Below are 144,179 nucleotides of genomic sequence, written 5' to 3' on the forward strand. Positions count from 1 at the left end.
AACTGATTTGCTGAGATAAAAAATTATTTTTTAGAGTTAGAATGTAAGTAAATTAGTGGTAAGAATACACAATTATAGTTGATCGAATTTGACTTCAGGAAATAACTGTACCCTTATTGCTGAGTGGAGTGGGACCTGCTGAGAACTCTTTGTAGAAGTTCCCTATAGATGGGCTGGCAATTGTTTAACTCCATTGGTATACACAAGACAATGGGCCAGGCAGGCATGGTGGCTCGCACCTGTAGTTTCAGCACTTTGGGAGGCCAAGGAAGGAGGATCACTTGAGGCCAGGAGTTCAAAACCAGGCTGGACAAGCTAACGAGACCCCTGTCTCTACAAAATAAATTTTAAAAAATTATTCCAGTGTAGTTGCATGGGCCTGCAGTCCCAGCTACTTGGGAGGCTGAGGCAGGAGGATTGCTTGAGCCCAGGAGATTGAAGCTGCAGTAACCTGTGAATGCACCACTGCACTCTAGCCTGTGTGACAAAGCAAGTCCCTGCCTCTGTTAAACAAACAAACAAGCAAAGACAATGATGCCGTATCACAGTGAAAGCCCTGAAACGCAAAGTTTATCTACTGACATCTAGACTCTATATTTCTTTGGACTTGCAAAACAGAAGACTTTTCACTGAAGCTTTGACAGCAGAAAGAATGACATCAAAGTAGAAGTCGGCTAGCCATGAGCAGCCACACAACTTGTTAGAAATCATATTTGTGAGGTGGCATGAAATTCTGTTGATTTTTCTGCTGTAAAAAGATTGACCTAGGTCTTTAAGTTAATTGCAGCAACCAGATGATGAGTTAAATAACATTTTTAAAGTAATTATATTTTTTCACACAGCTAATTTTTCCAAGGGATGCAGGATAGATTTACAAATTGTTTTGACCAGGTTTGTCAGCGATAAATTGGGCTTCTTTCAATGGAGGATCAAGCTGTACTCTTTGTTTCATATTGCTTACTTTTTATGAAACACATATTTCCAGTTAATTGTTATAGGTATGTTTTAGCTAATTTGGAAGTTGATAAGTTTTCTTTTTGAAAGTATAAAAGTATAAATTTGAATGTCAAATTAGTTTAAATAGTTAATCTATAATTCATCCTTGATTATTTTATTATTCTATACTGCTTAAAAACTTAAAAAAGCATTACTTATTATGTAGGTACAATTTTTACAAATCATTCCATTTTCTGCACTTTTTACATTACCAACTTTAATTTTAGGCATATTATGATATGTCAACACCAAACCAAGTAGGACCTCTTTTGTTCAATGCTATTTAAAAAATAAAAGTTCTATGGTATTCTAAATTTTAAAATATTCCTCTCAGGGCTAACATTGCACATATATAGGATTTGTTCATTAATTTATTTGGTATTCATCCCAATAAACAGCCACTGAAAGCTTATTCACTATAAACCACTGAGCTAAGTCGTGATGAGTTTACAAAGATGAATAAAATATAGCCCTGCTCCATGGGGAGTGCACTCATTGAGCTAACTACTTTGTAGAGATTCAAAATACAATGGCTTAAATAAGATAATAGCTTGGTGCAAAAGTAATTGCGGTTTTTGCCCTTACTTTTAAATGGCAATTACTTTTGCACCAACCTAACAGATACATGTCTCTTCTCATTATAGCAATCCCTAGGGCCAGCAACTTGCCAATAACAAAGTGACCTGGAAATTGGGTATATCATTTCTGCCCACATCTCATTGGAATGAATTTTGTACCACAGCTATCCTGGGAATGTAATCTCTAACTGGGTAGCCAGGTACCCAGCTAGAATTTAGGGATTTCATTACCGAAAAGAAGAAGAACACAGCAATTAAAGAGATTGAATTATTAACAGATGTAGCAACATGGAAGAATCTCAAAAACATTATGCTAAGCAGAAGTCAGTCACAAGAAGTTGAAAGTCAGCCACTTTCAGTGGCTGTTTATTGGGATGAATATCAAATAAATGAATGAACAAATTCATATATGTGTAATGTTAGCCCTGAGAGAAATATTTTAAAACTTAGAATCCCATAGAACTTTTATTTTTTAAATAGCATCGAACAAAAGAGGCCCTACTTGGTTTGGTGTTGGCATACCATAATATGCCTAAAATTAAAGCCCTTGGTAATGTAAAAAGTACAGAAAATGGAATAATTTGTAAAAATGGTACCTATATAATAAGAATTGCTTTTTAAAGTTTTTAAAAAACTTAAAAAACCCTAATCCTGTGGGATTCCATATGTATGAAACTCAAGGCAAGGCAAAACTCCAGCATAGCAGGAACATGATTGCCTGAGACCTAGGTCTTGAGGAGCACAAGGAAACTCTTTTTGGGGTGATGGAAATGTTCGACATCTTGATTGTGGTTACGTGACTATACAATTATCAAAACTCATTGAAAACACTTACAGTGAGTTAGTTATTATCATTGTGGCTGCTGTTGTTATTATTGTCTTGAGTGGGGTTCACAGAATTTCAAGGGGGTTAAAAAATCACTGATTAAATTTGGAATTCTTGAGCCCCCCAAAAAAGTCTAACATAGCTTTATTTTATTTAGAGTCCTTTTTATTTTTTTTAAAACTTGGCAAGTATATGTTTCAATTAAGATAATTTACAATGACTGTTATACAAACAACTCCAAAGCTCAGTAGATTAACTGAGAAATAAACAGAATAAAAGATGTATTTCTCACATCTGTGACAGCCTCTCTGGGTGGTAGGTTGGGTTGCTGTCCTTGCACAGCAATTAGGGTTCTAGCTTCTTCCATCTAGCAGATCCACTGCCTTCTGGGACCTTAGAGTTGTCTGGGATCTTGGAATCATCTGCTAGATCTTCTGCAGCCAGTGAGGAGGGTGGGGGAACAGAGGGTCTCATGAGATTTAGGGGTCAGGTCTAGAAGCAGCACACACACCTCTACCATATTTGAATGGCCTGAGTGAGTCGCATGACCACACCTAGAGGTGCACCTGGAAATATAGTCTTCTTATGTGCCCAGGGTGAGAGGGAAATGGTTGGTGAATATATTGCCTTGTGGCTACGTCTCTCATTAAAAAGTTCAAATCCTGTCTTTGCAACATAATAGTTGATTGAATTTGGGAAAGTGTCTAGGCCTCAGGTTGTTTGGTTTGTTTTTATTTATAAAATAATGGCATAAATGATACTTACCAAGCAGGGCTGTTATGCGAACGAAATGAGATTATTCATGTAGAGTGCATAATAGAGGGCCTAACACACAGCAGGCACATCGAATTTCCTGCCTGATTCTCCTTGCATGAGGAGCAGACTGATTTAATCACTGTGGTTTTATAATATACTTTAATATTTGATTGGGCTAGTCTTTTACCAATTTTCTTTTTTGTTTGTTCATTTGTTTGTTTTAATGTACCTTATTTTTTCAGAGCAGTTTTAGGTTGAAAGAAAATTTGAGTGGTAGGCACAGAGATTTCCCATATCCCCTGTCCCCATATATACCCAGCGTCCCCTACTGCCAACATCTCCCACAACATCTCCCACCAGAATGATGCATCTGTTACCTCTGTGAGCCTACATTGACACAACATTATCCAGTCTTCTTTTAATAAAATAAGCACATTTTGAGGTGGCTTTTTCTTCCAGGTGAACTACTATGCAATTTTTTTCCCCTTCTGAAACTGTGTCTCAGCCTGGCTTCTCCAGAAGGTAGAGGCCAAGACAAAAGGCTTAATGTTATTAGGAAGTGCAACCCCAGGAGACACCCAGGAGGGTCCCAGAGAATGAAGCAGGGAAAGAAGAGCCTATACAAGAAGGTGCTAGCTCACTGGCTGCTTCTCTGTGCACCTAATTGTTTCTTTCTACAGGGCTGTCCTCTGAGAATTTGAACAGCGTCTCAAGCCAGTCAATCCACAAGGAAGAGGGGGCCCTCATAACTCATTGGTTTAAGTTTCACTCACTGGCTCTTATATCTCATTATATTTAAGTTTCACCCCATAGGGAGTTCACTCCACACACCTCAGGGTTGAACATGACTCAGAGCCTAGTGTTCCATGGTGTGTAATGCCCAGGTGTCAAACGGGGTCCTGGTCAGATCCCAGGCAGAGCCAGCACAGGACAGTTGGCAGAGCAATGTAAGGGATGCCGAGGGAACGTAAATATGGAATAAGTTCCCTTCTTTCTGTTATCCAGTTTTCCCATTCTAGAACATAGCAATAATATTTGAAAAGGAAGTTCTCCCATTTACTCCTAAAGGTATGTTCCTTATGTTCTCTTGGATTTGCTTCCATTAGGATCAGATTAACAAAAAGCTTTGTTATAAAAGGGAGAGGGTGGGACCCCTTAACTTAATGAAGAAATGCCATCTCCTGATGTAACCACCAGTCCTGTGAGGTAACCTAACTTACTTAATGAGAAAATGCAGACAGTATGATATGTTTTGAAAGTCAAAGGGATTTGCTATTGCCTTTGGGGGAAAGACTTCACTCATTCCTTGGCATAGGAGCCTGGGGATTAGAGGATCAGTTAGCATTCTCCTGCCTCTCCCAAGCCACTTCTGATCATCATCAAGGCAACTTATATCCTCCCCAGATGCTTATTAAGGTACCCTACAGTTTTGTACTTAGCAGTAAATTACTCTTGTTCAAAACGTGGCTTGAGAACCACGTGATAGCCAACTTAGCACTGAATCCTATAGAATGTTCAGTGTCGAAAAAGACATGTGATGCATCTCCCTCAAACTATACTCCCCTGCCTGCCACCAAAAACTCAAACTCTTCCTAGACCATATATAAGATCCTGGGCACTGTAAGTACCTCCAGTGAGCTATATGGAAGGAACTTGCCCCATCTTTTGACATGCTAGGAGTCTGAAAGTCAGTTACAGGTGATCGTTTTGCACTCAAGAGAATGGTCTCCATGAGCCTGGTTTTTCCGTCCTGTACAAAAAACTTTTAATGAGATCCAGGTGAAAAGTTTCTGGCCTATGATAATGAGGGGTCTAATATGTGCAACCAAAGATACCAGTTATTTGTCAGGATGATTATTCTGGGACACGCTGAGCTTTGGGTTGGTCCTTGTCTAACCACAGAATTGCTGCATGCCCTTCGGAGGTATTTTACTAGCTTCTCCATGTCTAGATGTACTAGTGTTATTATACAATATCAGATTTCCCCACAAAATGCCAATGCAATTGGCTATTCATTTGTGTGCACCAACATTATTATTTACTGTACTTAGTCCGTTTTGTAGTATTTAGTGACCTTCACCAGAAGTTCAGCATTCTTGGCAAGCATTTTTCCCTTGGCCACAGAGGAACCCTGTATTTCTCTGGCTCTGGCTCCTTCCAAGAGATGGGAATGTAATAGCAGCAGCTGAGCATATGAAAATAACTGGGAACAAAATAGCCATCAAATTCAAAACAGGACTGAAAAAAAAAAAAACCAGCAGAAGCAGTTCTTTTTCGACACTGAACATTCTATAGGATTCAGTGCTAAGTTGGCTGTCACATTGCTATTTTAGACATAGGTAGATCGACATGTGATTTTATATTTTAAACACAGATATAGAATTCTGACTCCAGATTTTACTCTTAGATCCATGTGGGTGATTAATCGTAAATTCTGAAAAACATGGATACAAGAATAGAACAGACTTCTAATACAGTTCCCTTTTTAACCAGACATAAATAAAACTTTAGAACTTCACAAAAAAATGAGTCTAGTGGGGTGGATGATGTTTCTGTTAATAATTTTGGAGTGTGCTTTTTTTCAGGTTTAAAAAAAAAAACTTTCACTGATTGGAAGGCTCAAGTTCATTGAGATACACAATGTCTTTGAGTGAGCATTCCAAAAAACCGAATGTCTCCTTCTGGCATGAATTGTTCTTTCTGCAGCATTCCAAGCTGACACAGCCACATTTCTTCCGTTATATGTTCTATTACCCATGAGACTGCAGGAGAGTCCCACCTAAAAGCATTAATGTTGCTACATTACCATAAAAGTCTGCCCTGCGAGTATTACTTAAAAAACAAACAAATGGGCCACATTAGAACAGATTGATAGCAGCCTCCCCTCTTGGATTGAAGAAAACATCCACTTAACACTCTGGTTGCTGGAGGTTCATTCCTGCAAAGAGGATATCAACTTCCAAGTTAAAGCCTTTCTACAGTGTAGAGAGACATCCATCACCTTTTTTGCTTTTTTTGTTTTTATTTTTTCCCTAAGGTATTTAAAATATGCGCAATATCTTAAATCTAAAGCTATCTTTGAAATTAAGGAGGAGAAATATTTAAACATTTATGCATTCAGTTCATGATTCAGAGATTTATTTATAAAACTGTTGATTTTGGGACACCCAACTCTTGCATTTAAACTGCCGAAGTGAGTCATGTTTGTGGGAGGTAATTACTACCAGAAAGTACAACTAACTTGTAAGCTTCTCTTTAAAATGTCCACTCACAATCTACAATTACTCCAAATAGCAGGCTTACCAGGACTTTTGCTCTGTTTAATGGCTGTGTATATTTATTATGAGTGCATTAGGCAATAGCCAAACATACTTTTCTCGCATAGGGGTTCTTGTAGGAGAAATGAGTCCCTTTATTAGTATCAGTGTAGATTTCTGAGGATGTAGGACTGAAAGGATATAAACTCAAAGTATCCCTTCCATTATAGGAAACAGCCTGGAGAACAGCTGGTTCGAGAGTAATAATAGAGTCCAATTGTCAGAAAATGTATACCTATGAATTTGTGCATCGTTAAAGAGCATACCTAACCCACTGAAATTCTAGCAGGCACTTCCCTCTTTAACACCTCCATGCCTCTCTGAGGCTGACTTTGTGTCCTCCTGGGAGGCTCTCTGAGTCTTCATTTTGTGATTGACGAAGTCCACGCCTAACTGACTAGAAGCTGAGTGGGCAGCTTCTTGTGGGCCATAATGTCAGAGTCTCTGAGAACATCCTGCAGCTCATGGCTCTTTCTGCACTGATCAGTGCCTAAAATTTCACAGATATGTCCGGAGGTGGCTTACACCTGTAATCCAGCACTTTGGCAGGCTGAAGCAGGAGGATCACTTGAGGCTAGGAGTTCAAGACCAGCCTGGGCAACACCATAGGGAGACCTCAGTCTCTACAAAAAAAAAAAAAATTAAATTAGGAACAAAGATATCTAGAGAGCTGGTGTTGTAGAAAGGAGAAAGAGTAGTAGGAGGGAATTTGGTGTTTGAGTCAAAAGTAAATAAGAGACTGCTGCAGCAGGGGTTGGGGAAATCACCAGAAAAGAAAGGCTGGAATTTCCAAAGACAAACTCTGGCTACCTGATGTTTTTGCCCTGCCTTATCCTTAACCTACATTTGACTTAACCTTGCTCAAAGCAACTCCGCTGGGATACCAAGGCCACCCAGTCTTCCCTAAAGCTCCCTTGACTCCTGCAACAAACACATACTCTTCTTTGGTGGGCTTGAGACTTAACCAACTAAATAACCATGCCTCTTTACACTGCCTATGATCCAACAGCCTTATTGGACTGTCCACGTTCATTCATTCATACTGTTTCACTCGTCATGTATTCAATACTATTGACCAAGTGCCCTCTATGTGTCAATTGTTGTGCCAGGCCAGGCATGGTGGTTCACGCCTGTAATCCCAGCACTTTGGGAGGCCAAGGCGGATCACCTGAGGCCAAGAGTTCAAGACTAGCTTGGCCAACATGGCAAAACCCCATTTCTACTAAAAATACAAAAAAAAAAAAATTAGCTGGGTATGGTGGCGGGTTCCTTTAATCCCAGCTACTTGGGAGGCTGAGGCAGGAGAATAGCTTGAACCTGGGAGGTGGAGGTTGCAGTGAGCTGAGATCACACCATTGCACTCCAGCCTAGGCAACAAGAGTTAAACTCTGTCTCAAAAAAAAAAAAAAAAAAATTGTTGTGTCAGGTGCCGGAACATAACCCAATCCCTGTCTTTGAGGAGCATATTGACTGGTTGGAAAGACAGACCTCAAGAGTGGCAATTTCCGAACTGCATGACGATTGTTACATAAGAGTGAGTGGTGTTATGGAGACACATCAGAAAGGCACCATACCTGAGCCTGGGGAGCAGAAAGCACTTCCCATGAGTGCCCATGTTTCAGTGAAGACCTGAAAGAAAAGAGAGGATAGGCAGGGGACTTAAGGGGAAAACAAAGGTAAAGAGACCAGGTGTAATATTCTGTGCAGGAGGAAAGGAAGAGGCCAAAGCCTGTGAAAAACGTGAATGTGCAGTTCAGGGACGTGTGATTAGTCCAAATTGGATGGAGCCGACTTTAGATCAATAATAGAGTGATGATAGAGGAGGCTGGACAGGGAGACCAGAATGTGAAGGGCCTTGTGTGCCACACTAAGGAGTTTGAATGTCAATGGGACCTATTGAAGGACACATCCTGTGTGCTTCATTTTCCTTCCAGGTACTACTGAGGCCTGACCCTGCTAAGCCTCCCAGGTCAGATGAGACTTGCTGCGTTCAGGGTGGTATGGCTGCAGACCCCATGTAGGGTGTTTCTATTGGAGCAGCCATCCATCAGATTCTTTATATACTTGCATCTAAGCTTGCAGGCTTAATCTTGAACAAGTTTGTACACCCCCAAACATTTGGCCGGCTTTCCTCTCCTAGCTTTCCTCAATTGACCTCGGTCGTGGCCAGAACTACACACTCTTTGAGTCCTCTGACTTGTGGCATTGCCTAATTTGTTCCACCTCTCTCAGCCACACACTCCACACTCCTCAGCTTTACGATCCATCTGGACCCACAGTTTACCTGTAACCCTTCTAGTTAACATATTTCATGGAAGTCTCTCTCTTGCTCAATTTTAACTCAAATTCAGGTCTGGAACATATAAAAATGTTACCATTCACTCAATAAATATTTAAGGAATTAGTACTACATGTTAGGAAGTGTTCCAGGCAATACAGTAATGACCAAAAAAGATTAAGTTCCTACCCTCATGGAGTTGACATTTTAGAGGAAGAAAATAGACAAACAATATATCAGATGGCAATATATTGTTTTTTAACATTGTTATTTAAAAATTGGTATGAAATAATGATGGTTATAAAGAAAACTTAAGACTGCTGGAGTGTCCTAACTGGAGTGTGTTATTTTATATAAGATTTATATATATATATGTACACACAAATATATATACATATACCCATAGACAAACACAAATAGAATTAATACATGCTTCTATAAATATGTACCAACAAATTTTTAGTGACTTCAGGTTTCAACAATTAAAAATGTCATATAACTAGTTTGAAGTTAGAGATAAGTGATGTTATTGTCACTTATAAATTTCAGGTCTCAAGAATCTTTCTGATTTTTTGTTTATCAAATTCAATGTGTAATTATATTTTTAGCCTTGTAGTGTAATATAGTACACAGGATTTTGCAGTAATCTTATAGTGTTTCCTTGGTTTGAAATACAAATGTGACACATTGTATTTGTGAATTAGCATTTTTCGTTAAGAAAATATAAACATTTCATTACATTTTATTTTAATTTTCCATTTAGAATGATGGCAAAACATTATTGGTACAACCTTGTGGGCAAGAGTAGGGATTTTGATAGAGTGATGTAAGTTCTATAATATGTGCCTAATAGGAGTGACAGCAAAGGGGGATGGAGGAGCAATATATGATAAAATAAAAGCAGAGAATTTCCAGAATTGTAAGATGGCAGGAGTACTCTGATTAAAAGCCCACTAGTAGCAAGCAGGATAAATAAAAATAAATGTACAACATCGTAAAATTGAAGAACAACAACAAAAAAGAGGCAAATATTAAAAGCTATCAGAAATAAAGAACAGATTCCATGCAAAGGAACACTCAATAGATGGACAGTGGACTTAAGATGTAAGAAGACAGTGATTATCTTCCTGGGCTGAGAGAAATTAACTTTCAATCGAGGATTTTATACCAAGCAAAACTATTAAAATGCATAAAATTAGGACATTTTTATAATCACAAAGACTTAGAGAAGTAACCAATCATAAACTGTCATTACAGGATATTCTTTTAAAAATGAATGTAAAGAGCTTCTGCATGGCAAAAGGAACAGTCAGCAGCGTAAACATACAACCCACAGAGTGGGAGAAAATCTTCACAATCTATACATCCAACAAAGGACTAACGCCCAGAATCTATAAGGAACTCAAACAAATTAGCAAGAAAATAACAAACAATCCCATCAAAAAGTGGGCTAAGGACATTAATAGACAATTCTCAAAAGAAGATGTACAAATGGCCAACAAACATACGAAGAAATGTTCAACATCACTGATGATCAGGGAAATGCAAATCACAACCACAATGCAATAACACCTTACTCCAGCAAGAATGCTATAATAATAATAAAAAAATAGATGTTGGCGAGGATGCGGTGAAAAGGAAACACTTCTGCACTGCTGATGGGAATGTAACTAGTACAAACATTATGGAAAACAGTGTGGAGATTCCCTAAGAACTAAAAGTAGAACCGCCATTTGATGCAGCAGGAAAAAATATGCCTGGAAACTTAAATAACACAGGTTAAAGAGGGAAATCACAATAGAAATTACATGTAGCATTAAACAGTAATGAATGTACTACATAGCAAATGGCTAAAGTTATAGTAGTCAGAGGTGAATTTATAACACAAAATGACATCTTTAGGAAATAAGATATATTGGCCCGGCACAGTAGATCACGCCTGTAGTCTCAGCACTTTGGGAGGCCAAGGTGGGCAGATCACGAGGTCAAGGAGTTCGAGACCATCCTGGCCAACATGGTGAAACCCCATCTCTACTAAAAATACAATTAGCCAGGCACGGTGGCATGCACTTGTAATCCCAGCTACTCTGGAGGCTGAGGCAGGAGACTCGCCTGAACCTGGGAGTGCAGAGGTTGCAGTGAGCCCAGATCGCACCACTGCATTCCAGCCTGGGTGACAGAGCAAGACTCCGTCTTGGTGGGAGGGAAGAAAAGAAGATATGTTAAAATAAATTAGCAATTGGATTAAAAAGTTAGAAAAAGAAAAGCAAAATAAACACAAGAAATGTAGAAGAAAAGAAATAATAAAGAATAGAAATTAATTAAACAAAGGAGCAATAGAGAGGATAAATAAAACCAAAAGCTTTTTATGTGAAAAAAACAACAAGAGAACAATCAAGAAAAAATACAAAAGGCACAAATGTATAATATTAGCATCTAAATAGGGGACTTTCCTATAGATCTATGTGTTTTTTAAAAATACATTTTATTGTGTATATTTGAGATTTGTGACAGGATATTGTAGGATACATATAGTCAAGTGGTTACTATAGTGAAGCAGATTAACATACTTGTCATCTCACATAGCTACTAAAATCTACTTAACAAAAATCCTAATACAATTTTATTAACTGTAGTGCTCATATTGCACATTAAATCTCTAGACTTGTCCGTCCTACATATTTGCTATTTTATATCCTTTGACCTACATCTCCTCACTTCCTCTCCCCACCCCACCATGGGAACCACTATTTTTCCAGATAGAGATTTTTTTTAAACCACAAAATACTACTAGTAACAAATTTAAAATTTTAGATGAAATAATTTCTTTAAAAATAAATTACAAAAATTAATCGAATGAAAAATTTGACAATATGAATAGTCTAATCGCTGTTAAAGAAGTGAAGTCAGTAACCAAAACTCTTCCCCACTAAAAAGCCACCGGGTACTGATGATTTTACAGCTGGGTGTTATATCTTCAAAGTATGGATAGTCTCTAACTTATGTACATTATTTCAGGGAGCTGGAAAAGAGGAAAAGCCACAGAGCTAATTTTCAAACCTAGTGTAATCTTGAGATCAGAAAAAAATATAAGAGAAGAAAACTATAGATTCATTTCATTTATCAGCAGAGAGATAAAACATTCTAATTCAAATGGTAGCAAACCAAAATCAGCAGTGTTTATGTTCCAGTTGGGTTCATATCAGGAATGGAAGGGTGGTTTCAAGAAGAGATTCCAAAATCTTTTGATATGGTATACCATATTTAGACGTTAAGAAAAGCCTTATGATTATCTCAGTAACTCCAGAAAAAGCATTTGATGAAAAATTAATATTCATCATAATTTAAAAAAATTAAACTAGGAATAGAAGTGAATTTTATTTACCTAATATTCAAAATCTATGTAATCCTGCCTATTGATGAGAATTTAGAAGCATTACCATTAAAGTCAGAGACAAGATAAAGATATTTTATGTCACCACTTCTATTCAGTAATGTACTAAAGGTTATAGTCGATCCAGTAAGACAAATAAAAACATAAGGGTATAGAATTGGAAAGAAATATGAAGCATATTTACATACACATAAAATCTAAGAGGTATTATTTCTAATGATTAACCAATATACGATTCTAAAAGTAGAGAGTTGATCTAGATTTTTGGATACAAAGCGTAGCATAATCAATGACACTCTAGTAGCCAGAAAAGCAATACAAAAAACATACTTTTCACAATCACAACAAAGACTATAATTTACCTAAGAAGAAATCTAATAAAGATGTATAAGATAATGAAAAAATATATAGCATTATTGAAGTAAAGGAAGTCCTAAATAAATGGAGAAGTCCCGAGTAAAAACCATGTTTTTGGATGGGAAGATGCACTATAATAAAGATGGCAGTTCTCTCCAAATTTATTTATAAATCCAATGCAATTCCATCAGAGTTTTATATTTAACTTGACAAGTGTCCCTAATATTTAAATGGTAGAGAAAAGGACAACAATAGCCAAAAAAAAAAAAAAAATTGAAGACAAACAAGGTGAGAAAGAGATGAATAACTTTTGTAAAATTATAGTGATTACTACAATGTGATTTTGGCACAGAGACAGACAAGATGACAAGTGGAATAGAATATAGAGCTCAGTCCCATGCATACAGAGAAATGTAATATGTCAAGAGCTACATTACAAATCAGTGGGGTAATAAAATGGTGGTGGAGCAATTAGTTGTCCATATGGAAAAAGATGAAATTTAATTCTTACCTCATTCCCCAGACCGAATTAAAACCTAAATGTGTAGAGCAGCATTTTAAGAATTTAGATAATAGCATACGAGAATATCTTTAAGACCTGAGGGTGGAGAGAGAGTTCTTGAACAATATACTAAGCAATTAAGAAAAAAAACTGATAAATTTAGCTCCATTAAAATATAAAACTTCTTTATAAAAAAGATACTATAAATAATGTTAAGATAAAACATAGACCAAAAGGAGGTATTTACAATGCATATGGCTGACAAAGGATTAGTTGCCAGCGTATATAATGATTGCCTGCAAATTAAAAAGAGAGAGAGAGAAATCACTCAATAAAAAATAGACAGTTATATTAGATAGCAGTCTATAGAAGAGGATTGCCTAATGACCAATGAACATACAAAACATTGTTAAACTTTTTCTAGTAAACAGAGAAATGCAAAATAAAAGTAAGTTACCACTTCACATCATAAGATGAAAAAAATTACTTAAAGCCTGATGATACCAAATGGTGCCTTGGATGTGAAGCAAGGTGAACTCCCAAATATTTCTGTTGGGAATGTTAATTTGCACAAAATATTTGGAGAATAATTTGACAATATCTACTAGAGATGAAACTCTGCATACCCTGTGCACCAGCTTTCCAGCCCTAAACAAAGATCCTTCACAGAGGAACATTTGAAGATTGCTGTGCAAGGACACTTTTATACGAATGTTCATTGTAGCAGTGCTAGAAATGGCAAAAATCAGGAAACCACTTAAATGTCCATCAGTAGGAGAATAGATAAACAAATTTTGATACAAGCAAGTAAAAAACTCCAAAAAACAAATACCATTTAAATGAATGAACTGGAGCCACATGTATCAACATGGATTAATTTCATAAATATAACATAGAAGGAAAAATTTCATAAAACATAATATAGAAAATCACAATATGTAAAATATGTCATTTATTTATATAAAGTTTGTAATCCTTCAAAACAATGCTATACATTATTATGGAGATTTCTAAATACGTAGAAAAGTAAAAAAATTTACATGATAAAGATAAACACCAAATTACTGACAGCAACTATCACTGGGGATGGAGAGAGGTGAATAAGATCCAGGAAGGGTATCTAGGGGGCTTCAACTTTATCTGTAATATTTAATTTTTTAAAAGACAAATCTGGGACAAATATGGTAATATCTCAAATTTTGATAAAGCATTGGGTACAATGTGTTTTCTGTATTAATTTTGTACTTTCCCATGTCCATTCATTCAAAATGAGTATCTAGTATATCCCAAACTACTAGCACCAAAGATAGAGCACTGAACTACAAATAGAGCACTGAACAATAGACAAAAGTCTTCAGCTACATGGAGCTTATATTCTAGTGGGTATTTTTAAAACTTCACATTTTTTGAAAAGGGAAAAAAGAATAAAAGAAAGACAAATAAGTGGACACAAGGAAATAATTCAGTTCCACAATAAAGAGATTTTAGCATCGTCAATAATGGATAGAATCAGACAGAAGATAAAGTAAAGAAATAGAGGATTTGAACAACACAATAAAGCAAAATGTTATGACAGACATATACAGAACACTCTACTCAATAATCACAGAATACACATTCTTCTCAAGTGCACATGGGACATTCTCCAGGACAAACCATAGGTTAGTTAGGTCACAAATTAAGTATTAACAGATGTTTAAAAGATGATATCATACGAAGTATTTTTTATGACCGAAACAGGATGAAGACAGAAATCAATTAGAGAAAGAAAACCAGAAAATTCACCAATTTGTGAAAATTAATACACTATTAAACAACCAATGGATCAAAGAAGAAATCACAAGAAAAAAAGAAAATACTTAGAGACAAATGAAAACAAAACACAACATTCCAAAACATATGGGATACAGGGAAGGCAGTGCTATGGGAGAAATTTATAACTATAAGTGCTTACATTAAAAAGCAAGAATGATCCCAAATAAACAACCTAACTTTGCAACTTAAGTAACTAGAAGAAAAAGAACAAATTAAACCCAGAGCTATCAGAAGGAATAAAATAATAAATATTAGAGCAGAGATAAATGAATAGAAAATAGTAATAATAAGTAAATAGAAAAATAATAGAGAAAATCAATGAAACCAAAAAATGATTAAGAAGATCAACAAAATTGACAAACCTTTAGCTAGGCTAAGAAAAAAAGAGAAAGCAGACTCAATTTTCTCTAATCAGAAAGAAAATAGGAACATTATTACTGATTCTGTGAAAATAAAAAAGATTATAAGAGAATTCTATGAGCAATATATGCCAACAAATTAGACAACCTAGATAAAATTCCTAGATAAAAACCTAGATAAAAAAACCTAGAAACACAAAACTTACCAAGACTGTATCACAGAGAGTTAGACAATCAAAAAACACTTATGGTTAGTAAGGAAATTGAATCAATAATCCAAATCTCTCAACAAAGAAATGTCCTTGATTTGATGGCTTCACTGGTGAATTCTACCAAACATTTAAAGAACTAATACCAATCCTTCTCAAACTCTTCCAGAAAATTGAAGAGGAGAAAACACTTCATAACTCATTCTGGCACCAGCATTACCCTGACACCAATGACAGGAAAAGGCACTACAAGAAAACAAAACTACAGAACAATACCCCTTATGAACATTGTTGCAAAAATACTCAAAAAGATATTAGCAAATTGAATTTGGCAGCATATTAAAAGGATTATATATCATAACTATGTGGGATTTATTCCTGGAATGCTAGGATGGCTCTACATATAAAAAATCAATCATTTTAATATACTATATTAACAAAAAGAAGGAGGAAAACATGGATATTTTAATTAAAACAGAATAAGCATTTGACAAGATTATACACAATTATATGATGAAAACACCCAAGAAACAAAAAATAGAAGAAAACTACCTCAACATAACGAAGACCATATATGAAAACCCCACTGAAAACATCATACTCAGTGGTGAAAGACTGAAAGCTGTTTCTCTAAGATCAAAGACAAGACAAGGATGCCCACTTTTACCACTTTTATTCAATAATTCAATATAGTACTGGAAGCCACAGCCAAAACAATTAGGGAAGAAAAAATATCAAAAGCATCTAAATTGGGAAGAAAGAAGTAAAATTACCTCTGTTGCAGGTAATATGCTTTTATATGTAGAAAACTCTAAAGATTCCACACCACAAAAAAAAAACCCTGTTAGAACTAATAAAGGAATTCTGCAAAGTAGCGGAATACAAAGTAGGATACAAAGTTAACATACAAACATAAATTTCATCTTTATACACTAAAAATGAACAATCTGAAAGGGAAGTTTTTGAAAACAATTCCATTTATTTATTTATTTTTTAAAATCCAAATAAAATTTGTTGTTTATTTATCTTTTTTTAATTATACTTTAAGTTTTAGGGTACATGTGCACAACATGCACGTTAGTTACATATGTATACATGTGCCATGTTGGTGTGCTGCACCCAGTAACTCGTCATTTAACATTAGGTATATCTCCAAATGCTATCCCTCCCCCCTCCCCTCACCCCACAACAGGCCCCGGTGTGTGATGTTCCCCTTCTTGTGTCCATGTGTTCTCATTTTTCCATTCCCACCTATGAATGAGAACATGCGGTGTTTGGTGTTTTGTCCTTGCGATAGTTTGCTGAGAATGATGGTTTCCAGATTCATCCATGTCCCTACAAAGGACATGAACTCATCATTTTTTATGGCTGCATAGTATTCCATGGTGTATATGTGCCACATTTTCTTAATCCAGTCTATCATTGTTGGACATTTGGGTTGGTTCCAAGTCTTTGCTATTGTGAATAGTGCCACAGTGAACATACATGGGCATGCATCTTTATAGCAGCATGATTTATAATCCTTTGGGTATATACTCAGTAATGGGATGGCTGGGTCAAATGGTATTTCTAGTTCTAGATCCCTGAGGAGTCACCACATTGAATTCCACAATGGTTGAACTAGTTTACAGTCCCACCAACAGTGTAAAAGTGTTCCTAGAATTGGAAAAAACTATTTTAAAGTTCATATGGAACCAAAAAAGAGCCTGCATTGCCAAGTCAATCCTAAGCCAAAAGAACAAAGCTGGAGGCATCATGCTACCTGACTTCAAACTATACTACAAGGCTACAGTAACCAAAACAGCATGGTACTGGTACCAAAACAGAGATATAGACCAATGGAACAGAACAGAGCCCTCAGAAATAATGCCGCATAACTACAACCATCTGATCTTTGACAAACCTGACAAAAACAAGAAATGGGGAAAGGATTCCCTATTTAATAAATAGTGCTGGGAAAACTGGCTAGCCATATGTACAAAGCTGAAACTGGATCCCTTCCTTACACCTTATACAAAAATTAATTCAAGATGGATTAAAGACTTCAATGTTAGACCTAAAACCATAAAAACCCTAGAAGAAAACCTAGGCAATACCATTCAGGACATAGGCATTGGCAAGGACTTCATGTCTAAAACACCAAAAGCAATGGCAACAAAGGCCAAAATTGACAAATGGGATCTAATTAAACTAAAGAGCTTCTGCACAGCAAAAGAAACTACCATCAGAGTGAACAGGCAACCTACAGAATGGGAGAAAATTTTTGCAATCTACTCATCTGACAAAGGGCTAATATCCAGAATCTACAAAGAACTCCAACAAATTTACAAGAAAAAAACAACCCCATCAAAAAGTGGGCAAAGGATATGAACAGACACTTCTCAAAAGAAGACATTTATGCAGCCAAAAGACACATGAAAAAATGCTTATCATCACTGGCCATCAGAGAAATGAAAATCAAAACCACAATGAGATACCATCTCACACCACTTAGAATGGCAATCATTAGAAAGTCAGGAAGCACTTCCATTTATAATAGCATGAAAAACAATAAAATACTTAGAGATTAACTTAACAAAGGAAATGAAAGACTTGTATGATGAAGACTGCAAAATATTGCCAAAAAAAGTTTAAAAAGACATAAATAAATGGAACACATTCCATGTTCATGGATAAGAAGAAAATTTTATTAAAATGTCAATATTATCCAAAGCCATCTAGAGATTCATGCAATCCTTATAAAAATTCCAATGATCATTTTGTCTGCAATAGAAAATCCATCCTAAAATTCATGTGGAATCTCAAGGGACCCCAAATAGCCAAAACAATCTTAAAAAAGAAAAAAAATCCCTGAAGGATTCACACTTCCTGATTTCAAAACTTAGTACAAAGCTATAGCAATCAAAATAGCATGATACTGGCCTGAAAACAGACACATAGACCAATTAAACATAACAGAGAGCCCAGAAATAACCTCTTGCTTATATGGTCAAATGATTTCAATAAGGTTGTCAAGACCATTCAGCAGAGAAAGAAGAATTTTTTCAACAAATTTTTGAAAACTGGATATGCATATGCAAAGGAATGAAGTTAGACCCTTATCTACCTTATACAAAAATTAAATCAAAATGGATCAAAGACTTAAAGCTAAGAGATAAATCTGTGAAACTCTTAGAAGAAAACATTGGGTAAAACTCCACAGTCTTGGATTTGGCAAGAATTTCTTGCATGTGACATCAAAGGCAAGGCAATAAAATGAAAACCAACTGGACTTCATAAAAACTAAAAACTTTTGTGCATCAAAGGACACTATCAACAGAGTGACAAGGCAACACAGGCAATTGGAGAAAATATTTTCAAATCATATATCTGAAAAGAGATTAATATTCAGAACATACAAAGAACTTCTGAAACCCAATCTAAAAAATAACCTGATTCCAAAAGGGCAAAAGACTTAAATAGACATTATTCCCATGAAGATATGCAAGTGATCAATAAGCACATGAAAAGATGCTCAACATACTCATCATTAGGGAAATGCAAATCAAAACCACAATGAGGTGCCACCTCACACTCATTTAGATGACATCTATTAAAAATAGGCTTAATGCCTGGATGATTAAATAATCTGCACAACAAACCCCCATGACACAAGTTTACCTGTGTAATAAACCTGCACTCGTATCCCTGAACTTAAAAGTATAAAAACCCCAAAAATATCAAGTGTTGGTAAGGATTTGGAGAAACTGGAACCCTGTGCACTGTTGATGAGAATGCAAAATACTATAGTCACTGTAAAAAAAAGTGATTGTTTCTAAAAAAAATGAAAATAGAATTACCATATGATTCAGAAATTCCACCTGTTAGTATATACCCCAAAGAACTGAAGGCAAGGTCTCCATTAAAACGTGGGCAAAGGGCATGAACAGACACTTTTCAAAAGATGGCATACATGTGGTCAACACACATAAGAAAAAAAGCTCAACATCATTGGTCATTAGAGAAATGCAAATCAAAACCACAACGATATATCATCTCACACCTGTCAGAATGGCTATTACTAAAAAGGCAAAAAAATAACAGATACTGGTGAGGTTGTGGAGAAAAAAGAATGCTTACACACTGTTGGTGGGAGTGCGAATTAGTTCAGCCATTGTTGAAAACAGTGTGGTGATTCCTCAAAGACCTGAAAAAAGAAATACCATTTGACCCAGCAATCCCATTACTGGGTATATACACAAAGGAATATAAGTCATGCTATCACAAAGACACATGCATGTGTATGTTCATTGCAGCATTATTCACAATAGCAAAGACATAGAATAAACCTAAATGCCCATCAATTGTAGAATGGATAAATGAAATATGGTATATATACACCATGGAATACCATGCAGACATAAAAAAGAATGAGATCATGTCCTTTGCAGGAACATGGATGGAGCTGGAGGCTATCATCCTTAGCAAACTAATACAGTAACATAAAACCAAATACTGCATGTTTTCACTTACAAGTGGGAGTTAAATGATGAGAACACATGGACACATAGAGAGAAACAACAGCACTGGGACCTATCTGAGAATGGAGGGTGGAGGGTGGGAGGAGGGAGAGGATCTGTACAAATAGCTAATGGGTACTAGGCTTAATACCCGGGTGATGAAATAATCTGTACAACAAACCCCATGACACAAGTTCACCTATATAACCTGCATATGTACCCCTAAACTTAAAAGATTTTTTAAAAAAGAAACCAGGGTCTCAAAGAAATATTTGTATATGCATTTTCATTGCAGCATTATTTGCAATAGCTAAAACATGGAAACAAACCACATGTCCAACAACGAATGAATGAATAAGCAAAATATGGTATATACGTACGTACAGTGGAATATCACAGAACCTTAAAAAGTTAGAAAGCTCTAACACATGCTACAACGCAGGTACCTTTTGAGGTTATTACACTATGTGAAATAAGGCAGTCACAAAAAAGACAAATACTGCATGATTCTACTTATATGAGGTACCTACAGTAGTCAAAATTATAAACACAGAAAGAAGAATGGTGGTTGTCAGGGGCTAGCAGGAGGAAGGAATGAGGAGTTATTGTGTAACAGGTACAGAGTTTCACTGGACTCCTACCTATCACTATATGCAAAAATTAACTCAAGATGGATTGAAGACTTAAATTTAAGACCTAAAACTATAAAAATACTAGAAGAAAACCTAGGAAATATCCTTCTGGGCATCAGCCTTTGCAAGAATTAATGATTAAGTCCTCAAAAGCAATTGCGATAAAAACAAAATTTGACAAATGGGACGAAATTAAACTAAAGAGCTTCTGAACAGCAAAATAAACTATCAACAGAGTAAATGGACAACCTACAGAATGGGAGAAAATATTTGCAAACTACACATCCAACAAAGGTCTAATATCCAGAAATGATAAGGAACTTAAACAATTAAGCAAAAAATAAAACCCCATTAAAAAGTGGGCAAAGCACATGAATGGACACTTCTCAAAAGACACACAAGCAGCCAACAAACACAAAAAAATGCTCAACATCACTAATCATCAGAAATATGAAATCAAAACTACAATAAAATACCATTTCACACCAGCAATCCCATTACTGGGTATATACGTAAAGGAAAATAAATTGTTCTACCAAAAGGGCAAATGCACTCTTATGTTTATCGAGGCACTATTCACAATAGCAAAGGCAAGAAATCAACCTAGGTTGATTCAATAAAGAAAATTTACAAATTTACATAAATTGACATATTTACATAAAGTTACATATACATCATGGGATACTACACAGCCATAAAAAGGAATGAAATCATATCCTTTCCAGCAACGTGGATGTAGCCAGGGGCCATTATCCTAAGCAAATTAAAACACAAACAGAAAACCAAATACCACATGTTATCACTTATAAGTGGGAGCTGAATATTGGGTGCACATGGACATAAAGGTGGGAATGATAGATATTGGTCACTACAGGAAAGAGGAGGAAGGAGAGAGGCAAGGGAGGCCAAACTACTTATTGGGTACTGTGCTCATTACCTGGGTGATGGGTTTAGTCCTACCCCAAACCTCATCATTATGAAATATACCCTTGTAACAATCCTGCACATGAACTCCCTGAATCTAAAATACAAATTGAAATTTTAAATAAATAATAGGTATACAGTTTCAGTTTTGCAAGATGCAAAGAGTTTGGGAGGTAGACGGTAGTGATGATTGCCACCAAGTACAACATGGATGTACTTCATACCACTAAACTGTGCACTAGAAAATGGTTATGATGGCAAATTTTTTATGTGTATTTTACCACAATAAAGTAAATATTTTCTTTCTTTCCTTTTTTTGAGACAGAGTCTCGTTCTGTTGCCCAGGCTGGAGTGCAGTGGCGCAATTTCGGCTCACTGCAAGCTCTGCCTCCTGGGTTCACGCCATTCTCCTACCTCAGCCTCCTGAGTAGCCAGGACTACAGGCGCTCGCCACCACGCCTGGCTAATTTTTTTGTATTTTTAGTAAAGATGGGGTTTCACTGTGTTTGCCAGGATGGTCTCGATCTCCTGACCTCGAGATCCTCCTGCCTTGGCCTCCCAAAGCGCTGGGATTACAGGCGTGAGCCACCGCGCCCGGCCTAAAGTAAATATTTTCAAAAGAGTAAAGGTACAAGGAGGGGCCGAGGGAGTTTAGAGTATTTGCAAGAGAGTAGTTGGAGTAATGGACCATGGAATCCAACCTGGATAGGAGGGAAGTAGAAAGTGGGGAGATGAGTGGGTGGAAGTACCACTGAAATTGCAGAAGAGAGAGTGCCATGGGGTTCTTGAGCAGGCACGCTGGAAGAACAACAACAAAAAACTGGTTGTAGAGGTTTGAACTGGTGAGGGTTTTGAAGTGGAGCATTATTATCCACTTGATGGGATACTACGAATGCTTTTCCATTTCAAAAGAAATATTCCATTGCATGCATTTTAATAATGTATTCCATTTTATAGATGTAACATAATTTAACCAATCTCTTCCTATAATTATTTTAAATCATAGTGACAAAATACTGTTAGTCTTATTTAAACTAATAAATTTATGATCCTTTCAGAAATCCTCACCAAGAAGTCTCTGACTTTCTTGAGACTGGTGGGAAAAAACCCCTGGGATTCCAGAAAAACTCAAGACCAAAGCTACTGACTGGTGCCCTCTCTAAGGAGAAACACAACTGTAATTTTCCTTGAGGTGGACAGCATGGAATTCCTCTGCACACTCAGTCATGTGGGGAGAGAGATCGTGTAACTGCACTTGCCGCTGAATGTATATGAATTTCTTAGTTAATGCAACAAAATTTACTGAGCAGCTTCCACGTAAAAAGAACTCTATCTGGAACTGGAAATGTAAAAATGCTCTCAAATATAGTAGGCATAATTATATGAGTACATAAATTATTATGATAGAAAGTAAATGCAGAGGCAGATTTTCCATGAAGTAAATGAAACTCGAGCATCGGTGCCCCTCACTTACATGGGCCCTTTCCAACACTCTGGGAGAGACCCTATACATATACTTATGTGGTCATATATTCTGGTAAAATTTGCAAAAGTGAAATTTTTAAAAAAATCTTCAATTAAACTACTGTCTCTTTTTCCTCTGACTTTCCCTACTGTTAGAATGGCCAAGGACATTTTTCAGGTCCAAAAGAGGCAAAGTACTGAAGACACATTCAGTTGAGTTTATTGAAATACATGTCTGGGGCTCACAGATATTTTGCTGCCAAACAAAAAGTTATTGCACCCAGCACAGGAAGTAGGTGAGTGCTGGAGGAGACACAAGGTTTGAAGTGCATGGAGCCAGGAGCTAGTCTATGGAAGAATGCTTCTAATCAGACATATAAAACTGAACAGTGGGTTTTGTTCCCATCAGTGCCTGGTCAAAACAATTCTCTGAAAAAAACCCCAGAATTCTCTGACTTCAGGAATACTTTCAATAACACAGCATAAGCAGTTCCAATTATACATGCACTATCCGTTTGTTTTCTTTTTGTTGGTAATTACACAAAATAATAGAATGTGTGGATTTCTAGGGCACAAACCTGTAGCAGTATTTCAAAGAATAAGTGCATCTGTGCGTGAAGTTGTATGTTTTATTCATTCCAATTATCGACAGTAAAAAATTATGACCATTATGGAAGACTGAACTATCTTTCCATGTCCTGTACAGAAAATATTACAGTTAAGTAACTGTGGTAGGTAGTTGACTAATACAAATGTTATTTGTTTAGATTGTGGAATGTCTGTTGTATCTGTTAACTTTTTCAAAATTTGACTTCGTTGTAATTTCTTTGTTGTTGTTGTTGTTGTTGTTGTTGTTGTTGTTGTTTAGAAACAGAGTCTCACTCTGTCGCCCAGGCTAAACTGCAGTGGTGTAATCACAACTCACTTCAGCCTTGAACTCCTGGGCTCAAGTGATCCTCCCACCTCAGCCTCCTTACAAGCTAGAACTACAGATACTTTTCAAATTCTAAATAAATATTCATTTGCATGCCTAATTTTGTATTAATCACTTTCAATTATTTTCCCTAAAGAGGTCCCCCCAAATTGTTTAAGCTTCAAGCCCCACATAACTTGGATTTACCCCAATACGAAGTAATGACTGTGATACGAGAGAAATGTAATAGGGCTTTTGGGAGTTCTGAGAAGGAAGAAATTATTAGTTACAGAGATGATCAGGGAAAGGTTTATCTAAGTTATGATTGAGTGGAAGAACTTGAATTCAGAGATATGGCAAATGATGCTCTCAATGAAAAATGGAATTCTTCATAACATTTTAATAATTTCTGTCCCTGAATCTACTCACTCAAATACTCTATTATTGACACATTCTCATCTCTACATGCATATTTCTTTCTGTTCTCATAGCTAAAAACCTTTTCTGCTGAAGTTTTGTGGCCATGGGTTCAAGCAACAAATTAGTGCAAACCTGCTAGGTGTTCAAGGAAGAGAATTTCCCAGGATGGATTCTGGGTAGGGGTTCAAACCAGGAGAAATGTGACAATTCTGTCATGTAATCCAGAACCTATTACATGAATTATGTGGCAACAAAACAAACTTTCTTCTCTGCTCTTCAATTATCGTGTAATTAGTGAGCAAGAGTTAGAGAAAGTCCTATTTTTAAGTTCTATGCTGCACTCACCTTCATTCACTCGTGAGAAAGAAACAGTCATAATATTCAGAAGCCAAGCATGGTTTCTCCTATGGAGCAATATTGTCAAGGTACCTTTACACCATATCTATAACTTGTTTGGAGAGAGAGAGAGAGAGAGAGAGAGACAGAGAGAGAAAGAATGGTGTGTGTGTGTGTGTGTGTGTGTGTGTGTGTGTGTGTGTGTGTATGAAAGAGAGAGAGAGAGAGAGAGGACAGCAACAGGGACTGACCATGTTCTGTGAAGGGTGGAGGTCCCTGAAGGAAGTGCCTGGTGCTCTGTGTCTGCAGTCATTTCCTTCCCCATCTGGGACCACTTATTCCTCTGGCAGACTCAGCCTTCCCCAGGTCTGGTGACTCAGCCTTCCCCAGGTCTGGTGGGCAGATCAAAGGGCCCTTGACATTGGATGACTCAGCACCCAGTGAGCTTACTATGAACCAAGCTCACATCAGCTGGGAGAAGACAGTATCAGGGACACAGAGGGTCAGCCCTTGGGATCTGAGAAGCAAGTCTGAGACAGGTGGAAAGAGCTGAGTAGTTGCTGAGTCATGGAAGGAAGAACTGAGAGTAATAACTCCTAGAGATTGGAATGGGGGAGCAATGACTTCTGACAATGACTTTCTCCGTGCAGGGGGCTGATGCTACAGGCCCTGCTGAAATGCAGCAGTGCTCTTGTCATCTGACCAGTTCTTCCCTAACCTCAGATAGAGTGACCGGCTTCTGCTTTGTGCTTATGACTAATGTCCCGGTTTCCATTCACTCCAGCCTTGGCTTTCCAGGTCCCTCCGGATTGGGGGCTGAGCTCTAGATTTCTTAAGCCATGTTGCCTATGGCTAGGGTGTCCAGTATCAGCACTTCCCAGCCAGGATTGCTGTATGTCATCCTGCCAAGGCTGTCATTCGGGCCCTCTGCCAATCTCCCTAGGCATCCTCCTGTAAGACTTCTGATGGGCATTTGGAATACACACACTTACCAACCCTCCCCAGGTGTGAAAGCCCATGGAAAGACTGGCATATTTGCTCCTTAATGCAATCTCCTCTTTACAACTAATCCTCCAAGACAGGTTTCACAGATAAGTAAACAGAGACTGAGAAGTTGTTCCTTGTGTAGGTCACATGAATGCCTGTCTTTTCTCTGGTTTGATTCCTCTTTATTCTACATTCATGAAACAAGTTTTTCTTGCCATTCTTCAGAACTGGAGATAATAATATCCACAGGATTATTTTGATGGTTAAATTAAATCATCAATATGAAAGTGCCTAGCACGTAGTAGATACTTAACAAATGGCAGTTTCTTTATTTCATCCTATTCTGACCTCTGCCTAGAAAACCAGGCTCCTCTAACAGAAGTTGAACTTGGTATATGTCTGGGACAGCATTGGAACGCATAGTAGGTTGTAGTAAATATTGGATGAATGAAATTAGTTGGGCATGGTGGTGTGTGTATATACATATATATGTGTGTGTGTATCTATATACATATACATACATATATATGTATATAGATACACACACACATACACACACACACATATATGATGGATGAATGAATGGATAATCAATGGAAGTATTAAAATTTTATTTAGAGTTTGCAAAAACCTAAAGATCACTCTTTTCCCCCTACGCTGTGCTACTCTTGACTTCCTGCTATTTGCGTCTATCAACTGAACATCAGATCCACTCTTCTGCTGGATTTCTCTTCACCTGCAGTGGAAGATGCTTATCCTCACCTGCCCACCAGATCATTCTTTTTGTGTTTCATGTGTCTAGTCATTGAGTTCCAGGCTCTCCTCGCTTGCCTGTACTTTACTTTCTAAGTAAAATCCTGATATTCTGCACTAAGGAGGCTGAACATGAGAGATGTGTTGATCTGAGTGAGTGGTCTACATTTCAGTAGACTTGCTTAGGAAATGGGGGCAACATACTACCGCAGTGTGGTTAGATCTGGGCTGAGTAAGGCTACCTGCTGCTGGCTCAGCACCTTTCCAAATAATTAAGCAATTTACTGAGAGCCTGGAGTTTGGAATCATAGAAAAAAGCTTTGGAGAGAAGTACAAGTCAAAAGTCTATAGATGCTTTTCCTTTAGCCAGCAGTTCCATTAAGGAAATTTATTTTCGTGTTTTGGAAGGGTGGAGATTTTAGTTCAGTCATGGACATATCCAGCCATTACTCAGTCCTCAGTCAGCAGATTTAAAGGAAGCTCAGAAGGAAAAACCCAGGGCCCTGGGCCATCTGTAAGACCTAAGCACAGCTGCAGCCGTTCCAGGAAGAGGATGCCTAGGTCTCCGCTCCAGCTCTGGGCATCCATTAGTGATCACAAAAAAGATACCTGGTAATCAAGGCAAAAACTGCCTCCAGATTATGATCAATTTCTAAAAATTAAGCTGCTTGGAAAAGGATAAATAAGTCCACAAAAAAGGCCCTAAAGTATAGAAGGGTATAATGACCTGGAAATTCCCTGCTCCTAAAGCTCTCCTGTCCCACAGCTGGAACCATATAGTGACTACCTGGAGATTCAGCTCTGTCCCAGACTCCATGATCAATTGCATTTCTGGTCAGGGAAAATATAGGAAATCTTTAGGTATTAGTTTGGGGACTTAGCATCAAGTCATCCCTGTGCTAGCACCTACTCTGACCTAGCATGCCTATATCTGGTAAATGTATTCTTACCTTATGCTTTTTGATCAGGTTTTCCCTTGGGACTCAGAAGTTCCAGACCTGCATCCTTATCTTACTCCTGAACACCTGAACTCCTCCTTGCCTCTGTATTTTCAAAATTGGAAGCTTACCTTTGTATCACAAGAACTTGCAGAATCACACTCCTCTGGTGCTTGTCAAATGTAAAGTAGATTTAGCTCCCCCGGTACTGAAATTTTCTGGGACAACTTGCTCTCAGGCATTGAATCAGCCAGGTTTTGCATCTCAACCCAGCCTCAACTCAGTCTGCCTAAATTGATGTTTGATTGCATCCTGATCATGCAAGAGTAGAGTTTAGTGGATTAACCCATCCATGTCCAAACTTCCATCTGCACATAGAATCCTGAGGCATGGGTGAAAGTTGCTAAGGCAGCAGGCTATCCAGAAGTCTTAGGGCAATCACTGAGCATGAAAGAGATAGCTACATCTTCTTCTACATCTGAATCAAAACCTGCCAGTAATTCCAAGAAACCTGGTTTACAGTATTGCATATGTTCATTCACATTAGCTGTCCAAGACCTTGGTCCTTCGCCACATGCTTTCATTTCAAACACCTGGCCAATTAAGGATCTTAAACTGCTGTGAAGCAATAAAAATTTCCCTAAACAATAACTATACAGAGGATACTTCCAAGACTGAGATTTTGTTATTTCATTTCAGGCATTCTAAATTAAGCCCTGGAGAAACATTTTCCTGCTAATAAGTAATCGCTTGTTGTAATATGCATTATTGCTGAGATAATAGGCTATATCAATATCTATTCATGTTATTGTAGCTGGGAAATAAGACTTGAGAATACCACTGTGCAGTATTCTCTGTAGTGAGAAAAAAAAATGTTAATTTCCATACTGTCATATTTGGTTTAAATCATCTATTCTAAAATATAGACATGTATTCACCTTCAATATAATGAATTCATTTGTTGCCCAGCCACATTTGATTTTTATCAAATTTCCTTCTAAAACAATCTTATATGATAGGACACAGAAGAACAAAATAGCCCATGACTTATCAATTGATAAATAATACATTGAAATTTACTAAAAGAGGGTGTCGATGAAATCTTACCTTTTTAAAAGGGGCTTTGTATAAACTTTAAAATTCTTATCTTGAAGGGTTAAAAAAATCCTAGCTCGGATTCTTATGTGTATTTTCTCCCTGCTGATCTACGTTTCAGAATGTGTTGATTTTTTAAAAATACGAATCATATATATATATATATATATATATACCAATTTTTAACAAATACCACCAACTCTTTAGGTGGAGAGTCACAACCTCTGATTGACTTCAATACTTATTTTCATTTAGTTGATGTGCAGTATTTATGGGATTCAGAGTGATATTTCAATACATGTATACAATGTGTAGCAATCAAATAAGGGTAATCAGCACATCCTCTACCTCAAATATTTATCATTTGTTTGTGTTGTGAATATTCAGTCTTCTGTTCTAGCTTTTTGAAAAATGTACAGTAAACTATTATCAATCAAATTCACCCTTCAGTGTTACAGAACACTAGAACTCATTCCTCCAGTCTAGCTATAATTTTGTGTCTATTAACCAACCTCTCCCTATCCTCTCCTACCCCTACTCTTCCCAGCCTCTAATAACCACAATTCTATTCCTTACTTCTATGAGCCCAGGATTTTTAAAAATTCAAACATATGAGTGGGAATATTCAGTATTTATCTTTCTGCATCTGACTTATTTCACTTAATAGAATGTCCTCCAGGCTCATCTGTGTTGCCGTGAATGATAGGATTTCATTTTTATGGCTGAATAGTATTCTATTGTGTATAGACCATATTTTCTTTATGTATTCATATGTTGATGGACATTTAAGTTGATTCCATACCTTGACTATTGTTAATAGAGCTGTAATAAATATGAGGTGTAGGTATCACTTTGATATACTGATTTTCTTTTCTTTGGATAAATACCCAGTAGCAAGATTGCAGGAACAGTAGCTCTGTTTTTAGTTTCTTGAGAAATCTCCATGCTGTTTTCCATAATGGCTGTACTAATTTATATTCCAAATAAGAGTGTATAAGAGTTCCCTTTTCTCTACATCTTAATCAATATTTGTTTTTTTGTGTGTGTGTCTTTTTGATGATAGCCATTCTGACTAGGTTGGGGTGTTATCTTATTGTGGTTTTGATTTGCATTCCCCTTATGATGAGTGATGTTGATCATTTTCTCATACATTTATTGGCCATTTGTATATATTCTTTTGAAAAATGTCTATTCAGATCCTTTGCTTATTTATTAATTGAAATATTTGGGTTTTTTTGCTGTTGAGTTTTTAGAGTTTCTTTTACATTCTGGGTATTACTCCCTTATTGGATGAATACTATGCAAATATTTTCTCCAATTCCACAGGTTGTTTCTTTATTCTGTTGATTGCTTACTTTGCTCTGCACCTTTTTAGTTTGGTATATTCTATTTTTGTTTTTCTTGCCTGTGCCTTTAAGTCTTACCCATAAAATCTTTGCCTAGACCTACATTCTGAAGTGTTTTGGCTATGTTTTCTTTTAATAGTTTTATAGTTTCAGGTCTTAACATTTAAGTCTTCAATCCATCTTGAGTTGATTTTTGTATATGGTGAGAGATAGAGGTCAAGTTTCATTCTACATCATATGAATATCCAGTTTTCTCAACACCATTTATTGATGAGGGTGTCCTTTCCCCAATGTATATTCTTGGCACCTTTGTCAACAATCGGTTGGCTATAAATACATGAACTTATTTCTGGTTCTCTCTTCTGTTCCATTGGCCTATGTGTTTTATTCCAATACCGTGTTGTTTGGGTTACTAGAGCTTTGTAGTGTATTTTGAAATCAGGTGGTGTGATGCTTTCAGCTTTATTCTTTTTGCTCAGTATGGCTTTGGCTATTTGGAGACTTTTCTGGTTTAATGAAGAATTTAGAATTGTTTTTCCTATTTCTATGAAGAATGTCATTGGTATTTTGATAGAAATTGTATTGAATTTGTAGATTTCTTTGAGTAGTATGGTCATTTTAACAATATTAATTCTTCCAATTCATGTACATGGAATGTCTTTCCATTTTATTTGTCCTCTTCAATTTTTTTCATCAGTTTTTTTTTGTAGTTTTCATTGTAGTGATCTTACATCTTTTTGGTTAAATTTATTTTTAAGTATTTTATTTTATTTTATTTTATTTTTATTTTTTTGATGGAGTCTCTCTCTGTTGCCAGGCTGGAGTGCAGTGGCACGATCTCAGCTCACTGCAACCTCCGCCTCCTGGGTTCAAGCGATTCTCCTGCCTCAGCCTCCTGAGTAGCTGGGACTACAGGCATGTGCCACCACACCCAGCTAATTTTTGTGTTTTTAGTAGAGACGGGGTTTCACTGTGTTGGCCAGGATGGTCTTGATCTCTTGACCTTGTGATCCACCCTCCTCGGCGTCCCAAAGTGCTGGGATTACAGGTGTGAGCCACTGTGACTGGCCTTGTTTCATTCTTATAGATAATGTAAATGGGCTTGTTTTCTTGATTTCTTTTTCAGCTAGTTTGTTATTGTTATGTAGAGACACTACCCGTTTTTGCATATTGATTTCGTATCCTGCAAATTTACTGAATTCACTTATTAGCTCTAAGAGGTTTTTTTTTTTCTTTTGTGCAGTCTTTAGGTTTTTCTGTCTGCAAGATCATGTCATTTGCAAAGAGGGATAATTTGACTTATTCTTTTCCAAATTGGATGTCCTTCATTGCTCTGGTAAAAACTCCCAGTACTATGTTGAAAATAAGACTGGTGAAAATGGGTATTCTTGTCATATTCCAGTTCTTAGAAGAAAGACTTTCAGCTTTCCTCCATTCAGTATGATGTTAGCTGTGAGTTTGTCATATATGGCCTTTATTATGTTCAGATATTTTCTTTCTATACCTAACTTGTTGAGAGTCTTTATCATAAAGAGATGTTGAATTTTATCAAATTTTTTTTCTGTGTCTATTCATTGATATGATGTATCTCCTTTATTGACTTGCATATTTTGAATCATCCTTACATTTCTGAAGTACATCTCACTTTATTATCATGTATTTCTCATTGATGTGTTGTTGGATTTAGTTTGCTATTATTTTGTTGACAATATTTGCATCTATGTTCAACAGAGATACTGACCTATAGTTTTCTTTTTTTGTTTTGTCCTTGTCCTTTTTTGGTATAAGGCTGGCCTCGTAGAGTGAGTTAGAAAAAATCCTTTTCTCTTCAATTTTTGGGAATAGTTTAAAAATAATTGGAGTTTATTCTCTAAATGTGTGGTAGAATTTGACAGTAAAGCCATCTGCTCTTGGGTTTTTTTTTTCGGTTGGGAAATTTTTATTGCTGATTTAATCTCATTCCTTACTATTGGTCTGTTCAGGTTTTCTGTTTCTTCGTGGTTCTATCTTGGTAGGTTATATGTGTTCAGGAATTAATCCATTTCCTCTAGGTTTTCTAATTTGTTGGTGCATAGGTAGTCATAATAGTCTCTAATGATTCTTTGTATTTCTGTGATATCCGTTGTAATATCTCCTTTTTTCATTGCTGATTTTATTTATTTAAATCTTCTCTCTTTTTCTTAGTCTAGCTAATGGTTTGTCAATTTTGTTCATCTTTTCAAAAAACCAAATTTTCATTGATGTTTTATATTTTTTAGTCTCTATTTCATTTAGTTCTGCTCTGATCTTTATCATTTATTTTCATCTACTAATTTTGGAGTTGTTTTGTTCTTGCTTTTCTAGTTCCTTGAGTTATATCATTAGGTTGTTTTTAAAAATAATATTTTCTTTTTTTGATAGAGACATTTATGGCTATAAACTTCCCTCTTGGTACTGTTTTTGCTGTTCACAGGTTTTTGTTTGTTGCATTTCCATTTTCACTTGTTTTAAGACTTTTTATATTTCCTTTTTAATTTATCCACTGACTCAATGATCATTTAGGAGCATGTTATTCAATTTTTTTTTGTATTTGTAAAGTTTCTAAATGTTTCTTTTGTTATTGAAATCTAGTTTCATTCCATTATGGTCTGAGAAGATACTGGATATAATTTCAATTTTTAGATATTTGCCGATATTTCTTTTGTGGCCCAGTATATGATCTGTCCTGGAGAATGTTCCATTTGCTGACAAGAAAAAAGAAGACTATAGTTTCAATGTGCATTCTGCAGCTGTTTAATAAAATGTTCTGTAAATGTCTGTTAGGTCTATAATGCAGTTTAAGTTTGATGTTTCTTTGTTGATTTTCTGTCTAGATGATTCTGTTTAATACTGAAAGTGTGGTACTAAAGTCCCCAACTATTATTGTATTGGGATCGATCTCTCTCTTTAGCTCTAAAATATTTGCTTTATATATCTAAGTGCTCTGGTGTTGCGTGCATACATATTTAAAATTGTTATATCCTCTTGCTAAATTGATCCTTTTATAATTATATAATGACCCCTCTTTACCTCTTTTTATGCTTACTGACTTAAAGTTTATTTTGGCTGATATAAGTATGGCTGCTCCTTCATAGTTTTTATTTGTGTGGATTTTCCTTTTCTATCTCTTTACTTTCAATCTATTTGTGTTCTTACTGGTTAAACAGTTTCTTTAGGCGGAATATAGTTGGGCCTTGTTTTTCAGCCGTTCAACCAGTCTATATAACTTAATTGAAGAATTTAAATTATTTACATTCAAAATTTTTATTGATAGATGAGAACTTACTCCTGTCATTTTGTCAATTGGTTTGTGATTGTTTTGTGTTTCTTTTCTTCCTCTCTTATTGTTTATCTTTGCAATTTGGTGGTTTTCTGTAGTGATGAAATTTGATTCTTTTCTCTTTCCCATTTGTGTATCTGCTCTATCAGTGAGTTTTATACTTTTGAGTATTTTCACAATGGTAGATATTATTCTTTTGCTTCTAGATGTAGAAATCCCTTGAGCATTTCTTGTAGGGCTGGTCTAGTGATGATGTAACTCATCAGTCTTTGTTTGTCTGGTAAAGACTATATTTCTTTTATTTCTGAAGGATAGTTTCGTTGGGGGTAATATTCTTGGCTGGCAGGTTTTTTTTCCTTCAGCACTCTGAGTGCATCATTCTAATCTCTCCTGGCCTCTAAGGTTTCTGCTGAGAAGTCTGTTGTTAGTCTGATGGAGATTCCCTTATGTGTGACATGACACTTTTCTTCAGCAGTTTTTAAAATTCTGTCTTTGTTTTTGACTCTTGATAATTGGAATGCAATGTCCCTCAGAGATGACGTCTTGGGAGTTGAATCTATTTGGGGATCTTTGGGCTTCCTGCATCTGGATATGGCATATTTTTTCCAAGACATGGCAAGTTTTCAGCTATTATTTTGTTAAATAGAGTTTCTGTGACTTTTTCCATCTCTTTTTCTTCTGGAACTCCCCAAATTTGAATATGTATTCACTTATGGTGTCCCATATGTCACATAGACTTTTTCCCATTCTTTTTTATTCTTTTTTCTTTTTGTGTCTTTCTGATTGGGTTATCTCAAAAGACATGTCTTCAACTTCAGAAATTCTTTCTTGTGCTTGATCAAGTCTATTGTTAAAGCTCTCAGTTGTAGTTTTTACTTCATTCATTAAATCCTTTAGTTGCCACATTTCTGTTTGGTTCTTTTTTATGATGTCTATTGCTTTGTTGAATTTCTCATTCAGATCAGGAATTGGCTTCTTTCTTTCTTTGTATTGTCTACCTACATTCTTTGTATCTCACTGAATTTCATTAAAATCATCATTTTGAATCCCTTTTCACATACCACATAGATTTCCTTTACTTTGGGATCTGTTACCAGAGAATTATTTTGTTTATGTGGAGGTGTTGTGTTTCTCTCCTTTTTCATGTTTCTTGTGTCCTTATGTTGATATCTGTGCATCTGGTATTAACAATTGATTGACTGAATTTTATGGAGCAGCTTTCATAAAGAATTTCCCATAGATGTATCTATAGTGTTGGCTGGGTAGGGTACCCTGTCTCTGGTTTTGAGTGGCACTGTAGTATAACCTCCATGCATGTGATTTCTTCAGCTATAATCAACATCAGTAGTGTGTGCAAGTTTCCCAGTGACTTAGGCTGCAGTATTTTGTGCAGGCTGCAGTGTAGCTTTACTGGGGACTGGGATGCTAGGTGGACCAGTCCTCAGGGCCCTAAGTGCCTCACATGGACCTCAGTGGTGGCAGCAGTGCACCCTGGATGGGCCAGTCCTCTTTTCCCTGTGTAGGGCACATGGGCTTCATCTATGGTGATGGCTGTCTGTGAAGGATGATCCTTGGGACTTTGGATGGTATACACCAGCACTGCTGGTGGCAACAACAGCCTCCACAGGTTGAGTGGCCAATCTGTAAGCCCCTGGGTGGCATGCGTTGGCATTGGCAGCAGGCTCACTGAACTAGTAGGGCTAATACTTGGGGCCCCAAGTGGTTGGAGGCACCTGCATTAGTGGTCATGGCCTGAGCAAATTAAGTTTTGGCTTCCTGGGTAGCACATGCAGGCATATAGTGGCCCTGTTACTGGAAAGGGAGGGGTCGCTGTCACTGGTGGCAGTCCAGGGACAGTGACTCTCAGGCTCCAGAGAGTGCATGCTTCAGTTCTCTGTGTCCTGTGGACAGGCTCCCTTATGTGCTGAACTGCCTGTTCCTCCATGTATGGAATACTGCATGTGCTTGGGTACTGGGGATATGGCCGCATCACTGGTTCTAGCTGGCTTTATGACACTGTAGCCCTCTGAGTGATTGTAGGGTGATGTCAGTGGGATCCCAGGGATGTGGAAGTGTAGATATTTTTGCATCAGGATGAGATGCAGTATGATGTTGGCTCCATTATCAAAATGATGCTGTGCAGCAGCAGCTTGAATCCTAGTGGGTGGGTGGGACCCAGCATCAGTTCCCTCTCTGGGACAATGTAGTTGTGTGAACTCCAGGAAACTCACCATACTAGGCTTAGGGCCTGTGAGGGCCTAGGGGCTCTCCTGTAGCTAGGATTGCAGGTATCTGTGGTGGGAATGTGGACTGTTGGGGATCTCTAGCTTATTGTTTCCCCACAATGGGGAATCTGTCCATGCTCTGATGCTCCAAGCTGATCCTAGCCAGCTTCACTTCCCTCTCTGTGCTGCCATCTTGAGTTTCTGTGCCTCAAAGAGTCTCTCTCATTTCTCTTCTGAATTCCAGTGTTCGTCCTTATATATTCTATTTAACGTGTGGTTATCTGCTTCCTGTAAGTCATTTAATGAATCTTAAGAAATACAGAGCAAATTTAGGAAACTAAGCAGAGGCAACTGAAATGCAGAATGGAATTTTCGGCAGTCTCTTGGTCCTTGGGGGACAAAAGTTGGGTTTCAGAAACTCTCAAAGGAGTCAGGGGAGGTAGTGAATACCGATGCTGTCACTTGAGATCCCTAGAGGCTATAACACCCTGGAGGCTACATCACCATGGAGACAAACTAAGCTTTATAAACATTATGACCCTGGTAACTACTGTTCTACTCTCTACTTCTATGAGATCAATTTTTTAAGATTCCATGTATGAGTGAGATCATGTGCTATTTGTCTTTCTCTGCCTGGCTTATTTCACTTAACATAATGTCCTGGACATTTGTCCATGTTGTGACAAATAACAGGATTTTGTCCTTTTTTATGGATATGCTAATTACCGTGACTTGATTATTACCAGTGTATATGTGTACCGAAACATCACACTGTACCCCATAAATGTGCACAGTTACTATATGTCAATTTACAAAAAGATTACAACTCTACCTTAAGTTAACTGAATTTGTTATTGGCTCCAACCAATCTGACTCCATTCTGGATGCCTCACAGAAGATCAATAAATTCTCACTAGGAAATAATGACAGCATCCAAAGCCATCAGTTTTTAACATCAAGATGTCCTCATTAAAAAATAATGCCATTTTTCAACATGAATGCTTCCAGCTTTTGTCCATTCAATATGATATTGGCTGTGGGTTTGTCATAAATAGTTCTTATTATTTTGAGATATGTTCAATCAATACCTAGTTTATTGAGTGTTTTCAACATGAAGGGATGGTGAATTTTGTCAAAGGCTTTTTCAGCATCTATTGAGATAATCCATGTGGTTTTGTTTATGTGATGGATTATGTTTATTGATTTGCATATGTTGAACCAGCCCTGCACCCCAGGGATGAATCTGACTTGATCATGGTGGATAAGTTTTTTGATGTGCCGCTGGATTCAGTTTGCCAGTAATTTATTGAGGATTTTCATATCTATGTTCATCAGGGATATTGGCCTGAAGTTTTCTTTTTTGTTGTATTTCTGCTGCGTTTTGGTATCAGGATGATGCTGGCTTCATAAAATGAGTTAGGAAGGAGTCCCTTCTTTTCAATTGTTTGGAATAGTTTCAGAAGGAATGGTACCAGCTCCTCTTTGTACCTCTGGTGGAATTTGGCTGTGAATCCATTTGGTCCTGGGCGTTTTTTTATTGTAGGCTATTAATTACTGCCTCAATTTCAGAACTTGTTATTGGTCTATTGAGGGATTTGATTTCTTCCTGGTTTAGTCTTGGGAGGGTGTATGTGTCTAGAAATTTATCTGTTTCTTCTAGATTTTCTAGTTTATTTGCGTAGACGTGTTTACAGTGTTCTCTGATGGTAGTTTATATTTCTTTGGGATCAGAGGTAATATCCCCTTTATCATTTTTTATTGTGTCTATTTGATTCTTCTCTCTTTTCTTCTTTATTAGTCTAGCTAGAAGTCTATCTATTTTGTTAATGTTTTCAAAAAACCAGCTCCTGGATTCATTCATTTTTTTTGAGGGTTTTTCATGTCTCTATCTCCTTCAATTCTGCTCTGATTTTAGTTATTTCTTGTCTTCTGTTAGCTTTTGGATTAGTTTGCTCTTGCTTCTCTGGCTTGTTTAATTGTGATGTTAGGACATCAGTTTGAAATCCTTCTAGCTTTATGTGGGCATTTAGTGCAATAAATTTCCCTCTTAACACTGCTTTCGCTGTGTCCCAGAGATTCTGGTACATTGTCTCTTTGTTCTCATTGCTTTCAAAGAACTTCTTGATTTCTGGAAGCATTCCCTTTGAAAACTAGTACAAGACAAGGATGCCCTCTCTCACCACTCCTATTCAACATAGTATTGGAAGTTCTGGCCAGGGCAATCAGGCAAGAGAAAGAAATAAAAAGTATTCAAATAGGAAGAGAGAAAGTAAAATTGTCTGTTTGCAGATGACATGATTCTATATTTAGAAAACCCCATCCTTTCAGCCCAGAAACTCCTTAAGCTGGGAAGCAACTTCAGCAAAGTCTCAGGATACAAAATCAATGTGTGAAAATCACAAGCATTCCTTTACACAAACAAAAAACAAGCAGAGAGCCAAATTATGCATGAACTCCCATTCACAATTGCCACAAAGAGAATAAAATACCTAGGAATTCAGCTAACACAGGATGTGAAGGACCTCTTCAAGGAGAACTACAAACCACTGCTAAAGGAAATAAGAGAGGACACAAACAAATGAAAAAACATTCTATCCTCATGGATAGGAGGACTCAATATCCTAAAAATGGCCATACTGCCCAAAGTAATTTATAAATTCAATGCTATTCTCACCAAACTACCATTGACATTCTTGACAGAATTAGAAAAAAAAACTTGAAATTTCATGTGGAATCAAAGATGACCCTGTATAGCCAAGACAATCCTAAGCAAAAAGAACAAAGTGGGAGGCATCATGCTACCTGACTTCAAACTATACTACAAGGCTACAGTAACCAAAACAGCATAGTACTGATACCAAAACAGATATATAGATCAATGGAACAGAGCAGAGACCACAGAAATAGCACCACACATCTACAACCATCTGACCTTTGACAAACCTGACAAAAACAAGCAATGGGAAAAGGATCTCCTATTCAATAAGTGGTGCTGGGAAAACTGGTTAGCCATATGCAGAAACCTGAAACTGGACCCCTTCCTTATACCTTATATAAAAATTAACTCAAGATGGATTAAAGTCTTAAATGTAACCCAAAACCATAAAAACTCCAGAAGAAAACCTAGGCAATACTATTCAGGACATAGGCATGGGCAAAGACCTCATGACGAAAACACTGAAAGCAATTGCAACAAAAGCCAAAATTGACAAATGGGATCTAATTAAACCAAAGAGCTTCTGCACAGCAAAAGAAACTATCATCAGGGTTATCAGGTAACCTACAGAATGGGAGAAAATTTTTGCAATCTACCCATCTGACAAAGGTCTAATCTCCAGAATCTACAAGGAACTTAAACAAATTTACAAGAAAAAAAATAAACAACCTCAGCAAAAAGTGGGCAAAGAATATGAACAGACACTCCTCAAAAGAAGACATTCACATGACCAACAAACATGAAAAAACGCTCAACATCACTGATCATTAGAGAAATGCAGATCAAAACCACAATGAGATACCATCAGAATGAGATACCGTGAGATACCATGAGAATACCATGCCAGTCAGAATGGCAATTATTAAAAAGTCAAGAAACAATAGATGCTGGCAAGTCTGTGGAGAAACAGGAATGCTTTTACACCATTGGTGGGAATGTAAATTAGTTCAACCGCTGTGGAAGACAGTATAGTGATTCCTTAAGGATCTAGAAGCAGAAACACCATTTCTCCCAACAATCCTATTACTGGGGGTATATACCCAAAGGAATATAAATCATTCTACTATAAAGACACATGAACACATATGTTTATTGTGGCACTATTTACAATAGCAAAGACATGGAACCAATCTAAATGCCCATCAATGGCAGACTGGATAAAGAAAATGTGGTAAATATACACCATGGAATACTATGCAGCCATGAAAAGGAATGAGATCATGTCCTTTGAAGGGACATGGATGTAGCTAGAGGCCACCATCCTCAGCAAACTAACACAGAAACAGAAAACCAGACACTGCATGTTCTTACTCGTAGGTGGTAGTTGAACAATGAGAACATAGGGACACAGGGAAGGGAACATCACACACCAGGGCCCACTGTGGGGTAGGGGGGCGAAGGGAGGTAACTTAGAGGATAGGTCAATAGATGCAGCAAACCACCAGGGCACATGTATACCTATGTAACAAAGCTGCGTATTCTGCACATGTATCCTAGAATTTAAAGTAAAATGAAATAAAAATAAATAAAAAAGGAATAGCTAAAAATAAAAAAATGGTAATAATACCAGGCATACTAAAAAAATAGGACACATTCATGACTTAGATATCAGGGTTATCAGACATGTACTTTAAAATAATGTATTATGAAATTGGCCAGGCACGGTGGCTCACACCTGTAATCCCAGCACTTTGGGAGGCCAAGGCGGGCAGATCACCTGAGGTCAGGAGTTCCAGACCAGCCTGGGCAACATGGTGAAACCATGTCTCTACTAAAAATACAAAAATTATCCAGGCATGGTGGCAGGTGCTTGTAATCCCAGCTACTTGGGAGGCTGAGGCAGGAGAATCACTTGAACAAGAGAGGCGGAGGTTGCAGTGAGCCGAGATCACACCACTGCACTCCAGCCTGGGTGACAAAAGCAAGACTCCTTCTCAAAAAAAAAATTTAAAATAAATATGGAAAAATGTATTGGACTATTAAATCTAAAAGAAAATCAAATAAAAATTCAAAAACTAAAAAATATGATAAGCTGTAACTAGAGGTACTTTATCATAAATACAACTGAAGAAGGAATTAGTAAATTGGAAGTCATATTAATAGAAAATAACCAGATTTGAGCACAGAGAACAAGAAGAGTAGAAATGCAGTGTAAAAACCATATCGGGCATGTTCAGAAGGTCCTTCCAGAATGACAGGGGGCGGGGAAATGAGAGAAATGCAATCTTGAAATAATAATAAACATGTTTCCAAAGCCAACAAAATAAGCCACAAATTTAAGAAATACTAAAAGCTTTAAGTAGGATAAACATTTACCCACCCATCCTCCAACCCCATTCCACCCCTGCATGTTACATTATAGTAAAAGTTGGATTTATTCCAGGAATGCAAGGTTGATTGAACATTATAAAAATCAGTAAAATGCAATTCATCACTGTAATTGAATATAAGAGAAAAATTACTATCATCTCAATAGATGCAGTAAAAGCATTGGATAAAATTTAAACCTCAATAATGGTTAAAAAGGGAAATAATTTAGCAAAGTAGATATAGAAGGGAAGTTCCTTAGTTGGATGTACAAGCGTGTACAAAAAACTTAGAGCAAGCATTACGCCTAAGTTTGGCATATCAAAAGTTTTCCTTTTCAGATCAAAAATGAGACAAAGGTACTTAATATCTCTACTTTTATTTAACATTGTAATGGGGTCTTAGCCAGCACAATAAAGCAAAAAGATAGAATGATTAGAAAGCCATTAGACTTAGAATATTCAAAATAATCTACACACTGTTATTTGTTGTGAACATAGTAAGGACATTAGATTAAAAAATCAATATTTTTTTTTGTATTTCTATATACTAGTGACAAAGAATCTTAAAATAAAAATTTAAGTATACTGCTTATAATGGCATCAAAAAAATCAAATATCAAGGAATACATCTAACAAAAAATATGCAAGACTTCGATGGAGAAAATTTAAAAATACTATGGAAGCAAATTAAAGAAACCTAAATAAAGTTTGCCACAGCCTAGATTGAAAGACTAATATTATTAAAATGTGACATCTCCACAAGTTGATCTATAGAGTAAATGCATCTCAATTAAGATCTCAACAAACATTTTTTGGGGAGGATGTGAAAATAAGTAAGCTGATTCTAAAATTTTTATGGGATATAAAATTCCAGAAATGCTCAAGATGATCTTGAAGAAAAGCTAATTTGAAATATTTACACTACCATATGTCAAGACTAATTATAAGATTATAGTAATGAAGTCAGTGTGCTATTTGCACAAGGAGAGACATACTGATCAATGAAGCATAATAGAAAGTCCAGAAACAAACCCAAACAAACATACAGTAATTTGATTTATGACAAAGATGACACTGAAGTGCAATGAGGAAAAGATCTTTTCATTTAGTGGTACTGGATCAATTGAATATCCATGTTGTAAAAAGAAATTATACTCAAAATGAATTACAGACAGATTATATATCTGAACATAAAAGGCAAAACCAATAAACTTCTGGAATAAAACAGAAGAAAAATCCTCATGTTTTGGGGGTATGGAAAGACTTTAAAAGCTCTAAATGTAGTGATAAATAGAACACAAGCAAGCAAACAAACACAAACAAATCATCATTGATAAATAAGACTATAAAAAATTAAGAAAGTTGATCTAATGACAACATGAAGAGAATGAAAAGGCAAGCCAAGAAGGTAGAAGATAATTTTTGTAATACTATAACCTATTAAGGACACATAACTAAAATGTGTAAAGAACTCGCACAATAAAAGAGACATAACCAATAGAGAAATGGACAAAATATGTAAACACAGGCTTCAAAAAAGAGATCCAAATGGCAAGTAAATATGTGAACAGATGCCCCAAATTATTAGTTGTCAGGTAAATGCAAATTTAAATCATAAGATACCATTGTCTATCCACCAGCATTTTACCTCTTGAAAAGATTAATTAAATTGATAAATATCTAGCAAGATTGATTTAAAAAATAGACATTAGCCATTGCCATATGAAAAAGGAGACATTGCTACAGATATTCCAGACATTAAAATTAGTATTTCATTGTGAAAAAACTTGTCCCCAAAATTTTGATAATAGAGATATCTCAGCACTTTGGGAGGCCGAGGCAGGCAGATCACCTGATGTCAGGGGTTCAAGACCAGCCTGGCCAACATGATGAAACCCTGTCTCTACTAAAATTACAAAAATTAGCTGGGCATGGTGGCGCATGCCTGTAATCCCAGCTACTCAGGAGGCTGAGGAGGGAGAATTGCTTGAACCCAGGAGGTGGAGGTTGCAGTGAGCTGAGATTGCGCCATTGCACTCCAGCCTGGGCAACAGAGAAAGGCTCTGTCTCAAAAAAAAAAAAAAAAAAAAAAAAAAAGATTTCTAGAAAACCGCAACTTTTCAAATCTCACCTGAGAAGAAACAGAAAAGCAGAATAGTCTTGTAGTTTCTAAAGATATTGAAACAGTAATTTAAATTTTCCCATAAATAAAATCATGTCCATATGGCGTCAACAATATATTCAATCAAGCATTTATTATTATTTTGAGCAATTGATAGAATTAAGAAAGAATCCACTTGATCTTACTTGGTCCTAGCACATTCTTTAGGGTTTTAGGGTACATGTGCACAATGTGCAGGTTTGTTACATATGTATCCATGTGCCATGTTGATTTCCTGCACCCATTAACTCGTCATTTAGCAATAGGTGTATCTCCCAATGCTGTCCCTCCCCCCTCCCCCCACCCCACAACAGTCCCCGGATTGTGATGTTCCCCTTCCTGTGTCCATGAGTTCTCATTGTTCAATTCCCACCTATGAGAGAGAACATGCGGTGTTTGGTTTTTTGTCCTTGCGATAGTTTATTGAGAATGATGTTCTCCAGTTTCATCCATGTCCCTACAAAGGACACGAACTCATCATTTTTTATGGCTGCATAGTATTCCATGGTGTATATGTGCCACATTTTCTTAATCCAGTCTATCGTTGTTGGACATTTGGGTTGGTTCCAACTCTTTGCTATTGTGAATAGTGCCGCAATAAACATACGTGTGCATGTGTCTTTATAGCAGCATGATTTATAGTCCTTTGGGTATATACCCAGTAATGGGATGGCTGGGTCAAATGGTATTTCTAGTTCGAGATCCCTGAGGAATCGCCACACTGACTTCCACAATGGTTGAACTAGTTTACAGTCCCACCAACAGTGTAAAAGTGTTCCTATTTCTCCACAACCTCTCCAGCACCTGTTGTTTCCCGATTTTTTAATGATGGCCATTCTAACTGGTGTGAGATGGTATCTCACTGTGGTTTTGATTTGCATTTCTCTGATGGCCAGTGATGATGAGCATTTCTTCATGTGTTTTCTGGCTGCATAAATGTCTTCTTTTGAGAAGTGTCTGTTCATGTCCTCTGCCCACTTTTTGATGGGGTTGTTTGTTTTTTTCTTGTAAATTTGTTTGAGTTCATTGTAGATTCTGGATATTAGCCCTTTGTCAGATGAGTAGGTTGCAAAAATTTTCTCCCATTCTGTAGGTTGCCTGTTCATTCTGATGATAGTTTCTTTTGCTGTGCAGAAGCTCTTTAGTTTAATGAGATCCCATTTGTCGATTTTGGCTTTTGTTGCCATTGCTTTTGGTGTTTTAGACATGAAGTCCTTGCCCACGCCTATGTCCTGAATGGTATCGCCTAGGTTTTCTTGTAGGATTTTAATGGTTTTAGGTCTAACATATAAGTCTTTAATCCATCTTGAATTAATTTTTGTATAAGGTGTAAGGAAGGGATCCAGTTGCAGCTTTCTACATATGGCTAGCCAGTTTTCCCAGCACCATTTATTAAATAGGGAATCCTTTCCCCATTTCTTGTTTTTGTCAGGTTTGTCAAAGATCAGATAGTTGTAGCTATGCGGCATCATTTCTGAGGGCTCTGTTCTGTTCCATTGATCTATGTCTCTGTTGTGGTACCAGTACCATGCTGTTTTGGTTACTGTAGCCTTGTAGTATAGTTTAAAGTCAGGTAGCGTGATGCCTCCAGCTTTGTTCTTTTGGCTTAGGATTGACTTGGCGATGCGGGCTCTTTTTTGGTTCCATATGAACTTTAAAGTAGTTTTTTCCAATTCTGTGAAGAAAGTCATTGGTAGCTTGATGGGGATGGCATTGAATCTATAAATTACCTTGGGCAGTATGGCCATTTTCACGATATTGATTCTTCCAACCCATGAGCATGGAATGTTCTTCCATTTGTTTGTATCCACTTTTATTTCATTGAGCAGTGGTTTGTAGTTCTCCTTGAAGAGGTCCTTCACATCCCTTGTAAGTTGGATTCCTAGGTATTTTATTCTCTTTGAAGCAATTGTGAATGGGAGTTCACTCATGATTTTGCTCTCTGTTTGTCTGTTATTGGTGTACAAGAATGCTTGTGATTTTTGTACATTAATTTTGTATCCTGAGACTTCGCTGAAGTTGCTAATCAGCTTGAGGAGATTTTGGGCTGAGACAATGGGGTTTTCTAGATATACAATCATGTCATCTGCAAACAGGGACAATTTGACTTCCTCTTTTCCTAATCGAATACCTTTTATTTCCTTCTCCTGCCTGATTGCTCTGGCCAGAACTTCCAGCACTATGTTGAATAGGAGCGGTGAGAGAGGGCATCCCTGTCTTGTGCCAGTTTTCAGAGGGAATGCTTCCAGTTTTTGCCCATTCAGTATGATATTGGCTGTGGGTTTGTCGTAGATAGCTCTTATTATTTTGAGATACGTCCCATCAATACCTAATTTATTGAGAGTTTTTAGCATGAAGGGTTGTTGAATTTTGTCAAAGGCCTTTTCTGCATCTATTGAGATAATCATGTGGTTTTTGTCTTTGGTTCTGTTTATATGCTGGATTACATTTATTGATTTGCGTATGTTGAACCAGCCTTGCATCCCAGGGATGAAGCCCACTTGATCGTGGTGGATAAGCTTTTTGATGTGTTGCTGGATTCGGTTTGCCAGTATTTTATTGAGGATTTTTGCATCAATGTTCATCAAGGATATTGGTCTGAAATTCTCTTTTTTGGTTATGTCTCTGCCAGGTTTTGGTATCAGGATGATGCTGGCTTCATAAAATGTGTTAGGGAGGATTCCCTCTTTTTCTATCGATTGGAATAGTTTCAGAAGGAATGGTACCAGTTCCTCCTTGTACCTCTGGTAGAATTCAGCTGTGAATCCATCAGGTCCTGGACTCTTTTTGGTTGGTAAGCTATTGATTATTGCCACAATTTCAGAACCTGTTATTGGTCTATTCAGAGATTCAACTTCTTCCTGGTTTAGTCTTGGGAGGGTGTATTTGTCGAGGAATTTATCCATTTCTTCTAGATTTTCTAGTTTATTTGCATAGAGGTGTTTGTAGTATTCTCTGATGGTAGATTGTATTTCTGTGGGATCGGTGGTGATATCCCCTTTTTCGTTTTTTATTGCATCTATTTGATTCTTCTCTCTTTTCTTCTTTATTAGTCTTGCTAGCGGTCCATCAATTTTGTTGATCTTTTCCAAAAACCAGCTCCTGGATTCATTAATTTTTTGAAGGGTTTTTTGTGTCTCTATTTCCTTCAGTTCTGCTCTGATTTTAGTTATTTCTAGCCTTCTGCTAGCTTTTGAATGTGTTTGCTCTTGCTTTTCTAGTTCTTTTAATTGTGATGTTAGGGAGTCAATTTTGGATCTTTCCTGCTTTCTCTTGTGGGCATTTAGTGCTATAAATTTCCCTCTACACACTGCTTTGAATGTGTCCCAGAGATTCTGGTATGTTGTGTCTTTGTTCTCGTTGGTTTCAAAGAACATCTTTATTTCTGCCTTCATTTCATTATGTACCCAATAGTCATTCAGGAGCAGGTTGTTCAGTTTCCATGTAGTAGAGTGGTTTTGAGTGAGTTTCTTAATCCTGAGTTCTAGTTTGATTGCACTGTGGTCTGAGAGACAGTTTGTTATAATTTCTGTTCTTTTACATTTGCTGAGGAGAGCTTTACTTCCAACTATGTGGTCAATTTTGGAATAGGTGTGGTGTGGTGCTGAAAAGAATGTATATTCTGTTGACTTGGGGTGGAGAGTTCTGTAGATGTCTATTAGGTCCACTTTATGTAGAGCTGAGTTCAATTCCTGGATATCCTTGTTAACTTTCTGTCTCGTTGATCTGTCTAATGCTGACAGTGGGGTGTTAAAATCTCCCATTATTATTGTGTGGGAGTTTAAGTCCCTTTGTAGGTCACTCAGGACTTGCTTTATGAATCTGGGTGCTCCTGTGTTGGGTGCATATATATTTAGGATAGTTAGCTCTTCTTGTTGAATTGATCCCTTTACCATTATGTAATGGCCTTCTTTGTCTCTTTTGATCTTTGTTGGTTTAAAGTCTATTTTATCAGAGACTAGGATTGCAACCCCTGCCTTTTTTTGTTTTCCAGTTGCTTGATAGATCTTCTTCCATCCCTTTATTTTGAGTCTATGTGTGTCTCTGCACGTGAGATGGGTTTCCTGAATACAGCACACTGATGGGTCCTGACTCCTTATCCAGTTTGCCAGTCTGTGTCTTTTGATTGGAGCATTTAGCCCATTTACATTTAACGTTAATATTGTTATGTGTGAATCTGATCCTGTCATTATGATGTTAGTTGGTTATTTTGCTCGTTAGTTGCTATAGTTTCTTCCTAGTCTCGATGGTCTTTACAATTTGGCATGTTTTTGCAGTGGCTGGTACCGGTTGTTCCTTTCCATGTTTAGTGCTTCCTTCAGGAGCTCTTTTAGGGCAGGCCTGGTGGTGACAAAATCACTCAGCGTTTGCTTGTCTGTAAAGTGTTTTATTTCTCCTTCACTTATGAAGCTTAGTTTGGCGGGATAGGAGATTCTGGGTTGAAAATTCTTTTCTTTAAGAATGTTGAATATCGGCCCCCACTCTCTTCTGGCTTGTAGAGTTTCTGCTGAGAGATCAGCTGTTAGTCTGATGGGCTTCCCTTTGTGGGTAACCCGACCTTTCTCTCTGGCTGCCCTTAACATTTTTTCTTTCATTTCAACTTTGGTGAATCTGACAATAATGTGTCTTGGAGTTGCCCTTCTCGAGGAGTATCTTTGTGGCGTTCTCTGTATTTCCTGAATCTGAATGCTGGCCTGCCTTGCTAGATTGGGGAAGTTCTCCTGGATAATATCTTGCAGAGTGTTTTCCAACTTGGTTCCATTCTCCCCATCATTTTCAGGTACACCAATCAGACGTAGGTTTGGTCTTTTCACATAGTCCCAAATTTCTTGGAGGCTTTGTTCATTTCTTTTTATCCTTTTTTCTCTAAACTTCCCTTCTCTCTTCATTTCATTCATTTCATCTTCCATCAGCGATACCCTTTCTTCCAGTTGATCACATCTGCTACTGAGGCTTCTGCAATCTTCGCGTAGTTCTCGAAACTTAGCTTTCAGCTCCATCAGCTCCTTGAAGCCCTTCTCTCCATTGGTTATTCTAGTTATCCATTCTTCTAATTTTTTTTCAAAGTTTTTAACTTCTTTCCTGTTGTTTTGAATTTCCTCTCGTAGCTCGGAGTAGTTTGATCGTCTGAAGCCTTCTTCTCTCAGCTCATCAAAGTCATCCTCCATCCAGCTTTGTTCCGTTGCTGGTGAGGAACTGCGTTCCTTTGGAGGAGGAGAGGTGCTCTGTTTTTTAGGGTTTCCAGTTTTTTTGGTCTGTTTTTTCCCCATCTTTGTGGCTTTATCTACTTTTTGTCTTTGATGATGGTGATGTACAGATGGGTTTTTGGTGTGGATGTCCTTTCTGTTTGTTAGTTTTCCTTCTACCAGACAGGACCCTCAGCTGCAGGTCTGTTGGAGTTTACTAGAGGTGCACTCCAGACCTAAATGTCCCTGTCTGACTGACAGCTTTGAAGAGAGTAGTGGTTCTCCCAGCATGCAGCTGGAGATCTGAGAACAGTCAGACTGCCTCCTAAAGTGGGTCCCTCACCCCTGAGCAGCCTAACTGGGAGGCACCCCCCCAGTAGGGACAGACTGACACCTCATTCAACCCGGTACTTCTCTGAGACAAAACTTTCAGAGGAACTATCAGACAGCTGAATTTGTGGTCTCACGAAAATCCGCTGTTCTGCAGCCACCGCTGCTGACACCCAGCCAAACAGCACATTCTCTTTTAAGGAAAATGGTATTGCATTTTTGGAACAAGAGAGAAGAAATTTAACCCTAGAATGAAGAAGAATTATATAGCCATGATAATACTAACACTGTTCATTGACTTCCTATATTAGCATCAATCTATAGGCAAGCCTTAAAATACTTAACTGTGCATAGAGGCAAAATGCACATAACATGTTTTGACAATATAAAATAAGATCTATAAAAGGTAGAAGGTTAAAATTCATAGCAAAGGGTAGTGGCAGTAATATTCTCATATTGCAAAATAGGGAATCAAGATACACTGTTAAAAACAGATGGAACAGGAAAAAGAAGTTTAGATACTGTGTAGTGTTTTAAATCACAAAGATAAGCAAAAGAGGAACAAAAACAGCAATAAAACTATCAAATATTGAGGGATGAAGAAAAGGAGATAAAATAGTACAAATGTGCTAAGTCTTTACTAGTCATAAATTGAATTTATCTATTGAATTCATTGGCAGGAATTCAATAGATAATGACTAAGGCCATATTTTATTATTTAACTACATAGAGTTAATATCAGAAAAAAAAAAACCAGAAATGGTTAAAATTGTTTCCGGTGAACAGGACTATGGGTAGAAAAGGAAATATTGGAAGGAGAGGGGTGTTAATTTTTATTATGAACATAGTCTCTACTATTTGATTTTTTAAAATGTGCACCTATATTACAATAAAATGGTTTTAATTAAAAAAACACAGCCAGACTTGCATGAGAATAAATGGGTAGATACACTAAAATAATGCTAGTTTATGTCAAAATCTAGTATATGAAGAAAAATCACAAAGAAGAAGAGAAGGAATTTTAAAATAAATGAGGCTGGAACAATTTTTATCAACTGAATATGCTCAGTTCACACCATGATCCCAAATAATTTCAGGTGATTAATGAAATAAAGGTGACAATGAAACCGTGAAAAGCTAGATGAAAACAAAGTGATTGTTTTCTCCTTCTTGGAGAAGGAATTTCCAAGCATAGAAGCAATGAAAAATAATTCAAGGGAAATAATTGACAACGTAAAGTTTGAAAGCCTTGCTATTGGAAAAATAAGCCTAAATTGGATTAAAGGAAATAATTAATTGTGCGGAAACAGTTGCAATAGTAAGGAAAAAGTTTACTACCTTGATAATATACTAATGTGTATTAATAATAAAAATATATAAAGAAATTACTTTGTCTGTAAAATTTAAGAGAATATTTAAAATAGAAACTATGCAGTGCCTATGAGGATTGAATAAAATAGAGACTTTCATGTAATGCTGGTAAGCTCAGCTAGAAACTTTTAAGAAAGCAAATTGTCAATATGTGTTTTGAACTCAAGAAGATCTATAATTTTTAACCTATGAATTTCATGTCTGAAAGTCAGCCTTAAGGAAAAAAATCAGAAATTCTGATAAAGATTTATACTTTTTTTTAAAAAAATCAAAATGTTTAGAATAAGAGAGGGATGGTTAGTACAACATAACCATCGCATTTACACATTCAATAAGTATTTATTGAGTTTTACTACGTGTGAAGCAATGATTATTAAACAGTGAGCAAAAACAAAAAATTATGCCTTTATTCAGCTTACATGCTAAGAATATTTAACAATAAGCTAAACAGGAATCTGTTACAATCTCAATTACGTGAAAGAGTATGCAAAGAAAAGAGAAATACATCAAACTGTTACCAGTGTCACTTTACATGGTAAGATGTGTAGTGTTTATTGCTGGTACTTCTTTAGTATTTTCCAAGTTTTCCACCATGTGCACGTATTACTTTAGCAATTAGAAAAGGATGGAAATAAATGTATATATACTTAAAGGATCGTCATGAGGATTAAATGAAATGAAGTAAAACAAGTGCCTGACAAAGGGTAGACTTTCAATAAATGTCAGTTTTCCTTTTCCTTGCAATCTGAAGATTGATTTTGTTCTTTGCTGTTTTCCCTTTTTACTATGGATTGTTTAGCCCATTGTCATCATATTTCTACATTTATTTATAGTAGGTATATTTTAACTTTCAATCAAAATTGCCATGCCTCTTATTAAATGGGTTGTGTATTATTTTAGAGAATTCCCATTGCTTTAAATAGTTCAGACCTACAGGAGATCTCTTTAGGCAGAAGTACTTGCTAGAGCACCTCAAATCATTCCATGGAAAGAATTGCTTTCTTTACTACGGAAATTAATAAATGCTATGTTTCTATGGTTACTACACTGTCTTTATTAATGCTAAAAATCTCCAGCTTTAGCCTCCTAAATAAAAGCCAGGAGGTGTGCTGATCTTTAATGGCATGAGTATATCATTGCCATTTTCCAGGCTACTTTTACTTATGGTGCTATTCTTTCTATAGTGTAGACAATACTATGTCAGACTTGATACATAAACCTCAATTTTTAATGCTCCGTTAAGCAACCATAAAATCACATGCTTGGCAGAAACTTGCCATTAAACATGCTGTAGGTGGGGGCCTTTCCTAAATTACAATGATTAGACTATTGCCTTGAGATTGCTTGTATATATAACATATATGAAGCAGAATCACTCTTCTCTCTACCTCAACTAGTTCCTTGAGACTTTTGCTTATCATGAGAACTTAATGATGTGGATTATGTCTCAGCCTGGAAATTCTTGACTCTGATCAACGTTCGTTTACCTTTTACCTTATCACATGCAGGTTATCTGGTTATTGTGAGAAATGATAGGTACTTTGGGAGGGACTCAAGAGTCTGTAGGGATAGTCATTACATTTACACTCTAGTTAGGGAGTTAGTACACATGCAGACAACAACTGAAGAAAGGTGATAGGACAGTATGAAACACTCCAGCTGCAAGCAGGTCAAGCACAGCCTAGCACTGAAGGCTATGGAAAGGGCATGCAAGAATGATAACGCTGGTTTTGAGATCATGATGGGAAAACGTGTCATGCAGCCAGAAGGGATTTGCAAATGTAGCAAAGCATACATAGGGATTCTACCAAACTATGGCTATTTAGAAAAGACCTAAACTTAGAAGTATTGTGCACATGTTTTTTCTTCTTTGTCTTCTCTTAATCAGCAGGTACTCACTACTTGCTTTCCATGCACTGTGTATGCTTTTAAGTTTGCTTCGATTAGGATCTAAATTTGACTGCCTTTTACTTTCTTAATGTGGACAAGGTGTGGTTTTTCACACACTCTAGCAAACTGGAGTGGGAATCACACACAAAACCCTACATTAGCTTTTGCTAAAAAATTTCAAGGGAATAAGAGTTGAAAAAAGTAATCATTAAACCACAGCAAGAATGCAGTGAGGTATGTTATTAAGGGTTTGAACTTCCTGGATGTGAAATCAAGTCAATGTTATAAGAATGGTGTTTTGTTAACATTTAAATCTAATCTTTTCTTTTCTTTCTGATGGAGTTTCACTCTTGTTGCCCAGGCTGGAGTACAATAGCACAATCTCGGCTCACCGCAACCTCTGCCTCCGGGGTTCAAGCGATTCTCCTGCCTCAGCCTCCCAAGTAGCTGGGATTACAAGCATGTGCCACCATGCTGGGATAATTTTGTATTTTTAATAGAGACGGGGTTTCTCCATGTTGGTCAGGCTGGTCTCAAACTCCTGACCTCAGGTGATCCGCCTGCCTCGGCTGCCCTCTTTATTAGTTTTCTATGGAGAAAAAGTTCACGACATTGCAGGATGTGTAAGACACACTTAAAAAAAAAAAAAAAAACAGAGTCATAGAATAATAGTATTAACAATAGCAAAATTCTGGGAATAACTCAAATGCCCATCAGCAGTTTGATAAAAATACATAAATTATAGTATATTCATGAAATGGGATACTCCATAGAAAGAAAAGAAAATACCAACTACTGTTAGATGTAACCACGGGGATGAATTTCACAGACACAATGTTGAGAGAAATAAACAGAAAAAATTACATAGTGTGTGATCTCATTTACATGGAGTTCAATCACAGGCAAAAACAATTTATACTGATGAAAGTCATAGACTTCCACCTTTCCTCCAGCTATCACTGTTTAGAAATCATCAGCTAATGTAATTGCACTTCTTTGTAAGTGATCTGTCTTTTTCTCTGGCTGCCGTTAGGATCTTCTGTTTTTCTTTGGTTTTAGTGTGATTTTACAAAAATGTATCCTAGTTGGAATTCATTGGGCTTACTGCATCCAAGGATTGTCTTTCCACAACCCAAAAAAGTCTATCCTTGAAGAGTTCACATTCTCTGTATGCTCTCACTCTGGAACTGAAATTAGGTTTATAGTAAACCTTCTAACTTTTTTTTTTTTTTTTTGGAGACAGTGTTTCGCTCTTGTTGCCCAGGTTGGAGTGCAATGGTGCGATCTCTGCTCACTGCAACCTCTGCTTCCCGGGTTCAAACAATTCTCTCGCCTCAGCCTCCCAAGTAGGTGGGATTACAGGTGCCCACCACCACGCTTGGCTAATTTTTTGTATTTTTAGTAGAGGCAGGGTTTCACCATGTTGGCCAGGCTGGTCTCAAACTCTTGACCTCAAGTGACCCACCGGCCTTGGCCTCCCAAAGTGCTGGGATTACAGGCATGAGCCACCGTGCCTGGCCTGAACCTTCTAACTTTATCCCTCTTGCATCTTAGCCTCTCTTTCATGTTTTCCATCCTTTATTCTCCAGATTTTATTCATTCTTTTGGATTTGTCTCCCATTACCTTTTTTCTTAACAGTCATGTCTAATCTGTTATAAAGTCCACTGAATTTTCAATTTCAATTATTATATTAACTTTAAACATATTAAACAAGTTATTCTGTGCCTGATATGTCCAATATATAAGGTATTTGTGAGTTTGTTTCCTGTTTTTTTTTTCCTGATGAATTTCATCAATGATGTCTGTTTTCCTTGAATGTTAGTGAATTTTGCCTGATTGTTCTGGAATATTTTCTATATGGGAATTCATTGAGGCCTAAGTTGAAGTGGTGTTCTTCTAGAGAGGATTTGCCCCTGCTTCTCAGTCACCAACCTGGAACCATTTTACTTATTTTACTTTTTATTTTTGTAGAGACGAGTTTTGCTATCTTGTCCAGGCTGGTCTCGAACTCCTGGTCTCAAGCGATCCTCCTGCCTCCACCTCCCGAAGCGCTGGGGTTACAGGTGTGAGCCTTCCAGGTTGAGTTTTTCTGTGCCACTCAAGAAGCGTGAATTTAGACTGCTGGCTTGTGCTTTCGAATCCTCAGAAGGAGGAAAGGGATTTATTTTTCCCCACCTCCAGTTCAGCGTAGAGACAAGCAAGTTTTCTTTCTGCCTCCTTCTGAATATCGTGGTTTACTGCTCATTCATCCTTGCTTTAGGACTAGGGCCTTTAGCAGTCCAGATAATTATGGGGTCTCCTATGAGATCCCCCTTTGGGCAGACCCTAAGGTTAATCTTTTGTCCTCTGAACTCTATGTAGTTATCAAAGAAGACACTTAGCATCTCCAGGGTTCAGCCACACTTTGGGGACATAAGTGGACTCTTACACTAGCCTACCTTCCAAGATTCATGTGTTCATTCCCTTTGGGGCTCTGCACATTTCTTAATTTGGTGCCAGCTCAGTAATGCATTTTAATTAAGGTTCTTTCAACATTTAATCTGGTATTTGTTTATTTTTAGGCATGAGGGTCACTTAGGGTATCTTACAGCCACACTTCTGGAAATGGAGTCCCCAAATCTATTCCATAGAAGTTAGTTAGTTTCTGCTAGGTACTAAGCCTAGCGTTTTAATAATGGTGTAATTTAAATATTGACTAGTTCTACAAGCTATATGCAAGTTACTACTTAAAATTAGAAAAAATGATCCCTTCTTTTTTTTTTTTAACCTAACATCAGAATTTAATTAGGCACACAACTGAGACTTATTTGGGGGAATGTTTGAGTGGCAGAAAGCTTCTACAATACTGGAATTAGATCTTCACATTTTAAATCAGTCCAAACGTTCTTCACTATTTCCATTGCTGAAACAGTGGGAAGCTTGGAATGGGTTTTATAATGCAATCATTCTTCCAAATGCATAACATGGCACCAGTCCGAGCACTTGTAACCATCTCCAAAATGAGCAGAATGAGTCCAAATTCTACTGTAACAGTCTGACTTGTGGGAAAATGATTTGTTGGTTTATAGGGACGGATGAAGACCATTAAAGTTATTGTTCGAGTTTGTTCTGCAAATTGTCTTTCCTTTCCCTCCCTCCTGCTTATTTCCTACCTCTTTCCACAGTATATCGTATTTTTATAAAAGGCACTGATTTGGAAATTCCATTTAGAGATCAATAACCACATTCATAAGTCAAGAAAGATAAAATAACACATCCCAGATATTTTTCAGAATTAGAATTTTCTCTTGTATAAAGAATTGGTTTCTAAATAGCTCTTCTATGATTATAAATCTAGTAGGCAATCCGATTAGGAAAAATGAAAAAAAGAAATATTTTATAGTAAGTCTCTGCAAATGGGAAATGCACAGACATAATTAATGCTAATAGTATTCTTTTAGATCCTTTTTTCTTTTTTATTCTTCTGCCTGCCTGTGAAATCACTACTAACCCATTACTCATAACTTGGATTCTAGCTCATTGACGAAAATAATGAGCTGTGTTTAACAATGAGATTCTATTATTCGCAATGCTGCATGGGCAACATCAAAAAAGAAAACAAATAATCTTCAGTAAATTCAGCCTAATACTCTGAGTACGGCTTCAATGTTTGGCTGCTGAAATTCTCCAGTTGATGATGAAAAGGCTCACATAAGCACCTTTATTGTTGCACTCCCACAGACAAGCTTCGTGAAGTCTCTGGGATCGGACTTCTTCCTCCCTGTTGAAGATGTGCCTTCCTGCACTTGAATGAGATAAACTTATGACCTAAATTCTGGGCCTGGAAGACGAGGAATCTTAGATTTTCTCTTTCCTTTGGAAATGATCACAAAGTTATTCTGTAGGAGATATGTCCTCTTAGCGTTTGCTATTTGAATATCCACTCTTGCAACTAAAAGACAATGCCCCTTAGGGATCCTGGGTATCAGTGAATTTTCCACATTTGGCTTGATTTCCTAACAGTTTAGAGGTAAATAGCAATGCCTGGCTCTCTGCTGAGTGAGAATCATACTAATGATCGACACTTGCTGAGCATTTACCTCGCTTCCTAAGTGTTCTCTCTATTCGCAACAACCAGAAAAGGCAGCTGCTATTATCCTCATCTTACAAAGGAGGAGCTGGGGCCAGAGAGGTTCAGGTTGTTCAGTTTGTAATCTTAAGGTTGGAGGGCGGGGGCTGGGCATGGTGGCTCATGCCTGTAATCCCAGCACTTTGGGAGGCCAAGGCAGGCAGATCAGATCACTCAAGGACATGAGTTCGAGACCAGCCTGGGCAACATAGCAAGACCCTGTCTCTACAAAACATACTAAGAATTAGTCGGGCTTAGTGGCATGTGTCTGTAGTCCCAGCTACTCAGGAGGCTGAGGTGGGAGGATTTCTTGAGCCCAGGAGTTTGAGGCTGCAGTGAACTGTGATTGCACCACTGCACTGCAGCCTGGGCAACAGAGAGAGACCCTGTCTCCAAAAAAAGAAAATGTGGAAGAGACCCCCATTCCCACTGAAGGAAGTCATTTTACAATCTCCCTGACAAGCCTTTGGACTCAGCCTGAAAACCTTTAGAGACGAGGAGCTTTGACAGATGTAGGAATATCATGGGGGCAAGTGATGGCATCCCAGCTGGGTGCTGCTGTGGGCAGTGGGTGTCTAATACACCAGCGGGCAGGCTCAGGGGACCCTGAGGACAGGATGAAGCCCCAATTCCTGACTCCCTGCATCCCACCCACCCTCATCCACCCCTCCAAAGATGAAATGGACCAAGTATTGTTGCTTGTTTATTTGTTTTAAGCTCCATTCAACCAGGCACTGAAAGAACTCTGGACCTTGTGAGCTCACCCCCAGGGAGGACGTAATGATTGGGCAGGGAGGAAAAGTTTTGGGTAACAGTAATCAGTCTGGAATTGGCACTGATTCACTGCAACATTTTCTGAAGCACTAATTGACTGAGCCCTTTCCCTGCCTCCTTTCAGCCTGACCACCTGGCCAAGAATGAATAACCACCTGGCCAAGAGGGGCTGGCCCTGGCCACCTCATTGTCCACCCTGCCCCCTGGTTGGGGCCCATAGGGAGTGAAGCAGCCCCTGAAATGCAGTGGACCTTGCACAGAAGCTGGATAGCGGCCCGTGAGCACCCTGCAGGGAGCTGCAGTCCTCTCTGTGTTCGATTTTTCTCAGGCGCTGTCACCCAGGCACTCTCAGATATGCTGTGTCATTTTGAGGGCTTGGGCACTGAGCAGATTTACTGAAAGGTAATAATCATGAAGAGGAAAATGAAAATAACCTTGATTAAAGGCATGAAAAAACCTCTCGCTTTCATTCCTCTTTTTATTAGTCCTTTAGGTATCATCATTTTCCACTGTGAATAAGATTTCCTGTAGCAACCAGCAGCCAGGAGGCCAAGGTCTCCACTTAGAACTGGTTTACCTTAAAGGATGTAACATTTTGAATATATCAAGTTTACTGCTTTTGGCATGGTGTGCGGGTTCTCTCTGAAATGTAAACTGGAAGTTGTACCTCTAGAAAGCTTCTCTCACCACTGAGCAAAGCTCTGCTGCTGAGATGTGCTAAGGCTAGGGGTTCCATAGAATGTTCTCTTTCCATTTACCAGTATCATTATCCCAGGTTTATTAATTAAGTTCTGTCTGCACACGATGGTGTCCCTTGATGATAGCTTTACCTTCCATTTAGGAAAAGGTGCCAGAGTTTTTCTTTGGGATACCCTAATTTGTAAATTATTTGCCGAAGATAATAACACAAGGATTTGGCAACAAGCAATGGTTTGGGAAAGGCTGATAGAAAATAAGTTTGGCAACGTCGTTTGAACCAATTTTCAAAGAATCAGGGTTCCAAACATAGCAAAATTGTGTCAAAAACCATGCAACCATTTGTGGATAAAATCAAGAAGTGTTTGAGGAGCTTGCTGTGAAAAGCAGCTGTCATTGCACACGAGAATAGGTGGGGAGTCGGCCAATGCAAGAAGGTACATGACTGTTCAGAACTTAGTGAGGTCATCAAGAAACTATTATTTGATGAGGGAGACATTTTGGGAATCTTGGAGAAAAGCAATCAGTCATCTAGTCATCTTAGATTTCATAATAGCAAGAACAGGATGCAGTTTGCAAAGGAACAAGCCATTCCAGAGAGTGGGATGGGAAGTCAGGGCCTGGAAGCTGCACAACAGGAGGGGAGCAGGAATGCCAGGGGGCTCCCAGGGAAAGGCTGTGGAAGAAGTGGAAGAGCAGTCAGGGCCCCAGGAGCATCCTACAAGGAGAAACGTGGAAATTTGGATATTTAGTGGGGCCCATCTAAGAGCCAGGCTCCAGACCCTGGAGGCTCCAGCCTCCCAGACAGGAGAGGGGAGGACAGGAGCAGAGACACTTGGCCAGGTTTTGGGACACAGATGCAAGCATGAGGCAACCCTGGGAAAGGAGTACGGTTGGTGGAAGGGGCACTGCCGGGGTCAACCACCTTGATACGAAGTGCCAGGGAGTGAGTACATTCCTAGGAAGGTACCCAGTGGGAGCAGATGAACGAGTGATCATGAATACAGTCAGTTTCCAGGACAGTGAAGAGTCAGGCCTGCCTTGGGGTAGAGGCTTGTGCCACATTGTGCTGTTGTCTGAAATGCTCCCTGCCAGTGTTGCAAAGGCTCGGTGTGATCTCTGCAACCTTCGCTGCGACCTCTGCAACCTTCGCTGCTGAAGTGGGCCTTTAGTAGGGTCAGAAAATCAGGCACATCATTACAGAGGGAAGAACACCAGTCACTGCCTAAGGCAGAGATCAGAAACTCAAATGTCTACAACGGCCAGGCAGGTACAGAAAATGCATGAAGCAGGCAGATGTATGCAATGGTAGGAAGAGGTGGGAGCAAACAGGGAGCTCAGATTCAAAGTTTTGTAAATAACACATCTGCCAAATCAAATGTGTGTAAGCTGAGCCCAGACTGGGGCTGTGGGCCACAGTTCACAATACCCAGTTTCCACTGGGCCCAAGATTTAGGAAAAGAAAGTTCAAAGATTGAATACAAAGATGCTCCATGCCAAGACTAGAAGTTCTAAAAGGAGAAGTGGAAGGACTTAGCCAACAATATAACCACAAATGAACCTGTAAAGGACAAAAGAGGGAAGAGATCTAAAGAAACCATGTGATTAGAGACGTAGCTCATCTACAAGTTCATAGTTTCAGTGGGCAGGCGTAAAGGATGGAAGCAAGGGAACCTGACCAAAAATGAATATGACAGAGTGGCCTAAACCTACAAAAGCCAAAGAAAGGCAAAGGTTCGGTGTGAATTCAGACCTGCAAAGATCCCAAAGGTATGACAAAGGCATTTAAAGCCATAACAGCAAGAAAAATAACAAAGGGACGGATTCTTTGCTTGTGGCTAGGAGTAAGAGTAACAGAAGATATAGAAAGCAGATACAGATGGAAGTGCCCATTCTTGTTTTACTTCCCTCTTTACACTTAGGAGAATATTCTCCACATCTAGTGTGGAGAAATAGAATCCCACATCGTCAAGCAGGATGAGGCCTAAAATAGGAAAGGACATAGCAAGCCCCCACTCAGCAATGGCTCCTTTTTCCGGGAGCACAAGAGTTGCAGTGTGGCACCCACCTCCACGCTCTGCTCTAACCAGGCACCTGGGTGGTGTCTGAGGATGAGTGAAGCAGGTGAGAAGGCCCCTGGCACATGGGCCTGGGCCACAGCCAGGTCCCCAGAACCCTTTTTATGCCTCTCCAGGCTTGGAGCCTTTTCTTTCTGAGACCCGCCCAGCCTTGGCCCTGTCACAGTCACTCCCTTTGTTCAACCTGTCACACGTGTGAGGTTTTGGACTTCCCTGTTCTGTGACCCAGTGGGGGACCTGTGCATCACACAGTTCACCTCTACTTACCTCCGGCTGCCCATGGGCATGGCGGCAAGCTTGTGAAAACTGCCGAGGCTGGCCTGCCACCCCATACGTTGACGCAGACCCTCTCAAGGTGGGTCTTGGGCCCCAGTCTTTTAATTCGAATATGCCGTCAGGGTTGGAGACACAGAGGAAAGCAAGCTGGGTGTTAGTCAGAAAAAGTGGTCCAGATCATATTTGCCATTTATGCAACTTTAGGAAAGTCAATGAGGCTTTCTGTTACTTTCTCTGTTGGTAAATTGAATAAGAACAACGACCTTGCCTATTTTAAAAGGTTTTGTCATGAGGTCAGCTGAGAAAGCGTAGGTCAAAGTCATTCGTGGATTGCATCATGCAATTATTATAATGATTATGTATTTCTTGGTACCTAGAAAGAGAGAGAAAAGCACAAAGAAAGTTAAGTAATCATTGTGATGAAAAAGGGTATCATGGAGCAAAAGTGGCCTTGTTCAGGCCTCTTTCTTTCATTTTTGCACACCAGTGGAAGTATAAAATGTAATGTATGCATGGAGAAAATAAAATCAAGAACAGTTAGATCCCCTTTGTGGAGAGGATGTTAAACATATTCTATTGTTTCTAGATAGTGAATGACCCTAGGATAAGTACAGAGTGTTAACACCACGGTGTCTTGCCATAGTTAAATATCACAAAATGTGTTCAGGTGTGTCAAGAGGCTTCACTTAAGATTTTACAATGGTCATCACTTTGTGTCTCAATATGAAGAACATCTTAAAGCTGACAGCTTCTAACATTTCATGTTTTTTCTTTTGGGCTCAGGTAAAGTTTAACTGTTAAAATGAAGATATAAGAATTCTTATTTTAGCAGTAGCAAGGAGGACTAAAAAGGCTCCATAATTTAAAAATACATAATATGCCCAGATCTTGGTTTCTAAATACCATTCTCCACTAAAAGGAACTAGGGCTCCTTGGAGAAACAGTTGATTCCAGGTATAGGACAAAAAGAGCCCATCATGAGCCTGGAACATAGTATTGTGTTTAAAGAATGATGGAGGTATGTCAAAAAGGACACAGGAACCAGCTTGAAATGGGTCCCACTGACCAAAAATCTGGGACATTTTTGAGCATCAAAATATACAATGACATTAATAGATGATAACCCAGTGAACAAAACAGAAACACATGAGTCCACATTCACATAAATAAATATCAAGGGCGAGGACAAATCTTCCTTACAATGGAGTACCAATTAATGAATGTGGAATGAGTGACAGGGTCCGTAAAATCCCTGTTTGACAACTATCATAGTAATAATTGATTCAAGAAAAAGTTTCCATGTATGCTTAGGATAGCAAGTAAAAGTTTGATGAGGAAAAGGATATTTATATCATCTAAACATGCCTCCCGCCAAATTACTTATTAATTACAGAAGGAAAAGCAATCATTTACCATGGAAAAACCTGACAGATACCACCTAAACCAAGGCATTTAAGTTAACACACTCCACGTCAATAAGATAGAAAATCCTGTAGGCACCATCTTCAAAACATATCCAGCCAAACTGCCCTCACCTCTCAAGAAGAGGTCGCAGTTCACCCCTGTCAAGGGTGTCCCTGCTTCCCCTTGTGGATCTAGAATCTATTGTCAGCACAGCAGCCAGAGAGATCTTGTTAATATGTGAGTCAGGTGGTGTCACTTCTCAGCAAAACCTGCTCCGGCCCCATCGCACTGAGAGGCAAAGCCCAAGTCCTTGCAATGGTCTCAGGCCCCCAGGGTCTGGCTCCTGCATCTCCAGCCTCCCATTACCATGGCCCTTGTGGACTCTACATTGCCCTCCTTGCTGTCCCCTTAATGTATCTGACATGCTCGCATCTCAGGGTCTTGGTACTTGCTGTTCATGCTGCCTGGCCCCTCCAGATATTTGTAGAGCTGGTTCTCTCTTCTCCTTTGAGTCTTTGTTCAGAGGTAGTCTCTTCAATGCAGCTTTTTGCAGAAACTGTTTAAAATCACAACTTCAGTCGTTTCCATGTCTTGGCTATTGTGAATGCTGTAATAAACATGGGAATGCAGATATCTCTCCCACATACCGATTTCATTTCCTTTGGATATATACCGAGAAGTGGGATTGCTGGATCATATGGTTGTTCTATTTTTAATTTTTTGAGGAACATCCATAATGTTTTCCGTAATAGCTGTACCAATTTACATTCCCACCAACAGTACACAAGGCTTCCCTTTTCTCCACGTTCTCGCCAACACTTGTTATCCTTTATATTATAACAGAATTGTGATTATATATATAAACACACATAATGGAATGTTGTTACACTTTTAAAAAGGAGATTCAGCCATTTTTGACAACATGGATGAACAGGACGGATATTATGCTAAGTGAAATACACCAGACACAGGAAAAAAAATACTGCGTGATCTCAGTTATATGTGGAATTTTTAAAAGTCTAATACATAGAAACAAAGAGAAACAAAGAGTAGAATGATGGCTATCAGAGGTGGGGGAGTGGGGGAAATGCGGAGAAGTTGTTTAAAGGGTACAAAGTTGCAGTTATATAGGATGAATAAGTCTAAAGACCTAATGCTCATTGTGATGATGATAGTTAATAATACTATATTATGTACTGGAAATTTGCAAAGAGAGATTTTAGGCATTCTTGCCTACACACAAAAAGGAAACTGTGAGGACATGAATATGTTAATTTGCATGATTGTAGTAATCATTTCACTATGTATCAACATACCAAAAATCACATTGTACACCTGAAATATAAACAATTTTTGTTAATATAGACACATACATAAAAATAAAATCACAACGTCCCTATGCCTCCAAGCCGAGGATCTCTTTAGTCTTCCTACTGTATTTTCTTGATATTTTCTAATACTTCCTAACATACCATGTCATTAGTCATTTATTTTTGCTAATTGTCTGTATTCCAACTAGCAGTTAATCTGGGAGAAATATATCCCCAGCCTCTAGCACATAGCAGGTACTCAATACATATTTGCTGAATGTTGAGTGAATCTATATACTAATTAAGTAACTATTCTGCCATAATCACTATGCTAGGCATGGAATGGGATAATACAAACCCAAAACTAAACGGAATTAAAAATTATTTGCCATGATCCCCAGCCCTTCAGAACCTGACAGTTTAGTTAGGGAAGTAGAACCAACATAGAGGGGATTACCATAGCATCGGGTGCTAAATTCTTGGTACCTTCTGTAAATGCAATGTAAGTTCCAGAAAGGAAGTGTTCCCAGTAGTAGTCTGGGAGGGCATTCTGGAGGAGGAGAGGGGGCTGGCTTGGCTGGGCGGTGGGGAGACAGGAGGAGCCAGTACCGAGAGTGCTTCCTCCAGAGGCAGGTGAGGGAGGCCCTGGGGAGCTCTGGAGCAGGGTCTCAAAGCATGGGTGGGTCAAGCAGTGGAGGGTTTGCTGGCTCTCAAGGGCCTCCCCTACTTGTCCTAGGCGGAGCTTCATGTCTTAGTTTGCATCCCCTGGGAGCACACCTGAGACCAAGGATTTGAGGCTGATGACACATTGGGATCATCCCAGGGAGCAGCAGGGGGTGGGAAATGAGACAGGGAAGGGGAGAAAGCTGACATTGGTGCATAAATGAGGGGGAAAACACTGCAGGCACTGGGCTAGTCTGGCAGGGACCTGCGGGAAATAGCGTGGAACAACCTCAGAGTTGTCTCCCTGAACTCCATTATCATTTGCAAAGAGCTGCTGAGCTATGGGGCATCAGCTCCCTCTTATCTCTAGCCTGCCCCGTGCAGGGCCCAAGAGACAGCCACGGGACCGACAGCTGCAGGTGACAAGGAGGGACCTCAGGTGTGATTAGGAACAACAAGCATCTAGAGGCTGAAGGCCAGCACAAAAGCATCGGCACCCTGCAGTTCATCCATTTTATAGCAAGTAGAAAGGTAAGCTGTGGAAACCATAAGCATGATTTTTTTTTTAATAGAGGGGAGTAAGAATTCTTTTTGCACCACCACAATGCCTTGCCCAATTTAGAATTCCTACAAAACCTACTTCCTAATTCTTGTAATACTTTGTAAAGACATGAAGACAGCTGTCGCATCTAGTAAAGTGGACTCATGGAAGCTGCTGATCGCCGCCACTGTAGTTGAGTCGCTTACCAATCGTTCCTGCGAATGACTCTACAACTCAGTATCAGTACCATCAAGCCTTTAAAAAATATTCTCCCCCATGGAGACTGAATGCGGGGCGAAAAAGTAAAACATAAGCCATGGCCCAATTCATTTACAAGGGTAAATGGCACTTGTCATTTGGTGTCTAAATTCGATGCCATAATTTCTGGGTAAAAATCTAAAGCAAAAGCCATGTGCCTCGTGCCTCACAGTACATTTTGGAGAGACGAAAGTAAGCCCCCAAGGCCTAGAACAGCATTACATGGGGAGAGAAATGCCCTTGACTCCGGGCTTCTCTATGGAATCATTCCAGAGCAAATTAAAAGAGAGGGCTACACACAAGGCTTTCTACCGTCATGGCGGCCAAGGGTGTTGGCAGAGGCCAACACAGGTGAAAAGAGTGAGGACTTCATAAAAAAAGAGAAACACGTCCCCACGAGAACATAACACAGGGTTTCTGAGGAACTGCCTGGCAGAGCCCTGCCTGCTGAATGGGAAACACCCTTGAATTCTGCACGTCTGTAAAAACCATTTTCATCCGAACAGCCCCACCTTCCACCTGCTAGGAACTGGAGAACACCCAGGCACTTCTTGTTCTGGTGTATTTTTCTCTCAACTCCTAGACCTGCCAGGAATGCGGGGCAGGGGAAGCCAGCCAGGCTGGGGAAGTGGGAGGCTGAGGCATTTCAACAGCTGCTGGGGCGGGGGCGGGGGCGGGGGCGGGGCAGGCAGCACATTTTGATTGTCTTGGGGCTGTTACCATAGAGTTTAGTTTTGCCCCTCTAACCTTTCAAGAGAGTGGTGTGTAAAGGGATTCTTCATGGTCGTTGTTTAGGAATTCAGTGAATGAGTTGATAATTAGGACCATTTACTTAATCTAGCAGCAGAGAGGGAGAAAGGAAGAGCAACATTTTTTGTCTTTCTCTTGGACCCTCTGTGAGGCTGTGCCCAGGGATTGCCCTCCTGTCTGCAGAGTCCTTTATCTGGAGCTACCCAGAAGCCACTCCACTCCTTCCACAGCTGATGCTGGAACAAAATGGGGTTTCCCCAAAAAGAATGGCAAAGGGATGCCACTGCTGCGGACAGTCGCCTCAGCACCCCTTCCCAGGCCGGGGTTCAGGGTGTTCAGGAGGCATTTTCCCTCCAGGCAGCCACACCCGGGGCACCTCTTTGGCCTGGGCTGGGCTTTCCCACCTCTGCTGATGTCTTGGGCCTTGTTATTGCCCCATCGTGAAAGCTTGCCTACTCCTTCTCCTTTCCCGTGCATTCAGACATCTCGCTGGTGACAGAGAGGTTGTGAGCTGTTCAGGGGAAGCCGGCAGGGGCAAGGCCAAGATTCAAGGTCAAGGCTTTTGTCTCCAAACGTAGGGCTCTTCCCATTTCACTCTAGCGCCCTGCTCCAGGTCTTCCACAGAAACCACTGTATTTCTATGTTTATTTTTGTGTCTGTTTAAATTTATGTTTCTAAAATTAATTTAATTTTAGATTCAGGGAGTACGTGTGCGTGTTTGTTACATGGATATATTGCATAGTGGTGGGGATTGGGCTTCTGGTGCACCCATCACCCAAACAGTGAACACTGTACATGATAGTTAATTTTTCAACCATCGCCTTCCTCCTACTCTCCCTGTCTTTGGAGTTCCCAGTGTCCATTATTTTATTTTTATGTCCATGTTTACCCATCGTTTAGCTCCCACTTACAAGTAAGCACATGTGGTATTTAATTTTTAATTTTCTGTTTCAGAGTTAGTTCTCTTAGGACAATGGCCTCCGGCTCCATCCATGTTGTTCCAAAGGACATGATTTCTCTTTTTTTTCTTTTTTTTTTTTTTTTTGAGATGGAGTCTCACTCTCTCACCAAGCTGGAGTGCAGTGGTGCAATCTCGGCTCACTGCAACCTCTGCCTCCCAGGTCCAAGCCATTCTCCTGCCTCAGCCTCCTGAGTGCCACAGGCGCGTGCCACCATGCCCGGCTAATTTTTGTATTTTTAGTAGAGACGGGGTTTCACCATGTTGGCCGGAGTGGTCTCGATCTCTTGACCTCATGATCCACTCCCCTTGGCCTCCAAAAGTGCTGGGATTACAGGCATGAGCCACCGTGCCCGGTCCATATTTCATTTTTTTTTTTTTTTTTTTTACTGCTGTATCGTATCCCATGGTGTATATAGACCACATTTTCTTCATCCAGCCATCCATTGATGGACACTTAGGTTGGCACCATGACTTTGCTATTACGAATAGTGCTGTAATGAACACATGAGTGCAGGTGTCTTTTTTATATAATGATTTATTTTCCTTTGGGTAGATACCCAGCAGTAGGATTGCTGGGTCAAATGGTAGCTCTGTTTTTTAAATTCCATGAGAAATCTCCACACTGTTTTCCAAAGAGATGGAACCACTTTGCATTCCTATCAACAGTGTGTAAACGTTCCCTTTTCTCTACATCCATGCCAGCCTCTGTTGCTTTTTGACTTTTTGATAATAGCCATTCTGACTGGTGTAAGAGGATATCTCGTTGTGGTTTTAATTTGCATTTCTGTGATGACTAGTGATGTTGAGCATTTTTTCATGTGTTTATTGACCACTTGTATTTTTTCTTTTGGGAAGTGTCTGTTGATATCCTTTGCCCAGTTTTTCATGGGGTCGTCTGAGAAACAACTATCTTAAAGTACAAACCCGTCATCACATATTAATAGGAAAAGGAAGGGTGTTCCCCCTCACTTGTCCCTATGTAGGCTGTCTTATCCAAGGTGGTTCTAATGTGCGGAGTGATTTCCAGATGGGAAAGATGGTGATGATGATGATAAGATGATGAAGAGGGCAAAGAGTGCATACTCACTGAGCATGTGCCAAGTTACAAAGATAAGCAAGTTGTAAGCACTTTTTCAAAGCCTTTCAACAATCTTATGATTTAAGTAATATCATCATCCCCATTCACAGATACAAAAGCTAACGCCTGGTTAATTACCAAGCCCAAGGTCCCAAAGCCAAAAGGTGGCCAATCTCACCAGGGCACTTCTCACCCCACCCTTTGCTGTGTCCCATTCATGGCATAAAGGGCCTCAGGCATCTAAGTCGCTCCATACAGGCAGCCACCTCTTCTCAGGCTGTGATAAGTGAACTCCTCAGCCAATGGAGCAGTGAGAGTTAACTTAGGAAGGCCAAAGAGGCGCCGAGGACTGTCCTGATCCCTTTCACATATTAGCTCATTTAGCCCTCAACAGCTCAATGAACCACGAGCGATTATCATTTCTCTCCCATCATATAGGCAGACAGCCTCGGGCTGAGCCACAGCCTCGGGCTGAGCCTCAGCCTCAGGCTCAGCCTCGTCACCTGCAGAGTCTGTGTAACCTGCCCCAGTGTACCAGCCACAAGGGTGGGCTGGAGCCCAGAGCTGGTGATCCAGCTACCACACTCACTCCTTCTGCTGCAGACTTGGCAGGTAACAGTTCTCCTTTCACTCTCAGGTTCAAAAGGTGAGTGAAGGTAAAGCCAGTTTAACAGATACCTGTTTGGGTCCAAGTATAGTGGCTCATGCCTATAATACCAGCACTTTGGAAGGCCAGGGTGGGAGGATCGCTTGAGATCAGGAGTCCAAGATCAGTCTGGGCAACACAGCAAGACTCTGCATCTAACAGAAAAAATTTTAAATTAGCCAAATGTGATGGTGTGCACCTGTAGGCCTAGCTACTTGAGAGGCTGAGGTAGGAGGATGGCTTGAGCCCAGGGATTTGAGGCTGCAGTGAGCTATGATTGTGCCACTGCACTCCAGCCTGGGCAACAGAGCAAGACTGTCTCCAAAAAGAGAAAAAAAATACCTAGCAGTTTAGAAACAAGACACTATTTGGATTGCTTTTTTTTTTTTTTTTTTTGGTTATTTTTTGAGGTCCTGGTTCCTTCTGGCAGGAACTTGAAAGAGAATCTACTTGATCCAGCCCCAGAAGCCACTGGGAAGCTGCTTATGGAACTGGGCAAGAGGGCAATATAAACACCTGCTTTGCTGATAGTGCTGCTGGCAGCCCTAGCTGCTGGCGGCCCCGCCTGCTGTTTCTAGCGCCTTTTGTGCTATACTGCGGGACCAAACAGAGACTCCAGCTTTGGTAATGTCGTCCTATTGAGACTGGGAGTTCCCCGATGCCAATAAAAAATGTTTCCTGAACCTGCAGGTGGTGGAGACTTTCAGAAATGGCCAAAGCACATCCTTCTCCAGCATGTCACTTTACATACGACACAATTTTTTAAAATTTTATTTTTCCATAAGTTATTGGGGGTACAAGTTGTATTTAGTTACATGAGTAAGTTCTTTAGTGGAGGTTTGTGAGAACCTGGTGCACTCATCACCTGAGCAGTATACACTGCACCATATTTGTTGTCTTTTATCTCTCGCCCCCCTCCCCAATCTTCCCCCAAGTCCCCAAAGTCCATTGTATTGTTCTTACGCTTTTGCATCCTCATAGCTCAGCTTTTGCATCCTCATAGCTTAGCTCCCACATATCATACGATGCATAACTAGCATACGATGCTTGGTTTTCCATTCCTGAGTTACTTCACTTAGGATAATAGTCTCTAATCTCATCCAGGTCATTGCAAATGCTGTTAATCTATTCCTTTTTATGGCCGAGTAGTATTCCATCATATATATATATGATATATATATATACTGATATATATGATATATATATACTGATATATATGATGTATATACTGATATATATGATATATATACTGTTATATATGATATATATACTGATATATATGATATATATACTGATATATATGATATATATACTGATATATATGATATATATACTGATATATATGATGTATATATAGATATATATACTGATATATATATACTTATGTATGTATATATACTGATATATATATACTGATATATATATATATACTGATATATATATATACTGATATATATATATATACTGATATATATATATATATACTGATATATATATCAGAGTTTCTTTATCCACTCATTGACTGATGGGCATTTGGGTTGGTTCCACGATTTTGCTATTGTGAATTGTGCTGCTATAAACACGTGTGTGCAAGTATCTTTTTCAAATAATGACTTCTTTCACACGACTCAATTTTAAAGGCTGCATTTACAGTTGACATTTTCTTCAGTCACAATTCAAATTTTTCCTCATCAGCTGTGAGCAAAGGGAAGCATTCGGGCACCACTGCCAACCTATAAGGTCCAAGGACCTCAACCCAAACACTGAGTTGTGCATTTCATGGGGAGCATGGGGTGTTTCTCTACATACACCACACAGAATCCAGGAGTGCCATTTCTCAGAGCCAGACCTGCTTCCCAGGACTCTTTCCTACCTCCCTTGGGAATTGCTCAGAGCCATTTCCTTTTCATATAGTTTGGATATTTTGTCCTGCCCCCAAATCCCATGTTGAAATGTGACCTCCAGTTTTGGAGATGAGGCCTAGTGGGAGGTGTTTGGGTTGTGGGGGCGGATCCCTCATGAATGGCTTGGTGCCCTCCCCGTGGTAATGAGTTAGTTCACGCAAGAGCTAGTTGTTTAAAAGCACATGGCATCTCTCTCTCTTGCTCCTTCTCTTACCAGGTGATGTACCTGCTCCGCCTTCACCTTCTGCCATAATTGGAAGCTTCCTGAGGCCCTCACCAGAAGCAGATGCTGGCACCATGCTTCTTGTACAGTCTGCAGAACTGAGAGCCAAATAAACCTCTTTTTTAAAATAAACTACCCAGTCTCAAGTATTCCTTTATAGCAATGCAGAACAGACTAACACACCTTTCTTGGGAGAAGAGGACAGAAACTTACATTGTTGAATGCCTTTCATGGACCATGAACCATGTGAGATGCTTTCCAAGTCATTGTCTTACTGTTCATAGAATTGTCTCACTAAATCCTCAGAAGTCTTTTAACCTGGGAGTTATTATTCCCATTCTACAGACTCAGAAAAGTTAAGCAACTTATCCAAGGTCAAGCAGCTAAAAAGTGGAATCAGGCCCTTTTGGATAACATTTTCATCACACTTGTGGCCCTCTTAAATCTCTATACCCCAAAATAATTTTGACACACACACCTGCTCTCTGCCATTTGCCAAACACAAGGTAGGTGCTTATTATAGCTTTGTTAGTGAATGAATAAATGAATGAATGATATAGTTTTAGTTAACACTCACTTTGCCATAAACTTCTCTGAATTCCCATATCAGGCCATGCAGCTATTCTCAAGTTGTTAGCAACTCTCCCAGATAGTTGTCTAGACTGTACAATTCCTTTTATGCAGGGTTCCAACAAACTTAGACTTAAAGTTTTCCTTTTCCACCCCTGCCCCTCAGTTGAATCTTTTGGGTTAATGCGCTTGGCTCCCACTGATCAAGTCAAATTTGACAGGATTGCAGACCTGGCGAACCTCCAAATCTCCAGTTCCAGAAATAGATTATGAAATAAGCAATGGTGTAAGACAGTTATAATCCTGATGCTATTAATACCCAATGAATGGAATTCTTAACACTCACCATTGTTGGTCAACTATCATGCAGCATCATTCCTGCACTTATGAGTTACAGAAACATTGAAAATAACTTATCCATCATTTAAGATCCCTTGAATTGGTCATAAACACATTGTCCAAGCCCTGGCAAACCTCAGTTTCCCACTATTACGTGTGCTGTATCTACTCTTTGATTCGGAGGGATGGATATAAGTAGTGCAGTGTTTGGTCTGTTCAAGCTTCCATAGTTCTGCACCGCAAAGTGTTCTCTAAGTCCAGTGTTTCCAAAAACATATGGTTCTACAGAAATTTTTCCTTTACCTCAAAATAAGAGAAAGGGAAAAAATTCTTTCTGCTCATGGCCCAGATTAACCATGAATTGCTAACATTTCCTTGTGAGAGGATGGAAACATGGAATAGTTAAAACTGAAAATAGCTATAATAACCCAGCTATAAATGTATCCTACACTCTTGGGTTTTTGAGGCTTAAAGAAGTTAAAAATGAAAGAGAAAAATTTAACTGGATTAATTTTCCTAGGAGTGTGTATTTCTGCACATCCATTAGTAAATGTAAGAATGGTATTAGGGTATCCCAATCATTATACACTGTTTATTGGACAGACGTGATTTTCAAATGGTGTTTTAGAATTGAGCTTCTCGCTTTCACTGTGGAGAACACAGTGCTTCTTTACCCTGGTAAGCTTCTCCTGAAAAAAGGCAACGATTTTCACATATATCCAAGAAAACATTCACTGACAACATCAATAATTAACTTCTATTCCTTATTTTTATCCCCTGAGAAGGGTGCATTTAAGGGAAGATTGTCAAAAGACAACAAAGAAATCTAGGTAGTGGTGACATCACAGGACTCTAGGACTTCCCTAGAGAAGATGCCTCTTGAGGTTTGAAACACATTAGTTAGATAGACTAACTCCCAAGATCAAACTTATCAATATTTGATAAGTGCTGAAGCTGACACACACAAAGCTAGGAGAAGCTCATCTTGCCTGCCTGGCTGCAAAACAATGACAGCAAAGATCTACAGTCAAGCTATGATCCATTTGAGTGTGTGTTCAACTTTACTTAAATTCATTCATTCATTTATTCTTTCTTTTATTGATTCAACAAACTTATTAAATGCTACACAGGGCACTTTCCTAGGTGCTGGAGGTATAGCCAGGAACAAAACAAACTCCCTGCCTCAATGGCATTTATATTTTAGTTGGTGAGGGAAATAATTATCCATGCGTATGTAGACAGACACACATACAAATACACACATACATATATATATATACTGTATGTATCCATACATACATTTAATATACATATATGTTACATAATTATTATATATTACATCAATATATTATATACAGCCACGGCTCACTTAATGAAGATATGTTCTGAGAAATACATCATTAGGCCATTTTGTCATTGTGCGAACATCACAGAGTGCACACAAACCTAGATGGTCTAGCTTACTACACATCTAGGCTGTGTGGTGTAGCCCATAGCTTCCAGGTTACACACCTGCACAGCATGTAGCTGTCCTAAACACCATTAGGCAACTGGAAGACGATGGTAAATATTTGTGTATCTAGGCATACCTAAACATAGACAAGGTACAGGAAAATAATGATATAAGAATCTTATGGAACTAATGTCCTATATGTGTCCGTCCTTGACCAGAATGTCATTATGGGGCATAGGACTGTACTAGTATATAATGTATTATATGAATAATATTATATATATAAAACTCAGAATAATATTATATATATAAAACTCAGATAATGATACATGCCATGGAAAAAATATAAGATAAAGTGAAGAAGCAGGGGTGGGGCAGAGCAGAAGGTGCTTTTTCTTCGTGTTGGAGGATGTCAGGAACACCACCTTCATCAGAAATCTGGAAGGAGAAGCGAACAAGCCACACCAGCCTCTGGGGAAGACTGTTCTAGGCAGAGGGCACAGTCAGTGGACAGAGGCTCTGAGGGAGAAAGGTGCTTGGTGAGTTTGAGAAGCCACCAGGAGGTCCGAGGCTAGAGCAGAGTGAGCCCACGGCGTGTCTGCAGACGAGGGCAGGGGCCTCAGGCCATTTTATACAGCACTTGAAGGCCCCTGAGAGAAGTCTGGCTTTTACCTGAGGGAGCTGAGAAGTGATTAGAGTGTGATTAGCTGAGGAGCAACTTAATGTGACTCACTAAAACCAAAATGAAACAGAAATCCTCCACTGCCCAGTAGAAAATAGACTGCACAGCCCCAAAGGCAGGAGATGGGAACCCAGTTAGAGACGTTTTGCAAGAATCCAGACCAAAGATGGTATCTGGTGCTACTGATAGGTCAGGTAAGATGAGGGCTGGAAACTGATGACTGGATTTAGCCTTGGGGGAGCCTTGGTGACTTGGACAACAGCAGTTTCAGGGGAGAGGAGAGGACAAAAACCCTACTGGAGTGAGTTCAAGAGAAAATGGGAGGAGGAGAGGGGTGCAGATATCTCTCAGGGGGCAGAGGAATAGGGCAGGGACAGAGGGGGATGTGGGGCCCAGAGAGGGTTCTTCTAAGACAGGAGAAATAGCAGGATGTCTGTATGCCAATGAGAGTGATCCAGTGGAGAGTGAGAAAAGTGATTTCATGGGACCAAAGGAGACAGAAGCAGGAGATGTGACTGGTGAATCTTCCCTGCAATGGGGCGGGGGGGCGCAGAGCTTCCATAGATGCCCTCACCAATGGTTCACAGCTATAGGGGGGAAGACGTGTATGTGGGTCAGTGGGTGTGTAGGGTGGTGGGGATTTAAGGAAGTCTTCTTCTGATCATCTATTTTCTCAATGGAATAAGAAATAAGGTTACATACACACAAAATCAGCAGAGAGTGAAGATAGAGAAAAAGAATTTGGATATTTCCAGAGAGAAGACAATTTGTGAAATAGTCTCCTAGGAAAGTTACAGAGGGAAGGATCATGAATTCCCAGCAAGGACTTCCCGGCACACTAAGGTCCCAAGTGATATTAGAGTCATTGACTGAAAGACCAATCAGATTGGCTGTGTGTTTTTTTTCCAACCATATTCAACTAGCAGATTCAAGTACAAGATAGGAAGAGGGTTGGAGTTAATTGAATTACTCTGCAGTTGAGAGCTGCAGGTGAGTGATTCCAGCACTTGGTCATCGAATCTGAGCTGCTCAAGTAGGAAAAACAGAGGGGAGTTGAATGAGAGGCAGTAAAAAGGTTATAGGATCTATGGATTGCAGGATTTAGTGGGATCAAAATGTTATCAGAGTTGGGTACTAGAGGAAGTAAATTGCAAAAATAGAGTGGGTTGCATGAAGGCAACCTTGGCCTCAACTGCTAATGAAAGGAAGGTGTATGTGTTTCCTCCTGCTGCTGTAATGGATTATCATAATTTATTGGCTTAAAACAACACAAATGTGTGATTTGTAGTTCTAGAGATCAGAATGCTGAAATGGATTTCACTGGGCTGTAATGAAGGTGTTGACATGGCTGTGTTCCTTTCTGGATATTCTAGGGAGAATCCATTTCCTGGTCCTTTCCAGGACATAGAAGCCAACCACATTCTTTGGCTTGTGGCCGACTTCCTCCATCTGCAAATCCAGTGATAGCGGGTAGAGTTATCCAGAACACCCTTCTGATCTCTTCCATTTCTGCCTTCCATATTTAAGGACCTTTGTGATTATACTGGGGCCACCTGAATAATCCAGCATAGTCTCCTTACTTAAGGTCAGCTGATTAGCAACCTTAATTCCATCTGCAACTTCAATTTCCCTTTGCCATGTAATGTAACATTTTCACAGATTCTGGGGATTAGAAAGTAGACATTTTTGGTGCGGGGTGGGGCAGGGAGTCCATTATTCTGCCTACAACAGAAGGATTGTAGTTATTGGTAAAGACAAGGTCTAGGTTTGACCATGGGAGGTGGTGGCTAAAGTGGAGTGGAGGACATCACTGGAAAAGTGAAGGTCCAGGAATAAGGAGCCAGGATATTAGAAGCAGCATCTGCAAGAATATTGCAGCCGCCAAGAATTATAATATGAAGAGTACTGTGGACAGTGGTAATTAATCAGGACTTAAAGTTGTCAAAGAATGGAGAGTAATGAACAGGGGATAAAGATATTTTTATTAACAAGCTATTAGGTGAGAGGTGGTATTGGAGATCAATGCTGCTGAAGTCAGAGTCAAGGGAGAAGACATTTTCCAAGTTCTGCTGCTCTAGAAGAAGATTCAGAAAAGGTGACAAAAATCATGGGGAATTCTGGAAGTGCAGAAGGCCAAGAGCATCTCTCGACATGGGCTATCATAACCATAAGGTATTGTTTTTAACTTTTCAAAACTTTGACACATCTATTATCTTCATATATGTTCATTACATCTGTGAGATGGAAATAGAAAAGTTTTCGTCCCTCTTCCATGGTTTGGAAAATAAGATGTTAATTGATGGCAAATAAGTGAAAACATTAGATCTGTCCTGTGCCCATTTAATTACTCAACTGAGTTATTGAAGATATTGTGAAGAATATAATGAAGCATATCATATAATTACATTCCTTCAGGAGACTAGACTCTTGAGTCAAAAATCCCTTTGAGAATCTGATAACAATAATGAATTTTGCCCCTAAAAAGGCACATTAGCACACACACAAAATTTTACATATAATTTTATGATATCACCAATTTCTCTAAAGTCCCAAGGGAGTCTACACATCTCAGAATCAGAACCTCTTGTCTGAATGTTGAGGTAAAACTACAGTTGACCCTTGAATAACACTGGGGTTGGGGCACTGAGTCCCGCTGCAATAAAAAATCCATGTATAACTTTTGACTCTTCAAAAACTTAATTACTAATAGCCTACTGTTGACTGGAAGGCTTACTGATAAACAGCCAATTAACACATATTTTATAGGTTATATGTATTCTAGACTGTATTCTTACAACAATAGAAGCCAGAGAAAATAAATTGTTATTAAGAAAATCATAAGGAGAAGATAATACGTTTACTATTCATGGAGTGGAAGTGGATTATCATAAAGGTCTATATCCTTTTGATCTTCACGTTGAGCAGGCTGAGAAGGAGAAGGAAGAGGAAGTGTTGGTCTTTCTGTCTCAGGGGTGCCAGAGATGTAAGAAAATCTACATATAATAGGATCCATGCAGTTCAAACCCATGTTGTTCAAGGGTCAACTGTAAAGACAGTAGAAATTGCCTAACAATGTAAGTTACAAGAGAAAGTATAATAATCAGGTGCCAAATGGGTGATATGGAAAATTGTTATAAGTCCAGAAAAGCAATGCATCATTCAACTTGGGAATAATTATGGAAAAACTGTAGAATCTTGAAGACAGGAGATGATTCCATGGAAAAGAGGAGGGATGGCATCTAAGGTAGGAAGATGGAGAGAAGCTGGAAATTAGTTTGGAATGTTTCAGAACCAGTGAATAGACCAATTTAACCATCTGTGAAATGTGGGCAAAAATGACTTCCAAGGTATATTTGTAAAAAATAATTAAAGCTCTTGGTGAAATGTGTCCCTTAAAACATTATTAATATAGTACATGGGTCTGTTTCAGGATGAGCAAGGGATAAAATTATTATTATAATTGATTTAGTAGGAATTTCTAAATTTGTGCTAACACTTACAAGGTCTCTCTATCTTTAAAATAAAATACTGAAGCAGAAAAAGTAACTTTCTCATATTCTCAGTGAGAAGGTTCTCATACAATTATATAACAGCTACTTGAACCATACATTTTTTCCTGTGGTTTTTATGTATTTTACATGTTTTTAGCTCTTTAAAAAAACTGACTTACGAAGATAAAACAAAGGCTCTTCTTCATAACTGGGATAAATAATGCTTCCCTTATTTCAAGAGTGGGTGTGAGATCCCAAACCCTGTTTTTCCCAACCTTCTTTTGCTCTCTACAAAATGTAAGCTGCCATGTGGAAGAGAGTAAGTAAAAATGTCAATACATTGCAGCTACTTGGACAGCATTTAGAGAGAGTCAAATGTTTTAAGAACACTTAATATTAAATGGAAAACAGATGAATTATGATAAATAATTCTATCTATAGGTCTGAGTTGCCATGTTGGAATCTAAATCTGAGACATTGCAGGGAAAATCCTGTGCACGACTCATCGGAGGGCTGAATTACACCAAAATGAGATCCAGGTTAAGAATGTGGAGACTCTGGAAAAATCCCCTAAAGCAGGTTTTTCTGAGCTAAATTCCCCTTGGCAATGTAGCCATGCAGAATAATCACGAGTATCCTGGAATCGTAGAGTGGTAGGACTGGGCAGAACCTAACTGTTCTCAAGTCTGACTCTCTAACGGATGCTGGGGTTTCCTCTCCAGCACACCTGCCTCTTCCCTGAATAAGCATATCTGGAGACAGGCGAAGTCAGGGGTGTGCAGGTAAATGCTTATCAGCTAATCTCTAACGAAAAAAAAGGACCCTGACTGGTAGCATTTGCCAAGATCCAAGGTGTAAATACTCCCACCATGGCCAATTCAAGCAACCAATGTTATATCAACGTTATGTACTATTTCCACTGCATAGATACAATGGCAGTAAATAACCTCAGAGGCATATGTAAGAAGACAACATAGTAAAATGATTTGGAAGTGGTAGATTTTAAATGTTTTTACCTTTTTGGAAAATATTATTTATTTAATTATAATGTAATAGGATTTAACTTATAAGAATGGCTGTATAACATATAACACATCATAAATTGGCACTCATGAGCCAGTACATGCTAGCTCTGGCACACACTGATAATAGCCCTGGAAAATGACCCTGGACCACCTTCCCCATGACAGAAAACCCCTTAGCAGGTCCTGATCAATGGCAACTCCCCAATATCGCCACCCAAGCATTCAGCACATTTTTTTTCTTTTAAGACACAGGGTCTCTCTGTGTTGCCCAGGCTGGAGTGCAGTGGTGCAGTCACAGCTCACTGCAGCCTCAATCTCCTGGGCTTAAGGGATCCTCTCGCCTCAGCCACACTCAGCTAATTTTGTAATTTTTTGAAGAAATGAGGTCTTGGTTTATTGTCCAGGCTGGTCTTGGATTCCTGGCCTCAAATGATCCTCCTGCCTTGGCCTCCCAAAACACTGGGATTACAGGCATAAGCCACTGACTGTTGTTCAGCACTTTTAAGCCAGGCTTATCTTCTTTGCTTCACTCTCGTTTCTTTGTAGTTTCTTCTAACACAACAAACACCAATAAACTCGAAATGAATTAATGATGTAAATGTAAAAATGAAAGAACTAAGAGAAATACAGATGGATATTTTTATAAAATTGGAGAAGAGACTTCTGAAGCATCACATAAAATTCAGAAACCAAGAAAATAAATGAATAGACTTGATTTAATAATGTAAAACACTTGTACAAGAGAATATTTCATTATTAGTAAACAAAGTTAAAGAAAAGTCACAGAATGGGAGGACATATAAGTACCATACCTAACAGGTTAATAGCCATACCCTATATAAAAGCTCTTGGAAACCAAACGGAAGAAGACCAAAAAATCCCATAGAAAAATTGGTCCAGGATAGAAACAGATAATTCATGGATGAACCATAAATGACAATAAATATATGAACAGATGCTCAAAGAAACACACAATAAAATAATTAAATACTTATTTCACCTAACAGATTAGTAAATATTAAGATGTTTGATGAACCCATTGTTGAGGAGGTATGGGGAAACAGGCATTCAGACACTGTTGGTAGAAGTATAAATCAGTGCAGCCTACTTGAAGAGGAAAAGACAGTAATGTCTAAAAGACAAAAACAAAATGCACATACACCTTGACCTAGCAATCCTGTTATGATTTAAAATTTTTTTAAATGACCTAAAATATATGTACAAAAACATTTGTCACAGCATGGTGGTAACTGCATATTAGAAACAATTGAATGTTCTCTAATAGGGGACTGATTAAAAACCGTGTGGTGTGGCCCTAAAATGCAAGGCCACTAAAAGCTCTGTCTATGTAAGTATCAACATTCTCCAAGATGCATCATTAAGTGGGTAAAGGTGCCAAACATCGTGTTTGTTTTTGTTGTTGTTGTTGTTGGGATGGAGTCTCGCTCTGTTGCCAGGCTGCAGTGCAGTAGCTGGATCTCGGTTCACTGCAACCTCCGCCCCCTGAGTTCAAGCGATTCTCCTGCCTCAGCCTCCCGAGTGGCTGAGATTACAGGCAAGCGCCACCACGCCCAGCTAATTTTTGTATTTTTAGTAGAGACAGGGGTTTCACCATGTTGGCTAGGATAGTCTCAATCTCTTGACCTCATGATCCGCCCGCTTCGGCCTCCCAAAGTGCTGAGATTACAGGCGTGAGCCACCTCGGCCAGCTGCATCGTGTTTAGCGTTATTCCATTTATGTAAATGTAAAAGGATGTGTGTATATTTATTTGTATAATCATGTCTCTGGGAAGAAATGAAGGACACTATTAACTGTTAAGGACACTATTAACCTTTGGGTTAGAAGACGATGTTTATTTTTAATTTTCTTTCTTTATAAAAACAAAGACTTTTTTAAGTATAAACTTAAAAAAACAAAGTGTATGCATCAATTTTATTTAAAGAACAAACTTTACTTTTTTTCATAAATAAATAAGAGTTTCTTAGTTTTGGTTCCCCAGAAACAGACCCTGAGACAAGGATTTGAGTGTAAGCATTTGTTTAGGGGGTCATCCTAAGAAATATCAGTGGGGTATTAAGGAAGGGAAACTGGGCAGGAGAGGGAGTGAATGAAGAGCGTGCTGTCAATCAAGTTACCACTGTGGGCAACTGGAAACTGTGATCCAGCATGAAACATGCACCTGAGTTAACCCACCCAGCCAAGGAGGTATTTAGCCATCAATTCCTGTGGGTCATTGATTGAAGGCTGCTCGGGAGGCCTTAACTCCATGGCTCAGACACAGACAGAACAAGCTCTGAGGCCCGAGAAAGCCTCAGGCAAAGAGCTGGGACAGACGCAGGAGACAGGAGCTGGGAATGGATGTGGGTTGGCCGCAAGGCATGTCTGCTATAGAGACCACAACCCTAGTATCAGATTATAATAAATAAATAGAACGTGCACGTTTGCTGACCTAGCAATTTCACATTTAGGAATCTCCCTCCTGACGTCCTTACACACCTGGGCCCCAATCAACAATATAGAAAGACTGATTGATTGCAAAATTGTTTGTAACACAGTACAGCCAAAACAAAACCAAAAAACCAATGTGAATGTCAATCAGTAGGAGGAGGTTAAATGCACCATAGTGTATCCTACATATGCAAGTCAAGAAAAACAATGAGGTCCATGTTAGTAAATTTCATGAAAAAAAAAATCTCTGAGACACATCACCTTGTGGAACAATATATATCATGAGACCTCATTTTTGTAAAATAGCAAAAACAAGAAAGAAGCAAATAAAAACATACACAAACTCCAGGTCAACTATATGTATGTGTATGTGTACACAGCAAAAGTTCTGAAAAAATAAACAAGTTGCCAGAGTGTGTGCAATGTAAAGTGTACATTACTGATGTTTTAATGTATTATTACATATTTTCATTTACTATAAGGACCCACATTACATGAAAAGGGGTGCTAGAAATAGAACCTATTTCATAGGTTATTGTGGAGACTGAGATAATACACGTAAAATAGCTAGCACTGCACTGCTCATAGAGTGAATCTTCAATAAATGTTGAATGGTTGCTGTTAAAAATGATGGCTTTATATGTCACGAAGAAACTGTAAGTATAAAGTGAGCCGGAGTTTGCTTGTCTTCTCACACCTCACTCTATTCACTTATTTATTTGTTTGTTTATAGACTCAGGGTCTCACTCTGTCACCCAGGCTGGAGTGCAGTGGCGTGATTATGGTTCACTGCAGCCTCTATCTCCTGGGCTCAAGTGATTCTCCTGCCTCAGCCTCCCAAGTACTTGAGACTACAGGTGTGAGCCATCATGCTTGGCTAATTTAAAAATTATTTGTAGAGCCGGGAGTCTTGCTATGTTGCCCAGGCAGGTTTTGAACTTCTGGCCTCAAGCAATCCTCTGCCTCGGCCTCACCGCTGGGATTACGCACTCATTTATTTAACAACTATCACTGAGGGCGTCCTACCAACGAGGCATGGGAGAGGCATCAAGCGACAAGATCAAATCCCTGCTCCCTCCAGCAGGAGCTCACATTCTTCTGGGGCAAACAATGAAATAAACATGCAACATGTCAAGTGACAATCAATGCTGCCAGGTAAGGAAATGGGGTCTTGGAGGTAGGGTGCTGTCGTTTATAGGAGGGTCTCTGATAGAGTGCTATTTGAGTGGAGATCTGATGAAGTCATTGGGGAAAGTGCATGGGCCTGGGCAGGTTACAGGAAGGAAGGAGAGTTCACTGAGTGAGAAGTAAAATGATTGGAGGGGATGGTTAATCCTGGCCTGATATTTTAACATCACTGCTGCTGCAGCATAGAAATTGGATTGGAGGAGGGGAACAGGGGCAAGGTGGATCATGTGTGTGATGTTTGCCTTCACAGTAGTAAGACACTGAAGACCATGGCAGTGAGTGTGGGACTGGAAGGAATGGGATGATGGGAAAATAGTTAAAAGACGAAAACAAGAACCTGGTAATTAATTAGATGTGAGAAGAAGAAGAAAGAATTGTGAATGAGGCTGAGGTGAAATTGCTGCAGGGCACAGCCGTGAGGAGGTCTTGAAAGAAAGGGCTGCCCAGGATGGAGCCTCCAGCCTCCCATCCAGCCACTTCCCTCCTTCCCATCACATGCTTGAGTGCTCCCCTTGCACCGAACACTGTGTTCCCCAGAATGTCCTTGCTCTGGGTGGCTACTGCTATGATTTGAATGTTTGTGCCCTCCGAAACTCATGTGGGACCTTGGTCCCTGAGGAAGAGACCTGAGCTAGCATGCCGTGATGTCCCGTGCCACCTCAGGACTCTGCAGAGACCCTAGCATCAAGAAGGCTCTCACTAGGGGCGGCCCCTCAACCTTGGACTTCTCAGCTTCCATAACTGTAAGAAATATATTTCTGCCCGGGTATGGTGGCTCACACTTGTAATCCCAGCACTTTGGGAGGCCATGACAGGAGGATTGCTTGAGGCTTTGAGTTCAAGGCTAGCCTGGATAATAGAAGGAGACCCATTCTCTGCCAAAAAATTAAAAATTAGCTTGGCATTGTAGCACACACCTGTAGTCCTAGCTACTTGGGAGGCTGAGGCAGGAGGATTGCTTAAGCCTGCAAGTTTGAGGTTGCAGTGAACCATGATTGCACCACTGCACTCTGGCCTGGGCAACAGGGTGAAACCCTGTCTCGAAAAAAGAAAGAAAAAGAAGGAAGGAAGGAGGGAAAGAAGGAAGAAAGGAAGGAAGGAAGGAAGGAAGGAAGGAAGGAAGGAAGGGAGGGAAGGAGGGAGGGAAGGAAGGAATTTCTCTACTTTATAAATTACCCAGCTTCAGGTAATCTGTTTTAAGTAACAGAAAACAGACTAAAGCAGCTGCTTAGAGAACTCCTATTCATACTTCAAAACCCAGACCCAGCTCAGGCATCACCACCTCCAGGTAGCCTGATGCTACAGCTCGAATGAATCGTTTATTCTTCTGCATCACTTCCAGCCTCATCCACAGCCTAGCCACACAGCTTCCCAACCAACAACAAGCAACACAGCCGTGGGTCCAGATTATAGCCCAGTGGGGAGGGGGAATAGGAAGGTCTCGAAAGAACCTGTGAAGACCCTGCACTTGGCATGTTGCAAATAGGTTGTGCTTGCACCCCTAGGCCTTGAGTTGTCCACATTGGGCAACTGGAGCAGGTGGAGCTCCTGGCCAGTTAGCTCTCACCATGAACAGCACATCCATTTACCCAAGAGCACCACACAAATATCATCATTTTCTATATGTGCTATGTTCTGAAACAAAAAGGGGGGATGCTCTATCTGTACTAGGTGTTAAATTGGAATTATTTTAGTCTCAGTTTCAAGTGAGGCCCCAAAGAAATAGAACATTCCAAAGTGAGATGCAAGATTTGCAAAAAGTGCTTATGGAAACCAGTTTTGTAGTCTCAGCCAACCACCCACCTCCAGACTATAAAAGATGAGAGGGAGGCCAAGAAAAGAATTGAAATTTACAGTAGGGAATTTTTGGAGGAAAGCTCTGCTGTGGGCCTCACCTGGAAGAAAGAGTGAGGTCAATTGCCCTACCTCAAGCCAAGGTGTAGGGGTGCCTCCTGACGCTCGGGGGACGCAGTGGGCTGGTGTCTGGCTGAGAAGTGGGGAGCCTGGCTTGTTGGTTGCTCTGTGGTTTTGGGGTCAGCTTGCACTCACAGTTGGGTACAAAGGACTCATCATGCTTCCCATAAATGGTGAGAGCCGTTCGGGGGAAGGAGGGAGTAAGAGGGGCCAAACAGAGAGTGAGGCAGCCCCAGTAGGAAGTGACTTCAGATTCCCCTGGGCTGAGGAAGAGCCATAAGAAGCAGCCAGAAGAGATGCATTCAGCGCCCCAAGGGGCTCCAGGGGAGACAACCCCAGGATCGTGGCCCAGTAGGGAATGGAGAGTTGGAGGGTTTCAGAAGAACCTGTGAAGGCACCACACAAGAGAAGGGCTGCTGCAACCCTGGCCTCTAGCTGCTGTGACCCTGGCCTCCAGGCCTTTGCTCATCCTCCTTCTCTCCTCCCCGATCTGATGCTGGGGAACTCAGAAACCAGCTGGAGTGAGCACCTGGCTGTGGCAGCCATTAGGCCTGTGGAGGCTGAGGCAGAGAATCGCTTGAGCCTGGGACTTTGAGGTTGCAGTGAGCCGTGACTGTACCACTGCACTCCAACCTCAGTGCAATGGGGGTGGGGGCCAGGAGAAGTTTTACCCTTAAATGAAGCATGACGCTTTTGATTATTACACTTGATTCAACGTATTAATTACTGGAAAGAGCTGATGTTTTGAGATTTAAGCAACTGGGACACTTTTAATGTCTAAAGGTGACCAGAAAAGCTGTGGGCCCCTGAGTTTCCCCCAGGACTGCGAAAGGGTGGGCCTTAGCAAATACTCTAAAAGGAGGTGGAGGTAAGAATAAACTCGCCTTCTCATCACACCCCGTGGGTCATGGTTAGTTCATCATAACAAGTGCTTTTCTGTCTCCATTCTTTCCCTCTTCTGGGAGCTCCTTGAGAGCAGGAACTTACACCTAGTGTAAGTGTAGTTTGGCCCACAGCAGGTATGGGTTTTTGTAGATTGATCCAAAGTCCGTTGGGACATGCTTCATTTCTGTTTATTCCGTCCCAGTCTTCTAAAATTGAGCTTCTCAACTTAGAGCCTTGAATGAGTTCCAAGTGTGAGGAGAAAGTGACTGCCCTTAGCCCCCAACTTAACCCTTAGGGCATCCAGGCAAGTGCCCAAGGGCTGAAACCCAGAACCTCTTGCCTTCGGCTGCAAGCAAATCTTTATCCAAGAGGGCCTTAGAAAAATATTCATTTCTCCATGGAATCAACCCATGCCAAGTTTATCAATGATAGACTGGATAAAGAAAATGTGGTACACATACACCATGGATACTATGCAACCGTAAAAAGGAATAAGATCATGTCCTTTGCAGAGACATGGATGGAGCGAGAAGCCTCATGTTATGCTTCTGTTACATGTTATCCTCATGCCACGTTTTGTCCTCAGCAAGCTAACCCAGGAACAGAAAACCAAACATGGCATGTTCTCACTCATAAGGAGGAGCTGAACAATGCGAACACACTGACACATGGTGGGGAACAACACACACTGGGGCCTGTGAGTGGTGACGAGAAGACGGAGAGAATCAGGAAGAACAGCTAATGGGTGCTGGGCTTAATACCTAGGTGATGGGATGATCTGTGCAGCAAACCACCTTGGCACACAGTTACCTATGTAACAAACCTGCACATCCTGCACACGTACCCCGGAATTTAAAATAAATGTCAAAGAAAAAAAGAAAAATGATAATTTCTCTGAATGCCATGGGTTAGAAAAAGGCTGGGAAGCATTGCTCTAAAAGAGCTCCTGGGATCTTTGCATTTTGCTCTCTGACTTTCTGCTCTATGTACAATAATTTTTTGTCATGCCTCCCCGAAAGTTCACGACTCTTTACCACTGCCAGCTACCCTGTCACCACATGAAACGATACTTCGTCTACATGAGCTGAATATTGCATCCCTTCTTCTTCATGTTTGTACACAGCCACCTTGAGTTTCACATGTTTTGTGAAATGCAAGCGTCACTACAGTTGATGTACAGAAGAACCCAATGAGGCTGAGAATGCTTACACACGTCACCTCAGAACTGCTGCATGCGTCAAGAAACGTGGAATAGTTGCTCCCTTGCAATTGCTGTCAGGTGCCTGCTGCTTCCACACACTTTTACACTCCAGGCTGTGGGTGCTGCTTGGGGTCCCCAGTGGGCCCAGCCTCCACAGGTAGGATTCCAGTTGGCTCTGGTGGGAGGCATGTGACAGCCATGGGGCCTTTCCCCAGCCTCTTTCTGGCTTATTGCTGGCTCCCACACCCTGTGTTTGCTACCTAGCTGCATCTCTCATTTCTGAGCTCCTGGATTGTGGGTATTGCCTTCTCGGGCTTGAAATATCTGCCTGATGCCAAACTCCTTGGCTCTGCCTCTCCTAGGGTACAGCCATGGTTTGGGGGCTCAACTTCTCAGGGTCACCGAAGCTCTAATCTGCTAACCCAATTTCAGTTCCTGGATCTTTCTGGCTATTCCTGTTCAGTGGATACCCAACCCTGGTATCATCTTACTAGTCCCAGAATCTTGAATTGAGAGCAAAAAGTAATTGTGTTTTTGTTAGAAAAGATGGGGACAAAATTAGAGGATGAGAAAAAGCATCTGATGCCCAAGACTGTGAGCTGAACTGGAAAAATAAAGAGTGTCTGAGGAACTCCATCAGAAAACTCTGCATGAAGACTTTGGATTTGGGTTGTCTATCTCCAGTAATAACGTGCTGGTGATGACTAATTAGGTGCACCATCATTCGGAGACTCAGTGAAGACTACAAATGAAAAAACACAGTCTATCAAGGCATGATTCACACTCAAAGGACTCTTGAAACAAGCAAAGAACTTTGTTGTTTAGTCTGGCAAACATTTCACTTTGAAAATAATTGTAAATGAAAACCGTGCTCCCTGAATCTTCCAGCTATCTATGTGAAATGCTCTTAATTTCATAGGTGGTTGGTAAGGGACCAATTACTTTCGACATGTGAATGAAATGACATCATCTTTGCCAAACAATGTGCAGTGAAATGAGAGACCACCTTCCTTATAGCATATTTAATATGTTCTCTCTCTCTCTCTCATTTAATATGTTCTCTCTCTCTCTCTCTGTGTCTGTCTCTCTACAAATTGGCCCATGAGTATTCCTTCACTTTCTCATTATAACAAAACAAAAGAAAAATCCAGTCGCATGCATTGCCAGATGCTTCTCCCTTGTGGCATAATTCTACAGAAGCAGTGAGAGGACAGTTTCAGCGGGAGGCTGCTACAGGACACCAGAGAGTGCAGGAGGCCTGGGCCAGGGGTCTATGAGCTGCTCCAGAAGCTTCTGACTGCTGCTTCTGGAGCCCAAGTTCTGGGATCTGAGCAAGGTGACGCTGGTTCGGCTGGTGGCCCTCTCCCCTTGCAGAGGGAACATGTGCTTAGTGGAGAAGCCGAGGCCTTGGGCACTGTTTTCTTCTCCCCTGGCCCAGGGCAGGCACTTGGGGTGTCCTCTTCCACAGGTGGCCCCTGCTGGGGATTTCCAAGCCCCCAACAGAATTACATTCTTCTTCCTCAGTCCTTGCACTGCCTCTGTTTTCCCACAATAGCAAAATACAATGGCAGCCTACACAGCACAGCACAAACTAGCATCATGACCTCAGGGCCACTAAGAAGGTCCTAAGACCCCTTGAATCCTTTCATGGAAGGCAAAGGCTTTCATTCCTCCCTTAGGGATAGGGCCATAGATCCCTCCAGCCCTTGGGCAGCTGAGTAGAACCTGGAACCCCTCGCCCCATCCTGTTCCAGTCCCCTCCACGCATGAGTTGTGGTCCCAGTGACCATGCAAACATTACCATTTTCTCCAACAGCTCTACCAGGACCGGGGCTGGAGGTGATGGCCGCAGATCCTCTCCCAGTGAGTAGATTCTGATGGAGGGAGCACCCACGTTCCGCGGCAGGCATCCTCCACCTGCCCCCTCAGCCTTTGAGCCACAGCACATCACTCATCCAGTGAGAGAGGTGGCCAGCCCAGGGCAGGAGAGGGGGCTCCATGACCTAGGGGCTGGCCAGGGCGTAGTGCTGAGGATCTAGAGAACACTATATAACTCCAACTACTCTGGAATCTATCCTGACCACTTTTTGTTTTCCCATTTTTACCCAAGGGTCGGCTCTGCTTCTGCAAACAACCTGCCCTTCCCCTCCTCTGGCCTGTGCTCAGAATTCAGAAGCAGGTGTGGGGGCACGCGGCTGTGCCCTTTTGCCCATGGTCACAGGAGAAATGGCCTCAGCAGAAAGACTCCAGAAATGACAGCCATGCTCAGCCTTGGGAGGTTTTACAAAACAACAGCCCTTACCTCCCCTTCCCCTGAAATAAAAAATGCAGGAATATTTTTAAATAAAATGTGTCATTTTTTAAGCAAGAGGTATACGATTTTCCCAAAGGCAGTTTTAAAACATTTCAAAAATGTTAAATGGTATGTCAATTCTCCCTTTATTCTTCATGCTTTCTCTCACCCTGGAAATATATGTATATATATGCACACATTATCCTTGGAGGTGTATTTTCTAGGATGCAAATAACAAAGGAAAGTGATGGCATTTGGAATTCAGCTGCTTGAAGAGGTGGACATGTGCTTTTCATTCCAGCATATAATTGAGGACATTGTCACTTGTCTTACACGCGTGTATCCAGTTCTGTTCATCTGCCACCCTCTTTGCCTGTATTTGCTGATCCGATCAACTAGGTGTTTGGGTGAATATCCCACTCTCATACCACCACCATGCTTGGAGTATTTCTAAGAGCAGCAAATCAAACTTGGGGCCAGGGCATGGCCTATTTCCAAAAAATATGGTCTTATACATTTCAGGACCATTTTACTGCTGTTTGCTATAACCAAATGAGCAATGGGCAGGTTTAGGGACCACAAAAGCAAAGCAGCATAACATTTGGAATTTTCATGTATGCTTATTTCTTAAATTTGAAGAACTCTGTTGTGATTTCAGGACTTGTGTGCTAGTCTTTTATTCTTCTCCCACAAAGCCCAAGAGGAAATCTCCCCTTTCTCTTGCTGTTCTGGCCTTGGCCTTGCAATGTATGGTCTCACTCCCCTTGCACCTGGGCCATGTCCCTTGAACATGGTAGGGTTGTACCAGAGAAGCAAAGCTTGTATTGAATGGCACATTCCATCACAGAGGCTCTCCTAGCAACATGGCAACAATAACAGACCTAACAATAGCTTTTTGTTTTTAGCTCTATAAAGTGCTGTGGCCATTAGTCTCATCAGAAAATTCAAAGGATATTTTGCAAGTGACGAGCTAGAAACTTAGCTGAAGCGCTGAAATTGGAGTCCCTTGATTGCTTTCCTCCAATCTGCTAATATCTAAGTAGTCAGGCACCAGAGTTTCATTTGAGGAGCAGGATGTGCCAAAGGGGGGCGCTGCACAGGGAAATAACAGGGCTGGGGAGGCTCTAGCCCTGGCTCTGGTTGGTGAACTCCCCACATACCATTGGCCAAGTCATGTTAACTCTCTAGATCTTACTCTCCTCATCTTCAAAATGAGGAGTTATTTCAGTGCTGTGAAAAATCCAGATTTTTGGGTCTATACTCATCTTGCTGAATCAGCGTCTCTAGGGCTGTGCTCCAAGAATTTGACTTTTAACCAAAGGTAAATGGACGACTTTGTTGAACAGTTCTAAAAACGTTTATGTAATTGGCTTCCCAATTTGGCTTCCTTGGCAATAGAGGATCAATGCATACTTTAGGGTTGGTATGTTATGTATATTTTCTCTGATAGATTTTATAAAGAACTAAACTAACCCATTTTCTTTGCTGTTTCTGATTGGCTATTCTCTATAAAAGACTACATACCACGTGCTCCATCAGAAAAAACTTTTGAGCATGTGTTTCTAATATATTTACTTTTAAAATATTTCTTATCTAACATCTATATTTATTTACATATGTCACCAGGCTTCAATAGCTACTATTTTATGTTAAATATTAAATATTAACATATTATGAACACTATAAAATATAAAAAATAAATATTTTTAAAGAAAAAAGTTGAAATAAGATTTAAAAATTTTGATTAGTGAAAATCTTGGTGTAGCACTTTGTGGCATAGCAAGATCAAACACAATTTGTGATCTTGATTTTGAGTTATCTCTCTTATGTATATATTTTTTTCTTTCTTTTTCTTTTTTTTTTTTTGGAACAGGGTCTCACTCTGTCACCCAAGCTGGAGTACAGTGGCAGGATATTGGCTCGCTGCAACCTCTGCCTTCTCCTGTCTCTGCTTCCCGAGTAGCTGGGACCACAAGCGCACGCCCCGGTGCCTGGCTAATTTTTGTATTTTTTGTAGAGACTGGGTCTCACCATGTTGCCCAGGCTGATCTCAAATTCCTGGGCTCAAGTCATCTGCCCACCTCGGCCTTCCAAAGTGCTGGGATTTCAGGTATGAGGCACCCGGCCAAGTTCAGTATATTTTAATAGTTATAATAGATTCAAATATGCTTCACAAAAATACTGTATGTAGATTCACGTACAAGAAGTATCTTTTTAGAAGACTCTCCTTACTAACTTATAATACTGATTTCTAAATTCCATCCACTAATTATGCCAAAGTGTCTTATGAGCTGGTAAATTTCTGCTTTTCTAGATATCAAAGAGTGGTTGTTGCAAACTAATTGGAAGATTTGACATTTTTAATATTTCCAACAAACATTTTCAAAACATGATAAAATTCTTCACATGGAAAAAAAACTGGGGCAGGTTAGAAAATTATATTTCTGGGGTTTTTAATGTCTACAGATATGAGTTTTTATATTGTTTTTGGCAACAAAACCCGCATGTATTTGAGAATATTTCCAAGCATCCATTTCCAAAGAGCTCTTTCCATAGCATGAATTTCTTTCAACAATTATTACTTTCTCCCTCATTGTAACACATTTTCTCCTCTCCTTTATCTCAAATGGACAGATTAAACATAGTTTTGGAAATATCTGATGAATAGTGTATTGGCCTCAGAAAAAGTCAGCCAAATTGGAACCTTTGTATTTATAAAAGAATAACGCGTATCTGTCTCAAGTTTAACAATACTTTTAAGTGCTTTGCCATGAAATAACTTTTAACCCTCCAAGGGCACAAAAGATTTTCACCATTATTCCCCATCTCGTTAAGATTCTACTTCTATTTTTCAATCAAGTAAACACACTGATGACACCCTGTAACATTTTGTGGATTTCTGGTTCAACTTTTTGCAGCAATGATATCCATATAGCTGATGATGCAGCGAACGGATGTTTCAGGAGGAGCCATGCCTGTGGATTTCCCCTTGATGTCTCTTTTTTTTTTTTTTTTTGAGATGGAGTCTTGCTCTGTCGCCCAGGCTAGAGTGCAGTGGCAAGATCTCAGCTCACTGCAAGCTCCGCCTCCTGGGTTCACACCATTCTCCTGCCTTAGCCTCCCGAGTAGCTGGGACTACAGGCGCCTGCCACCATGCCTGACTAATTTTTTGTATTTTTAGTAGAGATGGAATTTCACTGTGTTAGCCAAGATGGTCTCGATCTCCTGACCTCATGATCTGCCCGCCTGGGCATCTCAAAGTGCTGGGATTACAGGCATGAGCCACTGCGCCCAGCTGGTATCTCTTCTTTTGTAATTCCGTCAAAGCAGCTACTCCCTGAGTGGGTAGACTCATATGAGTAAACCCCTACTCCCCATTTCCCCATTTTTTAAATTAAGGAAGTCATTTACTGTTGAGAATATCTTTTTCTGGTACATCTTTTCTTTGGCAAGCCATATAAAAGCATTTCTTTGTGTATTTCATTATTCAAACAGAATCTAGCAGCTCAATTATGGAATCATGTTGGAAGCATCTCAACTTTTATTCATTCAGCAACAACCCATTCAGCAACCACCCTGTGGTTTACCATTTTTACTAACATTTTGTGCTTTGTGTCCAAAAGATTTTTCTAACTGAAGAGGGCACTTTAATTTTTTACTATGCTTTTATGTAATTGATTTCACTGGTTTATACTGCAGCAGTTTCTTCAACAGTAGCTTTGCTATTAGATAAGAAATCTCAAAAGTGGTTGCTAAGTATGTATAAATATTTCATAAGAAGTTTTAAAATACTGGCCTGAGACTCACACGACTTTACACTTGAAACAACACCAGAGGAGGTGGCTGGGCGCGGTGGCTCAAGCTTGTAATCCCAGCACTTTGGGAGGCCGAGGCAGGCGGATCACGAGGTCAGGAGATCGACACCACGGTGAAACCCCGTCTCTACTAAAAATACAAAAAAAATTAGCCGGGCGCGGTGGCTCACGCCTGTAATCCCAGCACTTTGGGAGGCCGAGGCAGGGGGATCACGAGGTCAGGAGATCGAGACCATCCTAGCTAACACGATGAAAGCCCATCTCTACTAAAAAAAATACAAAAAATTAGCTGGGCGTGGTGGCGGGCGCCTGTAGTCCCAGCTACTCGGAGAGGCTGAGGCAGGAGAATGGCGTGAACCCAGGAGGCAGAGCTTGCAGTGAGCCGAGATCGCGCCACTGCACTCCAGCCTGGGCAACAGAGCAAGACTCCGTCTCAAAAAAAAAAAAAAAAAAGAAACAACACCAGAGGCTAATTTTAATATTGTGGGTTCTTCATTTCAAATTAGTTTATGATATTGCAAAGCAACAATATCCATGGCTCAATGTTTGTTGGTAACAATAATGCATGTTAAAAAGCTATATTTCAAATATATTTTTAAAAGAAATTTTAATTCAAAAGAATTTTAGGTTTACCAGAGGATTGCAAAAATAGAACACAGAATTCCCATACACCTTTCACCCAGCTTCCTCGAATACCAACATCTTACATAACCATAGTATATTCATCAAAACTAAGAAATTGACACCAGTACAGTACTGTTAACTAAACCACAGATTTAATTTGTATCTCTCCAGTTCTTCCATCAATATATTTTTTCTGTTCCAGGATCCAATCCAAGATACCATGTCACCAAATAGTCAATGCCACATAATCATTTTGTCTAGCTAAAACTAAATAGGCCAGGTGCGGTGGCTCACGCCTGTAATCCCAGCACTTTGGAAGGCTAATGCAGGCAGATCACCTGAGGTCCAGAGATCGAGACCATCCTGGCTAACATGTAGAAACCCCGTCTCTACTAAAAATACAAAAAATTAGCCGGGCATGGTGGGACTAAGCCTGTAGTCCCAGCTACTTGGGAGGCTGAGGCAGGAGAATCACTTGAACCCAGGAGGTGGAGGCTGCAGTAAGCCTAAATCGCGCCACTGCACTCCAGCCTGGGTGACAGAGTAAGACTTCATTTCAAAAAAAAAAAAAAAAAAAAAATTGGGGGGCAGGCGCAGTGGCTCACACCTGTAATCCCAGAACTTTGGGAGGCTAAGACAGGGGCAGATCACCTGAGGTCAAGAGTTTGAGACCAGCCTGGCCAACATGGTGAAACCCCGTCTCTACTAAAAGTACAAAAACTGGCTGGGCATGGTGGCGTGCACCTGTAATCCTAGCTGCTAGGGTGGCTGAGTCATGAGGATTGCTTGAACCCGGGAGATGGAGGTTGCAGTGAACTGAAATGGCACCACTGTACTCCAGCCTGGGCAACAGAGCAAGACTCTGTCTCAAAAAAAAAAAAATCTAAAAAACTAAATAATTTTGGCAATGTAGTTCTCCAAGAATGAGTGAAGGGCAAAATATTACAAGAAGCTAAAAGTGAAGCTGCCTTTGTCCCTTCCATCTCTGTTGTGGTGTTAGGGCTTTTCACTGCAGCTCTCCTGTACTGTCCTTGAAATGAGACTGTCTGGCTTACAGACCAAATAAGGGAGCCTCCATATGTTTATTAAATATGATACTAGAAAATCTATTTCTTCCTTGCTTTTCTTTTTTTAAAGGCAAAAATGTGGTGTGTAGAGGGTCTCAAATTTCTTTTCCATTGCAAACGTCTATACTACCAAGAAAGAGCCAGCAGATGTCTTTTGCGCCCCATCAAGTGCACACAACCATTTTGTAGAACATTTCTCTGTATTCTATTCATGCTCCTTTGGTTGTCCAGAGAATCGACCCTAAACTCCTACTAATAGTAGTAACATCTAAGCTAGGAAAACTGGACAATTTCAATGTTTTGTTCTCTACTAGCCAAGTCCATGTTTTTCTGAGTTGTTGATAGATAAGAAACAATTATTGAGTAACCTATTAAGGCAGTTAATGAACACAAATAAATTTCTCCAGGAAGCACTGCCTTAAGCCATCCCTTAACAAACTGTTAAAACTTCATGTGCTTTTGGCAGGGTAGTGCAGAAAAAACTTGGGGGAAGGGCAGATAGCCCTATGGCACCCCTTAAATCACATCACAGAGGCTACCTGCTCCCCATAATTGGGCTACCTCTGTGTTTTCACCATTGACACTGAAAATTAAATATTTGATAGCGCCGGGAGTGGAGGCTCATACCTGTAATCCTAGCACTTTGGGAAGTCGAGGCAAGTGGATCACCTGAGGTCAGGAGTTCGAAACCAGCCTGGCCAACCTGGTGAAACCCTGTCTGTACTAAAAATACAAAAATTAGCTGGGTGTTGTGGCACATGCCTGTAATTCCAGCTACTCAGGAGGCTGAGGCAGGAGAATCATTTGAACCTGGGAAGCAGAGGTTGCAGTGAGCCAAGATCACACCACTGCACTCCAGCCTGGTGACAGAGCGAGACTCTGTCAAAAAAAATAAAAAAATAATAAATAAATAAATTGACAGCTATGTTGTTCATTTATTGAAAGAATGAATGATGTAGTAGATTCTGTAATGTGCCACATGGTCTCCCTTTAGGAAGGAAGAGTTTACCTGCCAGTTGCTGGGGGTGTTGCTGGAACAGGCTCTGGACGGTCAACCCTCTTTGGGCATTGCCTTAGCTAAAGAAAATCTCTCTGAGGATTTGCCCCCTTCCAGGGACAGCTTGCAGCCAGTACTGATCAATTGGAGGTAGGAGGGCTTGGCCCCTTGTCCCATCTTGGGACAACTCCGAGGGGCTGTCCCAGCTTCAGAGCTCCCTGAGGCCTTGGCTGGGAATCCATAGTAGATCAACTTCTCCATCTGCCCAATCCTGCTTCCTTTTCTTCCCCTCTACAGGTTTTGATTTCAAGAGCAAATAATTTTCTGACACACTAGTCTCAACTCAGAATCTGCTTCCTAGAAGATGATCTTCCCACATACGCAAGTGGTCAAAATTCAAACAGTAAAAAGAGTGTGCAAAGGAAAATAGGCATACCAGCACCTATGGACGCTTCCAGGCTGTGTGTGTGTGCATGCGTGTGTGTATACATGTATATTAAAATACTTGTACATTTTATACCCATTTTGGCCATTTTTGTATAAAGTTTGTAGCACCTTATACATGCTTTTTTCTATCTTATTTTTCATTTTAACCTATTTTTACATAGTGATACATAAAGTTTTATAATTACTGTCTAATATTCCATTTTGCATGGATGTACCATAATAATAGCTACCATCTGCATGACATCTATAGGCTGGACACTCTGGCCAGCTCTTTATATTTATTCAATACATATCTTTTGTTTTGTTTTGTTTTTTTCTGAGACAGAGTCTCATTCTGTTGCCAGGCTGGAGTGCAGTGGTACAATCTCTGCTCACTGCAACCTCCGCCTCCTGGGTTCAAGTGATTCTCCTGCCTCAGCCTCCTGAGAAGCTGGGACTACAGGTATCCGCCACCATGCCCAGCTAATTTTTGTATTTTTAGTAGAGATGGGGTTTCACCATGTTGGCCAGGGTAGTCTCGATCTCTTGACCTCGTGATCCACCCGCTTCTGCCTCCCAAAGTGCTGGGATTACAGGCATGAGCCACTGCACCTGTTCCACATATCTATTATGTATCTATTATGTGCCAGGCACTGTTCTGAACACTAGTGACACTAGAAACTGTATCTCACACTTCACTTCAACTGTAAGCCTTCGCCACTATTTTTTTTTTGAGACAGAGTCTTGCTATGTTGCCCAGGCTGGAGTGCAGTGGCATGATCTTGGCTCACTACAACCTCTACCTCCCAGTTTCAAGTGATTCTCCTGCCTCAGCCTCCCAAGTAGCTGCAACTACAGGCGTGTGCCACCACACCCGGCTAATTTTTGTATTTTTAGTAGAAACACGGTGTCACCACATTGGTCAGGCTTGTCTTGAACTCCTGACCTCATGATCCACCCACCTTGGCCTCCCAAAGTGCTGGGATTACAGGCGTGAGCCACCACACCTGGCCAAGTTTGCCACTATTGTTATCCCTGTTTTACAGATGAGAAAACTGATGTTCAAGTAACTTGCCTAAGGTGTGACTCGTAAGTGGTGGGACCAGGATCCATGATGAGGCAGCTGGTTTCCACCCTCTGTGCTCTTAACCGCTCCACCAGCCTCCCCTCATCCTGCAACTTATTTCATCAGTTTCCCCCAGTGGACAGTCAAGCTGCATGCAGTTGGTGGCTATTATAAACAATGCTGCCGCGATCAGCCTTTTCCATTTATCTTTGAGTACCATCTCCCTACTGCTAAACATGGAACAAGTGAGCTTATTATTCAATAGGATACCTGTTAGCAGTCCCAGGTCATTACCCAGACCATTTTAAAAGGTGCCTTTCTTCAAAATTAGGGTTTTATGGAATCAAAAGATACGACATTCCATTCTTAATACGAAAATCTTAGGTTAAGCTTTTAAAATACTTCCATGCAGTCCCCGTGTGTTAGATGCATATTTGCAGATAGGGTAATACCTGAATTACCATCGTCAGTGTCCCTGGTGGGAAGTGGAATGTTTTTATTGAAAGTGTTCTTGTTTGTGTTTCAGGAAAAAAAAAAAAAAAGAAAGCAGACCTACAGTCTGGGTCTGCTTTTCATCATACTGCAATCTTTATGAGACAATGTATGGCTGAGAATTTTTTAATCTGATATTTCTTTAAAAAATGCATGTTCAAAAATGATACAAACCAATCACACTAAGAAGAATAATGGTGGAAAAAAGAAATCCCTTACATAAAAGAGAAGCAAGAAATTCCAGCGAAGTTTCACTATCGCTATTTATTAGGTTGTTATTTCTTGGTATAGTGTAATAGTTGGTTTTGTCGAACAATGAAAATTCTGTTTAGAGGAAATTGGACAGTTCACACTCCTTGAAGTGAGAACATAACATTTCACTGAACATTACAAACCCATCATGTGTCCCGTGATCCACTGGCCCTTTAAATAAATATTTCACTTTCTTTAGAGAATCTTCCTGTTCTGGTCATAGATCCATCTTATATTAGATGATTGAATATCTATGTAATTTGTAGTGTCTCTGTGGATATTCTTGAAATTCTCATATTTTCATTTAATGGTACACTCCACTAATTGGGGGCAAGAAGTAATTTGGCATGACTTCAGGATTAGTTGTTGAAATTTAAAGGCATTTTTATATAATGCTCTGAATACTGGGAATAGTAAAACCTCAATCTTCCAATAAACTGGAAAACTATTAGTGGATTTCTAGGTAGTGTTGTTTAGTGTTAATACTCAGTGGAATATATTTTTCATTAAATATGAAAATAGTCCACATATGTTTTATACCAGGTGTGCTAACTTTACTGCTTCCTGGAGTGTCCATAATTTCAAAATTAATCTAGTCTTCTTTTATATGTTTTTTCATGAATTTTGGCTTTCTTTTTAGCAGTCATAATGATTCAACTATGGAGAATATAAACTGGCCAGAAAAAGCCAATAAAACTGTAAAGAAAGTAAAAAGTTTCAGGGAAATGAGATTTACCAAATGATATACAGTATAGGTCCTTCTCTACCAAAGCTTTCAATCTTAAATTTATTCTAAAATGCCTCATTTAGTGTTTATTTGTGCCAGTTTCATAGCATGAATCAAATCATGATGGTTAGGTGAGTAAATCAAGCACCATATTAAAATTCATCCTTGGATTATAAGAGTGTCTTTTTTCTTATTCCCATTATCTTGCCTCTTTCCAAAGCAAGAAATTTAAATTTTTATGTGACTGAAATAATCATATGTCAGAATACCTGAGGACTTAAAATTTCAGCTGCTTTGGCTTACACATTTCAATTTCCTAAATCCACTGTGAAAAGAAACAGAACAGTGGATAAATTAAAATATCTAATATTTTCCTATTGTTATTCTCAATTTCTTTCTCTTCACTATAAATTATACATGTTTACTAGAATGAATACAATTGCCTTTTCTCCTGTTGCTTAAATCTCTTTGTCTACAGAAAGTGATAAGAGCTCATCCATTATTTAAGTTACTATTTCTATAACTGAATTAATACATACATCTACTCAAGCAAATAGGTTGGTAGAATGAAGGTGAACATAGATTTTCTGCTTAAAGTCCCACTTCATAATCTCTGTTTAGATGCTTAATAGTGAAAACACATTGCCACAGATACCAGGGTTTGTTAATGGTGATAGTGTAAATAGCACTGCAAGAAAAAGAAAAACTCAAATATTTTTTAGCAAAAGGATATTCTCCTTGTTGAAAAGATTCCTTTCCTACTCTCTTAATTTTCTAAGCCCTGGAGTGAAAAGGCATAGCTATTAAATCCCACTTTGCAAAGTGTAAATCAGGCTGGTGGGTATAGATTGCCCTGGATTTTCAGTCTAAAAAATTTGGGACTGAGTACAGTGGCTCATGCCTGTAATCTCAGCTCTTTTTGAAGACGAGCCAGGAGAACTGCTTGAGGCCAGGAGTTTGAGACCAGCCTGAACAATACAGCGAGAACTCATCTCTACAAAACATTAAAAAAATAAGATTAGCCAGGAATGGTGGCACATGCTTGTGGTCCCAGGTACTCAGGAGAGGCTGAGGCAGGAGGATAGCTTGAGCCCAGGAGACTGAGGCTGTAGTAAGCTATGATCACATGACTGCATTCCAGCCTGAGTGACAAAGTAAGACCTTGTCTCTAAAAAGACCCAGCAAAAACCTCCCCCAAAAATTGGGGCTTTATTTTTCCTTCATCATCAGTCCAACCTCATGCTGCCCCTGCTTTGGTCTCCCAACTTTACTTTCCCTGCCCAGACCCCTAAATTTTTCACTAGGCCCAATGTCTGCTTCAGTGAAGGGAGAAGGTGAAGGGAAAGAAGGTTTAGGGGCAGTCCTATTTAGAAAGGAAGTGTGCAAACTTGAAGTGGGTGAGAAAATAATATCTGTCACTTGTCCATATGGCCTCCACTGTTGAAGCTGCATGCATGTATTTGTTTAATATAAACACCAACATACTTTAGGAGAAGATGTGCTTCATTTTAAAAGATGGACTTGTACATTGCAGCTTATGAATGATAACCTTCTGGAAGCGATTAAAAGAAATCATACACACATACATAGTTTGCGACACTTACTTGTAAAGTAAATACATGGTAGGGAGTACAGGAAAGTAACTGAGAGAGAACAAAAGAACTGCTAATAACAATTGTCCTGCTTAGTGCAGGGAATCTGCTGTCACACATTTAACTTGTCCATGCCTGGTTTGAGATATTGTCCCCAGAAGGCCTCTGTGAAAATATTTATGGTGAGTGAATGAGGGACCTCAGGCTGTCATTCACTCCTAATTATTTCTATTAATTAGGAGATAATTAGAGCCTGAGGGCCCTCATTCACCCACCATAAATATTTTAAAATTATTTATTGATCCCCTACTATGCATCCAGCTCTGCTTAGATGCTGGAGTTAGAGGAGGAGTGAGTAGAATGGGCATAGTCTTTTTCCTTGGAGAACTTACAAGTTTATAGTAGGATGAACTGCCAACATATTTGTAAGAATCATTTATCTATAAGGTAGATCTAGATTTATCCACATGGAGATACATTTCAGGAATTGATTCAAATGATTATGGGGGTTGGCAAGTCCAAAATTCATAGGACCGGCTGGCAGGATGGAAACTCAGACAGAATTTCCAAGTTACAGTCTTGAGGGAGAATTCCTTCTCTGAGAAACCTGTTTTTGCTGTTAAGGCCTCAACTGATTGGATGAGACCCGCCTATAATACCAAATGTAATCTCTTTCAGGTCAACTGATTATAAATGTTATTCATATTTATGAAATACCTTTGTAGCAACATCTAGACTAGTGTTTGACCAAACAACTGAGCATTAAAATCAGGGTACCTAGGCAGATCCTGGTATTCTTTCCAAGTTGAAGAGCCAGAGATGAGAGTCTGGGGAGGCCAAGGTGATTAACTTGGCAGGAAAGAAGGGATCTATACGGAGAGAGAATTCCAGAAACATGCGGAGGGTCTCCCATGAGGCTTCAGCTGACAACTGATCAGCACGTGGATGTGAGGAAATGTCCAAGTTCAGTGAAAGAACTACCCAAAAGGATTAAAATGAACACTTTCCAGAGATCACACAGGGCCAGAAACAGTTCCTGTTCCCACCAGCCAGAACAAAACATGTCATAATTCATGAAGTGCCAGGTAGAACACTCAGAAGTATTTTGCCTCAGTGGTATGGCAAAATTAGACACAGACTACATTGCTCTGGTTCTGCCTAAAAAACCTTAGAAGCAAATCTGAAAGGCTCAAACTGTTTCCAGGTAATGTCACTGTGCTTCAGAATAAAGTTTAAGAGTAGTTCCAGTCATACAAAAATATATAGCACCCAAAAAGGTAGAATTCACAATGTCTGGCATCCAATCAGCATTACTAGGCAAGAAACAGGAAAATATGACCCACAATCAGAAGAAGAAATCAACCAAGTGACTGACCCACAAATGACATTGGTAACAGAATTAGTAGACAAAGGTATTTAAACTATCATCTGTTTAGCTATGTTCAAGAAATTGGAGGAAAGATCATGTGTGATAAGTAGAGACATGGAAAATAGAACACAAAAAGTGAAATTCTATGAGGATTACAATATCTGAGATTTTAAAAAATGCACTGAATGGGATTAAAACAGATGAGACATTATGCAGGAAAAGATTAGTAAAGACACAGCAGTAGGAACAAAACAAAAGTAAATAGAGAGGAAAAACACTAAAAAACAAACAAACAAACAAAAACCAAAATACAACCCCTCCACCAGCATCCATGAGTTGTAGTGCATCTTTAAGTGGCCTAATATATGTATAATTAGAGTTCCTAGTCTCAGCAAACTGGGAATCAGAGAGAATGCCCTCAACTGAAAGAGGTTATCAATGAAAAGCCTACAGCTAACATTTATGGTGAAGGAATTCAATACTTTCCCTTGAATATCAGGAACGAGACAAGGATGTTCACTCTCACCACTTCTCTTCAGTATTTTATTGGAGGTTCTAACTAGATAAATGAAGCAAGAAAAAGAAATAAGGGCATTCAGATAGAAAAAGAAGTAAATTTGTCTTTATTTCCTGATGACACTATGTAAAACCTCTTATGGAGGCTATAAAAAGTTACTCAAACTAATGAGCAGTTTTAGAAATATCACAGGATATAAAATTAATATACAAAGATCAGTTATTTCTGTATACTACCAATTAAATTTTTAAACATTTAATTTACAATAGCATAAAAATGTGAAATGCTTAGAGATAAATCTGACAAAATATGTAGAAGACCTGTACACTTAAAAATACAAAACAATGCTGACAGAAGTGAAACATCTAAATAAATAGATTTACCAGTTTGATGTGTCAGATGCCCAGTCTAGCTGACATGTCCAATTTCCCCCAAATTAATCTACAGAAACATAAATTTACAATCAAAATCCATTTTGTAGAAATTTTTTGTTGAAGTTGACAAGCTGATTCTAAAATTCATTTGAAAATGTAAAGGAACTAGGAAAACCAAAACAACTTGGACAAAACGGGAAGAAATATTTTACATTATCTTACTTTAATATTTATTATAAAGCTACAGTAATTAAGATACTATAGTATTGCATCAAGAGAGATAAATAGATTAGCAGAACAGAGTAGAGTAATTAAGAACAGAGTAATTAAAAGAAGTACAATATTGGCGTTAAGACAGACAACAAGATCAACAGAGGAAAAAGGAGAGAATCCAGAAATAAACCCACGCAAGTATGAAGACCATTCAAGGAAGAAAGTATAATGTTTTGAACAAGTGGAGATAGAAAAATAGATATCCATATGCAAAAGAATTAATTCTGGTTCAATCCTTGCACCATATACAAAAATTAAATCAAAATGGATCAGAGATCTAAATATAAAAACAAAAACTAGAAAATTTCTAAAAGAATACATAGGAGAAAATAGTTCTGGCCTTGGGTTAGGCAAAGATTTCTTACATATAACACTACAATCACCATAACACAAACACAATAAATCTACTGCAAACTCTGCACAGGAAAGAATGGAATCAAATATGAGCTATATATTTTTTATTTTTCACCCAAGAAACTGAATCACTGATCTAGGCGTGCTGCCAGTCTTGGTATCGTTGTTTCAGATGCTGCTAATACACGAAGTTCAAGTTAGCAGTTCCGGTGATTTAGTGCAATATACTTGCTAATGACTTAGAGGATGCAGTGAATGGCCATGTGGAAAAATTTGCTGATGACACAGAAGCGTTTAGGTTGGGGAGAGCTAAGGAGGATGGTGAGAAACCTATGATGGATCTAATAAAGCTGGCTGACTGAACAAACACTAAGACTGATAACATTTTACAGAGAAGGGCAAAAGGTAATAGATATTGAGAGAAATAATTTAAGCTCTACATAATTTAGTGTGTGCAGTACACAGTGATGGATTTAGGATTTGTGTTAGTCCCAAAGGAAAAGGACGTGCTGTAGGAATCAAATTAATGAAAATATTTCATGAAAACCATCTAATCTGCAGTGGTCTTGAAAAGAAGGCAAAAAAATGGAGGAAAACATTTAAAAATATATATTGTAGATGAAGCTGGGTGCCTGCCTAATAAGCTTTCTCTCACTAACTCATTTATCCTAATGCTTTTTCCTAGTTCCCCCAACCTTGACTCTGCTTTCAGAGCAGATTTCAGTAAAGGTGACTTTTCCCCAGCACTAGAAAATGAATCAAATCAATCTAAACCAGTGGTTCCCAAAGTATAATTCCCAGACTAGCCACAGCAGAATTACAGGACAACTTACTAGAATCTACTGACTCAGAAACCCTGGTGGTGGAGCATTGCAATCTATATTTTAGCAATCTACCCCACAAGTACATTCCAAATCGTGCTGAAGTTTGAAAATCACTCGTCTAAATCAGTTATGATAATTTCATTCCCTTTAGTCAATGATTTTATTAGGAATAAGAATTGACCTTGTTCAGGCCAATGAGATACAAGTGGAAGTCTACTGGGAGATTCTGACAAAGATCTTTCTCTCTGATAAGAGGAGAAAAGACATTGAAGCTTTTAGCAATAGTCGTGTGAGGATGTGATGTCTGGGGCTGCAGCAGCTATCTTGTGGCTATGAGGGGGGAATGCCTGAGGACTGCAGAGTAAAAAAATCATGTCTTTGCACCACTGAATCAACCAACCTTGGCACCCTCCTACCTCCAGGATGTCTGGCTATGTGAGGAGATAAACCCCATTTTTGGTCAGATGTGCACATTTGAAAGCATCCCCCGCAAAGCACCTCCCTTCCTTCTTCATTGTGGTACAGAGAAAGCAAATCTAAATGCCCACATGTTCAGAAATAGTGAAATAGAAAACAGGAATACAGATCTTATCCCTTTCATTGAACATTTGAAATCTACATTCCCTAACCTTAAAGCAATTGTATTTTTTAGCCTTCTTGCTTTTATATGCTGTGTTGATGTAACATTTACTTTCTCACAGTTATTTGTAAGGCAACTTTAGCAATAGAACTATGTAAAAACATAGAGAATCTTTCTGGGAGTCAGCATACAATCCATCTACGTCAGGACTATGTGCGACTAAAGGATACTTTGGAAAGAACATTCAGAGGCATGCAGTTCTTGATTGCAACCTCAGAAAGTTAAAGTTGCACACCATACACTTTGGTTTCCCATAGAAATCCGTTATGAATTGACCATTTATTAATCTCCCCAACTCTTAATATGGCTCTTCACTTTATGAATTATGATCACATGGTGGAGGCCAACTTCATCTCTAAGATCACTTTCATGAAAAATAAAATACCAAGACAGATGGCTGGATGGAGATCTACACAGACAGAGGGCAAAAGGCGTTTCTTGCTAAATGTGTCCTGGATATCCTGGCAACCTGCATTGCTTGGTCCTGGAGCAGACTCACAAGAGGGCAGGGAGTGGGATGATAGGTCAAATAAATGTATCCTTTTCTGTGCACCATCTCAGCTTAATGTTAGACAAACGTTTTACAATTAAGCCCCTCAAATGACTAACTGCAAAAGCAGATGGGTTTGTCATCATGCCCCATAGGTCAGGAAACTTGGGCTTTGCAGGACTGACAGCAGGAATTGCTCCAAAATCAACTGGCCTCCACTGAGAATTCCCTGTTAGCTGTTATAGAAGGCAGTGTCCATTGAAATCCACCTTCAAATAGTGCAAAAGGGGATAGAAGATCTCTCAGAGACAAAAAGCAGACCAGGCAGGATTTCAGGGCTTAAGACCAATACCTTGCATTGCACTCAGAGCTATTAAGGAAGCCAGGAGCATATGGATCCCAGATGTTCCAAGCTGATCTCCCTCTGGGAAGAGGTTGTCCTAGCCTGCCCTGAAACTCAGAGCAGGTCACGAAAGAAGACACCACAGGCACCCAGCCAGAAAAGTGGAGGGGCACACAGAGTCAAGACATCCCAGGCTTCCTTACCCAGGCTTCAGTCCTCCATTCGAGGTTTCTGTGATTCCATTTCCTCCTCTTGTAAGGCAAGACTATTCCTGTCTTATGATGGTGGAGTGAGGATAAAATAGCACAGAAGGTGGGAAAAGGCATTTGGTCACGTGACTTTTAAACTCCCTGTGCAGAGACATTGTTATGCACTCACCAGAACCTATTTCCCAGACTCCTTTGCAGCTAGGTGGGGGTCATGTGACTGGGTCTCAGCCAATGAGATATAGGCAAAAGTGATGTGCATCCCTTCCAGGCCTGGCTCCAGGAAACAACCTCAGCCATTTTCCACCATCTGTCTCTCCTGCCTACTGGTCACATACACTGAATCTAACAGAGAACCTGAAAGCCCTACAAGATGGTGGAGCCACAAGATGGAAGGAGTGCAGATGCCTGAGTGACTACATGGAAAGCCACCTGCCTAATAGGAACCAGCACATCAGATTTCGCTTGAATGAAAATAAAACTTTTATTGTGCTAAGCCATTCTGGAATTTGTTTCAGAATCAAACATTACTTAACTCACCCTACCCAATATAGTCTCTATCAAACTTGTCCAACTCACCTTATTTTGTTGTTGTTGTTCTGTTCTGTTCTTTTTTGTTTTAGGCTTTTAGCAGCCTGAATCCATGGTTTTAGTTTCTGTCTCTAGTGATGAGCAGAAAAGAGGGATGAAGAAGGGGATTTACTGACCCAACCAGAAACAGAAACTAAGAAACTGATATGGTTAGGCTTTGTGTCCCAACCCAAATCTCATCTTGAATTGTAATCTGCAGGTTTTTAAGGAGTGACCTGGTGGGAAGCGTTGGAGTAAGGGGATGGTTTCCCCCATGCTGTTCTCGTGACAGTGAGTGAGTTCTCACGAGATCTGCTGATGTTATAAGGCAGTTTTCCCTGTTCCTGCTAGCTCTCTCTTTCCTGCCACCATGTGAGTAAGGTCTTTGTTCCCCCTTCTGCCATGATTATAAGTTTCCTGAGGCCTCCCCAGCCAGGTGGAACAGTGAGTCAATTAAACCTCTTTTCTTTATAGATTACCCAGTCTTGGGTATGTCTTTATAGAAGTGTGAAAATGGACTAATATAGAACTCATGACTATATTCTCTCCCTTGGACACTGCTGAGTCTTAGATAAAGGAACTGAGAGGTAACTGGGATCTGGGGGAAAGGAGGAATGGGAGGCAGGAATGGCGAATGAATCCACTTAAGGATTCTCATCATCAGTGCTTTCATGCTCAGGGTGAAACTGCAAGCTTGCCTGGGCTTCAGTATTAGGTGCTGGGTCCTCCCTGCTTTTCCAGCTGGCTGTTGGTGTCTAAACAGACAGACATTGAGGCACATTAAACAGACCTTAGGCACCTCAGGGTCTGAAGGAAATCGGGCCAGCTGAATCACCATCAAGTAAGTTTGTTCTTTTTTAGAAGGCAAACAGTGGTAAATACAACCCACACCATCTCTCCAAACTACATGTTCACTGCCATGTAATCCACCCATAATAGATTGTTGACAAGTGTAGGGAGGTTTGGTGAATATACCCCAGATGAATACTCATTTTCTTTCTTTCTTTTTTCTCTTTTTTTTTTTTTTTTGAGACAGAGTTTAGCTCTTGTTGTCCAAGCTGGAGTGTAATGATGTGATCTTGGCTCACCGCTACCTTTGCCTCCCAGGTTCAAGGGATTCTCCTGCCTCAGCCTCCGAAGTAGTTGGGATTACAGGCATGCACCACCAAGCCCAGCTAATTTTGTATTTTTTTTAAGTAGAGACGGGGTTTCTCCATGTTGGTCAGGCTGGTCTCGAACTCCTGACCTCAGGTGATTCGCCCGTCTCGACCTCCCAAAGTGCTGGGATTACAAGCATGAGCCACTGCGCCCAGCCTAATACTCATTTTCATTGGCTCAGTAATCTGCGAGATTTTTTTGGATATACATGTGGTTGGTGTGAAGTAAGGTCTATAGAATTCTTATTCAAGAGATTGTGATCATTTTATATCTGTTTTTAAATTTAGAGATGGGCTCTCACTGTGTTGCCCAGGCTGATCTTGAACTCCTGGAGTTAAGCAGTCGTCCCATCTCAACCTCCTGAGTAGCTGAGATTGCAGGCACGTGCCACTACCCCTCAGCTGTTATGATCATCTTGGGTAAATATTTTCATGCAAAAATTTCTGTCAGAAATTTTTATGCATGAATAACCTGATCTGGACAAATTCATTTCTGATGCTCAAATCTTACCTTGCTCTTTTTTTCTATTATTTGATTGTGGTAAAATATACAGAACATAAACTTACCATTTTAACAATTTTTAAGTGTACAATTCAGTGGCATGAATTATATTCACAATGTTGTACAACCATTACCAGTATTTATGTCCAAAGCTGTTTCATCATCCCAGATAGAAACTTGGATATCATTAAGCAATAATTCCTCATCCCCCCTCCCTTTCCCCAGTTCCTGGTAACCTCTAATCTATTTTTTATCTCTATAAATTTGCCTATTATGGATATTTCATGTGAGTAGAATCATAAACTATCTGTCCTCTTCTATTTGGCTTATTTTACTTAGTGTAATATTTTTAATGTTCACCCATATTGTATCATGCTTTAGAACTCTTTTCTGTTTATGGCTGAATAATATTTCTTGGCATGCATATACCACAGTTTGTTCATATATTCATCTGTTGATGGACACGTGGGTTGTTTTTACCTTTTGGTTATGCTGAATAACACAGCTATGAGTATTGACTTACAAGTATCTGTTTGAGTCTGTGCTCTGAATTCCTTTGGGTATATATACCTAAGAGTGAAATTGCCAGACCCTACAGTAATTCTCTGTTTAGCTTTTTGAGAAACTACCAAACTGTTTCCCATTGCAAACCTGTAGGATTTTTTTTTTTTTTTTTTTTTTGAGACAGAGTTTTGCTCTTTTTGCCCAGGCTGGAGTACAGTGGCATGATCTCGGCTCACTGCAACCTCCACCTCCCGAGTTCAAGCAATTCTCCTGCCTCAGCCTCCCTAGTAGCTGGGACTAGAGGCATTCGCCACCAAGCCTGGCTAATTTTTTGTATTTTTTTAGTAGAGACGGGGTTTCACCATGTTGACCAGGCTGGTCTTGAACTCCTGACCTCAGGTGATCCACCTGCCTTGGCCTCCCAAAGTGCTGGGATTACAGGCGTGAGCCACCACGCTTGGCCAAACCTGTAAGATTTTTTAAAAAACAGATGAAATTAAAAGTGTAGAAGAGGGCTTTTGCTATGCAATAGCAAGGACTGAGTGGTAAGAGTTTGCTCTGGATCTGGAAACCTCATTAGCCCAGAGCATGTCTCTCTTTGCCCTCAGCTGTCTCTCCTGAGCAGTCTCCTTAAAGGGTTCACATCTGAGTGACTCCTAGATACAGGGGTGAATTGACCAAGAAGCTAATGAGCCTTGAACTTACCCTGGCTCCTCCTCACTTACGCTGGCTCCTTCCAAGGCCCTGAGAAGGATCCGAACAATGTGGTCATACTTTTTTTTCAAAAGTAAGATATTTTAACTAAAGTCTGTCAAGGCAACTGCCTCTTTCTACTATCATACTTCCGCTTGTTTTGGATGGCTTTAAAGAGCTCATGGACATTTTGGGCATCTGGTTAAGGGGAAGTTGAACTGGGGATACATTTCATTTTGGTTTAGGGGCTTATATATGTAGATTGTGGTTTCTTTTGAGTACAGCTAAGTTACTACTAGTCATCCCCGTATGAGAATACTGCAGGGAATACTTCTACCACCCAGTGTAGAAACTCCCACCATCATGACATGAAGGAGATATAACTGAGTCCCACACTATCTAGCAGGATAAATAAGGTTTGAAATGTTCTGAGCCATGTGCAGGTAAATTATTTCAAACATCAGATATACAAAACTGTCAGTGAAAAATTAGCTTTTCCTAATTGCTGAACCCAAATGGAAGGTCTCTCATGTCAGGATTTATACTTGATAATGAAGCATATACAATGATAAGTGCATCATGCATTTTGTTCTTTTTTAATGAGAATTGCACAAAATAGAAATGATCAAAATTCCTGTAGTTTCAGGGCTAGTTTTAGTTTTAGTATTATGGTGCTGTAAGTAGGGAGAAAATACAGTTTTAATAGTCCATATATGAAAGAGACTTGAAAGAGGATTTTTTTCAAATTTGACACCTATCCTAAAAATGTACGTAGTATTATTGCCTATATTGCCAATAGTAGTTGCGTAGATGAAAGAAACCTCTCTAAACTATCAATTACGAAACCACATTTTGATCCATCATGCTAGAGGACGTGACTGAATTAGCCATCTCTTCATGCTGTAGAAAATACTATAAAATTGTTTTACAAAGAGGTGTTCAAAAAGTATACAGACATGAAATTAGAATGACAGTGTCATAAAGTGGCATCAGGCAGTTAATAAAAGAATGTTATTTTTTAGAGCATATATGTTTGCGGTATTTGTCAGCTTTTCACAATTTATGATTTCTTTTTTTTTTTAGATGGGATCTCACTCTGTCACCCAGGCTGGAGTGCCGTGGTACAATCTTGGTTCACTGCAACCTTCGCCTTCCTGGATCAAGCCATCCTCCCACCTCAGCCTCCTGAGTAGTCGGAACTACAGGATGTGCCACCATGCCCAGCTAATTTTTTGTATTTATATATTTTTTTGTAGAGACAGCATTTCACCATGTTGCCCAGGCTGCACAATTTTTGATTTATGGTGATTTTCTGTTCTTTAAAAAATTCACATTCCTACTCAATTTTGTATATTAACTTTGGACTACTGTTCTTAACAACGTTCTCAAGGTAATCTTAAGTTACAGTCCTTACAAAATCTGGATCTGCCTGTCTACATCATGTTTTGTCGCTAATGAGTCACCTTTATGCCAACCCACATTTTTTTCTGGGCTTCTCTGGCACTCAGAGTCCTAATTCTGAGAACATTGCCCTGTACCACGAAACCTTTCAATAATTTTCTTCCTCCCTCATCCCTTCACTCCACATTTAACCAGCCACCAACGTCTCCTGCTTCCATAGCCTGTTCCCCTCACAGCAGCATTCCACTCCCATGTGAATTAGCTCCTGTGGGAGGCTAAATGGCCCCCAAAGATATCTAGGTCCCAATCTCTGGAATCTGTGAATACTACTGTCTTAGTCATTTCAGGCTGCTATAACAAAGTATCACACATTGCATGGAGCTGGAATGCAGGAACTTATAAACAAGAGAAATTTATAGAGGCTGGAAGTCTGAGATCAGGGTGCTAACATGGCCAGGTTCTAGTGAAGGTCCTCTTCCAAGTTGCAAACTGCTGAATTCTCATTTTATCTTCACATGATATAGAGTGAGAATACTTTCTCGGGCACCATTTTAAAAGGGCACAAATCCCACTCCTGAGGGCACCACCCTCATGACCTAATTACCTCCCAATGGCCCTGCTTTCTAATACCATCACACTTGGGATTAGGGACTCAACATATAAATTTGGGGAGTAATGTCAGCAAGATGGCAGATTAGGAGATCCCAGACCTCTCCTGCACACAAAAACAATAATAAAGTCAACTTTGTATGGATGAAGATAGATTGGGGAGAATCTCAAAGTGTATTTAGAGTGTGAATCCTACAATCCTAAAGTGATGCAGAGGAGTTCAAAGACTGTGGATGGATGCATAGAAACGGGTAGAAAACATTCTGCCTGCATCACTCCATCCTCCAGGCTGGCACAGGGCCAGAAAGAATCCTTTTGTCCGTGAGTTCCCCTTATGGGAGGAGAGTGAGAGTAGGGAATCTCAACAATTTTGCCACTGAGGATCCCAACAGCCCTAGCTACAGAGGACTCCAGTGATCATTTTTGATGCAGATTCCAGCTGCCAGCACTGCCTGGAGCTAGAGCCACTTTATCTCCTGGAGCTGGAGCCACCATGTGCTGACCCTCCCTTGACAGAGTCAGAGCTGCCACTCATCCCTAACCCTATCCCTGGTAAGTCCATGTGTGCCCATGCCTGGGAACCAGCAGCAGCTGCAAAGCACATGCCTACACAGCAATCCCAGTGCCTGCTGGTGCCACTGAATATGCATCCATATGTACATGAGAACAGGTACCCACTTCAGCTGCACACTTGCAACCATGGGACCAGATGCCCCTGAAGCTGTACCCACTGCACATTAGCCTGGGCTCCTGCATGCTCACTGTTGCCACAGTGCATGCATACCACATCTAATGGACCAGGTATCTGAGTGTATGCCCATGTGTCCTACAGACTCAAGCCCTGAGTGCATTCCTGGAACCAGCATACCCAGACATAGACCCAGATCAGAAGCCACTGCACATCTTACCCAGTTGGTGCCCTTGTGCCCTCCCATAGAAGGAGCTCTTTCTCTACTTAGGTCAGTCCCTCAAGTTTGGAATGGGTGACTGCCTCTCTAAATGCAAAGACAACACAAAAGCTATAAGAAACACACACACACACACACACAAACAGGGAAACATGACACCACCAAAACAACACAATAACTTTCCAGTAACCAATCCCAAAGAAAGAGAGATCTATGTATTGCCAGACAAAGAATTCAAAATAATTGGTTTAAAGAAGCTCATATCTCTAAACACAGATCTCTAAACAACTCAGCTAAATCAGAACAGAATGCATGAACAAAGTGAAAATTTCAACAAAAAGATAGAAATCAAAAAAGAGCCAGAAATTCTGATGCTAAAGAATACAATGAAATGAAAAATAGAGAGGTTCACCAGTAGACTCAGTCAAGGAAAAGAAAGAATAAGTGGACTTGAGCACAGATCATTTGAATTGTGCAGACGGAGGAGAAAAGAATGAACAAATCTTATGGAATTTAAGAGGCACCACCAAGAGAACCAATATAGTCACGCAATTTTCAGAAGAGGAGAGAGAAAACAAGAGGCAAAAAGCTTACATAAAGAAATTATGGCTGAAAACTTCCAAAATCTTGAGAGGGAAATCAACATCCAGATTCATAAAGCTCAAAAGTTCCCAAATAGGATAAACCAAAAGAGGACCTCATTTTAAGATATACGATTATAAGTGCATCATATAATGAAACACATTACAATCAAATTATCAAAGCCAAGGACAGGAGAGAATTTTGCAAGCAGCGACAGGAGAGAATTTTGCAAGCAGCAACAGAAAAGTGGCTTATCTCATGTAAGAAAACCTCAACAAGGCTATCAGTAGATTCCTAACCAGAAACTTTTCAAGCCAGGAGAGAGTGGGATTATATAAAGTTCTGAAAGAAAAAAAAAAAACACTGTCAGCCAAGAATTCTACACCTGGCAAAATTATCTTCTGTGAATGAAGGAAAGACAAATTCTTCCTGTGATGGTTAATACTGAGTGTCAATTTGATTGGATTGAAGAATACAAAGTATTGTTCCTGGGTATGTCTGTGTGGATGTTGCCAAAAGAGATTAACATTTGAGTCAGTGGGCTTGGGAAGGCAGATCCACCCTTTATCTGGTGGGCACAATCACAGCAAATATAAAGCAGGCAGAAAAACATGAAGAGGTGAGACAGGCCTAGCCTCCCAGCCTCCATCTTTCTCCCATGCTGGATGCTATCTGCCCTCAAACATCGGACTCCAAGTTCTTCAGTTTTGGGACATGGACTGGGTCTCTTGGCTCATCAGCTTGTAGACAGCCTATTGTGGGACCTTGTGGTAGTGTAAGTTAATACTTAATAAACTTCCCTTTATATATATATATATCTCTCTCTCTCTCCTATTATAAATAATTATAAATTATATATTATATATACCTATTATAGATATATATTATATATATATCTATTATATATATCCATTATAGATATATTATATATATCCATTATAGATATATAATATATCTATAATGGATATATATAATAGATATATATTATATATATCTATAATAGATATTATATATAAATACAAATATAGATATTTATATCTATTATAGATATATATTATATATATATCTATAATAGATATATCTATTATAGATATATATATATTAAATATATATCCTATTAGTTCTGTCCCTCTAGGAGAACCCTGACTAATACACTTCCCTAGACAAACAAAAACTGAGGAAGTTCATAATCACCAGACCTGCCTTAGAAGAAATACTTAAGGGAGTTATTTCTTGAAATGAAATTATGCTAAACAGCAGTGTAAAAGCATATGAAAGCATAAATCTTATAAATGAAGGTAAATATAGAGTCAAATATAGAATAATGTAATACTGTAATAGCAATGCATAAATTTCCTTTAACCCTAATATAAAAGTTAAGAAATATATTAAGAGTAACCAGAATCGACTGGGCACAGTGACTCATGCCTGTAATCCCATCATTTTGGGAGGCTGAGGTGGGCAGATCATGAGGTCAGGAGATCAAGACCATCCTGGCTAACATGGTGAAACCCCATCTCTAGTAAAAAAAAAAAAAAAAAAAGTTTTTAAAAAAATAAATAAATAAAAAATTAGCTGGGCATGGTGGCACATGCCTGTAATCTCAGCTACTCAGGAGGCTGAGGCAGGAGAATCGCTTGAACCAGGGAGTCAGAGGTTGCAGTGAGCTGAGATCATGCCACTGCACTCCAGCCTGGTGACAGAGTGAGACACTGTCTCAAAAAAAAAAAAGAAAAGAAAAGAAAAAGAAAAAGAAAAAAAAGAATAACCAGAATCACAAAAGTTTGTCAATGGCCACCCAATATAAAAAGAAGTAAACTCTGACTACAAGAAAACAAAGTGTGAGAGGAGGGGAGTAAAAGTGTAGAGTTTTTTAATGCAATTGAAGTCAAGTTATCAACTTAAAATATGATGATTATAACTATAAGATAATTTACGCAAACCCTATGGTAACCACAAGGAAAAAGTCCATAATAGATACTCAAAAGATAAAAAGAAAGGAATCAAAACATATCATTACCAAAAACTATCAAATACCAAAGAAAGACAGCAAGAAAGAGAGGAAGAAAACAATAGCAAAATAGATGAAAACTATTAACAATATGGCAGTACTAAGTCCTCACCTATTAATAATTACTTTAAATATAAATGGATTAAACTCTCTAATCAAAAGGCTTAGAGTGGCTGAATGGATTTTAAAAACAAGATCCATCAATTTTCTTCTATAAAAGACTCACTTTAGATTTAAAAACACACATAGGTTGAAAGTGAAGGGAAGGAAAAATTATTCTATGTAAATGGTAACCAAAAGAAAACAGGGCTGGCTATACTTGTATCAGACAAAATAGACTTTCAGTTAAAAACTCTCTAAAGCCAAAAAAATCATTGCAAAATGATAAAAGGGTCAAATAATCTAACAATTATAAAAAATATACACCCAATACCAGAGCACCTAAATATATAAAGCAAATATTGATAGATCTGAAGGAAGAAATTGACAGCAGTAAAATAGTGATAGGAGAATTCACTGCCTCATTTTCAATAATGGACAGAACATCCAGACAGAAAATCAATAAAGAAATAGCTGACTGAATAATGCTCTAGACTAAATGGACCTAACAGACATATTTAGAACTTTCTACCCAACAGCAAAAGAGTACACATTCTCCTCAAGCATATATGGAACATTCTCCATGATGGATCACATGTAGGTCCCAAAACAAGTCTTAACATATTGAAGAAGACTGAAATCATTCCAAGTATCTTTAAGACCATAAGGGAATGAAATAGAAATCAATAACAGTGAGAAAGCAAGAAAACTCACAAATACATGGAAGCCAAATGGCATTTCTTTGATAATCATTGAGTCAAGAAATCAAAAGAGAATTTTTTAAATACCTCAAAATAAACAGAAATGAAAATGTAACATATCAAAACTTATGAGATGCAACAAGACTACTAAGAGGGAAGTTTATAGCAATAAATGCTTGTTTCCATTACAAAAAGAACACCTCAAGTAACCTAATTTTATAGCTCAAGGAATTAGAAAGAAGAACAAACTTTGCCCAAAGTTAGCTAGAAATAATTAAGATTAGAGTGGGAATAAATCAAATAGAGAATTAAAAGTAAGAACAGAAAAATCATCAAAGCTGAATTGAGTTTTTGAAAAAAATAAACAAAATTAGCAAACTCTTAACTAGACAAAATCAGAAGTGAAAGAGAAAACATTACGATGGATGCCTGAGAAATAAAAAGGATCATAAGGGACTTTTATGAGCAATTGCACACCAACAAATTGGATAGCCTAGCAGAAATGGATGCACTGCAATAAATATATAACCTGTTAAGACTTAATCAAGAAGAAATAGAAAGCCTGAAGAAACCAATAAGAGATAAGAAAATTAAATCAGTAAACAAAAACCTTCTAACAAAAAAAGCTCAGGACCTGATGGCTTTACTGATTAATTCTATCAAACAGTCAAAGAATAATTAATAGCAATCCTTCTCAAACTCTTTCAAAAAATAGAAGAGAAAATACTTTCAAATTCATTTTGTGAATCCAGCATTACCCTGACACCAAAGTCATACAAAGACACCACAAGGAAGAAAAATAAAAACTAAAGGCAAATATCTCTGATAAATAAAAAGCAAGAACCCTCAATACCAGCAAACCAAATTACTAGCAAACAAAGTCCAGCAGCACATAAAAAAGATTACACACCACGACTAAGTGGGATTTATCCCTGGGATACAAGGTTGGTTCAACATATACAAATCAATCAACATGATACACCATATTAACAGAATGAAAGACAAAATCACCTGATCATCCTAATAGATGCACGCAAATCACTTAACAAAGTTCAATATCCATTCTTGCTAAAAACTGTCAAAAAATAGGTATAGAATGAACTTACCTAACACATTAAAGGCCATTTATGAAAAACTCACAGCAAATGTCATAATCATTGAAGAAAATCTGAAAGTGTTTCCTGTAAGGTCTGGTACATGAATGTCCACACTATGACTTCTATTCAACATAGTACTAAAAGTTCTCACCAGAGTGATTAGACAAGAAAAAGAAATAAAAGGCATCCAAATAAAAAAGAAAGAAGTAAAATTATCTGTTTGCAAATGATATGATTATATATGTAGAGAACCCTAAAGACTCTATAAAAAACTGTTAGAACTAATAAATTCAGTAAAGTTGCAGGATACAAAATCAATATGCAGAAATCAGTAGTGTTTCTTTACACTGGCAACAAATTATCTGAAAAGGAAATCAATAAAAATCTCATTTATAATAGCAGAAAAAATAATAAAGTATTTAGAAGTATATTTAAACAAGGAGGTGAAAGACCTATTACATAGAAAACTATAAGATATCGATGAAAGGAACTGAAGAAGACACAAATGGAAAGATATCCTGTGTTTGTGGACTGGAAGAATTAATATTGTTAAAATGTCCATACAATCCAAAGTTATCCAGAGATTCAACACAATCCCTATGAAAATTCTAGTGGTAATTTTCACAGAAATGGAAAATATAATCATAAAATTTGTATGGAACAACAAAAGATCCTGAATAGCCAAAGCAGTCTTGAGAAAAAAAGAATGAAGCTGGAGGCATCACACTTCTCAATCCCAAAGTATATTACAAAGTTATAGAAAATAAAATCAGTATACTGAAAAGATAGCTACACTCCCATGTTTATTGCAGCATCATTCACACTAACCAAGATGTGGAAACAATCTGTGTCTGTCAACAGGTAAATGGAGAAAGAAATTGCTAGATAGATAGATAGATAGATGGATAGACAGACAGAATAGATAGATGGATAGATAGACAGGTAGGTAGATAGATAGATGATAGATAGATAGATAGATAGATAGATAGATAGATAGATAGATAGATTAGATAGATGGATAGACAGACAGACAGATTAGATAGATAGATAGATAGATAGATAGATAGATAGATAGATGATAGATAGATAATACATAGATGCATGTGTGTGATACACACACACACACAGGAATATTATTCAGCTTTAAAAAAGAAGGAAATTCTAAATCCTGTCATTTGCAAAAACATGGATCTCTACGGCTTCTAGGGGCGGAGAGCTGGGAGAAATGGAGACGTTAGTCAAAAGGTATAAACTTTCAGTTATTTGGGATGAATTAGCTTCTAGAAATCTAATGCACATCATGGTGACTATAGCTAATAATGCTGCATTGTATACTTGAAATTTGCTAAGACAGTGAATCTTAAGTGTTCTCATTACAAAAATAAGGTAACTATGTGAGGTAATGGATATGTTAATTAGCCTGACTATAGTAATCATTTCCCAATACATATGCATATCAAAACATCAAATTATATCTCAATAAAAGCAGTTATTTAATTTTTTAAAAGCATGAATTTTGGGGGGACACATTCAGTGTACTGCAGTTACTTTTTATGGCAAAATAACCCATCCTTTGTGCATTCCTTGGTCCTGACTCCATCTCTTTCTTAAGGAGTCTCTTATAAAGTAGCTGTGTATTTATTTCCTCAATCTCTTATGCAAAAGAACAAAACAAAACAAGAAACACAAAATAAAACTCTTAAAACCTTCCTAGGGGAGCATAGGTCATATTCATTCTCCCACCTTGTTTCTCCCCAGTAGGGGAATGTTGATTATCTATTCTGGAAGCCACTGGAAGAAAAGACTCCCAGTTTCCGAGTCAAGAAGATCTCCAAATATCTATTGAGTAACTGCATTCAGGTGACCCTGGGGAGATCTAAAGATGGATAAGACATAACTTCTGCCCTTATGGAGCTTAGAGACTGGAGTGAGAGAAGCAATAGGATACTGATTAATATTTGTAGTAAAAGCCAGAACACTCAACATGCCATAGCGAAGTAAAAAGTGAGGGGAGGTCACATTGAAACAGGAGTTAGGAAAGCCTCCATGCAGACGGTCCCCCTGAAATAGGCCTGGAGGGGTGCATTTCCCTAAGCAGAGAGTGTATTAATGAAAGCCAAGGCATGACGACATGAAAGCCCAGGCTATAAAGAAATAAAACCACTTTGGGGGGCCGAGGCGGGTGGATCACGAGGTCAGGAGATCGAGACCATCCTGGCTAACATGGTGAAACCCCATCTCTACTAAAAATACAAAAAATTAGTTGGGCATGGTGGCATGTGCCTGTAGTCCCAATGCTACCGTTTGGGTGTACTTATTTCCCAGCTACTCGGGAGGCTGAGGCAGGAGAATTGCTTGAACCTGGGAAGTGGAGGTTGCAGTGAGCTGAGATCATGCCACTGCACTCCAGCCTGGTGACAGAGCGAGACTCTATCTCAAAAAAAAAAAAAAAAAAAAAAAAAAGGAAGGAAAGAAAACCAGAATAGAAAACTGGAACATAGTTTAGAGTAGAGGCCAGCAAATGTTTTCTGTAAAAGGCCAAATAGTATTTTAGGCTTTGAAAGCCATGTAATCTCTGTCACAATGACTCAACTCAGCTATCATAGCACAAATGCAGCCATAAGCAATACATAAACAAATGGATGTGGCTATGTTCCAATAAAACTTTATTTATAAAAACAGGCAGTGGGCCAGAATGCACAAATAAAGAAACTATAGACCATGAGAAACCACTGAAGATTTGTGAGCAGGAAGATGATATTATAACATTGCCAATGCTATTGGAGAACTAATCTGACCACCGGGAAATGCTATAATAGAATTGGAGGAAGTGGAGTTCCGTGTAGAAATAACAGCTGGGAGGCTGTTTCCATGGTTGGATCAGAGGCCTGAATTACAGTATCGAGGGCAGAAATGAGAAGGCCAAATGTGTAGGATATGGTAACTTGTTGGACGCAGAGAGAAATGGAGGAAGCAGAATTAAAGATCACTGCCAATTTGGAGCCTGGGGGATGAGGAAGAATTTGTGAGCAATGTAATAAGGGAGATCTGGGGGGCTGGATGTGCCACCGGATTCTCTTTGTACTCTGGATGCTCAGCAAATAAAGTCAAGGAAGCCAGCCAGACAGAGTGGCTGGGCCGCTCATGTCGGGTCTCTGAGTCTCTTTTGTGCAGAGGCGTCACCGCACATGTCCGGAGGCCATGTGGGACATGGGGCCGACGTGGGGCTCCAGTGCAGCCCCCACGGCTTCCCAGCAGACAGCACCTGACACTCTCTAAGTCTGGCCAAGCCTGGGCTCCGAGCAAGCGAGGACGAGGATCGCTGAGCCGCTAGACATCTAGGAGTCCAGCCAAAGCAGAACAAAACCAGCCCCGCCAGAAGGAGGCTGAGGCTGTGCCAAGTGACCATGGAAGCTGCGTGTGTGGGCCAAATTGCTTTCTAATTACATTGCTCTCCAGACAAGACAAAATTGTGTCTCTTGAAAAGCATGTATGTGCTGTCAGAGTGAGTCTAGAGCGGTCAGGCTACGTGGACATCCAGAGCGAGGAGTCATGTTTCAGAATTCATTAACATCTCCTCTGCTGGGAAGGAAGAACTTGGAGAGGAGGCAGGGAGGAGACTGACTCAGTGGGACATTAGGGACACCTTCTAAAGAATCGAACACATTTAAATGGACTAGGTGATTCTGCAAGAAAATGTGCCATTTCATCATGAATAGCTCATCATTTCTCTCTGAAACGTAATGTGATACCCTCCTGGAAAAAATAACATAAAGATTGTTTTTTTGCCTGTGTCCTATTGCAAACATTCTCCCTGCTGCTCTGCATGCTGAGACAATTCAGTCGAAAAGGAGTTGCCTTAGAATTTGCCACATTTATGTTTGACACAGAGGCAGTTTACCCACTAGTTGCACATTTGCTTGCTGAGATGCAAACGTTCAGGTTTGGCAGATATTGAAAATACTATTTTGATATTTTATGCACTTTCTTGGGACTCTATTTCAGAGGCAGAGCAATAAGGGAAATGTTCCTGACTTAGAATTATAAATATAATGCTACCGTTTGGGTGTATTTATTTCCCAGGCAATCAATCAGGAAATGTTAGGAAATATATTCAGAGTTGTTTCAAACATGATTCCAGTTAAGTGAGTAATCTTTCCATTTTCTTTTCATATGTTAGATAATTTTTTTAAAAGATGAAATAGTAAAAGAATTAGTGAAATTTAGAATCTTGAACTCAGATTATAAATATAAATATGACAGTCAATTTTTAAAGAAAAAATGGCTTTAATTATGCTGAAATAAATGATGGTAGTAAAACCAAATACTGCTCATTATATTTATATGCACAATATTTAAAATATAACTGGTGATTCTAGGACTTTCTGGCAACTCTTCTGATTTTGTCCAGATAAAGGCTGAACTAGCTGGTATCTAGTCTCTTCAACCAGGTCCCAGGTGGTCCAGACCGAGAAGAGTCATGCACTGCATAACAACATTCCAGTTAATAACAGACACATGAAGGATATTGATCCCATAAAATTATAATACCATTTTTTTTTGAGACAAGAGTTTTACTCTTGTTGCCCAGGCTGGAGTACAGTGGCGTGATCCTGGCTCACTGAAACCCTCACCTCCCAGGTTCAAACGATTCTCCTGCCTCAGCCTCCCTAGTAGCTGGGATTACAGGTGCCCACCACCACGCCTGGCTAATTTTTTGTATTTTTAGTAGGGATGGGGTTTCATGATGTTGGTCAGGCTGGTTTCGAACTCCTGGCGTCGAGCAATCCACCTGTCTTGGTTTCCCAAAGTGCTGAGATTACAGGCGTGAGCCACTACACCTGGCCTATAATACCATATTTTTACTATATCTTTTTTTTTTTTTTTTTTGGAGACAGGGTCTCACTCTATTGCCCAGGCTGGAGCACACAGGCGTGATCATGACTCACTGCAGCCTCAAACTCCTGGGCTCAAGGGATCCTCCCACTTTACCCTCCTCAGTAACTGGGATTACAGGCACGGGCCATTACTCCCAGCTAATTTTTGTATTTTTTGTAGAGACTGCATTTCTCCATGTTGTCCAGGCTGATCTCAAATTCCTGGGCTCAACTGATCAGCCTGCCTCAGCCTCCCAAAGTGCTGGGACTACAGGTGTGAGCCATCACACCTAGTCCTACTGTACCTGTTCTATGTTTAGTTATGCAAATGCTTAGCATTGCATTCCAGTTGCCTGCAGTATCCAGGACAGTGATACACTGTATAAGTTTTGTTACCCATACAACAGGGGAGTGCCATCACATGGCAGGTGGTAGTCCAATGACCACAACCAATGGGGACTTAAGCAATGGGGACTTAAGGGGATTTTATTACTGGCAACAAATGAGGAGGACACAGGGATAATTCTCAAAGGAGTGCCTCCTCCAGTCGAAGGTGAAAACAGGCCTTTTACTGGGCTGGTGAGCTGCGTCACTGTATGTCGAGATGGAGCAAGATATTAATAGCACATGTGCAGTCATTGATCCTGCTTCTACCTATGTCGCATGCATAGAAAATGGCAAATAAGTTACTCCCTGGCCAGGGATTTTAGTACGGTAATGAGGGCAGTTCACCAAAGTTCATTTCCAACTCAGGCACCTCTGGATCCAATGGGTTTTTGCTTTTCCAGGGCTGAGCTTCTTCCGGAACTTTTGGAAACAACAAGAACTTAAGGCGCAAGAGGTACTAGTGGGTACTTTTTCACAGTCCCTACCCAAAAACCTAGGGACCCTGGGTTAAGTTTGCAGCCTGGGAACAATAGGCTATCCCACGTAGCCTAGGTGTGTAGGAAGTTCAACCATGTAGATTTGTGTAAGTGCACTCCGGTATGTTTGCACAATGATGAAATCAGCTAACAGCACATTAAGTGACTTATGACTGTATATCCCCAGCTATTCCAATGGTTTAGATACATTTATATACACACCATGTGCTCACTGTACTTTTGACCAAAATGGTCAAGAAGTTTTTTATGAGAAAACTTAGATGTGGGTCTCTTCTACTTCCTTTGCATCAGTGCCACCAAGAAGAGTAGACTGCGGTAAGAGCTTGCCTGGCTAAGTCAGGCAAAGAAAGTAGTAAAGAAGAGAAGGAGGGGGAAAGTCAGGCTGGTCTTCTTGCAGAGCCCTTTCTGATAAGAAATTCCTGTTTCTGGACTGTCTAACTAGCTAAATGTTTGTTTGGCCTTTGGAGGATCTGATGGAAAGGGTGGTTGGGTCAAGAGCAGACTGTGCTTAAATATCAGGTCTCCTCGAATGGAGACTGTGGTGGTTTAGGTATGGTTTGTTTGCCTTCACCAAGTCTCATGTTGAAATTTTATCTCCAATGTTGGGGGTGGGGCCTGGTGTGGGGCATTTGGGCCATGGGGGTGGATCCCTCATGAATGGCTTGGTGCCATTCTTGCAGGAGTGAGTGAATTCTTCTTCTTAGTTGCTATGAGAAGTGGTTGTTTAAAAGAGCCTGGCATCTCCTCCCCTCTCTCTCTTCCTGTCTCTCTTTTTTTTTTTTTGAGACAGAATCTTACTCTGTCACCCAGGTTGGAGCGCAGTGGCACGATCTCGGCTCACTGCAAGCTCTGCCTCCCGGGTTCACACCATTCTTCTGCCTCAGCCTCCCAAGTAGCTGGGACTACAGGCGCCCACCACCATGCCCGGCTAATTTTTTTGTATTTTTAGTAGAGATGGGGTTTCACCACATTAGCCAGGATGGTCTCGATCTCCTGACCTCATGATCTGCCCATCTCGGCCTCCCAAAGTGCTGGGATTACAGGCTTGAGCCACCGCGCCCGGCCTCTTACTGTCTCTTGCCACATGATCTCTACACACCAGGTCCCTTTCACCTCCCCTTCACCCTCTGCCATGAGTGGAAGCAGCCTAAGGCCCTCCCCAGATACAGATGCCAGCGCCATGCTTTCTGTACAGCCAGAAGAACTGTAAGTGAAATAAGCCTCTTTTCTTTACAAACCCCCCCAGCCTCATGTATTCCTTTATAGCAACACAAATGAACTAAGACAGAGACCCGGGTGGGCCCATGGATTCCTGCCCATGAAGGTGCGTCATTGGCGAAGGCTTGAAAACCACAGGGCCGAGTCACTGTGCCTATAATCAGGTGAATGAGAACTAGGCCTCACGACGAGGTCAGCTCCTCCCAGTTCTGCTGGGGGTGAGTCAGTAGAGTTCAGGGTGAACCGAACATAAACCCAGCTCTGGGTGCTGCTGGTCTTGGTGTCCAAGGAAGCTTGGGAGGCTAAGCCTCTGTTACCATGGCCTGAGAGGAGCAAAGCAGCCTCTCTCCTTCCAAGATGCCTGGCCCACAGGCAGACTCTGCTGACAGGAGAATCATCAACTGAGAGACTCAGCACTTTGTGGAGTGGATGAAGTTGTCCTCCTTTTCTCTATATGCTCCTTTTAGTGCCTTCCAGGCACCCTCTTCCATTTCAGGGACCCCAGGACTTCCTGCTTCAACCATCCTTCCCCATCCCCAATATCAACTGCCTAAAAAGCTTAGCTTCAAGCAAGAATCTGTATGATTCATTGAAATCTTGGTGGGAAATTTTCAATGAGCGTCTTCTCCCATCACATTGGCATAGAGTTCTTATATCAGATGGTAGAATTAAAGATTGAGTTTCCCGTTTAAGGATTTCAGGCAGCAAACTGGCGAAGGAGCACATATGAGGAACATCTCCTTGTGCAGATGGCAACCCAAGTTCGGCCCTGCTATATCCACACCCTGGGCACACATCGTTGGCAATATTTGGAGACACAAAATAAAAATATGCTGATGCTTGGAAAAGATATTTGTATGTGAAAAGCTAGTTCATCAGTGCTAATTTGGGTGAATTACGTGGTTGGAACCACAGTACACAGCTTTCAGAATTAGAAGGGAAATGGAGATCATTCCAAAATCTCCCTACACAGAGATGAGGTATCAATCTCATTGTGGATCATAGACACTTCTAAATAAACCCTGCATGATTTCCTTCTCCCAGTTCTGTGTTGGCCTACTTTCCCTAGCCCCAATTGACCCAGCTCTGGTGGCTGTAGCCTGAGAAAGGAAGTGACCTGCTGTGATGAGAGGTTTTCCCTGGTGACATCTATCCAGCTGGACACAGTTGGGGCTCTTCTGGGGCCCACACATGCAGGATGTCAGAATGTGCCAAGATCAGCAAAGATAAAATCTTGGCACAGAATTCCTCCATCCTGAGGGGCAAGGAGACAGGACCCAATGACAGGTCTGAATCCAGAGCTTGCTTCTAACATCCTTGGTCAATGGAACTAAACTGCATTTGGAGAGTGGCCTGCTTGGAGAGACAGGAAGAGACAAGTCAAGGTCATAGCTGAAAAGCATTGCATACTTTTGCAAATCAGACTGAAGCGGGTCTATCAGCTGTCCTGGAAAGTCAAGGCAGCCTATAGATAAGCTCCAAGTGGTTTGGATTCAGGAGAGTCACTCCTGCAGGAAAGCTCCACTGTGATCTGCAAGTGACAGCTTTTATCTCTTCAGCCCACACACTGCCAGACATTATCTTTATTCTCTTCTAATTGGTCTTAATGCCAAGCCTGGGGACATAATGAAATTAGAAAAAGCAATTCTGAAGGGAAGGAAGAAAACTGACTTGTACACTGACATTTGATAAAATACCTGCCCTAATTGAATACGGAGCTCTAGATCTGGTATTGCCTGATCTTCTCACAATTGCTATGCAGCTGTGTGGAGTAAAATCCCATCTGATACCCACGTGAGCTCCCTGGGCTCCCCAAGAACTGACAGTAAAGACGGAATCTAGTAATCTCCAAGAGGTGGCTTTCCACTTGGCATCTCAAACTGTCTTCTTATTGGTTGACAAATTACCGGTTGGGTACAATGTTCACTATTCAGGTGGAATGGATACACTAAAAGTCCAGACTTCATTACTTCATTACACAATATATGAATGTAAGAAATCTGCCCTTGTGCTCCTTCAATATATATATTTTTTAGGCTGGGTGCAGTGGCTCACGCCTATAATCCCAGCAATTTGGGAGGCCGAGGCGGGCAGATCACCTGAGGTCGGGAGTTCGAGACAAGCCTGACCAACATGGAGAAATCCTGTCTCTACTAAAACTACAAAATTAGCCAGGCATAGTGGTACATGCCTGTAGTCCCGGCTACTTGGGAGGCTGAGGCAGGAGAATTGCTTGAACCCAGGAGGCAAAGATTGTGGTGAGCTGAGATAGCGCCATTGCACTCCAACCTGGGCAACAGCAGTGAAACTCCATCTCAAAAAAAAAAAAATTATATATGTATATATATATAGTTGAAAAAAAAAACTGTCTTCTTCTTAGCTTCAATGAATACAGGTTCTTCTTACCTCTGAAAGCAGAAATATTAGACTGGGGTGGAAATGTGTGAAAAGATTCCTGCTCATTTAGACAACCAGGCTGTGCTTTCTGAGGTTTATTATTATAGAGAGCAGGATAATGGCCTTCTCTGGGTAGGGGACAGCCCTGGGATGCCCAGGTGTGATCGCTGACACTTCTCAACCAGTTCCATTGTCAGAGGAACCTTCCACTGACTTGTTCTACAAGCTGGCTGGCCTGCTTTTCACTTTCACATCCTCAATCACCACAGTGGTGGCCTGGACCATTTATGGTGAATTAGCCTCTCTGTGTGTGCTTCTTTTTTAAAAAAAAACAAAAAAAACAAACACTGCCTTTAGTTAGTGCTGTGCTGTACAAAACAAGGACAGAGAAAGTTGGAGGAGTTGAAGATTATACCTTAACTTTCACAACAGATGTTTTTGAATTTATTTTTCCCCAGGAGGACAGTAAATGCAAATTGTTCATTTGAGCAATTTCTATCCCTTTTGGACGGTCCCTATTTTCTTGCTGTGAAAAGTGCTCAGCTCCTCAACCAAATTGCATGGAATCGTTTTGAAGGGAGCAAACCTAGTTTGCATACTTCAAATTAGAAGAACGCATTAAAGTATGCAGGAATCGGAGACTCAACCCACCCAACTAACAACCTACTTGGGCCCTTAGGGAAGAAGCTATATGAGGCTTAGCAGTTCTGACACCTGAAAGGTGGAAGGAGATCTAATGGCACTTATTAAAAAATGTATAAATCATTATGAAATGGTTTGAAATTTTAAGTCCAGCATCTTTCTAAGGCAGATATACTAGGGATCAAAATGTAACTGCCTCCACCTCCACACTGGCCTGCTAGGGCCAACTCCTGGTGTTAAAAAAAGGGGGAGGAACCCTAATTAGGTTTTCCAAACTACCTTCCGCAGCTGAGCAGTGGGTGCTCACCTTCTCCGCAAATTCAGTTTCCCTGGAACTCCTAGGCAAGCAGAAAACTCTGGAAACAGAAGCCATGAAAGCTACGGAGTTCCCAGAGGAAACTGGACCACCCGGAATCTTCCTAAAACCAGTGATAACTGACCAAATTACAAGTCAGGAAAATGGTCTTTGGTGAGTGAGCATTTCTGAGGTCTTGGGATGCTTTCACTTGACTGAGAACAGTTGGATTTGAGTTTTTGGTTTTGCATCTGGATTGGGGAAAATAAAAGTGGTATAAAATTTTTGCCTTAGGGGGAAAGAACAGAAGAAGGATGACCATCCTGAAAGCTCCCAGGACGGCTGAGAAAGACATGGCCAGGGCCCTGCTCCTGATCCTCTGCGTCGTGCATCATGGTTCTCCAGTAGCTCCTACTCTTCACAACCACTGTGACTGGACAGCCACGTCACAAACGTCTGCCCCTGGGCCCGCCCTCCCAAAGTGCAATGACACAGACTTTTAGTAACAGGGATTCTTCAATTTAGCTGGTTAAGTTTCAAGTTTTTCTCAAGTGGATAAAAAATCCTGACTTCCTCTGTTTCTAATTAAAGACCTACGGGCAGAGGATGGCCAGCTCCTTCCTTTGACCTCTGTGTGAAGGAGTTTGGCCCAGTGGCATCTCAATTTGCCTGTCACTGGTTTGCTGAGCAGGTTTTTTGTTGTTTTTTTTTTTTTTTTTCTGAGATGGAGTCTTGCTCTGTTGCCCAGGCTTGCCTAGGCTGGAGTGCAGTGGTGCAATCTTGGCTCACTGCAACATCCGCCTCCCGGGTTCAAGCGATTCTCATGCCTCAGCCTCTCAAGTAGCTGGGATTACAGGCAGCTGCCAACACACCCAGCTAATTTTTGTATTTTTAGTACAGACGGGGTTTTGCCGTGTTGGCCAGGCTGGTCTCAAACTCCTGACCTCTGGTGATCGCCCACCTCGGCCTCCCAAAGTGCTGGGATTACTGCATCCAGCCTGTTGGGCACTTTTAAACAGGCCACCTAATCTCTCTGCCACCTGAGAAGAATATGCACCTCATTGATTGGTGTCCTATGCTGTTTCACTGTTTGGTGATATCAAGTGGTCATAAAAATGCTTTAGAAGCAAGGCCCTGGGTTGTGAAAATGCCCATCCATCACCGTAAGCAAATTTATTCCATAAAACTTCATGTCTTTAGAACTAAATCGAATAAATACAAGAAGTTTCTGAAACAAAAGGGAGAAGCTTCAAGTAATAGCTTGGTCCAAATAGAGAGTTAAGTACCCTCTGGGAGTGGAGTTTTTTCTACTTGGGAGGCTTTAGTTCTATGAGTGCAGAAGTGTTAGAACTCGTGACATGTTTCTACGCTCCCAAAAGGCAAACTCTCAGTTTGTTTTACGGCCCACACTTTGGGGCTTTTCCCAAAAAATATGCATCCAAAGAAGTCATCGTTTTTGTACAGTAGTTCCGATTAATGCCAGATCAATCTTTCCAAATGAATCAGGGTGTTTAATTAACATCAGACATTTTCAGGTCTGTTGGTTGTAAATGATGATGACAGTAGGAGGGGGAGTTAGCATTCATTGAGCACTTATTCTATGCCAGGCACTGCGCCAAGTGCTAGTGTGTGAGCTCATTCAATTCACAGGAACCCATGGGGCAGGGAATTCAGTCCTCCCATTTTATTTTATGTTTTTTAATTTTTTACATTATTTGTACACATTTGTGGGGTACATGTGAAATTTTGTTACATGTATATAATGTGGAGTGATCAAGACAGGGTGTTTAGGGCATCCATCACCCAAGTATAATATACTTTTGTTAAACTATAGCCGCCCTACTCTACTGCTATCAAAGGCTGGATTTACTCCTTCTCTCTAACTGTAGGCTTGTAGCCTTTAACCCACTTCTCTTCATCCTCTCCCTGACCCTGCCACTCACCCCACCTGGTCTCTGTTCTCCGTCTTTTCATTCTCTATCTCCATGTGATCAGATTTTTTAGCTCCCACGTGTCAGTGAGAACATGTGGTATCAATCTTTTTGTGACTGGCTTATTTCACTTAAGATAATGACCTTCACTTCCAGCCATGTTGCTGCAAATGTCAGGATTTCATTCTTTTTTATGGCTGAATAATATGCAATTATATATATATATACAGCACATTTTCTTTATCCATTTGTCCAGTGATGGGCTGTTAGGTTGATTTGATGTCTTTGCAGTTTTGAATAGTGCTGCAATAAACATGCGAGTGCAGGTATTTATTTGATATATTGATTTATTTTCCTCTGGGTAGATACCCAGTAGTGGGATTGCTGGATTGAATGGTAGTCCTATTTTTAGTTTTGAGAAATCTCCATTCAATTCTCCCATTTTAGAGAAGACTTTGAGTTGCAAAGAGATTAAACAATTTTCCCAAAGCCACATTACTTGTAGGTGACAGAACTAGAATATGAACTGGGCGGTGTAACTTTAGGCTTGTCTTATTTTTTTTTTTTTTTTTTTTTAGAGATGAGGTCTCACCATGATGCCCAGGCTGGTCTCGAACTCCTGAACTCAAGTGATCCTTCTGCCTTGGCCTCTCAAAGTACTGGGGTTACAGGCATGAGCCACTACCACTATCCCTAGCTTTTTTTTTCTTTTGAAAAAAGTTCTCACTCTTGTCACCCAAGCTGGAGTGCAATGGTGTTATCACTGCTCACTGCAGTCTTTACCTCCTGGGCTCAAACGATCCTCCCACTTCAGCCCCACAAGTAACAGGACTACAGGCATGTGCCACCACGCCCAGCTAGTTTTCTATTTTTTGTAGAGGCAGGGTCTCACTATGTTGCCCAGGCTGGTCTCGAGCTCCTAGGCTCATATAATTCTTCTGCCTCAGCCTCCCATAGTTGTTATGATTACAGACCTGAGCCACTGTGCCTGGTCTCTGGCGAGTCCTAACCATGTGCCATCCTCCCCTTGGGCTTCCTACACTAGTCTAATGGAGGAGCCCTGCTCAGGTGAGAATGCCATTACCCTAGCCATTCATGAGCTGGAATCCAGTAGTCACTCAGAAAATACTAATTCCTTTTCCCTTCCTTTTCCATCAATCCTATCTTGCAGTCATACAGGAGAACTTATTTTAAAGAAAGACTCTTCTTAGAGTTAGGAAAGAGAACAACCTATTTGAGAGGATCTTCCCCTTTAGTTGCATGAAGACTTAAAAGGGTAGAGCATATCAGTATCTCTACAATGTATGAGTCCCCAAATGCTGATGATGGTTGCATTATGTATTTCAGTAACGATCCTTGTCAGACTCTAAAACACTGGTCATCCCCCTCAGTGTGACTCACCAGATACATGCTCAAAGCTTCTCACATTTAATATCCTGGGAAAATAGCTCATCCACCCTGCTAATGGAAGCCCTCTGAAGTTGCCCCTGGGGATCCAGGGGTGACTATGCTGTTTCATCTTCCCAGGAGTGGCTTTTTGGTGTGCGTTTTTTATTTGTTCTGGAAAGAGGTCAGAAGCAAAGAGGAAGTGTCTTTTCCATCCTAGAACACACCAAATCGGGATTGAAGCCTATGGTAATTCCAACCACCTGGACCCAAGTCCCCTGCGACAAAACTGTCTCATCCCCCAGTGGACCCACTAAACAGATGGAAGGGCAGAGGAAAGACATACTGACACAGGAGGGTCAGAAAAGGGACTCATACATCAGTTGCACATCAGGTTATTTGTCAGTCACCACTGATGAGTTGCTGCTCTGGATTTTGTCTGATCTTTCATGGACATAAGCCTGGGGCTCTTGTGGCTTTGTCAGAGTAAATATCGTGTTTTTTGCGGTCTGGAGGATGGTTGTATATACTCGGAAGACCCTGGAAACCATGAGTCCAGAGTGGCTGGCCACCCCAGATGAGATTATTCTTGATCCCAGGTTTCACTGAAGGAAACCAAAGCCAATAGGCTGTTTGGGGGCTCGGCACGCGTGCGCCCGTGCGTGTGTGTGTGCGTGCGTGTGTGTGCGTGCGTGTGTGTGTGTGTGTGTACGCGCATGTGCGCCTAACTGGCTGTTCAAAAAGTCCTTCGGAGGATTTCTGCTTTGAGACTCCAGCCCTGCAGGCAGCACGCAGCCCCTCCACCACATCCTGCCTCTCCACTTCCTCCCCTTCTTTCCCAACTCCGAAAGCCAAGATGGGAAGTCTCTCACGACCCTGTGGCTTGGCGGAGAAGAGGCCTGAACTTGATACAGCTGGGTTTTCTGGGGCCTGGTAAGAGCATTTCTCCCTGAGTCTGGGCTTCTTCGCTTACCTATTTTTAGATGTGTGCTGCAGACTTTTTTGAGGGCTCAGACAGGAGTCTCCGGCGCGGCTAGTCCACACCAGGCATGAGACTCATGCACCGCAAGGCCTGCTGCACACCTGAGCAGGGATCCAGGGAGCAGTTACATGTGGTTTGATTGAAAGTCAAAAGGAAGAGAAATAAACAGCCTTTGGCAACTCCCTCGCTACCCCCCAAGAACAAAGTTCTGGGTTTTCCCTTCCACCTTAGCAGCAAGTCATGAAAGGTGGCTGAGGGAGCATGACCTGGGAATCTGGGCACATTGAAGACGCAGCATGGCAGGAATGTCACAGGCAGTAACTAGGACCTCTAACAGCTGATCACAGAGCACTTAGGCAGGCCTGGGCGGGGAGCTGTCTCTCCAGCCCCACTTCTTGCCAGTTAGTCCCCATGAGGCAGGCACTCCCTCCTTGATCTCCCTGACCTCCCCGCTCACCCAACTCAGGGCTTTGCACCTGTCACTTACCTGCTCTGTGTCCTTCAAGACCTAAGTCAAATGTCACCATACCCTTTATCACCTCAAAAAGACCGATGCCTGGCTGTTGCTGTCACCAGACTGGGAGAAGTTGAGGGACAGGGACCATATCTTATTCATCTGTATACTGCAGGTGTGCCAGAGATTAAATGTGCTAGGTGGGTGCAGGGACATGACAGGGATGTGTGGGAGACCAGGCTGGAGGCACAGTTTGGGGCCAGCTTGTAAAGCGTCACAGGAAATCCCACATAACAAGTGTTCGGTGAAAGATGAACGAATGAATGATCAAATGACATGCAACAAAAAGATGTTATCATTTAAGGCCAAGCATCAGCAAATAGCCACTAGAAAAAAATAAAACTAGCCAATTCATGATCCTGATTTTGTTTTCTACTTACAAAGCATGTTAGTTTCAGTAAGAGTTTATGAATTCACTCTGTTTATCCATTCAAGAGACTGATGGTACCTAAACCTGGGTTGGTTGGGCCAAATGCTATACATGCAAAATGATCATATTTGTAAAATGCTGAAAATACCTTCTCTGACTTGTCACCAATATGGGCCATGTGCAGGCAGAATATCGTATCTGAAATCATAGACTTGACAATAGACATTTTTAAAAAAAGAACCAGAATTCACAAGCTGGTGATGGCCTTTGCATGAGGTAAACCAGGGCCAGTCAACAAACATATGGAAAACAGCTCATCATCACTGATCATTAGAGAAATGCAAATCAAAACCACAATGAGATACCATCTCACTCCAGTCAGAATGGCAATTATTTTGGAAAAATAGGAACGCTTTTACACTGTTGGTGGGAATGTAAATTAGTTCAACCATTGTGGAAGACAGTATGGCAATTCCTCAAGGATCTAGAACCAGACATACCATTTGACCCAGCCATCCCATTACTGGGTATATACCCAAAGGAATATAAATCATTCTACTATAAAGACACATGCACATGTATGTTTATTGTAGCACTATTTACAATAGCAAAGACTTGGAACCAACCCAAATGCCCATCAAAGATAGACTGGATAAAGAAAATGTGGTACATATACACCATGGAATGATACGCAGCCATAAAAAGAAATGAGATCATATTCTTTGGAGGGACATGGATGAAGCTGGAAGCCATCGTTCTCAGCAAACTAACACAGGAACAGAAAACCAAATACCACATGTTCTCACTCATAAGTGGGAGTTAAACAATGAGAACACGTGGACACAGGGAGGGGAACAACACACAAACAGGGTCTGTTGGGGGGTGGGGGGCAAGAGGAGGGAACTTAGAGGACAGGTCAATAGGTGCAGCAAACCACTATGGCACACATATACCTATGTAACAAACCTGCACGTTCTGCACATGTATCCTGGAAATTAAAGTAAATTTTAAAAAAAAGGAAAAAATAGTGGTCTTTTGGCACTGCTCCTGGGGATGCTTCCAGGGGTCACCAGATCTTCCTCCTGTGCACTCCAGGACAGGGCCAAGCCGAATGGATCCGGACAGGGACTTGAAGGAGGATGGCAGCGAGGGCACAGCTCTCATGGAGAGCAAGCTGGAGAGGCAGCTGCAGGCAGGGCTGTATCCCTTCTGAGATGGGCTTTCTACTCAGGACTTTCACTGTCCTGTCGCGCCCCCTCCCACCCCCAGTGGCACTTGATGCAAAGAACCCCCTACTCTCCCCACTGTCTAATTTGGCCTTCCTCTGTTGCCGGAGAAGGTGCTTTCTCTTTGTCTGGGACACCATGCTGAGTTCTCCCGCTCTGTCCAGCCCCTTGGGGTAGCTGAGCCCTCCCATCCATCCCCTCCTTTGGGATTCAACACTTTCCTAAATGCTACTTTTCTGACTGCTTTGTCAACTCCCCACACTGGGTCCCTCAGAAAAGTAACTGCTCAGCCCAGTGTCTGACATCTATGGCCTTGGCTCACTTGGCTAAGAAGGAGAACAAGACAGGCATGAGGTGTCACTGCAGAGACAACACCAGAAGGTGGGGTTTTAGAGGCCAAAGTAAAGGTCATGAGTTAAGTTCAGAGGTCAGGTAAGTTGAGCACAGGGGGCCCAAAAACAGCCCAGGATGAAGAACAGCAAAGATGCTCCTGTGTAGAGTTGGTGTGGGAATTGTACTAGTCTGTTTGCATTGCTATAAAGGAATACTGAAGCTGGGTAATTTACAAGGAAAAGAAGTTTATTTGGCTCGCAGTTTGTGGGCTGTACAGGAAGCATGGCGCCAGCGTCTGTTCTGGTGAGGCCTTCGTGGAGCATCCAATCCTGGCAGAAGAGAAAGGGGAGCTGGTGTGTCACATGGTGAGAGAGAGAGCAAGAGAGAGAGGGGAGGGAGCTGCCAGGCCCTTTGTAACAATCAGACCTCACAGAAACTAACAAAGCAAGAACTCACTCATTACCGCAAAGGGAGTACCAAGACATTCATAAGGGATCTGTTCCCATGACCCAAACACCTCCCACCAGGCCCCACCTCCAACACCAGAGATCATATTTCAACATGAGATTTGGTGGGCATGAAGATCGAAACTGTATCAGAATAGGTGACCAGAGCAGGCCTGACCCTAGGACTGGGCCCAGTCTCTCACACAGGGCAGGTTCTCAAGGCCAGGAGCCCAGGATTACCACCAGCCCAACTCAGGCACTGTCAGCCTTCTGACTGTCCAGCTTGGTTCAAAGAAGCTCATGGCTGTACATCCCCAGCGAGCAGCTGAGTTCTGCAGAGTTCTGGGAAGACGACTAGACCTGTGGTTCATAACCCAAGGATGTAATTCTGATTACAGCTTTGTCAAAATCCACATGCCAGGACTTCCCTCTGGACCTGTCAAATCAGAATCTCAGATGATGAGTTTGGGGTGGGATGGGCAGGCATATATGACTTTTATTATTATTATTGTTATTATTTAGAGACAAGGTCTCACTTTGTCACCCAGGCTGGAGTGTAGTGGTATGATCACAGCTCACTGCAGCCTCAAACTCCTGGGTTCAAGTTATCCTCCTGCCTCAGCCTCCTGAGTAGCTGGAACTACAGGTGCATGCCACCATGCCTGGCTAATTTTAAAATAAAATGTTTTGTAGAGACAGGGTCTTGCTATGTTGCCCATGCTGATTTCAAACTCCTGGCCTCAAGTGACCCTCGTGCCTTGGCCTCCAAAGCATTGGGATTACAGATGTGAGCCACTGTGCCTGGCTCACTAATGACTTTAGAATGCTGTCCAGGTGATTCAGATACAGCAACCCACCACATCGCATCGCATCTCAAGATGGGCACCATCTTTGTTGTGTGATTTTGAGGCTAGAGACTTTTTTACCTTGCACTTAGCATAGTTCCTCATGCATGATAGGCCTAAAATAAATATTTGTTGAATGAATGAATGAATGAATGAATAAACGGACACTTCTGGAGACTAAAAGAATTGTGGACTATGTCAACAAATACAGGAAAAAAACAGACTTTCCAGTGCAAGTCTTCCAGCCACCCATTCACAACATCAACAAATACGACAACACTAACGTGCATTTTGTCTAGTCGTGTGGCTCAGCAATATGTGTGATTAAGGAAGGAAACAAGGATTTGTGTTAACATCATAGACGAGAGTGTAAAATACAAGAAGGCACTCCACCCACTCACAATTAATTATATAATCTGAGGCTTAAGTCTGGCTTTGGAGACAATGGGAACCATAATTACACGTCCACAGCCCAAAATGGAATCCCACAAGTGTTTGACAAGTAGAACATAAGGGTGATGGAGTGGTTTACCCATAAGCTTGACCACAGGGCAACCCTGGTGAGTCAGGATTTTAGGTCGTGGTAGGATTTTTCATTATCCTCCATTCTTCTGCAGTGAGTATATTGAGCTCAGGGCCGCTTGATGGATGTGAATCGGTTTGTGAATTCAGGCTGGCCTGCTGTCTTCGTGCATCTGACCCGTATACAGAATAGCCATGCAAATTAGCATGGGTCTCAGGCCAGACAAAATTAATCTAGGCCTAAAAGCAATCAAGTAAAAGGTGTCAAAGGGCAAAAGAAGAGGGAAATATGACTGGGAGCAGTGACGCTTTATTTTTCAGGTTTCTCTGACTCGTGATTTTTTTTTCTTTTGTCATGAGAAAACTCACAAATGTAGGAAAAGCTGGTGGGAATCTTTGCAAATATTTATGAGATGAGAAAAAACTGTTCATATTGAAAGTTGGATTAAGAGATTCAGATTCAGGCCATCCCTGATATCAAATCTAAAGTGGGCTTCCATGCCAGCCCCTCGGGTCTTGATCTCAGCACTCTGTTTTACCTGGACAGGAGTGGCCACAGTGGGCCATTTCATTCATTAGTTTTGATGGCATTTGTCTCTCTCATTGGACTGTAAGTTCCTTGAATCATTCTTAAGTTCCTAAGAATCATGTCTGGGCTGGGCACAGTGGCTCACACCTGTATTCCCAGCACTTTGGGAGGCAGATACAGGCAGATTGCTTGAGCCTAGGAGTTCAAGACCATCCTGGACAACATGGCAAAACCCCGTCTCTACAAAAAATACAAAACATACCTGGGCATGGTGGTAAAGGCCTGTAGTCCCAGCTACTTGGGAGGCTGAGGTGGGAGGATCGCTTGAGCCCAGGAGGTTGAGGCTGCAGTGAGCCACAAGAGCATGCCACGGCCCTCCAGCCTAGGTGACACAGCAGGACCCTGACTCAAAAAAAAAAAAAGAAAAGAAAGAAAGAATCATGTCTGTCTTGCCCACCTCTTATTCCCAGTATGTGGCACACATATTCAATAAATGTAAATGCTCATTAAACTAATGATTGGACATTGCCTGAGGATTGTGGCAGCCTTCCTATAATAAGAGCAGGCCACGGAGTTGTCAGTGTCCCCAGGCCTACCGTTTATAGCATGCCTGCACCTCACAGAACTCCCTGATGGCTTGAAGCTCTCACCTTTCTGTTCTGACCCAGGATGCCTTGAACAGTCATTCAGCTTTCTTTTATTGACCAGGGCAAGCTGCCTGAGAAATGGAGATAAAAGGCAGAGGCACACAGGCAAACCCAAGAAGGAAAGGCAGGGACTGGTTTAAAAATGGGCTGGATTTAGAGGGCAGATGATCAAGGGAGAGCCAGGTATGCAGTCCCAGGCCTGAGAGGCCAGACAGAAGACCATATGAAGGGCAAGGAGTCAGGCAGAAGGCCAAGGTTACAGTGACGGAGACCTGGGCACTGAGCTACCCTCTTTCACAGAGCACACCACTTCTATGCTTTCTGTATGGGCAGTAGCAGCTAAAAGCAGTAGCAATCATAATAACAAACATGAGTTTGTTATTATGAACTCTTACTATGGGTAATGTGCAGAATATCCTCCTTATGGGAGTAATTGATCCGTGCTAAGGATTGGTCATTGATAGAGGTCAGAGGTTAAAGAGGTGAGAGTTTGAAGGTCAGGATGGTATTTGTGCTGGAGAACTAGGAATGCCCAAATCCCCTGTCAATCGGTCCTCCTCCCATGAGGTTTGATTGTGTGTAATAACACACAAGGGGAATGAGTCTAAAAACACAAGGAATAGCAATCAAATTATCACTGTATTGTTATTTCCCAATTGCCCCCAACAGATGCTCACTGGTTAAGCTGCGTTGCAGCCTGTGGTTGAGACTTAAGGCCAAACAGACCTACTAATCCACCACCAAGACATCCCTTGCAAGAAAATAAAAATCATGGTACTAACACATGAAGAATGTTTTTAGAGGAAAAAAAGAGGATGAAGGAAGGCTTGTTAGGTAGAGCACAACCCTGACCTAACTGTGGAAGCCCGCAGTATCTCGAATGAGGCGGATCACAAGAGAGACTCCTGGAGTGTCCATCACATTGCAAGGAGCAATCCCATCCATCATCAAAGGAGGCCAACAGGTGGCCTCTGAGTCTGACCGTCCTGATAGCAGTGCTTCCTTGGAGAACTCTGTCTCATGAGAAGCAGCAAGGCCAGGAGGCAGGTGAATGGGCACGAGCATGAAGACATGGGAGGGAAGCATCCCTCCCCAACAGTAGTAGTAGTAAAAATAATGACCATCAATATTTCAATATGATCACTTTCAGAGTTCATTTAAATGTATTGTTTAATCTTTGTAACAATCCTATTGGATAGCTGCTATTAGTCTTGGAATTAGCAGATTGGTTAAGTGACTTACCTAAGATCGCACACCTAGTAGGTGGCAAAGACAGCATTCACTATCAAGATGGCAAAGCCCACCAGCTTGCCATCCAACACACTGGTTGCTAAGTGAATCTAGCTGGGGGAAATACGTTGGATCTAAGTACAAAGCCTGACATTGTGCCAGGTGTCCTGATCTGCCAAGAAGTGATGTTTCTCCTTACCTACCATTGCTGGTCCTTCTAGGGAGCCACCTCTAACATGCTTGCCTATTCCCATTTACAGAAAATTCTTGATCTCACTTGGCCTTTCCAATTTATGACTATAACAAAAATTTTCCAATCATCCATTAATTCCCAAACACATAGGTGACTCACTAATGGAGGATTTATGGCAACAAATACTATTTAGATAGATTGGTATAATAGCTTTCACTGTAAGTAAAACAGCATGGCCTAGGTGCTGGAATAGACAGATCAGTGAAATAGACCTAAGAATATGGTTACTTGTTATAAAGAAAAGATGACATATCAAATAACTGATAGAAAGCATGGATTATATAACAAATTATGATAAAATAATGGATTTGCAAGAAGAACAATTCAGTTATATCTTTACCTGATTCCTTATTATCAACATACAGATGCATCAGACAAAGCAGCCAGAAATGTACTGGGTGAAAACACAGATGAACATTTTTATAATCTTGGAACGAGGAGTTTTCTTACCCAAAGATTATCTTGATACAATATATAATTTTAAATTTCCTATGGCAAAAGATCACAAATGACATTTAAACAGAAATAAAGAACTGGAGAAAAATTATTTGCAAATGATATGATGGACCGAATTAATACCTTTACTATACACAGAACTCCTACAAATGAATAAAAAGAATTAAAGAGCCCAATAAAAATGGGAAAAGATATATGTAGGCTGCTTATAAAAGAAGAAATGCCAAACATATAAAACAATATTCAACCTTAAGTTTCAACTATATTAATATTCACACATAAAATAATAAATAAAACAGTAAAGTGTGTGTGTATGTGTCTGTGTGTGTGTCTTTGTCTTTGCCTATCCAATACAAAGAATAAAGAGACTGAGAAGTCCTGCCATTGAAATGGGTACTCTCATGCCCGTATAGTTGTTTTTTATGTAAATTGGCATCATTCTTCTGAAGGGCAGTCTGGAAATATATACCACAGCTTAAAATATGCACACTTACCCTTAGCCCAAGAATGGCAATTCAACAGATTTATTTATTTTTATTGTAGTAAAATGTATATACTATAACATTTACCGTTTTAACCATTTTACAGGTAAATGTAAAATATTTTTGTTCTAGTTTCTTTTTTAAAAAATAGTTTACATGTCTGTATACATATACTTATATACAATTATATCTCGGACACATATATATTTTTTAAGGTTAATTACAGCCTCAATTTTACTTGTTCAAGCTGTGAGGCAACTAACATTTTAACCATTTGTAAGTGTGCAGCTCAGTGGCATCAAGTAGATTCACATTGTGCAATCATCATCACCGTCCATCTCCAGAACTTTTTTTAACCTTCCCCAACTGAAACTTTGCACCTATTAAACACTAAGTCTCAGCCAGGTGCAGTGGTTCATGCCTGTGATCCCAGTACTTTGGGAGGCCAAGGCAGGGGATCCCTTGAGACCAGAGGTTTGAGACCAGCCTGGGCAACATAGTGAGACCCTGTCTCTACAAAAAATAATTTTAAACATATTAGCCAGGTGTGGTGGTGTGCATCTATAGTCCCAGCTACTTGGAAGACTGAGACAGGAGGATTGCTTGAGTCCAGGAGTTCGAGGTTGCAGTGAACCATGATCACACCGTTGTATTCCAGCTTGGACAACAGAGTGAGACCCTCTCTCAAAAGTAACAATAGTAATAAAATAAAAGTAAATAATCAAAAACTAATTTCTCATTCCCCCCACCACCCGAGCCCCTGTCAACCACCATCCTACTTTCTGTGTCTATGAATTTGACTACTCAAAAGATTTATCTTAAGAAGATAATTGCACAACAGTAAAATACATGTGCATGAAAGATATACTCATTCATTCAAAAATATTTCCTGAATCCTTACTACGTGGTAATAAACAAGATAGAAGAGGTCACTTGTGTCATGCCCAAGTCATGATCCCGAGAAAGAAAGTAGACCATAAACAAGCATGCAGCAATGAGACATTCAGTTGGGATAAGCAACTATAAAGAAGATAAACAGATTGACGTGATAGTAATTTTAGGTGGGGGTGTACTTTAGGTTTCTCAAGCACTGTTTATAATAGCAAACAAATTAGAAAAAGCTGAATGTCTAAGCAACATTCCTGCTAAGGCGTCGAGTCCACCTGGCCGGAAGTCAGCATGTGACAGTTCATCTTAGACAGTAAGAACCTTTCTCAGAACTAACTCCATTAATTCAACGTGCCTTCTGTAGAGCATTTTCCTGGAGAGAAAGTTTCCAGCATTTGGGGGTAGAGAATAATTTAGCAGGGGTACATGCCAGTGCTTCTTTATTCTGAGAAGGAATACGTAGATGACAGTTTCAAGTGTTTGATGTCCAACCCTCCTAAAACTGTAAAATAGCAGCAGGGTGATCAAGACACTGATCTAAATCTTGTTTTGTGGTTTTACTTTTGTTCTGGCAGGCTTAGCAACACTGGAAAAAAAAATTACAGTGTGTGCACGGGAAACAGATTCTTTCCTCCTTCTTGACTAACTGACAAGTTGGAGATCAGGCACAAGTAAAGTGTGATGGCATTGCTTGTGATATAGTTGGGATACATGGAACAATTTAAACAGCATCAAGGGCCTGGCCTACCCTTAGCTTAGGCAGGAAATTCAAGGGTAATAAAATGCTTTCCTGTTAAGTAATGCCATTGGAATAAAAGCATGTTCAGGATGACTTTTGGCTTTAACTTGGAATTTCTGTTTCATTTGCTTCCAGAAAGAACTTTTTTTCTCCTTAAAGTTCTTAACTTGTATTTCAAAAGTTCTTGTCGCTGTATAAATATGATATATACAAGCTGGCCTTGAATAAAAACTGTATGCCATAGAATATGCTGAAAAACAAATTTGGGATATAAGTTTTAGCTGGAAACGTCTGCAGCAGCAGCTTTGTATAATGTAAAGAGTAAGTTGCAGGTCAGATGTATGAACCCTCCTACCTATTAGCTGTGTGGCCTTGAATGGATGAATTAACCTTTGAGCCTATAAAAGGGGAATAACCATAGTACCCGCTCGGAGGGTCTCTGTGAGGATAAATTGCAAGCACATGAACTGGCACACAGTAGGTCTCTTTTCTTCTTTCCTAGGCTTCATAACTGAGTGTGGCATAACTGACCTACAGGAGAAAAGGACTAAAATGAGAAACTGAAATGTAGTTTTGTCTCAGTAACTCGAACATGGTCCGACCAATCTTTCTTTTGGTTTTAACCCATGTTCCCCCGTGCTGCCTGAGAAGCTGAGGCATGAGTTGAATTTCTGTCTTTAGTTTCTAAAGGATTTACACTAACTAGAGCATCGCTAGATAACAGGGTGATGCAAGAGACTCATACCCATGAGAGAAATTGCTGCAGGATCTCAGGATGTTTAGCAGGGAGAAGACTGTGTGGAGACAGCAGAGCTATCTCCAAAACATTTGTAGGGTAATATCATGTGCAAAAGAAATTAGATTTATTCTGCATGATTCCATAAGTGGAGACATATTTTGGTTTTATAGATAGAAGACATTTATGAAAAATAAGATTGTTACCTAGGCACGGTGGCTCCCACCTGTAATCCCAGCACTTTGGGAGGCCGAGGCAGGAGAATCACTGAAAGCCAGGAGTTCAAAACTAGCCTGGGGCTGGGCGCAGTGGCTCATGCCTGTAATCTCAGCACTTTGGGAGGCCTAAGCGGGTGGATCAATTCGAGACCAGCCTGGCCAAGGTGGTGAAATCTCGTCTCTACTAAAAATACAAAAATTAGCCAGGCGTGGTGGCACACACTGGTAGTCCCACCTACTTGGAAGGCTGAGGCAGGAGAATAGCTCGAACCTGGGAGGCAGTGCTTTCAGTGAGCTGAGATCTCATCGCTGCACTCCAGCCTCGGTGACAGAGCAAGACTCCCTCTCAAAAAAACAAAACAAAACAAAACACCAAAAAACAAAACAAACAAACAAAAAACAGCCTGGGCAACATAGCAAGAACCCATCTTTGCAAAAAAAATTTAAAAATTAGCCAGGTATGGTGGCACATGCCTGTAGCCCCAGCTACTCAGGAGGCTGAGGTGGGAGGATCCACTTGAGCCCAGGAATTAGAGACTGCAGTGAGCTGTGATGGTACAACTGCACTCCAGCCTGGGAGACAGAGTGGATCCTTGTCTCTAAAAAATAAATTGATTAATTAAAAAAAAATTTTAAAAAATCTAAGGTAGAAAGGGTCCCATCACTAGAGGGATCCTATCAGAGAATAGTTATGCACTCCCTAGGGGCCATACAGGGAATTCGGTATTGGAAAAGGGTTGAATGAGGTGACTTCGAGGGTCCTTTTCCAGGCCAGGGAGGCTGCAATTCAGACAGCTCTGTAAATGCAAGGTTTTGCTGCAGGAACTTAAGGCGGAACAGGCATAGCGAGGTGTAAGGCACACGCAGGAGCACACAGATTGTGCTAATGCATGAACTTTAACCTTCTCTAACAAAAGAATGTCATGCCACATTGAAAAAAAAGGCCTTCCACTGCTAGAAATGAAAACTTTCATACTTTAGTGTATCATATTTTATAGGTTCATGTAGACACAGGGGCCAAATGAAACTGAACCAAGATCTTAGGCATTAAGTTACATTTTAATTTTACCTTTTCCCCTCTGCGATTCTGACATAAGCAGTAAAAATGAACCTGGACCTTTGACCTGACCAATAGATATATTTTTTAATTAAAAAAATTTTTTTTCCATTCACCTGCGAACCTCTGCTGATTGTTTCAGAGTCTTGGTCAACCGCTTTTAACAGCGAAACATTAAAGCCACTGCGAGAATAAACAGGAAGCTGGTGTTTAGGTGGGAGTTCCTAGGAATTTTATACCACTGACCACAGAGGCCGAAAGAGAAAGGAAATAGGAAAAACAGTGTAAATATCTGGGTGACTAATGACTTTGCACAGCTCAGCTGGCTTTTCTGAACATTTCATGGGACATCTTTCCAGGGGAAACACCCTGAAAATTTTTCAGGACTCCGGGTGGGTGGCATTGAAGGGCCAGAGAGGGGTGTTTTACTGCACGCTGTTGGCTGGCTGGTTTTGTGGGTTTTGTTCACCGTCTACGGGGCAGAGCGCCTTCCTGCCGATGTCGCCAGATGCCTCTCTCCAAGCGAATGACCCATTTGCATGCGTGGTGCAGACATTTTCCGGAGCTCCAGGGCTCCCAGGCCTCCCCAGGCCTCCGATTGTAAAGGATCGTAGGGCCACCCCTTTCCTTGTTCACATGGACAGCGCCTAAGAGGATTTAGAATCAAGTGGGCACATTTGCACTGCCTTGTTCTGAAGAGGCAGCTGGTGCGCGGACTGGCCTGGCGCAACCCACCGCGGGTCCCGGGGGACGGCATTGTCTCGGAGGGGCCGCCACAGGGGCTCCATTGTGAGCGGGGCCGGCCTTTTTCTCCTGCCCTCTGTCTCCCCGGGCCTCCCCTCACCACCCCCACCCCCCCTCCACGCAGACTTTTCTCTCAAGCTGCCGGCACCCCCGGCTGCCGCATTTCCAATGCAGGGGAGCGGCGAGGCTCCGGGCTGGCCATCTGCACGCGGAGATTGACAGCAGCCCCGGAAGGTCAGCGCCTCAACGATTTCTGTCTGAACAGCAGGCCACCCAGGCCTCGCGAGCAAAACAGAGACATCTGCTCCCCTTAATTTAGAACACTGGTTCTAATTTCTCCGAAGCCCCTTGCTTAACGCCCTCCTCAGGCTGCGGGGGAGGGGGCGAGGAGGGGCAGGACAGACACGGCTGCTCGCCCCCGGTTCCCTAGCTCCCGGGGAGAGCAGCTGAGTCTGGCGGGAGTAGGGAGGGGGGTTGGGGTGCGGAGCCTGGTCACTCACGTGACCCGGGTGACGTGGTGCGGGGGAGGGGCGGGAGGGCGGAGTGGGCGCCGGGCCTTCCACGCCTGGGACGCACAAATGCATCTGGGTCTGCAGAGGAGCAAGCTGCGCTGGCCCGGGAGGCCCTTCTCCTCGGGGCAGATGGATTTCAGGCGCCCCCCGCCCCTTGAGGAGAAGATCAAGGGAATGGACAGAAGAGTATATTGCAACTACAGTGGAGAGGGGGATTCATCTCTGCCCTTGGCCTCGTGAGGGTCCCTGGGCTGGGACAAAGTCCTGCCTGGGCAGTTGACATGAAAATTCGTCGTGCCTTGGCTGCTTTTTGTGGGCAAAAGGATGAAAGAATTGCACTTCTGTTGCGCTTCCACTGCTAGATCATAAGCTCCTTGAAAACACGTTGCATCTGTGTCTCTAGCATCTTCCACAAATGTTTGGAGAATAAATTAATGTGTGGCGGGGCACGGTCCCTGTGAACTCTAACTGTGCTCTTTTTCTCTATGACAGAAAAGGAGACATTGCAGAGAATCAACCTGTGCCTGCAGCTAGGAATTCGTTAATTACTTTGTTCCCTCTTTTCCTCCCTCCCTCCCTCCCTTCCTTCTTTCCTTTCACTAACATTTTGATGGGTGCCCCATGTGTGCTGGAGATCAGGCAGTGGACCAGGGATACAAGAAACGAGACTCCTAGCCCTTGACATGCTCTTCATGTGGTGAGGAGTGCTGCATACAAGCAAACAGTTCACCAGGGCTCTGGGTGACAAGTGCCGTGGATAGCAGTAGGGCAGCCCTCAGCCCAGCTCCTGGGGAGGGAGGGAGGGAGGATGTCCAGGTGGAGGCTGGGTGAGTAGAAACTTACCAGGAGAAAGGCCCTTTGCCCACATAGGTCTCCCTGCATAGCCCACCCCCAACCCATTCCCCTCCCGCTTATTCCTCAGGCCTCAGGTGAAATGTCACTTCCCTGGTGCCTGGGCCAGATCAGATCCTCCAGTTACAGGTTCCTGTAGCTCTTTCGTCTTCTCTTTTGTAATACTCATCAAATGTACAACTGGGCAAAGTTCACCCTCCCCACTGGACTGTAAGTTTCATGAGCCAGCAACTGGGCCTGGCTCCTCATGCCCCATAAATGCTTGTTGAGCCAATGAATAGTCAGAGTCCTCTTAAGTTAGTGAGAAATCCATACATACATTTTCTGTTTGGGATGCCAGGACAAGCTGTGACGGCTCCACTCCCAGTACCAGTGGGAACTGCCTGGTACCAAGGGGCTGTGGTTTCAAATTTATTATTTAGTGATATTCTGCACCTCGGTGATTTTGAAACTGCCTTCTTCCAAATGAGTGTCAAGTAGATGCTCCTTAAAAAGGGATCCTGGGGCAAACAGGTTTCTTTGCCACAGGATTTCACAGAGCCCGTGATGCGCTCATGCGCACTGTCCTCAGGCAGATAGTTTGTTGAAGAAGCATCTAGTAACATTTGCAGCTGGGGGATATCGATGAAGCTCAATCTTAACTTTGCGGCACCGTTTCCCCCCAACTCCTCCTAGGCTCTGAGAGATGGAAGGAGCTGGGATCAAGGGATCTGCACAAGATTAATTTGCCATAATGAAGGTCTACTCCTTCCCCTTGATTTCTTTGTTATGCCCTGTGACAAATTGTTGTTTTTGACAAACAGAGCATCAAGGGAGGCTGAGGTGGACAGATCAGCTGAGGTCAGGAGTTCGAGACCAGCCTGGCCAACATGGTGAAACCCCATCTCTACTAAAAATACAAAAATTAGCTAGGCATGGTGGCATGAGTCTATAGTCCCAGCTGCTTGGGAGACTGAGGAAGGAGAATCACTTTAACCTGGGATGTAGAGGCTGCAGTGAGGCAAGATTACACCATTGCACTCCAGCCTGGGCAACAGAGCCAGATTCCATCTCAAAAAAAAAAAAAAAAGAGCATTGAAGATGTAGATTAAGGAGGCATTGAGGGTACTCTATAGTGTCACCTGAGTTTAAATCCAGCTCTGGCACTACTTAGCTGTATGACTTTGGAGGACTTCCTTAGCATCTCTGTGCCCAGGTACTTTATTTGTACATAGAGATAATAGTTTCTAATTTACAGTCTTGTTAAGACGTTAAAAGCTCTTATAGGCATGTAGAATTCTCATGGTAGATATAAATTGTATTTAAATTGCTAATAATTGGTTAATTAAAAAATAAATATCCAACCACTAATAGGTTAATTTAACTAATTAAGCCTGGTGTATTAATGGAGAGGGATCACAGTGGCTGATAGCCCAAGGGACTAGGTTTTCTCTGCTTGCTGCTTTTGAGCTTGAGTGAAGCCTTCTGCGCCTTGGCCATTTGTTGCTTTTCTAGCTAGAAGGATTCCAAGTCTTCAACAGCATTACTGAGCTCTTCCTCTCAATAAGTTTAAGTTGTAATTTCATTACACTTCGTTCTCAAATAGAAGAGTTGAGCAGCTGTGTAGCAAGATCCAAAACACTTTGTTTACAATCAGTTTTCCAAGGATTGGCTTAGTAGCCAGTGGCAAGTTTCTTAGCCATAGGTTTATGAGCCAGAGAAGCATTTTTTTTTTTTTTTTTTTTGGACACAGGTTCTGGCTCTGTTGCCCAGGCTGGAGTGCAGTAGTGCAATCATAACTCAGTGCAGCCTTGAACTCCTGGGCTCAAGTGATTCTCCTTCCTCAGCCTCCTTATTAGCTGGGACTACAGGTGTACACCACCATGCTTGGCTAATTTTTTAACATTTTATAGAGACAGGGGTCTTGCTATGTTGCCCTGGCTGGGTTTAAACTCTTGGCCTCAAGCAACCCTCCCACCTTGGCCTCCAGAGGACCATATTATTTTAAACAATAGAGACTGTTTACAACGAAAAAGAAAATAGAATCATACCTTATTTGTTGTAGCTTAATTTGGCCATAAAAGAATCAATACTGTATTTTCGGAGAAGAAAAATTTTCAGGGGCCATATATGAGAACACAGTGTGAAAATCCACATTATTTTTAAACTGTATTTAAACTACCCATCCTAAAAGAAAGTTGCTTCTGGAAAGTCAAAGATGCTCTGAAAATGAGTAGAGATATGGTTTCTTACCCATGTGTATAAAATGAACAGTTTTATTCTTTCAACTCTTTATTATCTCTGTAGGACATTAAGTTGGGCCGCATGTGCTAGACTAGACGTCTGGAGTAAATCTGTTTTCAGAT

At 40.3% G+C, this 144,179-nt stretch overlaps 1 long non-coding RNA gene across 1 annotated transcript; it reads right to left on the bottom strand.

Annotated features, from left to right (window-relative positions):
- Window positions 1-6,538: 6,538 nt before the first annotated feature.
- On the bottom strand, window positions 6,539-86,151 carry LOC105738963. The gene is made up of 3 exons (XR_004026798.1): window positions 85,850-86,151; window positions 8,048-8,102; window positions 6,539-7,096 (listed from the first exon to the last, which is right to left on the bottom strand). It is a non-coding gene; the product is annotated as an uncharacterized LOC105738963 (long non-coding RNA).
- Window positions 86,152-144,179: the final 58,028 nt, after the last annotated feature.

Source organism: Nomascus leucogenys, chromosome 18, assembly GCF_006542625.1.
Source record: "Nomascus leucogenys isolate Asia chromosome 18, Asia_NLE_v1, whole genome shotgun sequence".
NCBI classification, from domain to species: Eukaryota; Metazoa; Chordata; class Mammalia; order Primates; family Hylobatidae; genus Nomascus; species Nomascus leucogenys.